Source organism: Tasmannia lanceolata, unplaced genomic scaffold, assembly GCF_043159265.1.
Source record: "Tasmannia lanceolata isolate RefF3 unplaced genomic scaffold, GAP_Taslan_0.1 ptg000012l, whole genome shotgun sequence".
Classification (NCBI taxonomy): Eukaryota; Viridiplantae; Streptophyta; class Magnoliopsida; order Canellales; family Winteraceae; genus Tasmannia; species Tasmannia lanceolata.
In genome coordinates this window covers 25,696,478-25,830,098 of record NW_027518689.1, presented here as the reverse complement: position 1 = coordinate 25,830,098, position 133,621 = coordinate 25,696,478, and the positions used below count along the sequence as shown (strand labels likewise).

The 133,621-nt window shown below is 39.1% G+C and overlaps 2 protein-coding genes and 1 long non-coding RNA gene across 3 annotated transcripts; 1 reads left to right on the top strand and 2 right to left on the bottom strand.

Moving 5' to 3' along the window:
• Positions 1–15,714: 15,714 nt before the first annotated feature.
• Positions 15,715–16,041, bottom strand: LOC143888672 (uncharacterized). Its single transcript, XM_077393103.1, has one exon. It carries the CDS (start codon positions 16,039–16,041, stop codon positions 15,715–15,717), a length of 327 nt encoding a protein of 108 aa, XP_077249218.1.
• A 15,728-nt stretch (positions 16,042–31,769) lies between these two features.
• LOC143887504 (uncharacterized) lies at positions 31,770–33,318 on the bottom strand. Its single transcript, XR_013254208.1, has 3 exons — positions 33,305–33,318; positions 32,475–32,549; positions 31,770–31,808 (listed from the first exon to the last, which is right to left on the bottom strand). It is a non-coding gene; the product is annotated as an uncharacterized LOC143887504 (long non-coding RNA).
• Positions 33,319–49,068: 15,750 nt separating this feature from the next.
• LOC143887135 (tryptophan synthase alpha chain-like) lies at positions 49,069–118,323 on the top strand. Its single transcript, XM_077391240.1, has 9 exons — positions 49,069–49,293; positions 57,708–57,854; positions 57,936–58,001; positions 64,694–64,802; positions 82,073–82,149; positions 89,292–89,369; positions 111,242–111,319; positions 117,237–117,296; positions 118,053–118,323. The coding sequence occupies exons 1-9, from the start codon at positions 49,111–49,113 to the stop codon at positions 118,185–118,187; spliced, it is 933 nt and encodes a 310-aa protein (XP_077247355.1). The 5' UTR covers positions 49,069–49,110; the 3' UTR covers positions 118,188–118,323.
• Positions 118,324–133,621: the final 15,298 nt, after the last annotated feature.

The following is a 133,621-nucleotide window of genomic DNA, read 5'->3' as shown; positions in this document are numbered from 1 at the left end:
GTCCAACGGATCTGACCGTGCGTGATTCGGAGTCTAAACGAAGGAGTTACGACCCGCCGAAACTAAAATACCCCCAACCGACCTAGGATGGTCACCCAAATCGCAAATTACGATTTAAAATTTCATTTTGTGATTTTAAAATTGTAATTTGCGATTTGGATCTGAACCCTATATATAGGGGGGGTGAGAGTAAAAATGAGATTCCAACTATCCTAGGAGTTGATTTTCAGTAAAAAAAAAAGCTCTGTTTTTCCATTACTTTCGAGAAAATACCGTCCGAAAACCCTAGTTTCCTTTCCAGACAGTGGGAAAGTAGAGAAATAGTTAGGGAGCTTACACTTAGAGTCGGCATTCTGCCGAATTTCTGACGAATCGGAGCGACACCACTCAATTAGCGTCGTTGTTTTGCTGAATTTCCGAGGACTCGAAGCTACACCACTCAATTAGCACCGTTGTTCTCCCGAATTTCGAAGAACTCGAGGCTACACCACTCAACTAGCGTCGTTGTTCTGCAGAATTTTGGAGAACTCAAGGCCACACCACTCGACTAGCATTGTTGTTCTGCCGAATTTTCGGAGAATTCGGAGCTACACCATCCGAATAGTGTCGTTACACCACCAACTTTTTGGAAGACGTCCCGCTTCATCGGTAAAATTACATTTGTTTCCCCGCTTTATGCATTTTTGTTACAAAACCCAGTATACGGTATTTATAGGGTCTCGGGTTCCTCTTGCCCCGAATCCTGTAACGTAAATCCTGTACCTCTCTTTGTAAATAGGGTTACGTTCCCTCTCCTTATCCCGCCACCCTATCTTCGGTCCCACCATAGACAAAAGAGATTAAGGCAAGAGCCCAGCGCTCCGACGGTGTTGGAAAAACTGAGGGAACCGAAGCTCACCTTTTCTTTCCTTTCCCCATTTTGATTATTCCGATTGAGGCGGTTGCTATGTGATTCGGGAATAATCCCTCATGACCCAAATCACGTTGTACACACCCCTCTTTCATATAACATCAACCGATTTCTTTTGTAAATCCACGTCTTTTTCAAAATAGGAACTAAGCTTAATCGCAATAAAGGATAAAAAGCCAAGGTTTTTTTATAAAGTTCTTTAAAAACCGCCAAGTCAAGTCAAGAGATAGGGTACACTCGGTCGACTTAGTACATTCGACCCACATCATTTTGAGTGGGCTCTCGATCTACCGAGAAACGCCAGTCGACCGCCCCGAAGTAAAATCGAAAAAACTTGATTTTTCAACTTTGGTTTCCTACTTTCTTAAAGGGAGTTTTTTTTTAAAATAAAACAAGAAAATTGTTTCTTATAAGTAGAGCTATAACTCCCATGTTGAGTTTTCCCACCAAATCTCACCGGAGATTGCCGGAAAACTCAAAACACACGAATATCATTCTTTTCTAAAAAAATCCATTTCTGCTAAAACTTTATATGCCATAACTCTTCATAAAAAATGATTTTCAAAAAGTACCCAAAATGAAAGTTGGTCTTTTCATCAAGACCTACAACTTTCATGTTGGCCACTCCTATGAATTCCTGCAGGAGATGGCTGGAAAATCACATTTTCAATCGGATAGTTAAAAAAGGATTTCAAGTTCAACTGAAAAACTTAAATTTGGTGTATCTCTTTATATACTCACAATTTGAAGATGCAGTAACACGGAAGTTGTTCAATTTATTATTTCCCGAAAACTTTTGCATTCAGCCCTCCGGCGAATTCTCTCCATAAGTGGCCGGAAACATGAAAATCACAAATTTAAACCCTATTTTTCAGATGAAACATAAAATTAACATAACTCACTCAATACTTTACGAAATTTCATAAAACATATATGAATTTGGATCTACTGAAAAATTTCGATGACTTTAATATTGGACTTTCTAGCTAATTCTTACCAGAAAAGTTCTGAATTATCGAAGTTCAGTTTTAAGCAAAGAGACCCAATTTTACACCAAATTCATCTTACCTTTGATTGTTTTTCCACCGTCTCTTATCCACCTTGATTCCTTTCAACTTAATCCTTCAAAATACATGGAATTCTTTCAGATATTTGATCAAAACTTCCCAGCTTTTCTTCCTCCTCTTTCTTTCTCTATTTTCTTTATTTTTTTCTTCATTTCTGTCTTATTTTTCTTTCTTTTTCAAGTCTAAAAAATTTAGAATTTTAATCTTAACTCAACATATGGTTTTCTCTCTCTCTCTCTCTCTCTCCCTGCTTTGCTGGTAGATGAATCATCATTTAATTTTATTCCAAAAATTCCAATATTTCCCTAGGGTAAACCTAGTTATTACATTTTTATCCTTTATGTTAATTTTACCAATTTACCCTTATTTATTTGAGATAATGACATCCGCACCCTTTGATGAATAGGTGGGAGTGAGAGGGGCACGAAAAAGCCTATGAAAAAACAGGAAAAAAAATACTAGATTTGAATTAGAGTATTCTTTTTCATTGTTTTGGAGGATTTCTTACGCTCTGTCCATGTTCTCTCCACTCATGCCCTCTAAAGTTTCTCTCCCTTCTTCTTCCTCGGATCCTACTTCACAATTGGACCACGAATAGTCTGTGAAATAATTTTTCATGGTTGCCAAACATGCCCTCAGGGTTTTCTTAATTGCAAAAATGGAAGATCACCACGATGAACCCTAATCTCCACAACCGAAAATCTCAACAGAGAGAGAGAGAGAGATTGTGTGTGGGTGTGGTGCCAAGCAAAATTCGACTTCGACGGTTATGTCAATTGACATCAAGAAAAAGAAAGAAAGAAAGAAATATTTATGAAACTATCTCTCTAATTCATTGATGTTGTTTAAAACCAGCAACCCATGTCTAGATTTTCTTCCCCATCTTCCCTTTTTCTGAATGGTAAACATTTATATTAAAATGAAATGTGAACCGCTGGATCAACCCGACGTCCGAGATGAACAAGAGAATACAAGCAAGAAAGAGAAACGAAAAAACAAAGAACACAAAGCATAAACCCCGTCAATGGGGTAGGAAACAAACATTTCCAAGGCGGACCTAGAAACTCCCTCCCCAGCTAGATGATCAACCTCACTATTTGCTGATCTCTTTGCATGATGAAAAGAGAGGGACAATCCCGCCGCAGGGTCCAAAATCTCACCAATCCATTGTGCAAACCGTTGGGGATGGGAGAGACTCGCCTTCCCTCATTTTATAACATAATCCTCGTCTTCCCCTTTCCCGTGAAAGAGAATACGGATCTGAAAAGAAAAATATTAATAATAAAATAAAGATTCATACGAAAAGATAAAGGTAGCAAAAGACCGTCCTTCCTTTCACCCGACCCGATGATGCTCCTTGAGGAATAAAAGGAAAGGGAGGAACCTCATGAAATCAATGGGATGGGTGACATAGGAAAATACATCTTCTTTTAACTGCTATACCGATATATGAGTAGAGGAGAGACTTTTCCTAGCTACCCATTCCCCCAATTTCAAAGAGGTCTTTCACCCTTTCCATACACCTCATGCACTCCTCCAGGTCTTCTTCCATTCTTCTTAGCCCCCTTTTTATAAGCAGTTCTCTCTAATTTTCTCAAGAAATAGAAATCAATAAAATGAAGCACAATATATTGTCATAGATATGGTTGCAGCCATAGTTAGTAAATTGTGATCTGGTAAAAAAGCGGGATGAAAATAATCATATTTGATATGGCATTGGTTAAAAACAATGTAGTAAAAATGGCCAAATACATTGAAACATGGGAAAAGAATTTAATACATTTAAAATTTTGCCATTTAAATAATTTAGCAGAGGTAAATTAAGAAAGTTGGTCAAAAATGCATTTAATACTTTTAAAACACGTTTTAAACATTTTCCTAAAAAAGTAGAGGGTTTTTTTTGCTTCTAAACGAAGACTTGAATGGAGAATCTAAGAAAAGCGTATTTTGAAAAAAAAATAAAAAAAAATATATATATATATATATATATATATATATATATATATATATACGGTTTAAAACTAGGGTTTTAACTCGGGTCTGGTCCGGGTTTTCTTTATTCTTGATACGTCCCACCGCAAGTAAGAATTGCTTGACAATTGTTTTCTTTAATCTCTTTTATGTCCTATCGGCATGTCAATTGCCTACTCTTGTAATTTGTAATATTGACTAATAATTCTCTTTATTTTGCTTACACTTCCACTCACTTGTAAATTGTAACTATGAATTCAGTTCGGGCAAAAATCAGTATATGGTGCATTGGACCGTGCTGGTAGAATTTTTGTTCGAAGTGAAGTACCATGGATTTGATAGATTGGATTGCAAGAACCCTTATAAAATCAACAAAACACATCTCAATCTTTAAGATCTTTCTAACTAAAGCATATCAGCATCTCAATCTTTAAGATCTTTCTAACTAAAGCATATCAGCGTCTCAATCTGCTTATAGTACCCTTCTCTCTCCACCTGAGAATTTAAATTTATCATAAAAAAAATTCATAGTTGCCAAACATGGCTTAAAATATTTCATTAAAACAATTTTAAAGCGTAGTTTCTTTTGTCGTCCCGTGCATCGCACGAGTTTCCCACTAGTTGTAATAGATTTTGGGAGTTTTGGAATTGTTATAAATTTTGACAGCTGGTTAAAACATGGTAGCGTCAATATCAGTAGCCTATATAATATATGATGAATCCTATCCTATATATATAAGTAAAGCGGAATCCTGTGAGCTGTGGTGGTGCCACGTGGCACCCCCTTCTGTATCCCGAATTAATTTTTTTCTGTATTTTCCGTCTGTGTAAAAAAAGGGAATGCAAAAAAATTGTCTCTTTAAGACTCTGAAGTTACCAAAACAGTTACGCATGTTTCCATTATTTAATTCCATAATGCCCCGTTAGCATTCTATCTACCCATTGCCATTCCCATTATTGCTGATTTATTGCCTCCGAAACGGAACCGATTCGTTTGGATTTCTATTATTCTCATTTATTCCCAAATAAATTTTCTTTCAAGCGCTACTTGGCATAGGTGTTCCGTTAAAAAACAGGAATTCCTTTTGGTATTGCTGGATTTCCTTCTTCAAATCTCTAAAATTACACTTTCAATAACAGTCGCTTTAATTCATATTAATGGCTTTTAATGTATTTCTTTCTAGACTTTCTAAATGCAAACGGTCCTTTTTGCATTCCAACGATGTGTTTCATCTTCTTAAATAAATAATTTTTCTCCTATAACATCTAACCATTCTCCCTTCCCAAATCAGAAGACAAGCTATATTATGAGAAAATAGCAGACAAGGTCTAAAGATGGTCTACTCCCCCCCCCCCCCCCCCCCTCTCCATGTTTTGGTAACAAATTCACCTTTTGATTAGGATTCTGTGTTTTTGTAGCTATTTTTTCGGAGGCATGCAACACCATGAGAATCAGGATTGACTATATCCAAGTGTTTCTCAGCGATGGTGTCGCTCTCTGTTAGAGTAATTAGGTCAAGCAAGAGGTTGCTTAAAGCATTACACCCAAGGTATCTAATTTGGAATACCAAGTTTGTTGCCTCCAGCCCCTATATATAGATACACTAGGGTTATAAGAGGTTAATGGGTTCTAGCCCAAGTAGGCCCACTACACCGGTCCATTATCTAATTGGGCTTATATTAGAACATAATAGGGTTATATTACATACCCAACAATCTCCTCCTATGTTCTACATATAGCACAATCCAATAGATAGTTAATGTGATGTCCAAACAAAATTATTGAATCATCCATATCTCCATATCAATAAAGATTTGTAATCCAACTGAAAACAAGAATACTTTATGATTAACCAAGAGTTTGAGATACAATCTAAACTCAACCAAAGGTAGTTTCACATATAAGTGAACCCCACTGATCTTAGACGAATTCATTCATGGGGAATGATTCTCATCAAGATCCAAAATAAAGTTTCACAAACAAGTGAACTCTATACATACTGAAATGAAAGCATAGTCTTCATGACTTTAGACGATTTACTCATCAAGTAAGTCATCATCATCAAAGTCTAAATAAAGACAAGCTCCTCATTTTTCACCAATCCCTGTGAATTATCAAAATATGGATTTCATGAGAATGAATCCAATCAGTTGTGTAAAACATGAATTACACATGAAAGTATCTAGTTCTACCTTAAGAAGAACTTTGTACAATCTCATAATTCACGAAAGTATCTAGTTCTACCATAAGAACATAGTACAATTTCTTAAATGGCTGAAAAAGTATCAGTATCACTTTCACCATAGGCATCATTATCAAGTTTCAATAAAGAACAAGACCTAAATAGCTTCTTTTGCAAAGTACCATTCCTAATTGTCAAGTTTCAATAAAGAACAAGACCAAATAGTTTCTTTTGCAAAGAACAATTTCATGTTTCTTTTTTAATGTTACAGTCATCTTATCCATATTTGACTTAAGTTGTATCATCAAGTTTGGAATGTACAACCTTTCCCAAAAAGGACATGTCATCAAATGTGGAATGACACACAACTGTAAACATCATCGAAACATATCAAGTGCCTATCTTGGCCAAAAGGGAGATTCGAAGATTCAAAATAACATGGATGTAGGTTAAGTCCTGTCTATACAGACTTTAACCCCATCTCCTCCACAGTTTTGAATATTCGATCTTTGGTCAGCCCCTATATGAGAGCATCGGCCATATTATCCTTCGATTTCGTATCAATCAAAGTGATAATCTCGTGTTCTTGAGATAATTCAGCATGGTATTTTCAGCCCAAGATATCTCCTCTTACCATGAAAGATTGAGTTCGTCACACCATAGTTGTAGCTTGAATATCACAGAACACACTGAAGGATCTAATCCTTAACGGGGTCAGTGGAATGTCCATAACCATAATTATATTCTTTTTCTCTTCTACTTCATTTGCAACTGAAGTGAGAGCATAAAGTTCCAATTCGACTTCCACACAACAGCAGTAGATTTGATGTCTCCTAATTCTGATCCCCATGACGTATCAGACTATTCTTCCAGGAAAGGAGGATGGCCATTATAACATAGAGCATATCCTTGAGTACCCTTAAGGTATCTCAACAGCCTCATAAGGGCATCCCAGTGCTCATGGCCAGGATTACTAGTGAAACGACTCAGCATTCCAACTGTAAAGGCTATGTCTGGCCTAGTGCAACTCATAGCATACATGAGACTACCAATCAGTTTATAATAATCTAACTGATTCACACTGTCTCCTTCATTAGAGATCAGCTTCTTGGTATAATCAAATGGTGTCTCAATCGGTTTACACTCACTGTATCCCCATGTAGAAAGTAGTTTTTCAATATAATGGGCTTGGCTAAGAGTAATCCCTTGCCTTTCAAAACTTACTTTCATACCAAGAATGGTGTCAACTACACCAAAGTCTTTTCATGTCGAATTCTTTACCCAAGGTTAGATTCACATTACTCATCACAGAGAGAGAGAGATTGAAAACAAGAATCAACATCTACATACAAGCAAATAATCATGAACTTATTCGACACAAAATGATAGTAAAGGCATTTATTCGAGTAATTTGTCAGAAACCCAAAGCACTTTACTACTTTGTCAAATTTCTGATGTCACAATTTAGGTGCTTGATTATGACCATAATAAACTTTGTATAATCACATACAAATATCTACTTACAGCCCATAGCCTTGGCCCCTTTTGGTAAATCGACTAGCTGCCAAGTTAGATTTTCTAACAGAGAGCTCATTTCATCATGAATGGATTCTGCCCACAATATAGAGTCCCTAGATCTCATCACGTCCTGATAGGATGATGGATCATTCTCCAATTGGTAGGTCACAGAGGCCTCACCAAATTCTTGGGTCCTCTATCACATGGAGGAGCATATAGAGATTTAGGATGTGATTTGCAATCAAAACTGCCTCTCCCCAAATGCAACTAGGCATGCCAGCTGACATTAATATGGAGTTTAACACTTAAGTTAACGTCCTGTTCTTACACTCAGCTATGCCATTTGATTGAGGCGAGAGAGGAGCAGTAGTTTCAAGGAGTACGCCCTGAGAGGCACATAATTCTTTAAACCTGTCAATGTGTATCTTCTCCTTCTCTATCACTCCTAACTCTCACACTTGTCAAATGTAATGGACATATATAATGGTATCTTATGAGTATTAGTAAGTTAGACCATTTTCTGATAGTGCACATGTCCCAATCGGTTGTGTAACAACTTAGGAGCAATTATCGATGAACTATCTTAACTAACAGTCTCATTATCTAAACTCAAATCAAACATACCATTTATCAAATATGCACAATCAAAATAGTATGAGTTAACAATCAAAAGTTACTCTACCACACATAAATGAAGTACATATGCCAGCATAGTCAAACAGACTAATAGAAATTAAATTCTTTAGAAAGAGTGCACCTGATTGGCGAATCGCAAGAACCCAATCCGAGAACCGAATCGAACCGCGAAGAATTCGACCAATGAGAATTTGTCCACGAAATTCCGTTCCCAACAGCAGCTTTAACACACCAAAGGAAGTCGGCCCCAAGACAAATTCGGCCCAAAAAACTTGCACTGAAGTTTCAGTCACCGAAGTTAGACCCAACCCAAAAAAGGTGTTCTTCTTCCTCAGAGCCGAAACTAAGAGACGATTGCTCAACACCAGCCGGCGGCAAGTTGAGGCCGGCGGCAACTCCACGGAAAACGGCGAAAAATCCGTCTGCCGTGAGACAAGAGAAGAAGAGGGTCTATTGCCGAGTTGTCGATTCCAATAACAATTCCAAACAGTGGCTGAATCGTATATGGGGGCTTGGGCAAAAAAGGAACGAAAGAGATGGTTTCACTGGTGTATGCAACCCGAGTTGCAAGTTCATGAGAAAGCCAAAGATTCTCAACGTTGGCTGGATTGGAATCTTGTACCAAATCAGCAACGGTCTTGGGCCAAATTCTACCGACCAAGAGAGAGAGAGAGAGTAACCCCCAAACGTCTCAAAAAACGAAGGTAATTGCCATCCCTGTTTGTTGCTTGAGAGATGGATTTTCTTCAAAAAACTCCAAAAAAGGAGGCGATCTCTGTTTGTTGCTTCGTCGGAAAAACAACAAACCCACGTTTGAGTGAAGAGAGTGATGCAATCTCAACCGTTCGGATAGAGAGAGAGGCATACGGCGCTATTTCCCTTAGCCACTGAGTTTCTACTCGACGAGGGTTGCACCAAGGTGGAAGAGAAACCGGACCACGCCCAAATCTGTTTCCTGTGGGAATAAACCCAACCCCAAATCTATTCAAGCGAGCAGAAAACCCACGACCAAACTCCCAACAGCGGGAGACAAAAAAGCACGCCCCAAACAAATTTCTGTGGGAGAAGAAACCCACGCCCCAAACAAAATTTTGAGGGAGAAAAAAACCCACGCCCAAATCTTGAGAGAAAATAACACACATCCTCTTTGATGATGGGTGAAGACGATCCCAAGCTGAGAACCAAGAGACGCCAAAATTAGGGTTTGATCTATAATGCTTCAAGATTGTTAGAGTAATTAGGTCAAGCAAGAGGTTGCTTGAAGCATTACACCCAAGGTATCTAATTTGGAATACCAAGTTTGTTGCCTCCAGCCCCTATATATAGATACACTAGGGTTATAAGAGGTTAATGGGCTCTAGCCCAAGTAGGCCCACTACACCGGTCCATTATCTAATTGGGCTTATATTAGAACATAATAGGGTTTTATTACATACCCAACACTCTCCCCTCTCTTATGTCTTTTTATTTCCTTCTTTTATTCCTTATTTTTACTTATAGTGGTTTTTTGAGGAATTCTCTTGATTTCCCGACACTGCTCACTACCTCTCTGTTTCTGCCACCAGATAAAAACAGGCGATGTTGGCCGATTAACCCCTCACACCAGATGAGGGTCATTATCAAGTGTCGAATTATAGCAGTCCTATCCCATAACTGTTGTTCTACAGCTGCAACATTGGTTCCTCCTGGAGTGTATAATGTTACAGAAGGTGGGGTTTGTCCATAGACAGCCTCATATGGGGTGATCTTAGTGGCTGAATGAAAATTGGTGTTGTACCACCATTCTGCTAATGCCAACCATTTAGTCCATTGTTTAGGCCTGTCACCAGTAGTGCACCTCAAATAATTTTCCAGACAATGGTAAACCACCTCCGTCTGCCCATCTGTTTGGGGGTGATAGGAGGAACTCATCTGCAACTGGGTTCCTTGTAGACGAAAAAATTCTTGCCAGAATTTGCTCAGGAAGATAGGATCACGATCGCTTACTATTGTTAGAGGCATACCATGCAATTTGAAAACATTGTCAATAAATACTTGTGCTACAGTTGCGGCTGAATAAGGATGGGCCAATGCAATAAAATGCGCATATTTACTTAGTTGATCCACAACAACGAACATGACACTTTTCCCAAAAGAGGTAGGTAGACCTTCAATGAAGTCCATAGAGATTTCAGTCCACACACGGTCTGGAATTTGTAAAGGTTGCAATAATCCGGGTTGAGCTATGTTTTCCCCTTTGTTTCGTTGGCATTGGTCGCATTCCATAATAAAGAGTTGAACATCAGACCGCATATTTTTCCAATAGAATGCTCTTCTTGCTCGCTTGAGTGTTTTTTGTACTCCCGAGTGGCCCCCTTCTGCACTGTTGTGCATTTAAGTGAGTATTGCCTCTCGCAAATTAGAATTTGGTGCCAAAACCATTCTCCCTCGGTATCGAAGTTCCCCAGCATTCAAGGTATAACCTGGTCGGGACTGTGGATCCGCTGTAATCTGTTCTATTATTGTCCGAAGATCCGGATTATTTGCCCATTCTTCTCGTACAGCATCCATCCAAGTAGGGTGTGGGGATGTGATGGCCTTTAGTCCTACCTCCTCTTCATGTTGTCTCGACAATGCATCTGCAGCCTTATTTTCTCTGCCACTACGATATATTATCTCATAGTCATACCCCAACAGCTTCGTTAACCACTTTTGCTGCACTAATGTGGTTGTCCGTTGTTCTAGAAAGTATTTCAAACTGAGATGATCTGTTTTAATTTTGAAATGGTGACCGAGCAAGTATGGCCTCCATTTATTTACTGCATACACTACAGCTAGCATCTCCTTCTCATATGTAGAAAGCCCTTTGTTTTTCTCAGAAAGTGCCTTACTAGTGTATGCTATAGGTCGCCCATTCTGCATTAAAATTCCTCCTACCCCAGTCCCTGATGCATCACATTCAACAACAAAAACTTCAGTAAAATCAGGAAGGGCTAAAACAGGTGTTGTGGTCATTGCCTGTTTGAGTTTTTCAAAGGCCAATTCAGCTTATGGGTTCCATTTGAAGGCATATTTTTTCAATAAAGCTGTCAGTGGTCCACTAATCTTTCCATAGTCACGCACAAACCTCCTGTAGTAACCAGTGAGCCCAAGAAACCCCCTCAGTCCTTTGATAGTCTTTGGTTTTGGCCATTGTAACATACATGCAATCTTTTTTGGATCATTAGCTACACCTTCATGTGATATAATGTGTCCAAGATACTCCAACTTTTGACGCCCAAAGTTACATTTTGACATCTTCGCAAAGAGTTGATGTTTGCGAAGTAACTGCAGAGTGGTCCTTACATGCAATAAATGCTCATCCCACCCTGTACTATACACTAAGATTTCATCAAAAACACAATTATGAAATGGCGCAGATGGGGTTTGAATACCTCGTTCATTATACTTTGGAAGGTTGACGGTGCGTTAGTCAAGCCAAATGGCATGACTAGGAACTCATAGTGCCCTTCATGCGTTCTGATTGCAGTCTTTGGTATGTCTGGTCCGTATACTCTGACTTGATGATAACCGGAACGTAGGTCAAGCTTGGAAAAATACTTCGCCCCATGTAATTCATCTAATAGCTCATCTATTACCGGGATTGGAAACTTGTCTTTTACAGTTATTCGGTTTAAGGCCCGATAATCTACACACATTCTCCAACTATTATCCTTTTTCCTAACTAATAACACTGGAGAAGAAAAAGGACTTACACTTGGTCTCACTATTCCAGCCTCCAACATCTCTCGCACCAATCGTTCTATTTCATTTTTTTGAATGTATGGATAGCGGTATGGGCGCACATTTGGAGGTTCACTCCCTGGCAGCAAGGGTATCCGATGGTCATGATTCCTTTCTGGTGGAATGGTGGTGGGTTCCGAGAAAACATCACCAAATTCCAGAAGTAGTTGGCTCATGGCAGGTTCATGATGGCTCTCTTCCTGCTTGTAGTCCAAAGAGAAAAGTTGAGCAACAGCAGCAGAGGACGGTTTCTTCAGTATCTTCTCTATTCGTTGTTGGTCAACTAGCTTAACAGTACCCCTTTAGCACCTCGTAAAACATGCTTTTTTCCATTAGTAGTGAATTCCATACACAGATGTGCAAAATCCCACACAATGGGGCCTAATGTGGCCAACCATTGTACACCCAACACCAAATTACAGCCGCCCAATGATAGGAGCCGTACGTCAGTCACGAAATTTGTTCCTTGCATCGTCCATTGGAAACCCTTACACACAGCAGAACTGGTTAAACGCCCGCCGTCTGCAACAGTAACCTCGAAAGGATGAGTCTGTTGCATTTCACAGCCTGTTCTTTTTGCCACCCTTGGATCTAAAAAGTTATGTGTGCTTCCTGAATCTATGAGAATCCTCTTATCCGCATAGTTTGTGTAGAAGAAGATCCCGCTAGTGCATGGACTGAAATTTGTTACTCTTCTTGCGCTTCTTCATTGTTCTGATTGTTTGAATCTTCATCATCATCTTCCGAATCTCCGGCTTCAAGCAGAAATAATTGGCGTCTCTTACACCTGTGACCCGGTGTGAACTTTTCATCACAATTGAAACATATTCCCTTCTCTCTCTTCTCATTCATTTCAGCATGTGTTAGTCTGCGAATGGGTAAAGAATTAGGCCCAAAGGCTGGTTTTGAGGCTGCATTCTGATTCATTGTAGGCTTGACAAATGTAGATTTTTGCTTCTTGGCCATAGTTTCAACGTTTTCTTCTTGCAATTTTGCTAGGCCAACAGCCTGATTGACGTTAGTAGGCTTGAACATCAACACTCCAGGCCGTATCTCTTCCTTCAAGCCACTTGTAAAGCAGCTCACATAAAACTCCTCAGAGAGACCTTTGGTACGGTTTGATAGCTCTTCAAATTTTTCTTGGTACTCTTTGACAAACCCTTTCTGTTCGAGTTTGGTCAGTGCTCCCACAAAATCCTCAGACACTTGGCCCGAAACGTTGGCAAATGGCTTTAACAAACTCGTCCCATGACACCCTACCTTGCATCTTTTCAAACCATTGGTACCACTGAAGTGCCTTCCTCTCCAAGTGAATTGAAGCTAATGGTACCTTATGATCATCAGGGATGTGGTTAAAGTTAAAGAACTGCTCAACCCTATATATCCAACCCAACGGTTCTTCTCCTCCGTCAACTTTTGGAAATTCCACTCTTGCATATTTTGTACACACCATACAATTTGCTGTTGCTGGACCTGTGTTTGAATTATGTCTCCTTGGCTTTCATGATTTTGGACAACCGAGGCAGCGAGTTGGTTGTACTTCAGATCCCTAGCGGCTATAAGTTGTCTCATCTCCTGCAGAACATCTGCTTGCTTGTCTGTACTTTCACGAATGTGACGAATCTCCAATTCCATCTTCTTTGATTCCTGTAGTCTAGTTCCTTCAGCCATCGATTATTAGCAGAAACATGCCAAGATCGTCGCTTTGATACCAAAATGATATGATCTGGAAGAAAACATACAGAAAAACAAGAAACAATTTCCCTCGTCCGGGGGGAATCCCTCTACGCTGCTGCGCAAATTAAAATTACAATAATCTTCAGATAGTTTCTGCTATTACAAACAACATACATAAACCTTCTGAGAATAACTTCTCTAACTGACTCCTAAAAACTACCCACAACATCTAACTGAATGCATGACCTGATAACCTATTTGAACTGCTCAAACCAACCTAACTACTACCACCACATCAGGGCTGACTACAACAACACTTAAAATATAACAACAGAGAATAAAAATAAACAAACAACTAGATGAAAGGGTTACAAATTAGGACACGTATCAGAGAAAAAATAGTGATGCATGTTTGAGAATTTGGTGATCGAATTTATAAGTATTTATGTCGATTATTTTAATTGTCAGGATGTGTTTCAGTGTTATTTCAAGTTTGTTTTGTTGTTGAAGTGTTTTTTGGTGACAATAGGAGATTTGAGACTACTTCTCCTTTAGTGTATTAATATTTCAATTGTTTATTAGTTGTGTTTGATAGTACTGTAAATAAATTGATGGCAGAAAGAACTATAAGCATTGATATGCTCGACATTTGATTGTTTGTTAATGATGTTTGGGTACAATTGTCTATTTGTTATTCTCAATGACCTTGTCGTAATAGGACGGTGGGAAAAGTGATGAAGCAAAGTTCTTGAACAGGCCTATAATTCAGCAAAGATTATTCAAGAGAAGAAAAAGGTCTACCAAGATTCAGTAGTAGGCTTGAAGCCATCCAAAACATCATGCTAACATCAATAGTGTGCCATATAGTGTTTGTCACCAAAGTTGGCAAGTTTGGTCATTGTGTTTTATTATGTAGTGTTTGAGAGATTCTTATTCAATTTCTAGGCAAAATTTGAGCAGATTTGGTGGGCACGATGTAATGAAAACGTAAAAATTGTTTTCAGGACATCAATATATATGACAATTTGAGCCATTTCAAAAAAATATATATATATGACAATTTGAATTTTTATTTTTGGCTGCTCCTAGTCCTAGGTTGAGCTAAGGTTAAAGTGGATCTTGCATCAATGGTTAGGATTAAACTGGATTTTAAGGCATTTTGGCGCACACACATGTACACACACACATATTCCCTTCCGGTTTGGATTTTGCTTTCTTTGATCATGTTCTGACAAAATCTATTGCCTTTTTATTGTTATAGCATTGTTTGTAAAGATCTTGTGGATTGTTCAATTCTCTAGCAAGTTCTTTACTTTTGGTGGGTCCCTTGTAGTTTTTTTTTGAATTGTAGGGTCCCTAATAGTTTATTTGCATAAAAAAGTATAATCAATAAGGTTGAGTCAGTTGATTTGTATCTGTTCTCCAATCATGTCATAGAAAAAGGATGTTGGGAAAGTTTAGGCACTCATATATTAGCTATCTATACTTTTATTAGTTGATATTCATCTATCTTGAGGGATTTTTACTAGAACGAAATGTAGGCAACACGAATACAATCAAGCATCGCTTTAAGCTATGTTTGTGAAAAGGAGCTGAGTGGTAAACTGTCATGGAAGGCTATTGATTCGTTGGTAATATTTACAATTTTGTCAAATTTCCCATGACCAGCTGGTCTCTATTGATGATTGCATTCTCTTAAATTAAATATTTGGCTCTCTTGTTTAGAGGTAAGGACACTAATTCTGTTGCCAATGGATGATGGTTCAACAGACTGCAGAGTCAATGTGCTGGATCTTATTGTTTAGGAATTGCAAGTAAATATCATAGTGGTCTTTGTATTTGTTTCTGTTGCCATGTGCATCTAATCAGTTTTTTTTTTGAAAGAGTTAGCCAAATTATATTAATGAAAAGAAAAGAGCAAGAACAAAGCAAGGGTACTCAGGGAGGAAGTGAATCAAAGAGTGCTGAAGACTCCATGGAAACCCCCGCCTTAGCAAGACCATCCGGCGGAGCGGCGAGCATGATTGAAGGCCGCAGAGAGGGGTTTCACCAAATCAAACATTTTGTCAAATAAATTGTCAAATCTCCATGGTGGCTTTTGAGGACCCCTAAGCCATCGTATCACATTCAGTGAGTCCCCTTCCACTATCACATTATCAATGCCTTCTCTCGATACGAGTCTCAAGCCATGGTGCACTGCCTGCACCTCGTATTCTATAGCATCTTCCTCACCTAGAGGACCTGCAAAGGCCCAAAATACCTCCCTCAGTTCATTTCTTAGAACTCCCCCAATTCCCGCAGGACCCCGGTTCCCCATGCTAGATCCGTCACATTATCAATGCATGTAATTGTTTTTGGTGAGGGTTAAATGTAAACTTCTCTCAAGGGGATGGTGTGCTGTCCAACTAATGGAGAAATACATGGAGACATCCGAAACATGTCATGGACCAGAGAAATACATGGAGCCTTTTTGGCTTTGGAGCAACCCCTAGTGACAAGATTCTAGTCTGCATTTCTCTGTAAATTGTCGTCTTCTTTCTTTTTTTTCAAGAAGGGATGAACATTAAATTTAAGAGCACAATATTTTTGGGCTACTGATATTGGCACTACCATTTTTTAATAATTGAACAAATTCAGCCTGTCTTTTTCTTTTATTTTTGGTTCTGACAGCTTTTTGGGTACTGTAATAACCTTTGGCAGCTGTTATTATAGTAAAAGACACCATGAGTTAGTGCAATTATAAAAACATGGTAGTGGCAATATCCTTAGCCTATTTTTATTGCATGGATTCCAATCCATGTCACTTGATATGGTAATTTATTCTGCATATATCTGTTCCCGGTTAATATGAATTTGGACCTTACTTTGCTTGGTGTGCTTTGGCATTGATATAGTGTAGTCTCATCTATATGATGACCCAGTTTCTTTCAACTGAACATAGCATCTAACAAGCATGTCTTAAACACATAGGTGGCGTTTATACCTTATATTACTGCTGGTGATCCTGACCTTTCAACAACAGCAGAAGCACTGAAAGTGCTTGATTCTTGTGGCTCGGACATAATTGAACTGGGTGTGCCTTACTCTGATCCTTTGGCAGATGGCCCTGTTATCCAGGTTTGACTGTGCGGTACTTTTTATTTATTTTTTTCTGTTGTTCTTGCTCAAGTGTTTTAGTTTTTTTTTATCATTTTTAGGCTGCTGCGACTCGTGCTCTAGCCAGAGGGACCAATTTCAATGCTATTATTTCCATGTTAGAGGAGGTAGGTGGCCATTCTGATCATCACATTTATGGTCGAAGTTGTTTTTATATGCGTGCGTGCGTGCGTGTGTGGGATTTTCTAGGCAATTTCATGGAAAGCCATTTGGTGGCTGACACTCACTTTTTAGCAGATATGTCATATGTCTTATTCATTTAATTCATCTGAGGTGGCTGTTCTCTCCCGCAAAGTCAGCCACGAAATGGCTTTCTGTTATATTCTCTAGCAAATCCCTATTTATTTGTTTGGTTAGCTCTCTCTCTCTCTCTCTCTAGATACATAAATGTATGCATGATTGTTTGAAAGCAAGATTTCACACATGAACTGATTGGTCCCTGTTTTTTTCTTTTTTGAATGGTGAACTGATTGATCACTGTTAAAGTAAAAGAAAGAAGAATATTCTAGAATATAGGGAAGAGAAAGAAGGAAAAAGAAGAAAGAAAGATGTTGCAGGGTTTGATAGACACACCCCAAAAGCCCATACCTTTTACACACACACACACACACACACACACACACACACACACACACACACACACACACGTGTGCACATACATGAAACACTCGACTACTCGCTATGTAAGTAGTTGCCTGGTTGTCACAAAACATTGTCGTTGTCTTGCCAACCATAAAGCCGATCTCTTCCATAAAAGTCTCCAACCACATTAACTCACATGCATTATCAGCTGTCCCACAATATTCTACCTTTACACTAGAAAGTGCAACCACATTTTGCTTCTTTCTTGTCCAAGTCCCAAAATTCCCTCCAACTACTATATTCTATAGGCGAGCATCTCTCGAAAGGAGATCTTGTTTCAATTTGTATTAGAAAAGATTTCCACTCAAGCATTGTTTTAAATTTCCACCAAAATTGGCACAAAACGACTAAATGTTTTCATTTCCTTCCCAACCAAAAACTATGCCGAAATTGATATGTATATAGAAACCAAAACTGTAAGTATATTAGTGGCATACTTTATCAGCATATGTTACATATTTATATTTATATGAATTGCATGTTGAAATATACTATATGTATTTTTTATGTATATTTATATGAATGACATGTGAAATGTGGTATTACTAAATTATCAAAGATGCACGACAATGCATGTCATTATATTTTTATATGTTCAAGGTTGTTAAACGGAGGATGCAATAGTCGCCCATTTTTTTTTACTTGGACAGCTCCCCCTAGTGTTAAAGAGAAGTCGTACACATTGGTTGTGTTGGTCAATTTCAAGTTCTCCACTATTTGCATGGTTGTGTTTGTAAGAAAGCTTCAAAGGGCCCTTCTTCTTATTGGAGCTATCCAGATTGCGTTCAGCCCACTAACGCCCTTAATTAACTTGGGTGATGTTATTGCATTCAATATTGTAGTGGGATAGGATTTTTGCAGGCAGGCAAATGGTACTACATTGTCAAATAGTTGTATAAGTCACATTTGGATGATTATTTCAGATTCTGCAGTGATAGTGATATTTAGTACTGAAGAAAGATGACAATATGTTTTTTTTTTTTCATGTTATTGCTTGGGCTTCTGTTGGAACATATTGAATTCTTTATGCTCAGCTAATTGTCGGACCGATTCCATGGATGATATTTGCCTCTCATCTAAGTAAACGTTGTTTATCTATCATTTCTTGTTGCAACTATGTATGTGTTGTTTATGTGGTACCAGGTAATGGCGAAGGATAAGTTTTATGTGGTTTTCAAGGGACGACAGGTGGGCATATTCGAGAGTTGGGCAGACTGTCACCTTCAAGTGAACAGGTATAGTGGAGCATCTTCGCGCTCCCATGCCACAAGGAAGGTTGCAGAAGCAGCCTTAAATGCATATATTGAGCGCCATGAGGATTTGAAAGACAAGCGTGAAGAGGACATCCACAGTGTTCCTTGGTTTTTGGGGTTAGCCATTGGTGTGGGGTTAGTACCTATGACAGTAGCATTTTAGACTTTTTTTCCACTTGTTTATGAGGTAATGTTGACTCGCATTATGATTTTATATGCAGACTAGGCATTAAAATTGTTGCTGATGCCAAAATTACTACTGGTGAGGCACACAGCCTCCCTGACCTCAAAGATGCCGTGTTGAACATTGATAGTTTCGCCAGAGGTGAGCTCATTGATGCTTTTGTTCACCTGCACGGGCATCAGAAGAAAGCCGAGGCCTTCCTTTCTCTGGACGAGATGGATCGAGTGGAGATGTTGGGGCGCATTCTGCGCCGTTTGGCTTTGTGATGTTTATCTATTTTTTGTTGAACCGTTTATATATGAACTAATGTGTGTATATCTATATTTTGGGTGTACCAAGACTTTGGTAGAAATGTTATAACTTATGTTTAATTTTTGTTGGTAGATCATACTATGTACGTGTTGTTTATGTGATAGCATTTAACGCCCCAAAAAAATCTTGTGCAAAATTTGTTTAATATGGGTTTCTGCATATTTTTCCTTGCTTTCTTGGCAAGTGAACATCGATAGAACAACTTTCCTGCATATTTTCCCTCGCTTTCTGGGCAAGTGAACAACGAGAAAGCAAGGGAAAATCACAGTTTCTTTTCTTTTCCTTTCCATTTTGCCACGTCAGATTCCTTTCCTTTCTCGGGAAAACAAGTGAACAGAGCCTACAGGAAAAGGCTGTTAATGAAGGATTTGTAAAAAGTTGGGGAGAGCCCTTATGCTCAGTCTCGATTATGGCCATTTACGCCTGAATACTTGGAGTGGGCCTCTTACTAAATCACCCCAATCTTTATGTTCTTTTATGATCCTAAAACAGCCTATCCTTCACAGGATGATAATCCTTATTTCATTCTACCTCGCCTATGAATACGAGCGTTGATGTAATGGCCAAGGCTTATGCCATCCTTCACTCTCTCCTTGATTTCTCTTATAAAGAGTGTCGACGGATGTTAAAGTGGCATGAGATGGATGATGATAGAGCTATGGTACTGTACCTTTGAACATGTAATATGCCCAAGGGCATAATTGACTTTGTACTTTATATTCCTTTAGTATAAATACATGAGTGAAGGGGAGATCTCTCCAACTCACATTTTCTTCTCTCATTTTCTCTCAGCATGGTATCAGAGCCCTAGGGTTTTGATCCCCTATGGATCACCTAGCTTCTCCCCCCCCCCCCGCCCCATCTTCTTCTTCTTCTTCCTCCCACCCCTAACCCTAGCTGAACCCTACCACCCACCTTCTTCTGCTGCCACTGCCACCCCCTGGTTCCCCACCACCACCACCCCACGCTCGTCTTCCGCCGCCCCTCCACCTCGTCTTCCACCACCACCCCCGCTGACCCTCTATCCTCAACCCTTTTTCTTCTCTTTGTCCTTCCCTCCTCCACCATCTCCAAACCCTTAAAATAACAAAAAAAACTAACCCTAATGTCCTAAATATTTCCTCTTCCTTTTTCATTGTTTTTTGGTTCGCGGCTTCGATTTCGTAGCTTCCATGGCCATTTCTCTCGGATCTTCTCTCCCTTTCGAAGCCGCACTATGATTGTTTCATTCCTTCTAGTTCTTTCTATCATCCTTTATTTTTGCTGTTGTAGTGGGTATTACTGTTTCTTGTCTTTTTCGTCATAGATCCACCCGTCATTGAGGATCCCTCTACCGGCCTGACCGATGGGGTACAAGCCACAAACCCACCGAAGGCTATCTCTTCTTCTAGTTACTCATTTCCTGTGGAGGGTTCTTTTCTTCAAATGGCCACTGCTAAACTAGAAGGGACCAATTACTTGTCATGGAAAGTTAACGTTGCGACATATCTCCTTACTCGGGGCGTGGTTAGTCTTATTCGCAAGGATCCTCCCTTGTCGACCGATTCCACCTATGCTCGTTGGGAGCAGGACGCCGCCTTGATTCACACGCTTCTTTGGCGGAGTATGACTCCTATTGCTGCCACAATGATGCTTCTTCCCACATCAAACCAAATTTGGGATCATACTGCGCTACTGTATTCTGGGGTTGACAACCTCACCCGTATCTGTGCCACGTATTCTGAGTGAATGCGCCTACATCGTGGTGATATGTCCCTAGCTACTCACTATGGTTAGTTTGTTTTCCTCTGCCAACAGCTTGATGTATTTATGCCCCTCACTTTTGATATCGTCGTTCTTCGCCGCTAGCGAGACCAGCTTCGAGTTGTTCATTATCTTGATAGTCTGGGCCCGGAGTTCATCCATCTTTGTCAGCAGATCATTGGCTTTGGTTCTATTCCCTCCCTTACGGAGGTATATTCTCATGCCCAGCAGTGTCTCGGTGATTCGTCATCGATTGTTCCGCTGATAGCTCTATTCTGGCGGTCTATGATGGTGGTAGTCGCCCTGCTCGTGGTGGTGGTTCTTTTAGCGGTGGCAAAGGACGTGATCGTGGAGGTGGACGTGGACACTCGTTTTGTTCTCATTGTCAGAGAGAGGGCCATCATATTGACATTTGTTACACTCTTCATCTCAAGTTTCGCCAGGTTCGCTCAGCGCACCTGACTACTACTAGTTCTTCTAAGAGTCTCCCGTCCTCCACTACTGCTAGTAGGTCAGCTGGTGATTCATACACTTTATCTTGTGCTCACTATGAGGAGTTTCAGCGTCTTCGACTGAGTGCTCGACCGCCTACTGGAGGCTTTGTCTAGCCAGGTAGTTCACCCACTACCTCTTCTCTAGCTCCGAGTCATGGATTATGATTCAGGAGTTTTAAACCACATGCTGGTAACTCTTCTCAGCTTACCTCGTTTATATGTTTTCCATCTGACTCTGTAATAACCGGTAAAAATATATATATATATAGTCACTATGCAAGATTACTATGCAGAAATACTATGCAGAATTACTATTCAGAATACTATTCAAAACTACTATTTATAGTAGGACCCACCAAGTACTATTCACATCAGCGGGTCCCACATCAGCGGGCCCCACATCAGTAGGTCCCACATCAGCGGGCCCCACATCAGCGGGCCCCACACAAGTAGGTCCCACATCAGCGGGCCCCACACAAGCGGGACCCAACACAAGCGGGACCCAACACCAGTCAAGCACGCCGTTACGAGTCAAGCCCACCAACAACGAAAATAAATTTAAATAATAATTAAATAATAATTAAATAGTATTATTTTACTATTTAAGGTACTATTGAAAATAATTAAATATACTTAATTATTATTAAATAGTCTTTACTATTCACGCAGCAGCCTTCTACTATTCATAAATAATTAAATAATAGCCTTTACTATGCACAAAAATGCCTATAAATAGAGGAAGAGAAGAAGAAGAAAAAGAAAAGAGAAAGAGAGAGGCAGAGAAGAAGAAGAAAAGGAGAGAGAGGAAGAGAAGAAGAAGAAGAAGAAAAAGAAAAGAAGAGTGAAGAAAGAGTAAAAGAGAGAGAGGGGGAAAAAGAGAGAGAAGGAAAAAGGAAATCCACTATCCAGGTAAGTCTGTCAATAGTTATTTATTTAAACAGTGAAATAACGGTGATATGGTTGGTTCTACCACCTATGGATAAAGCGTGCATATGAGGCGATAACTCGCTATCGATTATGCAAACTTTATCATCATATTTGAACGGTGAAATGCTCGCATAGTAACCGTAAAGTAAGGGCCCACATGAATAGTACATACAGGGCCCACATGAATAGTAACATGCGGGGCCCACATGAATAGTAACATGCGGGGCCCACATGATCTTAAATTTGATAGAAAGAACACAGGGAATATTATCAGAAAGGAATTTGATAGAAAGAACACTGAACACAGGGAACATCAGAATTTGAAAAGGGTACTTCTCACGTTGCTTTCGTGAAATTCTCATCTGCACGATCCTTTCCACGTACATTCAGGCAAGTGAATATGGACTCACTTCATAACGGTAATTCAGTGTAATTCCTATGATTATTTGATATGTGATTGTGTTAGAAGGTAAAAGTATCTTCAAAGGAAAAAGCATCTTCAATACCATATGTCTTTAAACTTTCATTTCAGAAAGCAAAATTTGCATATTCATTTCAGAAAACAACATTGCATAAATCCTGCATGCCATTCTAGGTTGAAATGAAGGGAGGGAGGACTAAGGCAGACCCTTAAGATCCGAGATAGGACTAAGGCAGACCCTTAAGATCCGTGAGAGGACTAAGGCAGACCCTTAAGATCCAAGAAAGGACTAAGGCAGACCCTTACGATCCGTCCTTGGGCAAAAGCCAAAAGTTAGGACTAAGGCAGACCCTTAAGATCCAATAAAGGACTAAGGCAGACCCTTACGATCCGTCTTTGAGCAAAGCCAAAAGTTACCCAGGCTGAGAGCGTACGACACCTGGCTAATAATGCATATTCGGGTGGAACCATATGGTGACCCAAAGGAAATCCTAGAAAGGAGCACGTCTCATTAGGGGGCGGAGGTTCCTTGATGGTCAATAGTTGACGGCCAGAGTCAGGGTAATTGGGGAATTGCCATAATGGCCATAATGACCGTATGACTATTGGGGGAGAGAACATATTTGGGAATCACAGTGAGGATGAGTTCATACAAAGTTGATTTATTTCCAAATTTGATTTATTTGAGAAAAACTGTATAGTTTAAAATGGATTCTAATGTTGATCATTGAAAATTTTTATGGTTATTGTACTGTTTCTTTTATGACGTGAGCCTTTTTCCTTGCTCTTACGTTGCTACATTTCCCTCCACAGGATTAGTAGAAGAGGGAGCCTTCGCAAACGAAGACATATAAATAAAGTGGGAATGGGAAATAAATAGAGAGGGTGGAGTGACAGATGGGTCACCTGTCGTATTTAGACTCAGTTTAAGTATTTAATTTCGGACTGTAATAAATTTTATTTGGGATGCTAGGTCCTTAAATTGGAACAGAGTGAGTTTTAATTTTAAATGGGTTTCATTATTAAGAATGCTTCCGCTGCTCATAAAAAAAAAAAATCAGGTGAATTTGTCAAATAGGTGTAACGGCTTGGTTTTGGAAATCGGGTCGTTACAGTTATGGTATCAGAGCTGCACCAGGTTTAAGCTGTGAGGAACCTGGTGAACGAGTCTTGGGTACGTCTTAAGATGGGATACGAAGACCTAATAATTAAAAGTTATGACATCTTCCTATTACCTCGGAACAAACTTAAAGGAAAACACACACCAACATAGATCGTTAAGATATTCGAGTTAAAATCTTCCAACACACCCTGGAAATGTAAATTAATTGTAGGCATCCCAACATCAGCCTCAAACTCTGAGACAGTCTGCCCCTCAGCAGAACCAGTGGAGGGGTAATCAGAATCAGTGGAGGGGTAATCAGAACCAGCCGCAAAATCAAGAGAAGAGAAACCAATATCGCCCTCTGAGTCAAGATGAGAAAGCGCAAGGAGGGTCAGGAAATCGTTTCTTTGCACTCGTTAACGACAGTGCTAAGGCATCTACTGCGATAACTAAAGGTCAGGATTTTAATTACTATTCTCCTTACAATTTTATTATAAAACTCAAGGTATGCTTCGTATTGAAATAGTACTGAACGGCCTCCATTCTGGAATGGGGAATCATAAGACTTACGGCCTCCATTCTGGAATGGGTGACTTAGGATGAAAATTCATAGAGCATGACTGAAAGTAAGCCTGCGAAAAGTAAGCCTGCGAAAAGTTAGATATGAGATGGTAGGATTTGTAAGGGGGAAATAGGAGGCAAATCTTTGAGACATCTGTTCAGGAGTCACTCAGGATAAAAAGGCAGGAAGGCAGGAACTTGAGGTCATCATAATAGAAGATAGTGACTCCGAGAGTGAACCTTCAGAGATCAAGAAAATCCCATATTCAGCTCAGAGATCAAGAAAATCCCATATTCAGCTCAAGTTGTGAGGTATGGTAATTGATAGCCTATGCGAATAGTAAATTTCGGGGACGAAATTTTCATTAAGGGGGGTAGAATGTAATAACCGGTAAAAATATATATATATATAGTCACTATGCAAGATTACTATGCAGAAATACTATGCAGAATTACTATTCAGAATACTATTCAAAACTACTATTTATAGTAGGACCCACCAAGTACTATTCACATCAGCGGGTCCCACATCAGCGGGCCCCACATCAGTAGGTCCCACATCAGCGGGCCCCACATCAGCGGGCCCCACACAAGTAGGTCCCACATCAGCGGGCCCCACACAAGCGGGACCCAACACAAGCGGGACCCAACACCAGTCAAGCACGCCGTTACGAGTCAAGCCCACCAACAACGAAAATAAATTTAAATAATAATTAAATAATAATTAAATAGTATTATTTTACTATTTAAGGTACTATTGAAAATAATTAAATATACTTAATTATTATTAAATAGTCTTTACTATTCACGCAGCAGCCTTCTACTATTCATAAATAATTAAATAATAGCCTTTACTATGCACAAAAATGCCTATAAATAGAGGAAGAGAAGAAGAAGAAAAAGAAAAGAGAAAGAGAGAGGCAGAGAAGAAGAAGAAAAGGAGAGAGAGGAAGAGAAGAAGAAGAAGAAGAAAAAGAAAAGAAGAGTGAAGAAAGAGTAAAAGAGAGAGAGGGGGAAAAAGAGAGAGAAGGAAAAAGGAAATCCACTATCCAGGTAAGTCTGTCAATAGTTATTTATTTAAACAGTGAAATAACGGTGATATGGTTGGTTCTACCACCTATGGATAAAGCGTGCATATGAGGCGATAACTCGCTATCGATTATGCAAACTTTATCATCATATTTGAACGGTGAAATGCTCGCATAGTAACCGTAAAGTAAGGGCCCACATGAATAGTACATACAGGGCCCACATGAATAGTAACATGCGGGGCCCACATGAATAGTAACATGCGGGGCCCACATGATCTTAAATTTGATAGAAAGAACACAGGGAATATTATCAGAAAGGAATTTGATAGAAAGAACACTGAACACAGGGAACATCAGAATTTGAAAAGGGTACTTCTCACGTTGCTTTCGTGAAATTCTCATCTGCACGATCCTTTCCACGTACATTCAGGCAAGTGAATATGGACTCACTTCATAACGGTAATTCAGTGTAATTCCTATGATTATTTGATATGTGATTGTGTTAGAAGGTAAAAGTATCTTCAAAGGAAAAAGCATCTTCAATACCATATGTCTTTAAACTTTCATTTCAGAAAGCAAAATTTGCATATTCATTTCAGAAAACAACATTGCATAAATCCTGCATGCCATTCTAGGTTGAAATGAAGGGAGGGAGGACTAAGGCAGACCCTTAAGATCCGAGATAGGACTAAGGCAGACCCTTAAGATCCGTGAGAGGACTAAGGCAGACCCTTAAGATCCAAGAAAGGACTAAGGCAGACCCTTACGATCCGTCCTTGGGCAAAAGCCAAAAGTTAGGACTAAGGCAGACCCTTAAGATCCAATAAAGGACTAAGGCAGACCCTTACGATCCGTCTTTGAGCAAAGCCAAAAGTTACCCAGGCTGAGAGCGTACGACACCTGGCTAATAATGCATATTCGGGTGGAACCATATGGTGACCCAAAGGAAATCCTAGAAAGGAGCACGTCTCATTAGGGGGCGGAGGTTCCTTGATGGTCAATAGTTGACGGCCAGAGTCAGGGTAATTGGGGAATTGCCATAATGGCCATAATGACCGTATGACTATTGGGGGAGAGAACATATTTGGGAATCACAGTGAGGATGAGTTCATACAAAGTTGATTTATTTCCAAATTTGATTTATTTGAGAAAAACTGTATAGTTTAAAATGGATTCTAATGTTGATCATTGAAAATTTTTATGGTTATTGTACTGTTTCTTTTATGACGTGAGCCTTTTTCCTTGCTCTTACGTTGCTACATTTCCCTCCACAGGATTAGTAGAAGAGGGAGCCTTCGCAAACGAAGACATATAAATAAAGTGGGAATGGGAAATAAATAGAGAGGGTGGAGTGACAGATGGGTCACCTGTCGTATTTAGACTCAGTTTAAGTATTTAATTTCGGACTGTAATAAATTTTATTTGGGATGCTAGGTCCTTAAATTGGAACAGAGTGAGTTTTAATTTTAAATGGGTTTCATTATTAAGAATGCTTCCGCTGCTCATAAAAAAAAAAAATCAGGTGAATTTGTCAAATAGGTGTAACGGCTTGGTTTTGGAAATCGGGTCGTTACAGACTCTCAGTCCATTACCCTTGCTGATAAGTCCACTACTCCCATCACTGATGTTGGTACTATTAGTTCTCATCCTAGTCTTCCTTTATCTTCAGTTCTATGTGTGCCTAGATCTTCCTTTAGTTTGCTTTATATTAGTCAGCTTACTAAAGTCTCCATTGCTTTGTCTCGTTTTATCCTTCTTATTGTCTTTTTTGGATCTCTCGACTGGGAGGACGATTGTATCGGGTCGTGAGGTGGATGGGCTATATCGTATTGACCGTCGGCCGCCTGCTGCCTTGCATAGAAATGTAGATGCCTATCAATGGCATTGTCGTCTTGGCCACCCCTTACTTCAGCAGACGCATATTGTTCCAAGCTCTATTTCATCTTTTCAGTGCGAGTCGTGTGAACTCGGGAAGCATCATCGTGTGTCTTTTCCTTCCTGGGTCGTTAGTAGAGTCTCTAGACCTTTTCAGTTAGTTCATTCTAATGTATGGGAACCCTCTAAGGGTAGCGTCTTCAGCTGGTTTAAGTATTTTATTATCTTCATTGATGACTATTCGCGTATGACATGGTTGTTTTTACTTAAAGATCGTTCTAAGGTCTTCTTTGTTGTTCGCACTTTTCATGCTGAAATTAAAAAAACAATATAATTGCAATATCCAATGTCTACGCACCGACAATGATAAGGAGTATTTTTCTGGCTCGCATGGCTTTCAGGATTATCTGTCCACTCGTAGCATCCTTCATCAGTCCCTGTGTGCATACACCTCTCAATAGAATGGTGTTGCTGAGAAGAAACTCTGTTATTTACTTGAGGTAGCTCGCACCCTTTATAGTTTTACATCCTCATCAGAACCCCTTTCCTCCCCCGGTGTGTCTTTGACTGTGTATGTTTTGTCCATCATCTAGGTCCAAGTCGTGATAAACTTGACCCTCGCTCTGAGCGCTGTGTTTTCATGGGGTACTCTCGTACACAGAAGGGATATCGTTGCTACAATCCTCGTCTTCGTTGCTGGTTTGTGTCTACTGATGTTATATTTTTTGAGTCTGATCCCTTCTTCACTCAGGTGTCTAAGTCTCGCTCTTCTCTTCTTGACCCAAAAGTCTCACTTCCGCTTCTGGTTCTTCCCGATTCAGTTGTAGTCCCAATTGTGCTACCACCTCACCTGTGGCTGCACCAGCTGCGGATGCTCCCTCTATTACCCCTTCAGCGCTGCCTGTTCGTCCAGCTACTACAAAACAGTATCAGCGACGTCGCCACAACGTTGAGCCCACGCCACCTCTCGAGCCTTCCCCTTTTCAGCCGGTGATCCCAGTCTCTACTTCTCAGGTATCATCTCTCCCTTCCTCAATTGAGCTTTCTGATTCTCCTATTGCTTTGCGCACACGTTCTCATTCCACTACGCATCCTATCTCTCACTTTGTTTCCTATAATAATCTCACCCCTATCTTCAACAGTTTTTGTGTCTTCTCTGTCTTCTGTATCTATATCGCAGTCTGTGGCTGAGGCTCTTGCCCACCCTGGATGGCATAAGGCTATGGACCTGGAAATGGGTGCCCTTCACACAAATCAGACTTGGGATCTGGTTCCTCTACCTTCTAGTGCTCGTCCTGTTGGTTGTAGATGGGTGTTTTCCATTAAATATTTGCCAGATGGTACTGTTAAGCGCTTGAAGGCGCGTGGTTGCAAAATGATATACTCAGACTTTCGGTGTTGATTATACTGAGACATTCTCTCTAGTTGCGAAGATTCCATCCGTTCGTGGACTCCTTTCTCTGGCCGTGAATCATGGTTGGGCCCTGTATCAGTTGGATGTGAAGAATGCCTTTCTCCATGGCGACCTAACTGAGTAGGTGTATATGGAGCAACCTTCAGGCTCTGTTGCTCAGGAGGAGATGTCCTCCTTTGTCTGTCGTCTGGGATAATCACTATGGTCCCAAGCAATCTCCACGCGCATGGTTTGGGAGTTTTAGTGAGGCAGTTATGCGCTTTGGCATGAAACAATGCGTCGTAGACCATTTGGTTTTTAGTCATCACTCTTAAGCTCGTTGCATTTTGTTGATCATGTATGTTGATGATATTATCATCACGGGCAGTAATTCAAGAGGTATATATCAATTGAAGATCTTCTTACAGAAAGAATTTTCCACTAAGGATTTGGGTCGTCTCAGGTACTTTCTTGGGATAGAAGTAGCATATTCTTCTAGAGGCCTTTCTCTATCACTAGGGGTGTAAATGAGCCGAGCCGAGCCTGGCCAGGCTCGACTCGGCTCGTTAAGCTCAAAAGCTCGGCTCGGGCTCGAACCAGGCTCGGCTCGGCTCGCGAGCCTTATCAAGCTCGGATTATATTAAATTCACACGCCTCATCTTCCCTGGACAGCCCTATCTAGTGTAATTTGACTACTCTTTTTACACTACGGCGGGTGGTCTAAGTAACAAATGGGATTCCAAAAAAGAAGTGACATATTTGCCTCCCCCTTTCACTCCTTGGACAACCCTTTTAGTGTATATATTAATATAATATATATATATATATATATATATATATATATATATATTTAAATATATTAAATTCTTAACAAGCTTTAATGAGTTGAGCCGAGCCGAGCCTGGCCTAACTCGGGCTCGGCTCGTTAAGGATTCGAGCCGAGCTCGAGCGAGCTTCTGAGCCCGAGCCAAAATTGACACCCTTATCTATCACAAATGAAGTATGTTTTGGATCTATTAGAAGAGACAGGCAATCATGGAGTGAAGCCAACATTTGTACCCATGGATCCTAACGTGAAGCTTGTTCCAAAAGGAGGGGACTTGTTGGAAGACCCTGGCAGATATGGAAGACTGGTTGGTAAGCTCATATATCTCACAGTTACTCGCCCAGACATATCTTATGCTGTATGGGTAGTCAGTCAGTACATAAGCTCTCCACGTGCCTCTCACTAGGTCTGTTGTTTAAAAGGCATGGTCATGTGAAAATTGAAGGCTTTTCTGATGCGGACTGGGCTGGATCTCCAGCAGATAGGAGATCAACCACTGTGTATTGTACCTTTGTAGGAGGTAACCTAGTGTCATGGAGAAGCAATAAGCAAGATATCATAGCCAAGTCCAGTGCAAAAGCCGAGTACAAAGCAATGGCACACACAAGTACTGAACTCAGTTGGCCTCTTCTCCTTTGCAACTGTACTGTGATAACAAGGCCGCAATACACATTGCTACCAATCTAATTTTTCATAACCGCACGAAACACATTGAAGTGGACTGTCATTTTATTCGTAAAAAATCCAGAAGGGAGAAATAACACTGTGTTTACTCGTTCAGTGGATCAGGTAGCCGATATGTTTACAAAGTCACTAAGCAAGGCTAGATTGAGTGATATTTGTAAAAAGCTAGGAATGTATGATAAATAAATTCCAGCTTAAGGGGAGTGTTAGAACATGTAATATGCCTAAGGGCGTAGTTGACTTTGTACTTTATATTCTTTTAGTATAAATACATGAGTAAGGGGGAGATCTCTCCAACTCACACATTTTCTTCTCTCATTTTCTCTCAACAGTTGAGCACTTGAGTTTTAAGCGGGAAGGCGCGGGTGCGAGTATTCTCGATTTTGAATGCATTAAAGGGTTATTATGCCCTGCTCATGAGTGGTGTATGGAGGCTCTACGTACAATCTCTCTAGATGGTATGTTTAGCCAAACTGCCTAGGAATCTAGACAAATTGCTAGAGTTCTGATAAACCACACAAAACCAATAGGTCTTCACAAAATATGACAAAAAGAGATTAAACAAGAATAGATTTGATCAAAAACATGATCAAAGTAGGGTAAAACCATAATTCCAAAAGATAGAACTTGTAACTATTCATGGACCTCTAGAAAACACGTCAAAACTTGCCAAACTTTTGAGATGAATGAAACCCTATAGGGCCGACTATTGATGTTAGTATAATATTTAAAACCCCCTTTGTCTTGCATTTGGATCTTAGTCGATCCTATTTATTCTCTCAAATAATTTTGCTCAATTAGCATCAGTTATCAAATATTTTTTGCTAAATTAGCATCAGTTAAGTAAATGCTATGTTTTATTTGCATATAAAGTGGTTACTATTAGGATAGGTAAAATTCAAAACCTATTGCAAAATGTAAAATTTAGTAGAATACAGAAAATAAATGGTAAAGATCTAAGTGTCGGCATGTCACACTGAACCCAAGGAATGTCAGAGTCAGGACAGGTACTACACCCATTCAAAATAAGTAAAATAAGCAGTGTAACATAAATGATGCATGATGAAGAAATCCAAAAGGGTATGGTTATAATAATACATAAGGACAACTTCTGAAACGATTTCATTGTTATGTATTCGACTCGTGGAAAAATTCTGCTAACTGTTCTTACAAGTTGTAACCAGCTAGAATCTGAAAGTTGGAAACCCATTCAAAGAATCAAAATAAGTAAAATAAGCAGTGTAACATAAATGATGCATGGTGAAGAAATCCAAAAGGATATAGTTATAATACTAAAACATAAGGGCCACTTCTGAAAAGATTTCATTGTTGTGTGTTCGACTCGTGGAAAAATTCTGCTAACTGTTCTTACAAGTTGCAACCAGCTAGAATCTGAAAGTTAGAACTAAAAATTCATTTTTTACTTACAGGAATCTGTGTTCTCTGCTATGCATAAAGCTGATCTCGTCTGAAAAGCCTAGTTGGCAACCATCAACCAATACAATTTAAGTTTACAACATTGCTTCTTATTGAAACACTAATAGGCAGAACAGCAAAAAAAATCGGCAGATAAATTTAAAGGCCAAAAAAATGTGAACAAGGTCTTAGTCCTATAGGTCTCATAATTCGAAAAAATTACTAATTTTTGAGTGCCAGATTCCATAAATAATATTATTAATATTTGTTTCAGTAGATCGCAATCACCCAGCAGCACCTGAATCAAGTAAAAAATATTCTGTTTAAAAGGGAAAAAAAAAAAAAAAAAAAAACTCCCATTGTCACAACTATAGATAGAAGCAGCTACAGCGAGCGAACAAAAAAGACCAGCCTACCATGCTGTCTTCTCTACTTAGGTTTCACCCATCATTTCTTTTAAATAATGAAAATTGCAAGTAAATGCGGCATATCACAGAAATCACCAATACTGTGAACACTTTCAAAATCAATCAAACACCAGATTCTCTTAAACAGAATTTTTCTTTTCTTCGTAATGACGAAAAACAAAGGCCCAGATAGTGAAAAAGTAGATAGATTTTGAATGTTACCATTTCAATCACTTTGTTTTTTATTTTCAGGCTGTGCAAAAAAATGTTTGGCATTGCGAGCCCAGATATTGAAAAAGTAGATAGATTTTGAATGTTACCATTTCAATCACTTTGTATTTGATTTTCAGGCTGTGCAAAAAAATGTTTGGCCACTTCCGCTTCCAGTATGGCTTCTAGCAGAAATATAGAAAGCATAAGTCGGGACTGTTTTCTTCATAGCAGAAATATAGAAAACATCACAAGCAGACTCACATATACCAATGATCACAAGAGCATCAGAAAATGGTGAAAACACTTGGCTTGTGACATTCACTGCACTCAAAAAAGAAGTACAGAAAAAATAATAAAGGAGGAACGTCTAAAGCCTACCTACATCTAATATAATGCATGAGCCCTAACCTGAATTAACATAAAACTTAGCCATGATGCCTCTTTCTTAGAAGTAACCTAGTGTCAGGCAGCCTACTAGATTGACTGTTAAATACAAGGTCACTGTTTTCTGGCACGAATCTATCAGCTCTACCTTAGATTGCATTTACAGTTGCAAGGGTAAAATTTTTTCCAAATTCTATCTTCAAGGACATAAAAGCATGGATTGTGAAATGACTGAACCTGAATCAGACGGAACTAGTTTAGGCTACTGAATTTTTAAATGAAGCTAAAATAAATTTTTATCTTACAGAAATGTTCCAAGCCCACAACATATTATGGCTTTATATAAAGCCTATGCACACTAGTCCCAGTTTATTTTTCGAAATTCGCCATAATTCTCTTCATTTGTCAAGCTCAGATAATACTAGGATCTGTTCATGATTTACCAAAAACAGTTAAATAGGAACATGATCAAATGCGTTTTTTACTCTAGGAAAAAAAAATAGTAACACAATGAGGTGGAAATAAAAGTGGTAAAAAGTACTAAGGTTATTACCTTTGCGATTTGCTATTAACCCAGTGCTTTCAGCAGAGACAGGAAGAAGTGTAAAAGGACCAGCATCGTCATTGAGCATCTCCATATCCCCACTATTCTTTAAAGAGACAGTTTTTACAGCTGGTGATTCAGCTATCCTCCCATATGCTGTTGCCTGGATGTGCAAACTAGCCAAACCTATGGGAGTTGTACCATTATCCTTGCAAAGGAAACATGACGAAAATAAGATGGATTTAAAATGCAGAGAAATTCCTATAAAAATAAATGCACCACATAATATGAGAGGTCAAGTAAAACCTTGGAAATGGTTTCTTTTGTGCTCTGCTCTTTGTCAAGCTTTTCAGTGGTATCAGTCCCTGGTACTCAAGGAAAACCTAGTTACATTCATGGATTTAAATTTCGGTTTAGGTTTCGGACAATAGCCGAAACCGAAAATTCGGTAAAAATACAAAGCAAATTTCATTATTGTACCGAAATTTCGGTATTTTAGGCCGAAATTTTGTAAACAAACATAAAAAATCACATTTTTTCAAAATTTCGGTTTCGGTCCCAATCGAAATCTGAAATTTCGGCACAAATTTAAAACCATGGTTATATTAGAAATTCACAAAATAATTGGGCCAATGTGTCCTGGAGTTCTTTGTGCACCTAGAAGGTAAAAAAGAGCATTGTTTAGGTTGTGTATGCTTCCAAGGGATGGTTGCTCTTTAAAATAAATACCATATGCCCAAGCAATACTATTATTTTGTGGCCTTGAGTTAAACACAATGTGATCACCAAAGGGTTAACAAATAAAATATATTATTTATTTTTGCTCCATAGTTATGTGTCATGTATGAGACATCGGATATTGCAAGAGAGGCAACAATTTTTACATTATAGTAAATACAATCAATTTGAATATAATGAACAATTAATTTTCAAAAATCCATGTGTCAATCTAGAAAAAAATACAATATTGTTGATGAATAAGTAAATCCTACATTCCATTTCAAAAAAAAAGAAAAAAAAGCCCTACATTTACCAATACTCCGCCAACCTTCAAAAAAGGAATGCATATGATCATGGCTGATGATTATTTGTAAAAGGATGTGAATAAATTTCAGGAAATTATTTATAAAAAGATGTGAATAATTTTCAGGTCCCTTTGAATAAGCAATTAATGCTACAAACTTAGAAATATGCTGGGAAAATCTATTGTTCCAGTGCAAATGAAACAAGTCAAAAGCTGCAAAACAAAACAAAACAAAACCGATTCTAACATTAAATTATCAAATAAATTGCAAGGTTAAAAGAATAGGAAAAATAATGTTCCTCCTCTGCATGATAATTATTATCATAATTTTTACACCAAAACATTTTCTTGACAAGTAAACTCGAGAAGTATCAAATGATTGAAACAAGTGTGAGGCAAGAAGAAGAAGAACAAACATAATGTTTATGCAATTTGTAGTTCAAGTTAGTATATTTATTATTGTTCACTATTTAATGAAGATTTGTTTCATTTTGTACATATTATCTCCTATCAATATATCTTTAGGTGGATCCATTTTCTAAACACAAATAGAAGAATGAAGTTTGTACCATCAAGCTTTTATTAACCCAGAATTTATCTATAACCCAGGCGAGAACTTAAAATTTTGTTGATGAAAAAGATAATAATAACATAAGGACACCACGCCTAGCCTTAAACCCCAATAAAAAAGAGTAAAGAACAGAACCTCTACTATTTGATACTGAGGTTGGGGATACCCAGCAAATCACATCTCACAGCTCTCCTACTCGCTCTAGGAAGCTCTTCCCAATCCCGGAAACAGTCATTGGATTTGGATTCACAAGCATAGCTGGCTTATGAATCTGCCGCACAGTTGCCCTCTCTGAATTGATGAGAAATCATAGTATTTAAATCAGAAAAAAGAAATTTGATCGTATTCCAGCAATATAACATGGACCCAGGCAAATTACCACTACCTTGGATGAAATTGATTAGAACATGTCAACCCAAGTCTCTCTCTTACCTACGATGTTGCAATATCTTAACACATCAAGGAGACTGCTAGTTTCCAGCTAGCATATTTGACCATGTGTGCTATAATAATGAGAAAGGCTGTAACATCCAGTCCCACCAAGGGTAGGGAAAATTAATAAATTTTAATTCAATCTTGGCCATAGATCCTTTGATCAAAGATCAATGGTCTAGATTGTGATTTGTAGCCTTTCAGACCGTTGGATCGATTACCGGATCCCTCTGAACTCCCCTGAACTCCACTTGAATGGATGACATATCACGTCATTTGATTGTCGATCTCCCCTGAACTTCAAGAGATCAAGAAATTTCGGGAAATCGATGGCTCATAGTGTATTCCCGTCATTTTATTTATAGCTTGAATTCAGGGCATCAAATCTTGTCTGTTTGACTTGATTTTGTGCTTATTGGATGGTTTTTTCGATTATCTATCCAACGGTCCCAAGATTATGCGATTTGGAAGCGATTTGGCGAAGTTATAAGCCTTTTCCGTTAAGGTGGGCCCTAATGACGGGATTTGTCCTATTAAGCCACTTATTAATTTAAAAACTCTTAAAAGCTTTAGTTAGCTTCTAAATTTGTAAATACAACCCTTATAGTGTTATAATCAAGTTGGACTCTTGCTATTAGTGAGAGACTTAGATTAGGAAACCTATTATATGTTAGAAATAAACAAGGAAGCACATAGAAAAAGGAAAAAAAAAAATATTGCGTGAACTCTCAATTCACGCCCGCTTGCGCACGCCCAAAACTGTGGAAAAAATGAGGGGAAAAGAGGAGAACAATGAAAGATGGGTTAGATAAAAAATATTAGAAATAAGAAAGAGATTTACAAAGTAATACATTGACACCATTGGTATATAAATTTTACAGGGCATCTTTCTGCGTGATTCGTAGAGAGACCTACTAGCATTGCCCTTACACTCGAAAATCAAGGCCAGTGATAGTTGGCTCATTCTATAAAAGCATTTTAGTGGGTTGATACTATTAATTCAGTAACATGCATGCTTTCATTGTACATGTTTAGTTTCCAAAAATGAATGTTGAGACCAATGTGTGTTGATTCTTGGTCATATGTATATATCTGTCTTCCAATATTACTTCGTAACACTAAGGCCTTTATATATGTATCATAGAATACATAGTATACAGTAAACTTTTCGCATGCGACGGTATGTGAGACAAAATAATTAAATATAACACTGTATATACATATGATGAGTTTTCTTTGAGATAGTCATGAGATGAGATCTTTGGATTCACAATTCGTTTGCCATATTGTCTTTCATCCATATAATGTTCGCTTTATTAGTTAAATCATTTGCCATGCTCTGGATGATATCATTTCTTCTCTTATTTTTATGTCTTTCGAATATCGTACATGTTTCTCTTAGCGATTCTCATATCCATATCCATACTTGATTTCTTGTATGTCTGCGTATGGACCTAATTATAATACAATCTCATTAAACTGCTAATTATTTTATGAGTCTTCTATAGGATCTTGTTCAGTTTTCTGACTCTGTTGCCTCTTCCAGGTAACATAGAAGACGAAGAAGACGGTGATGTTGTAAATGAACAACTTTGAACCACAGTAGGACGGGGAGTGAGCAACAGGTTTTGGGAACGATAATGGCAACTTGATAATCAAATCAATCGGAAGGGCGGGTGGAGGAGTCACTATAGTCAAATATTGAAACCGTTCTTTCTTTCTCACAAGAATCAGCTTAGATATAGAAAATAGCGAAAAATAAAACAGCTCTTGGTCTACCCGCTGTGATTGAATCACTAACCGCAGTTGTGCTAGAATCAGATCTGGGTGGAAGGTTTTCTTGTAACATTAGAGCCGCTATTGAAGGAATTGCTGGGGAAGGCGTCATCCCTCGAGTTGAAATCTTAGTTTGAGTTATTTAGTCCAGTTAGACATTTAGTTATGGATTTAGATATTTTATCTGGTTGAACAGATGTAATAGACCCTTTAAAAATTTATGGAATAAGATTGCCCATGTTAGTTCTGTTATTTGAATGACTCTCATGTATTATGATAAAAAAAATTCCTTGTATTTTCTTTTCTTTTCGCGTAGCGACCTGATGTGGAAATTTGGGTTGTTAGAAAAGAAAATGTCGAAAATCGAGATATCTCTAATCTCCCCAAAACAGGATCAAACTTGATGTGCAACTAACAACAATATGAGATGCAAGAAACACAAACACAAAAAGAAGAATCATAATTTGTGTGTTTCAGCAATATGCCTATGTCTACAGGAGGAGTATTAATATTTCGATATTAGGGTTACACACTCCCTTTTCTACCTTTTTCCTCATCCAAGGAAACCCAAACTTGTGCTCCCATAAACATGATATGCTGCTTATATATTGATGCCAATACATCAAGAATTGACAAAATACACTTATATATTGACCAACTGTTGTGTTGTGCATATTAGTCCTCCTGGATGATGAATAAATACTAGAATACAAGACATTTGCAGAATAAAAAGATTAAGTTAGCCTTGCTATGTCTAATGATGCCTCCTCCAGACTGCTCTGAATTGCCTTTAGAGGCACCATCCACATTCAAATTGAAAAAGTCCTAGTCGGCATGCTCCAATACACGATGATAGCTTTTTCATATTGAATCTTGAAAGATTCTAATACAATTTGTGATACACCCAGATTTACAATATACATGCAATCTTCGGATGGTTTAAATTCCTTAGAAGTATAACCACCCTAATAACAAAACCAAATAATGATTTGTTGTGCATAAATATCCCAAACCAAAATAGTAAACTGCTCTCTAGTCTCTAGTGTTTGATGGTGAAAGGTAGGAATATCTAAAGCATTAGAGAAATAACACCAAATGGTTTGAGGCTTTGAGCAAGTTTGCAATCCACAAAGGGGTGATTCATGTTATCTGTATTGATTTCACAACAGTTACACTTGGAAGTGTTACACTTGAAATCAAGAGTAATTTGTTTCTCTTAAATTCCCTCAGCTACATGAATCGCCTGATTGAAAAATTTCCAAGCAAAAAAGCTAATTTTAGGAAGAAGATCCTCCCAAATAAAATTTGCCTGATCTTTGTTGCTACCGTGTTGTCTAACGAAATTCCAAGTTGTTTTAATAGAAAATTTTCTAGAGTTCGTGAGGCATCAAATGAGCTTGTCATCACATTGAAGGATCTAGTGTTAAAGACTCTTTGATACCTTCAACAATATATGTAGGAAAGAGACTTTCTACTTCAGATAGATTCCATTCACCGTTGGCATTTAACATATCTACGAAGATTAGAAATCCTACCATTTCTAATATCCGTAGATATTAGAAAGTGCACCACTTCAGCATGGTTCTTGATATTGATAAATGGATCCCCCAAAGGTTCCTTCAAGTCTTCAAGAGGCCTAAGGAAGAGACCCTGAGCAGACCGGTAGAAAAGGGGTGTAGCTTGGGATTAAATGAAATTCTCAAAGTGGGAGAGAAGCAATTCGAGGTCTCCCACCGTCAATTTGCAGATGGTACCTTGGTCTTTAGCACTCCTGAAGAAGAAAAAGTCCTTAATTTGAAGGCAATTCTTACATGTTACTGATGATTAAAGGGCAGAGATCAAATTTCCGCAAGTACAAACTAGTTGGGATTCATTTGGCGGCAGAGGCAGTAGAGGAGGGTTAGCAGGTATCCTGGGTTGTGAGGTGGATAAATTCCCATCAACATATCTAGGGCTTACGCTATGCGTGGGAAGACCGAAGAGGAAGGAATGTGACCCAACTGTTGAGAGGGTGGAAAAGAGATAGGACACTTGGAAGAGAAACATGGTTTCTCGAGGGAGAGTCACCCTTATAAAGGCAGTTCTAGCCAACATTCCCCCTATCAGTTATCAGTATTCAAATGCCCAACAAGCATTATCAACAGGATAGAGCAAATAGTTTTTATGTGGAGGCTCGGATGAAAAGTGGAAATTCCATCTGGTTCCTATGGTAGTGGATAAGGAGGTGATTGTGACAGAGTGCTTTGAGTGGGTGGAAGGAAGGGTATCTTAGAGATTAAATTTTAGAAGGATTCTTTTTAAAGGGAGATGGAACAGGTAACGAGATTACTGGAAATATCGGATTCAGGTTATATTAAGAAGATGTGTAGGGACAAAAGGGTTTGGACTTGGTGCTCTTCCGGGACCTTCTCCGTCAAGTCTTTCTATCGTCACATGGCCCCTGATTCTAGACTTTCGCCGTTTGCCAAAGTATGGGCCATTCAGGCTCCCCCCAGAGTTTGCACGTTTGGATAGACTGACTGCTTAGACAAGATGTTGACAATGGATCATTGGTCACAAAAGCTGATAATTGGCCACTCTGCTTTATGTGTGGAGTCAGGCGAAACAGTGGAACATATGTTTTTACATTGTAGGATGGCAAGAGAAGTGTGGAGTAAGCTAATGAACAAATTTGGCATCATGTGCGTATTTTCACATAAGCTGATCAACCTATTAGAGGGTTGGTCTCATGTTGCTTGGCGAGCTAAAGGTAAAACGTTATGGAATATGGTGTTACTAACCACATTATGGGAGCTATGGAAAGAAATAAATGCCCAAGTCTTCAAGGGCCTGGTTAAGTCTCCAATTTTTGGAAGACGTCCCGCTTCATCGGTAAAATTACATTTGTTTCCCCGCTTTCTGCATTTCTGTTACAAAACCAAGTATAGGGTATTTATAAGCTCTCGGGTTCCTCTTGCCCCGAATCCTGTAACGTAAATCATGTACCTCTCTTTGTAAATAGGGTTACGTTCCCTCTCCTTATCCCGCCACCCTATCTTCGGTCCCACCATAGACAAAAGAGATAAAGGCAAGAGCCCAGCGCTCCGACGGTGTTGGAAAAACTGAGGGAACCGAAGCCCACCTTTTCTTTCCTTTCCCCGTTTTGATTATTCTGATTGAGGCGGTCGCTATGTGATTCAGGAATAATCCCTCATGACCCAAATCACGTTGTACACACCCCTCTTTCATATAACATCAACTGATTTCCTTTGTAAATCCACATCTTTTTCAAAATAGGAACTAAGCTTAATCGCAATAAAGGATAAAAAGCCAAGGTTTTTTTATAAAGTTCTTTGAAAACCTCCAAGTCAAGTCAAGAGACAAGGTACACTCAGTTGACTTAGTACATTCGACCCACATCATTTTGAGTGGGCTCTCGATCTACCGAGAAACGCCAGTCGACCGCCCCGAAGTAAAATCGAAAAACTTGATTTTTCAACTTTGGTTTCCTACTTTCTTAAAGGGAGTTTTTTTTTTAAATAAAACAAGAAAATTGTTTCTTATAAGTAGAGCTATAACTCCCATGTTGAGTTTTCCCGCTAAATCTCACCGGAGATTGCCAGAAAACTCAAAACACACGAATATCATTCTTTTCTAAAAAATCCATTTATGCTGAAACTTTTATCTGCCATAACAATTCATAAAAAATGATTTTCAAAAAGTACCCAAGATGAAAGTTGGTCTTTTCATCAAGACCTACAACTTTCATGTTGGCCACTCCTATGAATTCCTATAGGAGATGGCCGAAAAATCACATTTTCAATCGGATAGTTAAAAAAGGATTTCAAGTTCAACTGAAAAACTTAAATTTGGTGTATCTCTTTATATACTCACAATTTGAAGATGCAGTAACACGGAAGTTGTTCAATTTATTATTTCCCGAAAACTTTTGCATTCAGCCCTCCGGCGAATTCTCTCCATAAGTAGCCGGAAACATGAAAATCACAAATTTAAACCCTATTTTTCAGTTGAAACATAAAATTAACATAACTCACTCAATACTTTACCAAATTTCATAAAACATATATGAATTTGGATCTACAGAAAAATTTCGACGACTTTAATATTGGACTTTCTAGCTAATTCTTACCAGAAAAGTTATGAATTATCGAAGTTCAGTTTTAAGCACAAAAAGACCTAATTTTACACCAAATTCATCTTACCTTTGATTGTTTTTCCACTGTCTCTTATCCACCTTGATTCCTTTCAACTTAATCCTTCAAAATACATGGAATTCTTTCAGATATTTGGTCAAAACTTCCCAGCTTTTCTTCCTCCTCTTTCTTTCTCTAGTTTCTTTATTTTTTTCTTCATTTCTGTCTTATTTTTCTTTCTTTTTCAAGTCTAAAAAATTTAGAATTTTAATCTTAACTCAATATATGGTTTTCTAGCTGTTGATCTCTCTCTCTCTCTCTCTCTCTCTCTCTCTCTCTCTCTCTCTCCCTGCTTTGCTGGTAGATGAATCATCATTTAATTTTTATTCCAAAAATTCCAATATTTCCCTAGGGTAAACCTAGTTATTACATTTTTATCCTTTATGTTAATTTTACCAATTTACCCTTATTTATTTGAGATAATGACATCCACACCCTTTGATGAATGGGTGGGAGTGAGAGGGGCACGAAAAAGCCTATGAAAAAACAGGAAAAAAAATACTAGATTTGAATTAGAGTATTCTTTTTCATTGTTTTGGAGGATTTCTCACGCTCTGTCCATGCTCTCTCCACTCATGCCCTCTAAAGTTTCTCGCCCTTCTTCTTCCTCGGATCCTACTTCACAATTGGACCACGAATAGTCTGTGAAATAATTTTTCATGGTTGCCAAACATGCCCTCAGGGTTTTCTCAATTGCAAAAATGGAAGAGCACCACGATGAACCCTAATCTCCACAACCGAAAATCTCAACAGAGAGAGAGAGAGAGAGAGAGAGAGAGAGAGAGAGAGAGAGAGAGAGAGAGATTGTGTGTGGGTGTGGTGCCAAGCAAAATTCGACTTCGACGATTATGGTCAATTGACATCAAGAAAAAGAAAGAAAGAAAGAAAGAAATATTTATGAAACTATCTCTCTAATTCGTTGATGTTGTTTAAAACCAGCAACCCATGTCAAGATTTTCTTCCCCATCTTCCCTTTTTCTGAATGATAAAGATTTATATTAAAATGAAATGTGAACCGCGAGATCAACCCGACGTCCAAGATGAACAAGAGAATACAAGCAAGAAAGAGAAACGAAAAAACAAAGAACACAAAGCATAAACCCCGTCAATGGGGTAGGAAACAAACATTTCCAAGGCGGACCTAGAAACTCCCTCCCCAGCTAGATGATCAACCTCACTATTTGCTGATCTTTTTACATGATGTAAAGAGAGGGACGATCCCGCCGCAGGGTCTAAAATCTCACCAATCCATTGTGCAAACCGTTGAGGATGGGAGAGCCTCGCCTTCCATCATTTTATAGCATAATCCTCGTCTTCCCCTTTCCCATGAAAGAGAATACGGATCTGAAAAAAAAAATTAATAATAAAATAAAGATTCATACGAAAAGATAAAGGTAGCAAAAGACCGTCCTTCCTTTCACCCGACCCGATGATGCTCCTTGAGGAATAAAAGGAAAGGGAGGAACCTCATGAAATCAATGGGATGGGTGACATAGGAAAATACATCTTCTTTGAACTGCTATACCGATATATGAGAAGAGGAGAGACTTTTCCTAGCTACCCATCTCCCCCAATTTCAAAGAGGTCTTTCACCCTTTCCATACACCTCATGCACTCCTCCAGGTCTTCTTCCATTCTTCTTAGCCCCCTTTTTATAAGCAGTTCTCTCTAATTTTCTCAAGAAATAGAAATCAATAAAATGAAACACAATATATTGTCATAGATATGGTTGCAGCCATAGTTAGTAAATTGTGATCTGGTAAAAAAGCGGGATGAAAATAATCATATTTGATATGGCATTGGTTAAAAACAATGTAGTAAAAATGGCCAAATACATGGAAACATGGGAAAAGAATTTAATACATTTAAAATTTTACCATTTAAATAATATAGCAGAGGTAAATGAAGAAAGTTGGTCAAAAATGCATTTAATACTTTTAAAACACGTTTTAAACATTTTCCTAAAAAAGCAGAGGGTTTTTTTTGCTTTAAAAGTTCTAAACGAAGACTTGAATGGAGAATCTAAGAAAGGCGTATTTTCAAAAAAATAAAAATAATATATATATATACCGTTTAAAACTAGGGTTTTAACTCGGGTCGGGTCCGGGTTTTCTTTATTCTTGATACGTCCCACCGCAAGTAAGAATTGCTTGACAATTGTTTTCTTTAATCTCTTTTATGTCCTATCGGCATGTCAATTGCCTACTCTTGTAATTTGTAATATTGACTAATAATTCTCTTTATTTTGCTTACACTTCCACTCACTTGTAAATTGTAACTATGAATTCAGTTCGGGCAAAAATCAGTATATGGTGCATTGGAACGTGCTGGTAGAATTTTAGTTGGAAGTGAAGTACCATGGATTTGATAGATTGGATTGCAAGAACCCTTATAAAATCAACAAAACACATCTCAATCTTTAAGATCTTTCTAACTAAAGCATATCAGCATCTCAATCTTTAAGATCTTTCTAACTAAAGCATATCAGCATCTCAATCTGCCTATAGTACCCTTCTCTCTCCACCTGAGAATTTAAATTTATCATAAAAAAAAATTCATAGTTGCCAAACATGGCTTAAAATATTTCATTAAAACAATTTTAAAGCATAGTTTCTTTTGTCGTCCCGTGCATCGCACAGGTTTCCCACTAGTTGTAATAGATTTTGGGAGTTTCGGAATTGTTATAAATTTTGACAACTGGTTAAAACATGGTAGTGTCAATATCAGTAGCCTATATAATATATGAGGAATCCTATCCGATATATATATAAGTAAAGCGGAATCTTGTGAGCTGTGGTGGTGCCACGTGGCGCCCCCTTCTGTATCCCGAATTAATTTTTTTCTGTATTTTTCGTCTGTGTAAAAAAAGGGAATGCAAAAAAATTGTCTCTTTAAGACTCTGAAGTTACCAAAACAATTACGCATGTTTCCATTATTTAATTCCATAATGCCCCGTTAGCATTCTATCTGCCCATTGCCATTCCCATTATTGCTGATTTATTGCCGCCTAAACGGAACCGATTCGTTTGGATTTCTATTATTCTCATTTATTCCCAAATAAATTTTCTTTCAAGCGCTACTTGGCATAGGTGTTCCTAGGCTGCAACTCGGGTCGGGCGGGTCGGGTTTTGGAGAACCCAACCCTACCCGAGAAATATCTCGGGTCGGGTTTTTTCTCAGAAAACCCACGATTCCCAAACCCGGCCCTACCCATGATAAATCTCGGGTCGGGTCGGGTTTTTTCACATTGACGCAATTTTTTAAGGAAAATTCTTGTTTGGCAAGGCAACTCAACTCATAGAAGCAGAAATTACACTCACATTGCACTTGAATCAAACAATGATGTAATTACACTCACATTACACTTGATCAAACAATGCTGTAATCAAACAATGTTGTAATTACAATCAAACAATGCTGAATCAAACACTTGAATCAACTCAACTCATAGAAGCAGAAATTACACTCACATACAATAACAGTGGATGCGTGGGTTTTCACTTTTAACTTTTAACTAACAATAGAAAAAAATGTACATACTATAACTTATGTAACTCGGGTCGGGTCGGGCCCCTTCAAACCCGGATCGACCCGAGATTCATGCGGGCTTTTGAATGCTCAACCCGGCTCGACCCGAAACCCATGAAACCTGAACCCAACCAAGGCTACTTTCGGGTCGGGTCGATGCGGGTCGGGTAAAACCCGGCTCGAGTTGCAGCCCTAGGTGTTCCGTTAAAAAACAGGAATTCCTTTTGGTATTGCTCGATTTCCTTCTTCAAATCTCTAAAATTACACTTTCAATAACAGTCACTTTAATTCATATTGACAGCTTTTAATGTATTTCTTCCTAGACTTTCTAAATGCAAACGGTCCGTTTTGCATTCCAACGATGTGTTTCATCTTCTTAAATAAATAATTTTCCTCCTATAACATCTAACCATTCTCCCTTCCCAAATCAGAAGACAAGCTATATTGTGAAAAAATAGCAGACAACGTCTAAAGATGGTCTACTCCCCCTCGCCCCTCCCCCCCCCCCCCCCCCCCCCCCCCCCCCCCCCCCGCGCGCGCCCCTCCATGTTTTGGTAACAAATTCACCTTTTGATTAGGATTCTGTGTTTTTGTAGCTATTTTCTCAGCGCCTAACGATTGTGTCGCTCTCCCCTCTCTTATGTCTTTTTACTTCCTTCTTTTATTCCTTATTTTTACTCATAGTGGTTTTTTGAGGAATTCTCTTGATTTCCCGACACTGCTCACTACCTCTATGTTTCTGCCACCAGATAAAAACAGGCGATGTTGGCCGATTAACCCCTCACACCAGATGAGGGTCATTATCAAATGCAAGGGTTTTTATAAACCCATTGAAGCATTGAAAGAAAGATGTTGATTGAATCCAAGGGACTTCTCATCTCTTTCTCCTCTGTCCCAGTTCAGGTATTCTTCTTCTTCTACTTCGTTTTCATCTCATAACCTCCTTAGTTCCTTTGCTCAATTTCATAATTTTTTCAGGTATTCTTCTTCTTCTAATCCTACTTTGCTACAGGTCTTGCGATGAGCTCAGTGCTGTATGCTCAGCTACCTCCAACATTACCTACATTTCATTTAAGGTGTCTTGGATCGGATGTACACCAAAATAGCTCATCAGGTCTTTTTTAGATTGTGGTGTGTAAATCGCATCCTAGAGAGACCCGAGTTGCCATTCGTATGTGTATCAGGACTATGAAGACACCTTTACTAAAACATCTTATCTGTAAGAGTGTAACTCATGCTAATATTTTAGGTTATATTTCCCTTCCATAGGCTATAGACATGTATATAACAGAATTCTATTTCCTCCGGTACTATAAGACTTTTTAAACCATAGGCCACTCTTCATGCTATTTATCATTCATTTTTCTCTTAAACGCCCCCTGCATCGCATGGGTCTGCAACTAGTGCTAAGGAATGGCGTCCTCGCTAAAAAACAGCTACAAGGGCTCCCCAATTAGATAATCTCACAAAGTATATTTATTGTTATATTTGTGTCATTATAAATACACTTTGGTGAGATGGTCCGATGGAGGCATCTTTGTAGCTGGTTTTTGCCAGTACGCCCTTTAATTTAGCATTCCTTGTATAATCTAACCTAGATTGGTTATCCAGCTGCATGTGACCGCCAAAGATGTCGTGTACATAATGTGACAATTTTTTGATGAGTACTGATATTAGCACTACGCTTTTTGAATAAGTGGACAAACTGATCTTGTTTTTCCTTGTTAATTGGCTTCTGAGATCATTTTGGGAATTTTAATAACCTTTGACACCTGTTTAAATAATAAAAGACAAGTTGGGTTAGTGCAATTATCAAGACATGTTAGTGCCCGCATTAGTAGCCTTTTTTGAAAGGTCTCTCTCTCTCTCTCTCTCTCTCTCTCTCTCTCTCTCTCTCTCAAATGCTATAAAACTATGGGTCGGGTTAAGGCCCACCCTAACAAAACATGAGGTAGCATTACCTCAAACTTGACCTGACCCAACTCAAGTTAAGAAGGGTTAACCCTAACCGAACCTGCCTCTAAATCTGTCAACCCAAACCCAAACCCAAACCCATCTCTAATAGACAAATACTAGCTGTAGGTTCTTGTAGACATCTCATTTTTGCTATGACATAACCCAACATGAGCCATTTATTAGGGGTATTCTGATGATAATGACATATATAGATGAACGTGTTTAAAAATTATTTTTAAATTAATTTTTAAGATTTTTGAATTTGTAAAACATTTCAAAAGAGGCCATTTGAAATAGGGGAAATGATTTTAGCACTGCATGTTATAATATGTGCGCCCAAGCTTCTTGTCTTTTAGGGTTTAAGGGGCTCTCAAAAGGTTATTTACAGTTCCCACAAAGCTATGCCAATGCCAATTAAAAACAAAACGACATTCTACTTTCATGACATATCAAACCATTGGAGTGCTAAAATCATTTCCCTTGAAATAGTCTCCTTTTACCACATTCTACCAAAGACCTCTTAGAAAATACTTGAAAAATAATTATTATCAAAATTCAGTTGGACATTTATAGTTCCAATTCGATGATTGTTCGGCCAAAAATATCTGTGTCCGACCAGAATTATTTGTAATATTTCAAAGATTTTTTACCATATTTTTAGTTCCACATCAGGTTTTAATGAAGGACGGGTACAAATCAAAGTGTTTGTTAATAGAAAAGGTGGGCGACTGTGTGATCAAGGTTAGGTATGAGAAGTAGGAAAACAAGAAGCTCTAGTCTCGCTTTGAAAGAAGGAATTTGTTGGAGACAAAGTTGGGTTGCTTAGGCAATTTGGAACAGGGCAACAAGATGAAAAAAGTTTCTTTACTTAGAGAGATGTCCTAAGCTCTTTCTAAGTTTAAGACCCTCAAGGGGCCGTTTGGATACACTGGATATTAGAATCCGGGATTTCTTCAAAATTGTAGCTAAGAGATAAGAGAAGAAGCGGACCCACCGTCGTTTTTGACTTCTCACCCTTCTTTCCGTCAGCAAGAGAGTGATAGATCCTCCCATATTTCCAGGTTTTAGAAATCTTAGGATGCAGGGGAGATTTTTAAAACCTGAATTTCTCACTTAAAATCCAAAAAACGACGCTGTCAGAACAACATACAGAAGCTTGATCATGAACCCTCTTTTACACGAACAAAACTTCGCTCCAGTACAGTTAGGAGGAAGTTCCTTCAGTACAAATACGTGGCCGAGTAAAATTATGGCATGTGTTGCTATCCTAAGAAATAGGGGTTAAGGGTATTTTAGTAAATACAAGTACACGAGTATATTCGAAGGTGCTGAAGGAACTTCCTCCTAACCGTACTGGAGCGAAGTTTTGTTCCTTTTACACTGTTTTGAAACTAAAAACCTGGATTCTAAAATCCGCGTAGTCAAACGGCCCTAAAGCTCTTGTGGAAAATCAATACAACCTTTCAACCCTCTAGTAGTTGATCATTGGAATATAGTGAATCAATTGGATTTTTTCCCATATAGCCTCCTTTATTAGCTCCTTTCCCTTATGATTGGAAGGAAAAATGTTTCAAAAAAAAAAAAAAATCTTGTCCCAAAAAACTAGGGTAGAGGGCATCCCACCTTCAATTGATCTAAACCATTTATTTGATAGCCCATTAATAAAGGTTGAGAAGTTTGGCAAGTATCCCGATCCTTACATGTTACAATAATACATATTTTTGCCATATGAGATCATGGAACTTACCATAGCATAGTGGGGCGCCACCGTGCCATGCTAAAAATACTAGGGCTTACACCATATAAAAACTTCGATAATGGCATCAAATCCTTATTCTTTACACTAAGCCCGTGTAGTCTAGTATTTTTTCGAAAAGTACTGTATGGTCCACACAATAAGATAACTGTCTATCTGATGGACCACAGCGTAAGTAGGCTGTGCCTTGTGATACCAAATGTGAAGACTGTGTTTTGCTACAAAATCGTGACACCAGTTGTCAAAGATTTTGGTAGCTATAATTAGAAAAGAAAAATCCATTCTTACCAAGCCTCTCCTATTGTTTATTTTTAGAATACTTATAATGGCACTACCATGTTTTGATAACTGCACTAACTCTCCTTGTCTTTTCTTTTTAATTGGGTTGTCACAGAATTTTGGTAATCGTAAATTCGTAATTAACCTTTTCAGCTGGTTAAACAAAGAGCCAAGGTGATTTAGTGCAACTATCAAAACGTATATTAGTGCATATATCAGTACCCTTTTTTTTTAATTATAAATAACCCTCTTCTAAACCCTCTCTTCAAACAACAGTTCCCTTTTTTCTTCCGTACACTGATGGCTCTTGCGCTCCAAAACTCATGTCTCTTGTCTTCAGGAAATTGTAAGAACCTTTTAATCCATCACCATAAGCCCACTTTTGTTGTTTCTTCCAAATCTTTCAGGCTTATGGCTTCTCTCAGCCTTGCCCAGACCGTAGGAATATCCGAAACGTTTTCTAGATTAAAGAAACAAGGCAAAGTAAGCATTTTTTTTTTTTTTTTGGGGTTTTCTTCTTTTTTATTCTCCCATATCAACCCTATTCTCGTTTTTGTTACTGGGTATTTCTTATCTTCGCTTTTTCTTGTTTGTTATCCTGTTATATCGATATTTCTTGCCATGATTTGAATTGGGTTGTTCTAATTTTTTTTTTTTTTTTGGTAAACTGGATGTGGGTTTTATGTAATGGGTAAAACTGGATGTGGGTTTTATGTAATGGGTAAAACTGGATGTGGGTTTTATGAGGGATGAGAATGTTATGATGTGGAAGAAAACATACAGAAAAACAAGAAACAATTTCCCTCGTCCGGGGGGAATCCCTCTACGCTGCTGCGCAAATTAAAATTACGATAATCTTCAGATAGTTTCTGCTATTACAAACAACATACATAAACCTTCTGAGAATAACTTCTCTAACTGACTCCTAAAAACTACCCACAACATCTAACTGCATGCATGACCTAATAACCTATTTGAACTGCTCAAACCAACCTAACTACTGCCACCACATCAGGGCTGACTACAACAACACTTAAAATATAACAACAGAGAATAAAAATAAACAAACAACTAGATGAAAGGGTTACAAATTAGGACACATATCATTCCGTCCCTCTCAAAATCAACCTTGTCCTCAAGGTTGAAAATCTGGGTATTGTTCCTTCAGCTTGTACCATGGCTCCCATGTGGCATCATCTTGACTTGCATTAGACCATTGCACAAGCACTTCAGTGACGGCTCTGTGTTTCTTCTTCACCATCCTTCTATCCAGCACAGCTATTGGCACCACTCGAATTTCACCTTGCTCCATTGGTGGAAGACCTCCTTGCAAAGGAACACCCTGTCCAAGCTTCTTCTTGAGATATGACACATTTAATACTGGATGAATTCGAGCTCCCTCAGGCAACCCAAGCTTGTAAGCAACTGTACCTATCCGCTGCATAACCTGAAAAGGGCCGTAATACCTAGGGGCAAGCTTCATGTTGGCTCGAAAAGCTATAGTAGTCTGACGGTATGGCTGAAGACGAAGGTAGACCCAGTCCCCAACTTGAAACTCACGTTCAGTTCGATGGAGATCAGCCAACTGCTTCATTCTATGCTGAGATTGGTGCAGGTTCTCCTTCAATAGTCGAATTATAGCAGTCCTGTCCTGTAACTGTTGTTCTACAGCTGCAACATTGGTTCCTCCTGGAGTGTATAATGTTACAGAAGGTGGGGTTTGTCCATAGACAGCCTCATATGGGGTGATCTTAGTGGCTGAATGAAAATTGGTGTTGTACCACCATTCTGCTAATGCCAACCATTTAGTCCATTGTTTAGGCCTGTCACCAGTAGTGCACCTCAAATAATTTTCCAGACAACGGTTAACCACCTCCGTCTGCCCATCTGTTTGGGGGTGATAGGAGGAACTCATTTGCAACTGGGTTCCTTGTAGACGAAAAAATTCTTGCCAGAATTTGCTCAGGAAGATAGGATCACGATCGCTTACTATTGTTAGAGGCATACCATGCAATTTGAAAACATTGTCAATAAATACTTGTGCTACAGTTGCGGCTGAATAAGGATGGGCCAATGCAATAAAATGCGCATATTTACTTAGTCGGTCTACAACAGCGAAGATGACACTTTTCCCAAAAGAGGTAGGTAGACCTTCAATGAAGTCCATAGAGATTTCAGTCCACACGCGGTCTGGAATTTGTAAAGGTTGCAATAATCCGGGTTGAGCTATGTTTTCCCCTTTGTTTCGTTGGCATTGGTCGCATTCCATAATAAAGCGTTGAACATCAGACCGCATATTTTTCCAATAGAATGCTCTTCTTGCTCGCTTGAGTGTTTTTTGTACTCCCGAGTGGCCCCCTTCTGCACTGTTGTGCATTTCAGTGAGTATTGCCTCTCGCAAATTAGAATTTGGTGCCAAAACCATTCTCCCTCGGTATCGAAGTTCCCCAGCATTCAAGGTTTAACCTGGTCGGGACTGTGGATCCGCTGTAATCTGTTCTATTATTGTCCGAAGATCCGGATTATTTGCCCCATTCTTCTCGTACAGCATCCATCCAAGTAGGGTGTGGGGATGTGATGGCCTTTAGTCCTACCTCCTCTTCATGTTGTCTCGACAATTTATCTGCAGCCTTATTTTCTCTGCCACTACGATATATTATCTCATAGTCATACCCCAACAGCTTCGTTAACCACTTTTGCTGCACTAATGTGGTTATCCTTTGTTCTAGAAAGTATTTCAAACTGAGATGATCTGTTTTAATTTTGAAATGGTGACCGAGCAAATATGGCCTCCATTTATTTACTGCATACACTACAGCTAGCATCTCCTTCTCATATGTAGAAAGCCCTTTGTTTTTCTCAGAAAGTGCCTTACTAGTGTATGCTATAGGTCGCCCCATTCTGCATTAAAATTCCTCCTACCCCAGTCCCTGATGCATCACATTCAACAACAAAAACTTCAGTAAAATCAGGAAGGGCTAAAACAGGTGTTGTGGTCATTGCCTGTTTGAGTTTTTCAAAGGCCAATTCAGCTTATGGGTTCCATTTGAAGGCATCTTTTTTCAATAAAGCTGTCAGTGGTCCACTAATCTTTCCATAGTCACGCACAAACCTCCTGTAGTAACCAGTGAGCCCAAGAAACCCCCTCAGTCCTTTGATAGTCTTTGGTTTTGGCCATTGTAACATGCATGCAATCTTTTCTGGGTCAGCAGCTACACCTTCATGTGATATAATGTGTCCAAGATACTCCCACTTTTGACGCCCAAAGTTACATTTTGACATCTTCGCAAAGAGTTGATGTTTGCGAAGTAACTCCAGAGTGGTCCTTACATGCAATAAATGCTCATCCCACCCTGTACTATACACTAAGATTTCATCAAAAAACACAAGTATGAAATGGCGCAGATGGGGTTTGAATACCTCGTTCATTAAACTTTGGAAGGTTGACGGTGCGTTAGTCAAGCTAAATGGCATGACTAGGAACTCATAGTGCCCTTCATGCGTTCTGAATGCAGTCTTTGGTATGTCTGGTCCGTATACTCTGATTTGATGATAACCGGAACGTAGGTCAAGCTTGGAAAAATACTTCGCCCCATGTAATTCATCTAATAGGTCATCTATTACCGGGATTGGAAACTTGTCTTTTACAGTTATTCGGTTTAAGGCCCGATAATCTACACACATTCTCCAACTATTATCCTTTTTCCTAACTATTAACACTGGAGAAGAAAAAAGACTTACACTTGGTCTCACTATTCCAGCCTCCAACATCTCTCGCACCAATCGTTCTATTTCATTTTTTTGAATGTATGGATAGCGGTATGGGTGCACATTTGGAGGTTCACTCCCTGGCGGCAAGGGTATCCGATGGTCATGATTCCTTTCTGGTGGAATGGTGGTGGGTTCCGAGAAAACATCACCAAATTCCAGAAGTAGCTGGCTCATGGCAGGTTCATGATGGCTCTCTTCCTGCTTGTAGTCCAAAGAGAAAAGTTGAGCAACAGCAGCAGAGGACGGTTTCTTCAATATCTTCTCTATTCGTTGTTGGTCAACTAGCTTAACAGTACCCCTTTAGCACCTCGTAAAACATGATTTTTTCCATTAGTGGTGAATTCCATACGCAGATGTGCAAAATCCCACACAATGGGGTCTAATGTGGCCAACCATTGTACACCCAACACCAAATCACAGCCGCCCAATGGTAGGAGCCGTACGTCAGTCACGAAATTTGTTCCTTGCATCGTCCATTGGAAACCCTTACACACAGCAGAACTGGTTAAACGCCCGCCGTCTGCAACAGTAACCTCGAAAGGATGAGTCTGTTGCATTTCACAGCCTGTTCTTTTTGCCACCCTCGGATCTAAAAAGTTATGTGTGCTTCCTGAATCTATGAGAATCACCACAGGTCGGTGCTTAATGTATCCTCTTATCTGCATAGTTTGTGTAGAAGAAGATCCCGCTAGTGCATGGACTGAAATTTGTAACTCTTCTTGCGCTTCTTCATTGTTTTGATCATTTGAATCTTCATCATCATCTTCCGAATCTCCGGCTTCAAGCAGAAATAATTGGCGTCTCTTACACCTGTGACCCGGTGTGAACTTTTCATCACAATTGAAACATATTCCCTTCTCTCTCTTCTCATTCATTTCAGCATGTGTTAGTCTGCGAATGGGTAAAGAATTAGGCCCAAAGGCTGGTTTTGAGGCTGCATTCTGATTCATTGTAGGCTTGACAAATGTAGATTTTTGCTTCTTGGCCATACTTTCAACGTTTTCTTCTTGCAATTTTGCTAGGCCAACAGCCTGATTGACGTTAGTAGGCTTGAACATCAACACTCCAGGCCGTATCGCTTCCTTCAATCCACTTGTAAAGCAGCTCACATCAAACTCCTCAGAGAGACCTTTGGTACGGTTTGACAGCTCTTCAAATTTTTCTTGGTACTCTTTGACAAACCCTTTCTGTTCTAGTTTGGTCAGTGCTCCCACAAAATCCTCATAGACACTTGGCCCGAAACGTTGGCAAATGGCTTTAACAAACTCGTCCCATGACACCCTACCTTGCATCTTTTCAAACCATTGGTACCACTGAAGTGCCATCCTCTCCAAGTGAATGAAGCTAATGGTACCTTATGATCATCAGCGATGTGGTTAAAGTTAAAGAACTGCTCAACCCTATATATCCAACCCAACGGTTCTTCTCCTCCGTCAAATTTTGGAAATTCCACTCTTGCATATTTTGTAAACACCATACAATTTGCTGTTGCTGGACCTGTGTTTGAATTATGTCTCCTTGGCTTTCATGATTTTGGACAACCGAGGCAGCGAGTTGGTTGTACTTCAGATCCATAGCGGCTATAAAGTTGTCTCATCTCCTGCAGAACATCTGCTTGCTTGTCTGTACTTTCACGAATGTGACGAATCTCCAATTCCATCTTCTTTGATTCCTGTAGTCTAGTTCCTTCAGCCATCGATTATTAGCAGAAACATGCCAAGATCGTCGCTTTGATACCAAAATGATATGATCTGGAAGAAAACATACAGAAAAACAAGAAACAATTCCCTCGTCCGGGGGGAATCCCTCTACGCTGCTGCGCAAATTAAAATTACAATAATCTTCAGATAGTTTCTGCTATTACAAACAACATACATAAACCTTCTGAGAATAACTTCTCTAACTGACTCCTAAAAACTACCCACAACATCTAACTGCATGCATGACCTAATAACCTATTTGAACTGCTCAAACCAACCTAACTACTACCACCACATCAGGGCTGACTACAACAACACTTAAAATATAACAACAGAGAATAAAAATAAACAAACAACTAGATGAAAGGTTAAAAATTAGGACACGTATCAGAGAAAAAATAGTGATGCATGTTTGAGAATTTGGTGATCGAATTGTACAAGTATTTATGTCGATTATTTTAATTGTCAGGATGTGTTTCAGTGTTATTTCAAGTTTGTTTTGTTGTTGAAGTGTTTTTTGGTGACAATAGGAGATTTGCGACTACTTCTCCTTTAGTGTATTAATATTTCAATTGTTTATTAGTTGTGTTTGATAGTACTGTAAATAAATTGATGGCAGAAAGAACTATAAGCATTGATATGCTCGACATTTGATTGTTTGTTAATGATGTTTGGGGTTCAATTGTCTATTTGTTATTCTCAATGACCTTGTCGTAATAGGACGGTGGGAAAAGTGATGCAAGCAAAGTTCTTGAACAGGCCTATAATTCAGCAAAGATTATTCAAGAGAAGAAAAAGGTCTACCAAGATTCAGTAGTAGGCTTGAAGCCATCCAAAACATCATGCTAACATCAATAGTGGGCCATATAGTGTTTGTCATCAAAGTTGGCAAGTTTGGTCATTGTGTTTTATTATGTAGTGTTTGAGAGATTCTTATTCAATTTCTAGGCAAAATTTGAGCAGATTTGGTGGGCACGATGTAATGAAAACGTAAAAAGTGTTTTCAGGACATCAATATATATGACAATTTGATCCATTTAAAAAAAATAAAATATATATATATGACAATTTGAATTTTTATTTTTGGCTGCACCTAGTCCTAGGTTGAGCTAAGGTTAAAGTGGATCTTGCATCAATGGTTAGGTTTAAACTGGATTTTAAGGCATTTTGGCACACACACATATTCCCTTCCGTTTTGGATTTTGCTTTCTTTGATCATGTTCTGATAAAATCTATTGCCTTTTTATCGTTATAGCATTGTTTGTGAAGATCTTGTGGATTGTTCAATTCTCTAGCAAGTTCTTTACTTTTGGTGGGTCCCTTGTAGTTTTTTTTTGAATTGTAGGGTCCCTTGCTCTGTTTGGTTGCCGGGTTTTTTTTGTTCCCGGGAGTTATGTGGGAGAAAAAAATACCCTGGGAGATAGGTAGGAAAAAAAAAGTCCTGGAAGTATCCTGGTAAAATAAAAATCCCATGTTTGGTTATGTGGGAGAAAAAAATACCCTGGGAGATATGGTGGGAGAAAAAAAAACCTTTGTTTGGTTGCTTGAACTGTTGGGTAGAAAAAAATTCTTCTCAAGCTTATTTTTTATTCCTGAGTTTATTTTTGTTCTTGGGGTTATCTTGGGATGGGATGAAAAGGCAATCATTACAAAAGTGGGATTAAAAAATTTACCCCACAAGTAATCATTACAAGAGTGGGATTAAAATAAACCTAGTGCTAAAAGGCAACCAAACATGGGATGGAACCAAAATTTAACTTACTCTCCCACAAAACTCCCAGGCACAAAAAAAACCCGGCAACCAAACAGAGCATAATAGTTTATTTGCATAAAAAAGTATAATCAATAAGGTTGAGTCAGTTGATTTGTATCTGTTCTCCAATCATGTCATAGAAAAAGGATGTTGGGAAAGTTTAGGCACTCATATATTAGCTATCTATACTTTTATTAGTTGATATTCATCTATCTTGAGGGATTTTTACTAGAACGAAATGTAGGCAACACGAATACAATCAAGCATCGCTTTAAGCTATGTTTGTGGAAAGGAGCTGAGTGGTAAACTGTCATGGAAGGCTATTGATTCGTTGGTAATATTTACAATTTTGTCAAATTTCCCATGACCAGCTGGTCTCTATTGATGATTGCAATCTCTTAAATTAAATATTTGGCTCTCTTGTTTAGAGGTAAGGACACTAATTCTGTTGCCAATGGATGATGGTTCAACGCACTGCAGAGTCAATGTGCTGGATCTTATTGTTTAGGAATTGCAAGTAAATATCATAGTGGTCTTTGTATTTGTTTCTGTTGCCATGTGCATCTAATCAGTTTTTTTTTTGAAAGAGTTAGCCAAATTATATTAATGAAAAGAAAAGAGCAAGAACAAAGCAAAAGTACTCAGGGAGCAAGTGAATCAAAGAGTGCCGAAGACTCCATGGAAACCCCCGCCTTAGCAAGACCATCCGGCGGAGCGGCGAGCATGATTGAAGGCCACAGCGAGGGGTTTCACCAAATCAAACATTTTCTCAAATAAATTGTCAAATCTCCATGGTGGCTTTTGAGGACCCCTAAGCCATCGTATCACATTCAGTGAGTCCCCTTCCACTATCACATTATCAATGCCTTCTCTCGATACGAGTCTCAAGCCTTGGTGCACTGCCTGCACCTCGTATTCTGTAGCATCTTCCTCACCTAGAGGACCTGCAAAAGCCCAAAATACCTCCCTCAGTTCATTTCTTACAACTCCCCCAATTCCAGCAGGTCTCCGGTTCCCCATGCTAGATCCATCACATTATCAATGCATCTAATTGTTTTTGGTGAGGGTTAAATGTAAACTTCTCTCAAGGGGATGTTGTGCTGTCCAACTAATGGAGAAATACATGGAGACATCCGAAACATGTCATGGACCAGAGAAATACATGGAGCCTTTTTGGCTTTGTAGCAACCCCTAGTAACAAGATTCTAGTCTGCATTTCTCTGTAAATTGTCGTCTTCTTTCTTTTTTTTCAAGAAGGGATGAACATTAAATTTAAGAACATAATATTTTTGGGCTACTGATATTGGCACTACCATTTTTTAATAATTGAACAAATTCAGCCTGTCTTTTTCTTTTATTTTTGGTTCTGACAGCTTTTTGGGTACTGTAATAACCTTTGGCAGCTGTTATTATAATAAAAGACACCATGAGTTAGTGCAATTATAAAAACATGGTAGTGGCAATATCCTTAGCCTATTTTTATTGCATGGATTCCAATCCATGTCACTTGATATGGTAATTTATTCTGCATATATCTGTTCCCGGTTAATATGAATTTGGACCTTACTTTGCTTGGTGTGCTTTGGCATTGATATAGTGTAGTCTCATCTATATGATGACCCAGTTTCTTTCAACTGAACATAGCATCTAACAAGCATGTCTTAAACACATAGGTGGCGTTTATACCTTATATTACTGCTGGTGATCCTGACCTTTCAACAACAGCAGAAGCACTGAAAGTGCTTGATTCTTGTGGCTCGGACATAATTGAACTGGGTGTGCCTTACTCTGATCCTTTGGCAGATGGCCCTGTTATCCAGGTTTGACTGTGCGGTACTTTTTATTTATTTTTTTCTGTTGTTCTTGCTCAGGTGTTTTAGTTTTTTTTTAATCATTTTTAGGCTGCTGCGACTCGTGCTCTAGCCAGAGGGACCAATTTCAATGCTATTATTTCCATGTTAGAGGAGGTAGGTGGCCATTCTGATCATCACATTTATGATCGAAGTTGTTTTTTTATGCGTGCGTGCCTCTGTGGGATTTTCTAGGCAATTTCACGGAAAGCCATTTGGTGGCTGACACTCACTTTTTAGCAGATATGTCATATGTCTTATTCATTTAATTCATCTGAGGTGGCTGTTCTCTCCCGCAAAAGTCAGCCACGAAATGGCTTTCTGCGATATTGTCTAGCAAATCCCTATTTATTTGTTTGGTTAGCTCTTGCTCTCTCTCTCTCTCTCTCTCTCTCTCTCTCTCTCTCTCTCCATCTCTCTGTCTCTAGATACATAAATGTATGCATGATTGTTTGAAAGCAAGATTTCACACATGAACTGATTGGTCGCTGTTTTTTTCTTTTTTGAATGGTGAACTGATTGATCACTGTTAAAGTAAAAGAAAGAAGAATATTCTAGAATATAGGGAAGAGAAAGAAGGAAAAGGAAGAAAGAAAGATGTTGCAGGGTTTGGTAGACACACCCCAAAAGCCCATACCTTTTACACACACGCACACACACACACACACACACACACGTGTGCACATACATGAAACACTCGACTACTCGCTATGTAAGTAGTTGCCTGGTTGTCACAAAACATTGTCGTTGTCTTGCCAACCATAAAGCCGATCTCTTCCATAAAAGTCTCCAGCCACATTAACTCACATGCATTATCAGCTGTCCCACAATATTCTACCTTTACACTAGAAAGTGCAACCACATTTTCCTTCTTTCTTGTCCAAGTCCCAAAATTCCCTCCAACTACTATATTCTATAGGCGAGCATCTCTCGAAAGGAGATCTTGTTTCAATTTGTATTAGAAAAGATTTCCACTCAAGCATTCTTTTAAATTTCCACCAAAATTGGCACGAAACGACTAAATGTTTTCATTTCCTTCCCAACCAAAAACTATGCCGAAATTGATATGTATACAGAAACCAAAACTGTAAGTATATTAGTGGCATACTTTATCAGCATATGTGACATATTTATATTTATATGAATTGCATGTTGAAATATAATATATGTATTTTTTATGTATATTTATATGAATGACATGTGAAATGTGGTATTACTAAATTATCAAACATGCACGACAATGCATGTCATTATATATTTATATGTTCAAGGTTGTTAAATGATTATGCATGCTTGTATTGTTTATGTGATGTTTTCTAATGTAAGTGTGTATTTGTGCTTATTCTAGCACATCTTGAAGTTTCATCTTAAAATCCTATAATTTGTATATGTTTTCATACATTTTCCGTTATTTGATAGGACTTCCATTGAAATTTACAACATAAACCGAAATGTTGCCGTTTTCATGACGACCGAACTGAAACCGAAATTTAAAATCTTGCTTTCAAATGATTGTTCTTTTTAAAGATAATTCCTCTACATCGTGTGTAACAACCCGGATTTTTACTGCACGGATCACTACAGGCAACAAAACATATTTATTCCTGTAATTACACAGCGGAAGGTTAAAGTTGAAATACAGGTGTGTCAACCCAAGAGGGGGGGTGAATTGGTCAATTAGAAATTTTAGGCTCAATTAAGGGAAGATTAAAAATTAATCCATTTAATTAAGCACTAATTAGTCTAACCCTTGTTCAAATAGGTATATCAATAAAAGCTAGGATTTAGACTTTCTAATCATGCACATTTAGCTAACCCTTGTTTAAATAAATATTATAATGCTTAGGGTTTAAACATTTCAATCAAGTGCATTTACTAATCCTTGTTCAATCAAAAGCACAAATACAAGTTAGGTTAGAGATTACCAATCACCACACGTGCAAGAGAAGGAAAGGAAGAGAGAGAGACAATGAAAACAAGATTTATAGTGGTTCGGTCTATCACAAGACCTACTCCACTCTTCACGTCCACGCGCGAGTTCCACTATCTCGATCCTCCTTCAAGGCCGGATCAATGAGCCATTACATGACCAAGCTTTTCCATTCTCAAGGGCCAAAGCGAAGCCCATCTGCACGAAGCATTCGGCGAGAGGACACACCCTCATACGCTGTCTTCACCTTTCTTAACGGGCCGAAGAGGAGATCCTCGTCTTCACAATTCTTAACGGGCCGAAGAGAAGACCCTCAATGAAGAACAAAGCAAATAAAAAATCTCGTGCCTTTTAATAGGCGGATTACAACTATATTAGCTCACAATCACTCCAAGAAAATACAACTGTAAAGCCCTATAGAGTGCCTCTTGAAAGAATGTGAAACTACAAGTTCAAAGAGAAATGGGAAGTTGAAGCTCAAAGAGAAATCAGATTTTTCGTTTCTCAAATGTTCAAAAGCATGTAAAGATAGGTTTTAATAATGTATATATAGTGTATATGAAAATATGACCGTTTGGGGTAAAACTGTAAATAACTGGCTTGAAAAAGTCAAGCAGAAAATGCCCCAACGGCTAGTTTGCCCGACCGTCGCGGTCGATCGAGCCACCTCGGTCGCCCGTCCCTATCGGGCGTCCTTTTATATTTTCAAATTTCTTACCGTCGCGGTCGACCGGCCCCATGGCGATTGTCCGGAGAGGCTAACCTGTTAGCTAAAAAATTCTGCTAAAAAACCTATACGCAGTCGACCGACTCATTGCGGTCGTCCGCTAAACCCAACCTGGATGTTTTCTGGATTTCCAGAAAATCAATCCCGGTCGACCGGCACGATAAATTTCGAGATGTCTTGGACTTCCAGGTTCCATTTCGCGATCGTCCGGAAATGCCCGGTCGACTGGCCCTGTGTGAAATTCCATTTTTAACTTTAAAAATCAGGGGCTTTTGGGCCATGATCTTGGGCTTAAGTCCTAGGTTTTCAAACACATTTTTGGGTGTGTGTATGGTTTTCCAAAGGTATAAAAAGTTAAGTATGAAAACCATTTGAAAACCTTTTGAAAGTGCATTTAAACATAAAATTAAGAGGACTCCAAATACATTCTAAAAATGAATACCATGAGTCTTCTCGGAATGTGTCGGCTCCTTTGCACTTTCTAGTACTTCTTCAACTTGAGTGAACATCTTCAACTTGATATGGCTCATGTGACTTCTCCTCCAATCTTCAATGCATGTTGAGGTACATGAGGTGTCACCAATGGCTAGTTCAACTCCAAGCTCCTTCTTGACACTTGTTGGGAACTTGTGGAATCTTCATGATGAGCTTCTTGATTTGAACATCTTCAAATGAGGATGTCTTCACTGTAGGTGCAAGCTCTTGATTCCTTTGCTCCTTGATCCACAGCCATGTGTTGAGATGAGTTGTGTAATGGCGATTATGACATGAAATTCCTGTATATAACACAACACCTCAAAGCAACACATTAGTCCATAAATGCTAATCAATTTGGTTTGCTAGCATCAAAACAAGAGGTAAGGTGAATGATTAGACCCATGGGAACCTTGGGCTTACAAAAGTACATCCTGAATTTACAGAAATTCCAAGTATGACATATTTAAAACCTTTGTACATCTGAGGAGATTGACTAGGTTCATCATTTCCGTATTTCCTCAAGTTGCTTTCACACTTCTCTTAACTAAGGTTCCTCATTGACAAATACTCCCGCATCCAAAATTTCAAATCCTGGTGGAAAAAAATGGGTTAGGAGAGCAAGTATATAGAAGCTTCGACAAGTATCTGAAATTAATAATAAGAGACAGTTCTATAAAAAATACGCGCTATTTTGTATAGAACATAATGTGAATTTAAAACTAATATTAATAAGATTTTTTATAGAAACGATTTAACCACATAGTAAAACAAACCATTTAAAGCCCAATAGGTTCCAACTGTTTCTATTTCTGAAGTTTCCTTTAACGATCCGTCTCACCGTCGTATTGTCCGCTTTGGACGTGGCTCGCTTCTGCTTTTGCGTAAGTCGACGACTCAGAGGTACAAACACATCACACAAGAGAGACTATCGTACATTTATCTCTTCCATTTCTCATTTTCGTTCAAACTTTTCGTGCATATGAAATCCAACATTTCATTTCATTTTCCAGAAAACACATTTCATCATTTTGAAACAAATATGATTTGATATTTCCCAAATGTAAACAATGAATATTCGAAGTAAAACAGATAAGAAATATCTGAATAAAACAACATATAATCATATCCCCATCACTTTCATTGAGATAAGATACCAGTCGAGTCTAGCTATCACCTGCCTTATCAAACCTGAGAAGTGGGAATTTGAAGATGCTTGACCTTGAAGATGACAACGATCAGGGAGAAGTGATTCTCCTAGCCTTTTACTTCTTCTCCCTCTCTTCCTCCCTTTTCTTTCTCTTTCTTCCTTTTCTCTTCCTGCCTGCTCTATTTATAGGAAAAACTGAGGGGAATAGTAACATGTGAATAGTTTTTATGCATAATAATTGTTATTTTTACCGGATATTACATGGTGTTCCCTTAATATATCTCAAAATACAACGAATTACAGAGATCGATGATCAACAATAGGAGCATGCATAATTTGGTTCACTACACTTGCAACAAATATAATACCATGATGTGTAACAATTATATAAAGAAGCCTTCCAACAAAGTATTGATCTATGCTACGTTCCTGAAAATTTATCTCCTATATCCTTTACTAGCTTGATATTATGATTTACGGGGGTACCAATAGGCTTAGCTCCTAAAATACCCATTCTGATAATACGTCACTAATATGCTTCCCCAGTGACAAGCTGATATTGAACATTGATTTGTCTACTTCAATCCCAAGAAAGTACCTCAATAACCCATATCTTTGGAGTTGCTCCTTGTAAATACCTCTTAAAAGCGTCAACATTCTTATGATCATTGCTTGTGATGACATTATCATTAAGACAAATAGATGGATAGATAGATCGATGGATATACAGATAAATCTATTAAAAAATATCATTAAGATAAATAGCTAGGATCACAATGTTAGTACCTTGTCTTAAAACAAATGCAAAATGATCTACATAGCTTTGATGAAGCCCATACTTGGTGATAATGAAGCTAAAATTTTCAAACCAAGCATGGGGAGTCTGTTTGAAACCATAAATTTCCTTTCTCAATTTATCTAACCTTATCTAAGCCCCCCAAAAGCAACACACCCTATTGTTTGCTCCATAGCCCATATAAAAATTCTTCTTGAAGATTTTTTAACATCTATATGCTGCAATGGACAAGCTTTATTTGCAGTAATAGAAATTAATTATTTGAACTGAGTTAAGCTTGGGAACATGTATTGTGTAAGTGTATTAGTGCCAAACATTTGAGTGTACCCTTTAGCTAATATCAAATTGACTTTTAGCCTTTCAATTATACCACAAAGAAGATACTTAACCATATGGACCCACTTACAATCCACGGCATGCTTTCCCACTGTCAAATCATCAAAGTCCCATGTATTGTCGTGTGTAAGAGCCGTCATCTCCTCATCCACCAATAATTGGTAATGGCTTTTGAGTTTTGACATGACATAGGCACAGTGGCAAAAGAAAGAGATAATGCAAAATGCTTGTAGGAATATGAAAAATTATCAAAGGAAACAAAATGGGCAAGAGGATGATGAGTAGAGATCCATTTACCTTTGTAAATGGAAATTGGAATATCAAGACGGCCAGGAGTGAGAATTGAACTAGGATATATAGAGTCATAGACAGAGGTTAACTGATTTTCTTGCCGACTCAAGATATTTGGTGCTTCTTTTACTCTCATTCTCGTATAAACCTATAAGGGCTCCTCATTGGGTATATTATTCGGAGTAGAGGAAACACGTACTGGGTAAAGAAGAAGGAGATAAAGGAGTGCCAAGTGGAAGAGGAGCAAAGATACATTCTTGAGAATCATAAATTCGTGAGATTTCCTACTTGCAAATCTCTCTCTCTCTCTCTCTCTCTCTCTCTCTCTCTCTCTCTCTCTCTCGTGCGCGTTCACACACGCCCCTGTGCGCTCATACACACATTTATGTGTCTCAAAGTATATGGGGACATGTTTGCGTACTGCTTTTGCTTGTACGTTACACCTTGCTAGGGGTCTAAACGGATCGAATTCGAAGCGGATATGGCTATATCCGAATTCGAATTCGATTACAGTATACACTATCCGATTTCGGATTCAAATTCGACGGATATTTAATATATATTACCGAATTCGATTTCGGCAGATTTTGTTTGAATTCGGATATTATCCATATCTGTTTATCCGGTAAATTCAAACCGTCCATCTTATCTTTGATGGATGGGATCTTACCATCCTTGATTTCAAATAAATTCGGACATAAGGATACGGATGCGGATATTCGGGATAAACGGATGTACTTTTCGGATGCGGATGTTAAACGGATCGGATGTACCATTTACTAGATTCGCATATGTAAGAGCCGGATATCTCATAAACGGATTCCGATAATATCCGCTTGAAACGGATTTGGATAATATTCGCTTTAAACGGATTCGGATGCAGACGGTAATCGAATTTTTGAATATCCATTTACATCCCTACACCACGCATTATCATGTTGTTCCATACTTCCATTACATCCTTTTTACTATAATTTCTATTGTATGCTGTACGCTTTAAATTTTTTTTATCCATTGGACGTTTATGTAAAACCTTTTGATCTGGTGCATTATTTATAAATTCTTATCAAATTCTGACGCCGGGATCTCATCATTGCCTAAGCAGGTGGTCCCTCAGGTATCCGCTCCAATCGCATTGTTTTTATATTACAACCCAATAATTAAGCGTGGGACTCAGAATTTCATGTCTACCATAAGAAATATTGGCATACGTGGTAATGTACAACATTAACTGAGATAATTACTTAGATTGAATATTGAAGACATTGATGCTAGTGTTCTTGGGTTTGGCTGTTCATATTGATGTCCATTTTGCTGGAATGATACATTCAAATCCAAGAGACAAAATATCATGATTTTCTAAACTAATAAATCGAAAAGATGCATGGTTTCTGGTGGGAAGTTGTCTTGCTTTTTATGGGTTTGGAACAACTGTGGATTATATCCATCATATTAGCAAAATTCACTTTAGTTTAACTTCAATTATACCAACTGTGGATTATATGAGCATTTGTATGCAACTTGATGATTTTGCTGAAATCTCTGTTATATTCTTTGTCTAATTTCTCAAAAGAAGCTATTTTATGCATTTTAGGAACTAGCCAGTCTAATTTTTTTTCCTTATGTTTATTGTATCTGGAGCTCCTATTCATCATCTGGCCAAAGGAAAAAGTCTTTGGGAGATCATTGTTGTTCCTTTTTAAGGTTGCTTTTGCTTGTAGATCAATTTCTTCCTCTCTTTATCTCTTTTTGAGATTTCTTTCACTTGATATTCTGCCTAAAGAGTGGACACATTCAATTACTATGAGAAGAGTACATACTCTAGCCATTTTTTTAAACTCTAGTCATCTGATATGTAGTTTTGACACATAGCAGGGTATGAAAAACTATGAGACACTATTCATTTCATATCATTACAAATTCCTTTGTGAATTATTGAACAAAGTAGTTAAAATTAGTTGTTACTAGTTCAACTGCTGAAGTTGTAGTTGTGTACGGAGCCTTGGCACATATGACTTGTTTACTTATGTAGATTCAAACTCTTCTTAGAGAAATGGTGGTAGGAATTAACACTCCTGATAGATTACATCGCGACAACCAAGCTGCAATGCATATCACCTAAGCCTTGCATTTCATGAGAGAACTTAGCATATAGAAGTTGATTGTCACAATTTGAGAGAAAATAGCTACCAAAAAGATGATCACTATTGCATTTATCAAATATGAGACTCAGCTTTCTAATATTCTCACCAAGGCAGTTATTCACAATCGACTCTGGATTATACACAAGCCGCCGTTATCGATATGTAAGCTCAAGTTTGGGGGAAGTGTTGAAATGTAGTAGTTTATCATTAGTTTATTTCCATTTTTGGTTATTTTGAGATTACTTATGCGGTACAAAGATAGATTTGTCTGTGTTATCCTCTCCGAAGTTTATAAAAAGGGAGACTAACCACAAACCCTATTCCACGAAAACCTCTTCTATTTTATTCTTCTTTTCTCTCAGTCTTCTTTCTTCTTCTTTTTTGAATGTCAAAATAAATTTATTAAGATTGTAGACCGAGATGGTCAATATACAAGAGAACAAGAGATACAAAGTAATAGGAAAGAAAGTTCACTACGACTAGGGGGAAGACAAAATCCGCAGTACAATCATGGAGGGAGGTGATTGAAAAGTTCTAACTCTTCCCTAGACACCCCTTCTCTTGTCAATCGACCAGCATCCCAATTTACGGATCTCCTCACATGCTGATAAGAAATATTAACCCCCCCTCGCCCCCCACCCACCCACAACCACCACCACCACCACCACCACACACACCCACACACACATAGGAAAGGTCATGGATCTCCTCACATTCTTTCTTCTCTCTTTATGTTTCTTCATCAACCACTATTAAGTTCTAGTACATTACATCAAGTTTTTGGGTGCTTTCTATTTATACTTTTAGCGATATCATGCTTTATTGTTGTTGAACTCTTAGCTCAATTGGCATGGTTTTAAATTTCAGTTTCGGTCATCAGCATAACAGAAAGAAATTGGGAAGAACTAGTGGAGGTTTTGAGAGGGTTCATGGAGGACTGGGTTTTGGCAATAGGAATGAGGTAGGAGAAAATATTTTAGGGTTTGTAGTGGCATATGATTTGATGTTAACAAATACTTTTTTTCAGAAAAGTGATTCACACTTGATAACCTTTAGCAGTGGCACCAACTGTAGCCAGATAGATTTTATCCTCACTAGGAGAGAGGACATAGCTTCGTGTCAAGATTGTAAAGTTGTACCCGGGGAGTGTGTAATCACACAACATAGGCTGGTGGTGTTGGACATATGCATCAAACGTTGGAGGAGAAAAGATAGAGATGTTAGGCATCCGAGGACTACGTGTTGGGATCTCAAAGGGGAAAAACTAAAGATGTTTAAGGATAGACTGCTTAAAGAAGGACCTTGGAGTCTTGACGAGGGGACTAATATTATGTGGAATGGGATGTCTAGTTATATCAGGAAAGTGGCTAGAGAGGTACTTGGAGAATCTAGAGGAAGTGGACCGCCGTCTAAAGACACGTGGTGGGGGAACGAGGAGGTCCAAAAGGCGATTAGGTCTAAAAGGGAGTGTTTTAAATGCTTGCATAAGTGTAGAAATGAGGAGAACATTGAGAAGTATAAATTGGCTAGAAAAGAAGCTAAGAAGGCAGTAAGGGAAGCTAGAGGCAAGGCATATGAGGATTTGTACTACAGGTTAGGGACGAAAGAGGGTGGAAAAGATGCCTACAAGCTTGCTAAGATGAGAGAAAGGAAGAGAAGGGACTTGAATCATATAAAATGCAACAAAGACGAGAATAAAAGATTATTAGTAAAAGAAAACGAGGTTAAAGAGAGGTGGAGAAGTTACTTCGATAAGTTGTTTAATGGAGAACCTGTATCGAATTTGGGAGAACTTGATAATGCTTTTGATGATACAGACCAGAGGATTGTTCGTAGAATCTAGGGGTGTAAATGAGCCAAGCCGAGCTGAGATTGGCCCAGCTCGGCTCGACTTGTTAAACTCAACACCTGAGCTCAGGCTCGGCTCGGTCAAGCTCGCGAGTGGCTCACGAGCCTTACCGAGCTCACTAATGGGCCAATTGGGCCCCAAAATCCTACATATTTTGGGCTATTTTGGACCTGTCCTGTACAATCAAATGATTCAAATTAAATAATTACATTAACCTATAAGGGATTTAGGGTTATAACTTATAAAATAATATATAATATATATATATATATATGTGTATATATAATATATATTTAAATATTTTAAATTCTTAAAGAGCCTCAACGAGCCGAGCTGAGCCTGGCCTAGCTCCGGCTCGGCTCATTAAGGATTCGAGCCGAGCTTGAGCCGAGCCCTTACCGAGCTGAGCTCGAGCGAGCTTCTGAGCCCGAGCCCAAACTGACACCCGTAGTAGAATCCGAACATTAGAGGTAAGAGTAGCTTTGAAAAATATGAAATTAGGTAAGGCTAGGGGGCTGACGATATTCGGTGATGTAAGTTTGGTTTGGTTAACTAGATTATTTAACAATATTTTGAAGACTAAGAAGATGCCTGATGAGTGGAGGAAGAGTACATTAGTACCTATTGATAAGAATAAAGAGGATATTCAGAGTTGCACCAATTACTGGGGAATTAAGCTAATGAGTAACACCATGAAGCTTTTGGAGAGGGCAATTGAGCATAAACTAAGAAAAGAGACTAAGGTGGCAGAGAATAAGTTTGGCTTTATGACCGGACTATTGACTATGGAAGCTATCTTCTTGATTAGGTGGTTAAGGGAGAGATTTAGAGAAAATAAAAAGGACCTTCATATGGTTTTCATTGATTTGGAGAAAGCGTATGATAGGGTTCCCAGGAGTGTTATGTGGTGAGTCCTTGAAAGGAAAAAAGTCCCTACTAAATATGTTGATGTGATTAAGGATATGTACGATGGAGCAGTAACTAGTGTCAGAACCACAGATGGCACGTTTAGTAAGTTTCCAATTATAATAGGACTGCACCAAGGATCAACTTTAAGCCCTTATCTTTTTACGCTAGTTATGGATGAGCTTATGGAGGGTATCCAGGATGAGGTGCCATGGTGTATGTTATTTGCAGATCACATAGTATTAATCGACTAAGCCAAAGCAGGAGTAAGTGCTAAGTTAGAGTTATGGAGAACTACTTTGGGATCCAAAGGTTTTAGACTGAGTAAGACTAAGGCAGAGTATATGGAGTGCAACTTTAGTAATGTAAGGAGGCAGGATGAGGATGCAGTAAATATGACTGAATAGGAGATACCTAAGAGGGATATATTTTGCTATCCTGGTTCAATTCTACACAAGGAAGGAGAGATTGAAGAGGATGTTAACCATAGATTAAGAGCAGGTTGGTTGAAGTGGAGGCTTGCCTTAGGAGTTCTATGCTACCGTAAAATTCCTACCAAGTTGAAGGGAAAGTTTATAAGACAGCTGTGAGGCTAGTCATGCTGTACGGCTCAGAATGTTGGGCCACCAAGAAGCAGCATGTGCATAAGATGAGTGTAGCGGAGATGCGAATGCTTAGATGGATGTGTGGCCACACAAGTTTAGATAGACTTAAAAATGAAGACATTCGTACAAAGGTGGGGGTGGCACGAATTGAGGAGAAGAAGAGAGAGCACCGCTTATGATGGTTTGGACATATCCAACGTAGGCCTTTGGATGCTCTAGTGAGAAGAGGCGACTCGTGCCAAGTTGATGGAGTTAAAAGAGGTAGGGGTAGACCAAAAATAACTTGGGTAGAAACAGTGAGGAAAGACTTGATAGCTGGGAACATAACAGAGAACATGACCTTGGATATGATAGAATGGAAGGAAATGATCCACGTAGACGAACCCAACTAGACCTGGGATTAGAGCCGGGTAGATTCCTTTCACCTTCTTCTTGAAATTTTTCTAAAGGATTCATTTAGCCAACCCCAACTAGTTTGGGACAAAGGCTTTATTGAGTTGAGTTGAGTTGAGTTGGTCATCAGCAAAACAAAAACATTTTTGTTTCAGTCCGAAATTTTAGCCGAAATCTTGTAAAATCACAAAAATATTTTAATATGAAATCACGACCAAAATCCAGACAAGATTCTTCACCATTAGTTTTTCTTTTAACATTTTGTCGTTTTTTTGAAATATCTTAAAGGAATCTCGTCGTTCTTCTGTTTTCTACGAGTGGAGTTGATTTTTGCCCGTGTTTCTGTCGACATTTTGACAGAAACTTTGCTATTTTTATCTGAAAAGTTACTTGTTTCACATATTTCAACCAAAACATCAAGAAATCTCGAAATTTCAGGTTTCAGGTTGGTATTGACAGGTTGTCATTGGTCCTAGACATTGGAACTATCTTGGCACCATTGATATGCTATTCACAAGGGGGGATTTCTTCACCTAGAGTTGCTTTTTTGTTTATTGTTATTTTTTCTCTTGTATGGTGAAGTGATTTTTCATGAATTTCAACGGGATCTTTCAGTTTTCCAGGGTTGCTGATTTGTGAAGGACGTCAAGAATGAAAGGGGTGGTAATTTTGAGGCTATGAGAATTCGTCTTTTAAATCTTTTGGTATTTTCCCAAAGCCTAGTGGATCTCATTTCGGTAGTAGCCGAAATCGAAACATTTCTTTTTGGCCAAAATTTAAAACCATGCATGTGCCCATTGTCTTCCTCCTCACCTATCAAAATTAAAAAAAGAATAAAGACGCTTTTATAAACATATTTTGTAATAATATTTATTTTAGTGTTATCATACAGTTGTATCGATACATATGCTGTGTTTTCCATGGTTTCCGTGTTTCAGACATCATGTCCATGTCTATCTCGCACTTGTGCTTGTATCTAACCACCCGCATGTGCTTGTGTATAAGTTGCATTCATTATAAGTTGTCAGGTAGGTGGTTCTAACTCATTTGTTAGTCAGAGGTATTTCCTTGCAAGCTTGGGTACTTCTTTCCTAGAGTCTAGACAATGGATATGACACAAACCCTTCTTAACCATATCATTTCTTGTTACCACGGCACTATCAGGGCAGTTATCATTCTCAATATAGACCAAAGATTACCATTCCAAAAAAAAATATTGACAAAAGATTCCTCTTTTCTGTTTTCCTTAATTTCTACGAAAAGTTATCCTTCACAAACACCTTAATGACAGACTCTGCCACTTGACTCACTCCAAATGGAGAGCCTATGAGTAGTATTCTCAAATGAAGAGACAATGAACTTCTGATTCTCTTGTACAAAAATTGATTAGGTGCAATGGAAATGAAGACTTGTTTCTACAAAATGGAAATCCATCATCTAGAAACAAAATCGAATCACATGATTTCACTATAGTTTTACTTTCCTTCGTGGTTATATTTAGCTGTTGTAGGTTGTTTCTTCGTCAGGATATTATACAAAATCTACAGAAAAGCTGCAATCTGTGTCTAGTTGGTTTGGAACTTGAAGTGAGTCCCGGAAGGAACGATTACTATTGTGGGAATGGGCCTCTAAAATCTGCAACTTCTAGATGAGGATTACAATGTTTAGATGAGGATCTAAGGACTTGAAAATTTGCTCCTGAGTTTTGCAACAAATGATAGAAAATGCTGTTGTTGAGCAATATTCAAAGTAAATTCTTTCTTACCAGTCCACAACAGAGAGTTTTTACGTTAAAAATCCCTCAAATCTAGAGTTCATGACTTGTATTATCACTACATACGAAAGTCAGATTTCCACTCTAATTCATGGGATTGAATTCTTTTTTCCTATTGCCAATGACACTGAGAGATTTCCCTTGGTAAAGGTGTTCACTCATTGTGAACAACCAATTACTCCAAAAGCTTGAGCTGTTAGAGATGGTGTTATTTAAACTTTTATACGTCAACAACCCCCTCACATTTGGCCCCTCTTTTTTGGGTTGGTCGTACACGTGGATTTTTAATATCAAGGAGTTGTTGAGTTTTGAACCCAAACCTGCCGTGAGGCATTAGCTCTAATACCATGTGAAACAACCAATTACCTCAAAAGCTTAAGCTGTTAGAGATGATGTTATTTAATCATTTATACTTAAGCACTCATAATTAAAGGTTATTGCTTTGGAGGAATTTAAAATAAGAGGCCGATACATCATCTTAGAAACCAAAACATGTTAGATGCATAGCACACCAAGGCATGTAAATCATATAGTCAGTCATTGAGTTGCATGTACAGACCTGCATGTTGAGATTGTACTTCTAGAGCTTTAATTTTAAATCTTTTTCCTAATTCGAAGAAATATTCTTGTTGCCAAGTTAAAAGAAAAGACATCCCGAGGCTGGCAAAGGCGTAGGGAAGAGAAATATCTAAGTCCAAGGGGAGAGGCACTCCATCACTTCCTGGATCTTTAGAGGGTGTTACACAGATCTTTTGCACTATGGAGCTATGGATCTGCTATTCTCATCACTTTAGGTATCGTTGTAAATCTACTTCATCCAAGGAAGATTTCAAATTTCTGATACGAAGAAGGTGCTAAATTTAACTCAAAAACTTTATCTGCTTTACTCCTCTAGCCTAAGATAACTCTGTCATAGAAATTCCTTCTTCTGGTGCGTACTTAATATGGAAGTTTCATTATAACCATAATTTAACTTAGTAGTTGAGAACTCAAACTATAACTTGTAGATAGAGCAATTTAATAGTTCTAATTAAATTTAGAATTGACATAATTAAACTTTTTCAAGTGATTTAATGGAATGCAAACCCAATTATCAGCCTCAATGTTTGCCAGCCTCAATGTAGGCTGACCGAACTTCACTGGTGAGAGCTTCTATGCGATCCATGATCTCATCAATGAAATCGCGAATCTCCAAGAGCAGGCTCATCTTTGATTCATCCATCTGACAATGTTTGTAGAGCCATCTTCGACAATTAGATTGCCCATATATTTATTGTCAGATTCCGTGAAAGATGGCAATCACCTCTGCCTCATTTGAATCTTTTGTGCCAATAGGACCAGAGAAAGGCCATAAAGAAAAGCCAAATTCATCTCTAAGATGGTCCCCCACCCCTGCTAAACCCGGGTTTCCCATGCGAGAGCTATTAAAATTCAATTTTAGTAAACCGCTGGGGGGAGGTGGGCAACGCAGAGCAGAGGGGTTGGACTTGTCCCTACTAGAGTCTCAACTCATTGTCGTCTCATAGTGGATACCTAAGTTATAAATTCCATTCCGTTCTGGCCGGAATGGATCGAAATTCCAGACGAAACGGGCGGAATGCCTTGTTTCGTCCGGAATTCATCATTTTTTTTCATCTCTTCTTGTTTCCTCTTCTAAGTTCTCTTTTCTTCTTCCTTTCTCTTCTTAGTATTTACATGTAAAGTCATTTAATACGTAAGATTTACACGTAAATAAGGGAATACCCCGCATTTGGATCTATTAAAAATAGTCTCAAGACCCAAATCTAGAGAGATAAAAAGCCAACTTTCCAGTTCCAGTACAAAATTCGAAAAAATGGGTCGGGTCAAAATCTTAACATCCAAACAATGGTGTATTTTTCCAATTTTAAAAATTCATAAATTCTATCATGTCCAAACATTACTAAATCCCAAAAGTTAGAAAAAAAATCTCATAATTTGGTCTCTAAATTTTTTTCATCTTGTCTGGTATTGGTCAACACAGGCATTTTAGCTGATAGTTATTCTCCTTTAAATGTTGGATCTTTTACATATTTTGTTTATTTAATTGTTTCTTATATTTTTTTGATAATTTCTTATTTCTTTTTAGATTTTTTTTCATATTTTAACTATTAAAAAAATTGCCCTCGTCATAGTGCAACGAAAATTTTCGAACGCAACGCCGAACAAAACGGACGAAACACCAGAACGGTCGCCAAAATGAAATGGCGAACGAAATAGAATTTATAACTTAGGTGGATACAGATATTCCCTAGAAACAAAGGAGAACAACTACCTATGCACCACCATCGACATCCCCTGATGGAAGATTTTAAGAGGTTCTTTGGTTCTACCCTTAAAAATAATGCACTCTTTGGTTCAATCCTATGATTCTTGGACACGACAACTTTTGACCTTTGCCTTTTGTCGACACGGGTACGTGTATAGACACATGTCGACCACGTCCGCTTGTTTTCTATTGTGTTACGCGACTGTATCTTATTTTGTTAGGCAAAAAAAAGAAATGTATCTTTTTGTGTTAATCAAAAAAACTAAACCTGACCGTCTTTTACATACCTTATTTTTAATTTTAGGTTCTTATACCTACCGTTTGCATGTGTCAAAGACAGACTAAGCTGATTGGTCAGGTGTGAGCTGCTGATTGGTTAGAGCTTTTATTTATAACATTATATTTACTTGCAAGCTTTGCTTCTGTATTATCTTTAAGGACTGCTATGACGACTTTATTTATTGTACTACAAAATACAAACGTCTTGACAACCTTTATTTATTGCACCTGCAGGTGCATGTGTCAAGTTGTCAACATCAAGGCTGTTGTAAAAACAATTTTCCATATTGTTAAGCACAATCAAAATATGAAAAAAAGAGAAAAACATAACAATGCTCTTAAAATCAATCATAGATATTAAAAATCTGACCAAAGAAAAGTAAGCATATGTTGGAGTGACCTATGTGATGATTTTTTTATAGACTTGTTTTAAATATAAAGGGATACAAACCTATTATACATTAAACAATGACTGTTGCCGCATTTATTATTCTTAATTTCTGCATTTTGGTATTATCCTGTTTTAATAATTGCACAAAAATGTGTGTATGTAGCCATGTCCCCCTTTGTATTCGCCATGTCCCTGTTTCAACATTTTGGGAGGTCACTGTGTTCGTATTTGTTGGAATATGTAAGTTGCCTAAGGGCATTTAGGACTTTGTACATTCCTTTATGTTTTAGTATAAAGATATGAGTCAGGGGGAGATAAGCAACCCCCCACACATTTTCTACCCAGGGCGGAAATTATTTTCCAAGAACGAGGATTTGCACCCCCCCCCCCTACAAAAAAAATTTCTAGGAAAACTTTTTCTTCCCAGGTTGGAAAACTTTTTCCAGGACCAAGGATCTGCCCCCCCCCCCAATTTTCCAGGAAAATATTTTCTGACCCCCCCTGCCCACAAAATCACTTTCCTGGAAATAAGTTTCCAGGGCTGTGTTTCGCCTCGTATCAAAGTTTTTTTTTTTTCCAGCCCCCAATTCCTAGGTTTGTTGGGTAAGCCTCACACCCCAAGTTTTTCAACCCACATCATTTTTCCTCCTTGGTAAACCGTACCACTCTTTTCTCCCTGTTATCATGTGTTAGATCTTCATCTCTTACCCTACTTTGATTCTAGTTTGTCTTTGCGGCTCCCCTCTGTGTCTCATGGCTTCCCTCTTGTCAAGCTTCGTCGATACCCGTCATTCTTGGAGCCGCGTCTAGCTTTCTTGGCGTATCCTAGTTTGCTCACTTATTCTGTTATTTCCTGTTATTCGTCTTGGTTTGGATGGTCTGTTTCTTTCTTGCTTGTTGTTATGGAGGAGGTGCTTGACAATCCTTCCACAGGAGTGGCTCCTGGTGTTCGTCCGACACCATCTTTGGCGTCTTCTTCGTCATCATCTCTCTCTGTGGATGGATCATTCCCACATATCACTACTGTTAAGTTGGATGGGGCAAACTACGTTACTTCGAAAGCAGCCGTCGAGAAGTATCTTATTGCCCGTGGGAAAGCCCACGTCATTTGTCGTGTTCCTCCTCCTACGACGGATCCCACCTTTGATCGATGGGAACAGGAGGATGCTCTTGTTTGTACCCTTCTGTGGAAGAGTATGGCCCCTCACGTCTCTGGGCCCTTGATGCTTCTGCCTACTGCGAAACGGATCTGGGATCAGGTTACTCTTCTTTACTCTGGCGTGGCAAACATTAGTCGGATCTGCTCTACCTATTCTGAGTGAGTGCGTTTCCGCCGTGGTGATCTTCCTCTTGCCACCCATTACAGCCAATTCGTTGGCCTCTGTCAGCAGCTTGATGTTTACATGCCGCTTACCACGGATCTCACAGAGGCTGCCCGTCAGAGGGATCAGATCCGTGTTGTGCAGTACCTTGAGAGTTTGGGTCCAGAGTACATGCATCTTCGTCAGCAGATTATTGGTTCTGGCGCTATTCCTTCCCTTACTGAGGTTTACTCCCGCCTCCAGCAGTGCTCTCCTGGTGATCCAGTGATATCTGTTCCTATTGATGGTTCTGCTCTCGCGACCTATGATGGTAGTACTCGCCCGCCTCGTGGTGGAGCCTCCTCTGGTCGTGGTGGTGGCCGTGCCGGCCGTGGTGGTGGCCGTGGCCGTTCTTTTTGCACTCACAGTCAGCGCGAGGGACATTATATTGACCATTGCTATACCCTGCATCCCGAGCTTCGTCAGGCACGCTCGGCTCACATGGGTGCTACTACTGATTCGACTTCAGATTGCGCTCCCTCTGCTTCTGTTCCTGCACCAGCTGATTCCACCTATACATTATCCCGTGCCGATTATGAGGAGTTCTAGCGTCTGCGGCTCAGTTCTCGTCCTCCCTCTGCAGGTTTCGCCCAGCCAGGTAGTTCACCCACTACCCTTCTATCTAGCTCAGGGTCATGGATCATTGACTCTGGCGCATCCAATCACCTGACTGGTAACTCTTCTCAGCTTCATTCTTTTCGCTTTTTCTCGTCTCCCTCTCAGTCTATCACCCTTGCTGATGGGTCCACTACACCTATCACTGGTGTTGGTCATTTCTCCCCTCATCCTGCTCGTACCTTATCTTCTGTTTTATGTGTACCAAAATCACCATTTAGTTTACTTTCAGTTAGCCAAATTACTAAGTCTATTCACTGTTTTGTCTCATTTTTCCCATCTTACTGTTTGTTTCAGGATCTCTCGACTGGGAAGACGATTGGAACGGGTCGTGAGGTAGATGGACTCTATCGTCTTGACTGCCGGTCGCCTACTGTCTTACATAGCTCTGTGGATACATTTCAGTGGCATTGTCGCCTGGGGCATCCTTCACTTCAGCGGCTGCAGCAGACTTCTCTGGTTCCTGGACCTTTTTCTAGTTTTCAGTGCGAGTCCTGTGAACTCGGGAAGCACCGTCGCGTGTCGTTTCTGTCCCGGATCATTAGTCGAATGTCTAGTCCATTTGAATTAGTCCATTCTGATGTATGGGGACCCTCTAGGGTCGCGTCTAGTACTGGCTTTCGGTATTTTATTGTGTTTATTGATGACTTCTCACGCATGACCTGGTTATATTTACTGAAGAGTCGATCCGACGTGTTCTTTGCTTTTCGCACATTTCATTCTGAAATTAAGAATCAATATAATTGCAATATTAAATGTCTTCGTACTGACAATGCTAGAGAATATTTTTCTGATACTAATGGCTTTCAATCCTATCTCTCCCAACATGGGATTTTACATCAGTCTTCATGTGCGTACACCTCTCAACAGAATGGTGTTGCTGAGAGGAAACTTCGTTATTTGCTTGAAGTAGGTCGCACTCTTCTTTTTCAGATGAGTGTTCCTAAGGCATACTGGAGTGATGCCCTTCTCACGGCGTGTTTCTTAGCAAATCGTCTTCCTTCCTCTGTCTTAGAGGGTGCCTCTTCTTTCGAGATTTTATCTCCTAGTAAGGAACAGTTTCCTCTAACACCTCGTGTATTTGGATGCGTTTGTTTTGTTCATCACCTTGGACCTGGCCGTGACAAACTCGATCCCCGGTCTGAGCGTTGTGTCTTTCTGGGGTATTCTCGTACGCAGAAAGGCTATCGTTGCTATAGCCCTCGTCTGCGTCGCTGGTTTGTCTCAGCCGATGTTACGTTCTTTGAGTCTGAGGCATTCTTCCAACATGGCGCGGCATCTTTCACCCCTTCTCTCGAGTCCGAGGTCTCGCTTCCCTTACCAGATCTACCTGATTCTCTTCCGTCATCTCCTATTTCCGTGCGGCCAGCTTCTGCAACTTCTACTTCTTCTGCCACGTTGGAGAAGCCAGCTTCACCTAAAATTACACAGTAGTATCAGCGGCGCCAAGTTACAGATAGGTTTCTTCTACCTCCTCTCACACAATCATCTTTTGAGCCGATGATCCCTCTCTCCCGCTCTCAGGTATCTTCTCTTCCGCCTTCCTCTGTTGTTTCTGATTCTTCTCTTGTATCTCGTATGAGATCCCGTTCCACTGCACATCCTATTTCGAATTTTGTTTCTTATGATAAGCTCACCAGTACCTTCCAGAGCTTTGTTTCCTCCTTGTCTTCTATGTCTTTACCACAGTTAGTGGCTAAGGCTCTTGACCATCCTGGCTGGCGTGATGCTATGAACCTAGAAATGGGCGCTCTTCATAGTAATGATACATGTGATCTGGTTTCCCTACCCGCTGGTGCCCGTCCTGTTGGTTGTCGGTGGGTTTTCTCCATCAAATACCTCCCCGATGGTATTGTCGAGCGCTTAAAAGCATGGTTAGTCGCGAAAGGATACACTCAGACTTTTGGTGTTGACTACACTGAGACCTTCAGTCCCGTTGCGAAAATTTCCTCTGTCCGTGTGCTCCTGTCTCTTGCTATTAATCATAGCTGGCCCCTTCATCAGCTGGATGTGAAGAATGCCTTCCTCCATGGCGACCTGACTGAGGAGATGTATATGGAGTAACCACCAGGGTTTGTTGCTCAGGGGGAGACTTCCTCGTACGTGTGTCGCCTACGCAAGTCACTCTATGGCCTCAAACAATCTCCGCGTGCGTGGTTTGGGAGATTCAGTGAGGCAGTCATGCGCTTTGGCATGAAACAATGCGCAGTGGATCACTCAGTCTTGAGTTATCATTCTTCAGCCGGGTGTATTTTGTCGATAGTTTATGTGGATGACATAATCATCACAGGGAGCAATTCACAAGGTATACAACGTTTGAAAACCTTCTTGCAAAAGGAATTCTCTACTAAGGATTTGGGTCAGCTCAGGTATTTCTTGGGGATAGAGGTTGCTCGTTCTTCTAGAGGCTTGTTCCTATCACAGAGAAAGTATGTCTTGGACTTGCTAAAAGAAATAGGCAATCTTGGAGTTAAACCAGCTTCTGCACCCATGGATCCTAATGTGAAACTCGTTCTTGAAGGAGGGTTGTTGGAGGATCCTGGCAAGTATCGCAGGCTTGTCGGTAAACTTATATATCTCACGGTTACTCAGCCAGATATTTTATATGCTGTTGGAGTTGTCAGTCAGTATATGAGCTCTCCACGTACTTCTCACTGGGCTGCGGTGACACAGATTCTCAAGTATTTGAAAGGGGCTCCAGGGAAGGGATTGATGTTCAAAAGACATGGCCATATGAAAGTTGAAGGCTTCTCTGATGCAGATTGGGTTGGATCCCCAGCAGATAGACGGTCCACCACTGGGTATTGTACATTTGTAGGTGGCAATCTTGTTTCATGGAAGAGTAAAAAGCAGGATGTTATAGCTAAGTCCAGTGCAGAGGCTGAATACAGGGCAATGGCACAGACAAGCACAGAACTTATTTGGCTATGTTCACTTCTTTCTGAAATTGGCTTCATTTCATCTTCTCCTTCGCAGCTTTACTGCGACAACAAAGCTGCAATATACATTGCCAACAATCCAGTCTTACATGAGCGCACCAAGCATATTGAAGTGGATTATCATTTTATCCGTCAAAGAATCCAGAAAAGAGAGATTTGCACTGTGTTTACTCGATCAGGGGACCAATTAGCTGATAGGTTTACAAAGTCCTTAAATAAGTCAAAATTGAGTGATATATATAACAAGCTAGGAATGTATGATATCTACATTCCAGCTTGAGAGGGAGTGTTGGAATATGTAACTTGCTTAAGGGCATTTAGGACTTTGTACATTCCTTTATGTTTTAGTATAAAGATATGAGTCAGGGGGAGATAACCCTAACCCATTTATTTTCTCTGTCTAAACTTTTGGCTAACAGTATTGACACGTGACACCCATTTCCGTGTCCACAAATCATATGTTTATAGGCTTAGAAAAGTACGGCAAACCGCAGACCAGTGACTCCCCCATCAATATATCACCCCAAAACCAAATACCTTTCCCATCATCTACCGTTTCTGACAAAAATTAGCTCTAGAGAAACAAATGGACTGTCTTGTACCCAAGCGTCTACCATTAGGTAGGCCAAATCTATTGCTCACTGAATTCCACCAGGACAATCCAAATGGCTATTGTAGATAACAAACCAACTGTGCTTGCTATTGGTTACAGCAATATCAAGATCAAGAAAATAGTAAAATAAAGGACAGCATACTGAAATTGCATGACAAAGTGATACCTGCATGAGAAAATCATAGAAACAACAGCATCAACGTCCAAAGGAGTCCAACTTGTTCTTAACATTTGCGAATACATGGAACCCATCTTTAGCAATTTTTCCATTTTAAGAAGTAAAAATTGAATAAATGATCATGCAAAGAAATGTTGCATAGTTTTATGAGTTGGTCTGTTTAAGAAGTGGAATATAACAGCCAGTCAGCTGGATCTTTTTTTATTGTACAAGTTTATCCTTGTACCAAAGGATTGAAAACAATGATAGATTAGTCAGAGTTGACAGAGAAGTTGTATTAGGTTCATTATACCCAGTCAAAGGTACCAATCTGCAACAATTTGAAGCACAGTTCTGACTTCGAAGATGATCTACTGTCATTATAGATCACGGTGCTTTGTATCTTCAGGCGAGAGAATTTGTCGATCACTTGTTCACTCACTACATAGTAGACAATATGCTCTGAGAGAACTCTAAGTCTCTTTGGGATTTATTGCGTGCTCCCTAATCACTTTGCGGATTTATTTGAAGCATGGAGTTTCTCTACGTGACCTGACAGAGGAAGGACTTTGTGGATCTTGACCTTTTTGGCTATTATTTGGGCTATTTGGATGGAAAGACATAGATGCATTATTTTTAAGGGCAGAATCTATGATTTGTGGACACGGACACGGGTGTTGGACACAACGACCTCCCAAAATGTAGAAACGGGGATACGGGTACCAACGGGGACACGACGAATAGAAGGGAGAACATGACTATATTTACACAGATAATAACAAGCTGATTTTATGCAATTATTAAAACATGGTAGAGCCAAAACGCAAAAAAATAAGAATAATAGGTCTGGTAGCTGTCATTGTTCAATGTATAATAGGTCTATATCCCTTTATATCTAAAACAAGTAAAATAAGTCTGTAAAAAAATCAACACATAGGTCACTCAAACATATACCAACAACTTTCCTTTGGTTAGATTTTTAATAGTTATGATTGATTTCAAGTGCACTATTGTGTTTTTATCCCTTTTTCCCTTGCTTTGAGTGTGCTTAACAATATGAAAAATTGCTTTTACAACAGTCTTGATGTTGACAACTTGCCTTGATGTTGATAACTTCAAACATGCACATGTAGTTGCAGTATATAAAGGCTGTCAAGAAGTTTATAGTGCAGCAAATAAAGTCGTCTGAACAGTCCTTACAGTTATTACAAACAATGCAAAAGCAAAGCTTGAAAGTAAATAAAATGTTATAAATAAAAGCTCCGACCAATCCGTAGCTCACACATGACCAATCACCTCCGTCTGTCTTTGATGTTGACACATGCAAACTACAGGTGTAATAACCTAAAAATAAAGATACGATATGTAAAATACATGCATGTTCTTTTTTGTGTAACAGAATAGGATACCTTTCTTTTTGTGCTTAACAGCATAGGATACAGTGCGTAACACAGTAGAAAACCAATGGACATGTTGAACCCTGTGTCGATACATGTCCGTGTTGACATGGGTCAAAGGTAAAAATTGCCATGTCCACGAATCAAAGTTATATACTAATGGACCGTAGAGATGGAAGTGTTATGAACTGTTAATATAGAGAGGGAGGAAGGGTGGTTTGGGTTTTGATTGTTAAATGAAACTTCAAACACCGATAGTTACCGTGCCTTTGCTAGGTTGTTTGAAAGCATCTCTGTATCACCCCCATGAACCTGATAGTGGAATTTAGATAATGATAATCAAGGTCAGTTCTCAGGTTGGATCCTTCTTTGGCTCTCTTAGTTGGCGGGCTGGCTTCACCGTGTAACTGCATTTGACGAGCACATTTTGTTGAATGGCAATGGAAGGAAAGCTCACTAATTGTGAAATGTTATTGAAAAGTGTGTGTTTTATGGTTTATGGCTACTGTTGAAAGATCTTTGCATAGGAGACTTCCTTAAAAGGTATATAGAACTGTAATATTTTAGTTGCTGACTGTTTGATGGTTTGTGAGTGTATGCTATTATGACTGTGCCATACTTAAGGTGTCACCTAGATCTAGAGCTTTCTTATCTTTAATACACTTTCAGAACTATCATGTAAAAAAAAGTAAGAAAAAGGATTTACCTGAAACAATATCAACTTTACCAATAAACCAATGGTCAGATTGGTGTATAACACTTTGCACTTTGCAGGACTTGTGGTGCCAGATGTTCCTCTGGAGGAGACTGAAAGTCTGAGAAAAGAGGCTGTTAAGAATGATATTGAGTTGGTAAGTCCCTCCCATTTGTCTTTTCTCTTATCCCTGCTCTTCTTTTCGAATCTAGCCCGATAGTTTGGCTTGCAACTAAGTAAAGAGTTTGAATATAATAGGACTAACTGTAAGGTTTCATAGTTTTTGATTTACTAATTGTGTAAGTACTTGCTTCGATGCTTAAAAGTTAAAACTGATAAGGAGGAGTCACTGTGATGCGATAGAATAAATTCTTACCATTGATTTCTGTTATCAGAGCTAGACTTGTTGCATTTGAAAAACAAGTTAAGGAAATTGCACCAAAGCATAAATCAAGAAAATATATCATCCATGCTCAACTTGGAGACAACCCCAATTGAAAGTTAAGGAAATTGCCTTGATAGGTGCACAGTAATTGCTATGGCTCGTCTTCATTTTATCTTTCAAAAAAAAAAATTGATATGGCTCGTCATTAATAACTACTTAGAATTAGAAATCCAAAAATAAAATAAAAATAAATAAGACCTTTCTCTTATTTTAAATATAAAAACAATTTCAGGAAATCGCACCAAAGCATTAATGTGAGTCAAACTAAACAAAAGTAACCTATAAGCTCCTCCTCAAGCTGGAGCATAGATATCATCCATGCCCAACTTGGAACAGATACGTCGAAGCTGACAATGAGAAAGTGCCTTTGTGAATATGTCTACCTACTGATATTCGGACCTCAAACGTGGAGTGTATATCAATTTGTTGGTGACTTTTTCACGGAGGATGACTACCTATTTGATTGTGCTTACTTTCTTCATGAAACACTGGATTACTAGCAATGGAAGTAGTCACTTGATTATTACAAAACATTTTCATTCGCCTGCCAAACTAAAATCCCAACTCTTCCATAATTTTTTTCAGGCCACATCAACTTAAACGTTGTGAGAGCTATTGCACGATACTTTGCCTTTGCACTAGATGTTGCAACCACATTTTGATTCTTGTTGTGCCAAGTAACTAGATTAGGTCCTACAAAAGGTACAATATCCCATTGTACATTTGTCTGAAGGCAATCCTGCTCAATCTGCATCTGAAAAAATTCACTCAATCTACTATCAAGGCAAGCTAATGGAAATGGAATGTTCCATGATATTTTGTTGGCCATTTGATTGGTTCCCCCCGCAAATCTCATGACTCATGTCCTTTATCATGGGCAAAACTGCGAAAAATAGTATTCACAATGGAAAGGAAAAAAAAAAGAAATAGGGTAAATGACACCAATTTATTGGCAAAATTGTTATGAAATAATAGCTATATTATTATTGAACTACCTTTGTCATCCATTTTGTTTTTGTACCTTTGAAGCCATCTCTTTCCTTTGAATCATTTCATTGGCTTTTGTAATTTGTAAGCTTGTTGCGAGTTTTACAAGCTGATGCAGGAGCGGTTATATTACCTATGAAGAGCTAGTCTTCTTTCTCTATTTCTTTTAATAAAAGAGGTTTTCTTTTATTTTCGTAAGGGGTTTGGGTGCCCTTTTCATGTTTGTTGTGGTTTTATTTTGAGTTTGCTTTTAGTCCATGGGGTTTTCTTTTCAAATTCATTTTTTGGGGTTTTAGTGACTCAAAAGGGTGGGGACTATCCACTCAGCAAATTACAACTTAAATGACCATTTAATAACCTTTAGACTATCATTTAAGTTAGTTTTAATGTTTGTCACTTAAGAAGGGGTTTGTAGGGCTGAGTAGATTATTCTCAATGGTTTATATTGCTTTTAGATTTTTTAGACCATTACAAGGATGCGAGAGTGAGAGTGAGAGTGAGAGTGAGAGTGAGAGTGAGAGTGAGAGTGGGGGAGGGGAGGGGAGGGGGTTGGCTTAGTGAAGGTTTATTGTAACTCAAGTGATTACTTCAGCTTTTAGAATGGAAGAAGAATGGTTTTCTCCCTCAAGTGGTTGTACGAAACGAAACCAGCACCACCTTGGTGCATTTCATTCTTTTTAAAAAAAAACTACCATTAACTCCAAAAGCTTAAGCTGTTGGAGAGGGCGTTATTTAATCTTCTATACTTTAACAATCCCCCTCAAGTATGGCCCCTCTTTCTTTGGGTTGGCCTACACGTGGCACATGTGGCCCCACTTTTTGGGTTTACCATTGCATGTGGATTTTTTACATCAAGGAGGTTTGAAACTAGGCATTTGCTCTGATACCATGTGAAACTGCTAGTAACTCCAAAAGCTTAAGCTGTTGGATAAGGCCGTTATTCTTTTATACTTCAGAAAATGACCTTGGTGCATTTCATTCTCAACTCTCTACTCTATTTTCTCCTTTTTTTTTCATGCAATGAGGCAATCCAAGGTAAAGACATGGGTAGAAAGTTACCGAAACAAGTGTGCCAATATCAGATGCCATTTTGTATGCATCATTATAATCTTTATCTGCCACGTGTAGAGCTGCTCATAGAGTCACATGAGGATAGTTCTGACTTCTGAGTTATATGTAACCCTCGAGGTCAATAGGGATGCCCAACATAGAATCATCCACCTCTATTAAAGGGGGAAGTCATTTACGGTTTTAATCTCAGCGTAGGCCTGCAAATGCATTTGCAAATTCCTTTGTAAAACACACAATTGTTTTCAAAAAACATTTTGATAAACCCTTTATCAAATCAGGGAAGGGGGGTTGGGTTGGTGAAGGGTTATTGTAACTCAAGTGATTACTTTAGATTTTAGAATTGAAGAAGATTTGTGGTTGTACGAAACGAGCACCACCTTGGTGCATTTCATTCTCAACTCTCAACCCTCTTTTCTCCTTTTTTTTCCTGCAATAAAGCAATCCAAGGTAAAGAGATGGGTAGAAAGTTACCGAATCAAGTGTGTCAATATCAGATGCCATTTGTATGCGTAGGTGCGGGAATTTTAACTATGAGGATTGTTGAGAAGGGAGGAGATGAGAATGAGAGAAAGAAAGAGTGAGTTGGAGATGAGCTCCACTCCCCTCACTTATGTATTTATATAAAAGAGACATAGAGTACAAAGACCACAGTGTCCTTAGGCACACCTACACTTCTAACACTCCCCCCTGAGCTGGAATGTAGATATCATACATTCCTAGGTTGTTACAACTATCGTTTAGCTAAGTTTTGCTTAAGGGCTTGGTAAATACATCAGCTAGCCGATCCACTGATCTAGTGAAAGTAGTTCATCTCTCTTGTTTTTTGGATTCTTTGACGTATGAAATGACATTCCATCCTATGTGCTTGGATCTCTCATGAAAAACCGGTTTGGTAGCAATGTGATTGTTGCAATAAAGCTGAGCTGGTGATGAGCAAGAGAAGCCAATCTCAGATAGGAGGGATTGCAACCGGATAAGTTCTCCATATGCACGTGACATGGCATGATATTCTGCTTCTGCTTTCTACTTGGCTACCATGTCTTGTTTCTTACTTCTCCACGACACTAAGTTACCTCCAACAAAGGTACAATACTCAGTGGTAGACCTCCTATCTGCTGGTGACCCTACTCAGTCTGCATCACAAAATTCGTCCATCTTTTCATGCCATGCTTCTTGAATAGTAGGCCTTTTCCAGTGCGATTTTCAAGCAACGAAGAATCTGAATTACGACTGCCCAGTGGGAGGCACGCGGTGCGCTCATGAACTGGCTAACTAACCCCCACTGCATATGAGATATCTGGCTAACTAACCCCTGAGGATGTAAAATGGAGAAGGGAGATTTACCATCTAAAACCGAATGTGGGAGCTGATTAGCCAGGAAACAGGCTGTAAGGATGACATCGCTCCAATAAGGTTTAGAAACCTGCATTTGAAAGAGAAGAGTGCGGGCCATATCGAGAAAGTAACGGAGTTGCCTCTTAGCTACACCATTCTGCTCAGAGGTGGAAGCGCAAGAGGACTGATGAATAATGCCATGGGTGGATAAGAAATTGCTAAAGGTAGCAGAGAGGTACTCCCTAATGTTATCAGTGCGCAAACATTTAATAGAACAATCATATTGGGTAGTGATCTCAGCATAGAATGTGCGAAAGCATGAAAGACCTCAGAGCGGTCTTTAAGTAAAAACAACCAAGTCTTACAAGAGAAATCATCCATAAAAATGATAAAATATTTATATTCAGAATGAGACATAGTCCTCGAGGGACCCCATACATCAGAGTGCACTAAATCAAAAGGACGCGAGACCCTAGTAACAACTCTCGAGAGGGGAAAGACATGATGGTATTTCCCTAGTTCACATGACTCGCAGTGAAAGGACTGAATAGGAGAAGAAATTTCCCTAGTTCATAGGACTCGCAGTGAAAAGACTGAATAGGAGAAGAAATTTCCCTAGTTCATAGGACTCGCAGTGAAAGGACTGAATAGGAGAAGAAATAACAGGTGATTGTAACAGCTTCTGGATAGATGGGTGGTCGAGACTGCAATGCCACAAATACGGATCGACTGAGCTATGCGTATCGCAGTCGAGGCGAAAGAGTCCATCCACCTCACGACCCGAACCAATTATCCGCCCAGTCGAGAGATCCTGAAATACACAATAAGAGGGAAAAAATGAGACCGAGCAGTTAAGATTTTTAGTGATCTGGGTAACAGAAATCAAATTGAAAGGAGACTTAGGGACACAAAACAGAGGACAGAGTAAAGCCAGAATGTGGAGAAGTAACACCAATACCCGATATGGGTGAGGTAGTCCTATCATCAAGAGTGATAGAATGGGACGCAGAATGAAAAGGCTTAAATGAACTAAGGGAAGAGGAAATACCCGTGATATGTTTCGACACCCCAGAATCAATGATCCAGGAGCTGGAGGTAGTAAGAAGAGAGGCAGATGAACTACCTGGCTGTGCAAAACCTGCAGTAGGCGGTCGACTGCTCAAATGTAGGCATTGAAACTTCCAATAGTCAGCCTTAGAGAGGAGGAAGGTATCGTCAGGTGTCACTACTAGGCTAGCAGTAGAGGATGTGGATGCATAATGAAGGCTGGCGGTAGTGACCCGGAGCTCGGGATTTAAGGCATAACCAGTATCAACATGATGTCCCTCCCGCTGATAGTGAGTGCAATAAGGACGACCACGCCCACCGGTACCACGGTCGTCGGCAAAATCACTGCCACCAACACGGCCAAAGGAACCACCGCCATTACCAGAACGATCACAACTATCATATGCCGCAACTGCAGAGCCATCAATAGATACAGCAGTGGAGCAGCTACCCTGGAAGCACTGCTGGGTATGGGAATAAACTTCCGTGAGAGATGAGATAGAACCAAAGCCAAGATCTGCTGTTGAAGAGGCAGAAAGTCAGGGCCAAAGGTCTCAAGGAAATGAACAACACAGAGTTGGTCCTGTTGTCGGACGAGGACAGTCTGATCAGCAGTGAGGGGCATAAAGACATCGAGCTGCTGGCATAGAGAAACGAAGTGATTGTGTTGGGCAGCTAGAGGTGTATCGCCGCGTTGGAGGCACATCCACTCTGAGTATGTGGCACAAATGCGAGTAAGGTTATCAACCCTAGAATAGAGGATAGTTGTGTGGTCCCAGATGTCCTTAGAAATCCTCATGCACATCATCGTGCGAGCCACATGAGGGGCCATGCTTTGCCGAAGGAGGGAGCGGACCAAGGCATCATTCTGCCGCCAACAGTCATAAGAGGGATCCGTGGAGGAGGAGGGGGGGGGGGGGAGGGGGTTCACACTCAATGAGTGCTACCTTACCTTGAGCCAGGAGGTAGGTCTCAACCGCCATATGCCAAGTGAGATAATTGGACCCATCGAGGAGGCGAGGGGTTGGGAGAGCGAGAGAGAAGAAGGGGGGGGGGGGGGGGGGTGGTGGGGTTGGGAGGGGTTGCTGGGTGCCTTACGACGAGGAGGAGTGGGGCTGGTTAGGGAGTATGGTGAGAGGGTTGGGGGCTTGAGGTCTCATGGTGAGAGGCGGTGGGATTGGTGAGGTAGTATGGCCAGAGGGAGGGGGCTCGAAGTTGAGGGAGAGGGCTGTGGGGTCTTACGGTCGAGGCTAGGAGGTCGTGGGGAGCGTAGGGTCAGGGCGAGAGTGGAGAGGAAGAGGGAGGTGGTGGTGAGAAGTGGCGATGGCTAGGGGTTGAAGGATTGAGGAGGGAAGAGAGTGGAAGGAGAAGCAATGGTGGTCCCTAGGGGGGCCAAAACCCTAGGGCTCTGATACCATGTTGAGAAGGGAGGATATGAGAATGAGAGAAAGAAAGAGTGAGTTGGAGATGAGCTCCCCCTCACTTATGTTTTGATATAAAAGAGAAATAGAGTACAAAGATCATAGTTCCCTTAGGCACACCTACACTTCTAACAAGGATAACACTTTTTTGTAAACAATTCATAAGAGCAAATTAAAGATATCAGTGTCACAAAAGGACTCATTAACTCTTATTTAGGGCTTAAGCAACCTCAGTTAGTTAGTCCTTACCATAGTTAGCAAAACTCCATTTTAAACGGCATTTGTTTTATTGGTGTGCCGTTTAAAACTTTTACAACGAATAAAACTCCGTTTTTTTTAGACAAACGTTTTAAACACGTTTATTATGCGTTTTTAACGTTTTAAACACGTTTTTTTGGCCAACTTTCCAATTTTACCCCCACCATATTTTGTAAATGACGACATTCTAAACTCATTTTCTTGTTTTTCCGTTTTTTTACTACGTTTTTTTTAACTACTACCATATTAAACTCGAATTTTTGCCATCCCGTGTTTTTGCCAAATCACGTTTTGCTAACTATGGTCCTTACTAAGGAACAAATTATGCCATTTATTGGTCTCCCATGAAGAACATAAATGCATAATTAACATATTTTACTTGTAAAATGGATCCCCTAGGGGTTTAAGCAATTGAGAATGTCACTGCTCACCTCACCAACTGCTATGTGATATGGTCATCCGTCCATAATAATAATAAAGGTTACTTTTAGCACTATAATTCTTCATCAAGAATCTGAGGCTGTCACCTCTACGATTCTGCCATATAGTCTGGTATAACATAAATAATTTATCTGGTGAATTCTCTAGTTGAAGCTTGCAGATTTTTATGAGTTATTTTTTTTATCACTGTTACATACTCTTGTATGAGTGGAATGTGAGGTGATTTATTTTATTTAGTGTTCTCCAATTTGTTTTTGAGTACCACTTGTCATCTTAATGTTTTTGCCATGGAAGGTGCTGCTCACGACACCCACTACTCCAAGAAATCGAATGAAAGCAATTGTTGAAGCTTCAGAAGGATTTGTATACCTTGTAAGTTCCTTAATAAAATGAACTATCATGTTCTTTCTTTGATTGGGCTGTCAATTTCAGTGTTCTAGATGATCTATTTCTGGAGTTAAGATTATTCTAAATGAATCGTAGTTGTGGGGGTATACGTCAATAGCTTTATTTGTTCATTTTTGGTATTTGATTATTATTGATTTCATATTTAAATTCCTTCTGGATTTGATTAGCAAGATGTTTTGATCTTTCTCCCAGTATTTGCAATTCCACTGCTTAATATTATTTGCACTGTTACACGGATTCTTCTAACTGGGCAAAGAATCCGTGTCGGACACGTCTTCAATTCCAATACTTCTAGATACTCTGAGACAATTCTGAATCTCTTTTATCTGTTGTTTCTGAATATTAATACCACAACGTGACAATTACCACAATTTTTTTAGTTTTACCCATTATAATATTAAGTTTCTTAAATGAAAATAAAATATTATATCTACTTAACCTATTAAAATATTCAACATATTACTTGTTATAATCATACTATTATGTAAAAAAATAAAATTTGAGAATTGATTAAAATATTTTGGCGAATCTACGAATCATTCTTTTAGAGGTTTGCCGAATCCGACACTCGATACCCGTGTCTGATTCTGACACTCGTATCTGTACTCATGCAACATAGATTATTTGCCATGATATGGTCAAAACAGTCTTTCAAGGTACATTTCAAAGGAGCAATGCTCCTTTCTATATTTTGTTTTAATCTTCTTGTTATGGTAAGCTCTTCTGTATCGTGGAGCATCATTTCATATTCTCCCTTTCCATGAAATTGCTGCCTGTTTAAACCAAACATCAGAGCAGTGGACATGGTCAACCACTCCACAAGTTCATAATATTTTCACGCTGAAGTCTATAAATATAAATCTCAAACTCTTGATTGTTTTGGCACCAAGTTCTTAGAATGGGTAGCTTTTTAATAATGGTTTGTGACTTCCATCTATCAAAATGAGTTAACAGAGAAATAATCAAAAGTTTGTTTTTTAATGGTAAATCATCAAAAGTTTGTAGAGAGGGCACATACTCTCTTTTTTAGAACAATGAGGCACAAACCCTTAAAAACATACAACAGGTTATGCCCGAATTGTAGTTGTCGGAAATGCTTAGAGGGTTGGAAAAGAAAAACGAAACCCGAAATAAGAATTTGGGGAAATAATGTAGAATAATTCTACTATGGATGCTGTGATATGGATTTATGATGATAATATTTCCACACCAGGCCTGCCGCTGCCACGACCCGGCTCAGCTCAGCCCGTGTGCACCAAAAGCTCTCCTTTCTTAAAGATCCCAACCTTAAGAAATGAACAACCACTTACGTATATTGAAAAACTTTAGCTCCCAACTTTTTTGTGACTAAAATTTTGAAGAAGCTTTTAAAGTTCAGGAAATGGACAAAGAAAGAAAGGGCAAAATTGAAAAAAAATACTTTCCCACCAAATTTTTTGAAATGTCCATTTAAGGATTTTAAAGTTAACTGCTATCACAATGGTCAAACCATATTAGCTGCAATAGAGATTTCCACACTAACTGAATTAAGTTTAGAAACCTGGGCAAATCTCTCACTCTAGTCAATGGCAAAGGATTGTGCGTACAATTTAGCTACCCTTATGAAAGAGATTTTAAGTAAATTGGGCATAATAGATATTTGTGCACCAACTTCAGGGGGAGTGTTAGTAAGTTTAGGCCTCATATTATTTATGTAGTGTAACTGTTCAAATGTGTTGCCTTTCAAAAAAAAAAAAAAACTGTTTGTGTTTAACTTTCGTTTATTTACTTTAGTTGATAGAGCCCATCAGTAATGGCATGTAATGCCAGTAGTCTCTCTCTCTCTCTCTCTCTCTATATATATATATATATATATATATATATATTTAGAGAGAGAAAGAGATATTAATATATATACATATAATTGAGATGGGACGTGGGGTTGAACTATTCACTCCAGAGCTTCCTTTTCCTCCCTCTTTTTTTCTTTTCTCGTTCTTCTTCTCTCACAAACCCCATATCTAGGATCCCTACTGGGGACTTATGCAACATTATATAACGGGCTTCAAAGACTTTTCTGGATCATGGTGACTAGCGGATTCTATTTTGGAAGTTTTGGATTTGTGGAGCCATAGACCAAGATCGGTAAATGGTAAGTCAATGGGACCTGCTTGTGGAATGCATCGAAAGGAAGCTTGCCTCGTGGAAAAAGAAGTATTTATCTTTTGGGGGAAGAATTATCCTAATCAAGGCTGCCATGTCTAATATGCCTGTCTATTTCATGTCTATGTACAAAGTCCCGGTAACAGTGGCTCAACGGATTGAAAAAATTCAAAGGGATTTTCTTTGGGAAGGGAAGGAGAACGGTAAAAGACTAAAACATCTATTGTAATAGGGCAAAGTGTGCAAATCTAAAAGGAAAGGTGGGCTTGGGATCAGAAGAATTAGACTGCGCAACAAATCTCTGATGGGTAAGTGATTGTGGCGTATTGGGGCTGCAAAAAGATGCACTGTGGCACGATATCATCGGAAACAAGTATGGGAGAACTTGGGCCAATTGGGTATGTGAAGGACCAACGTCGGGCAAGGGGTCGGGGCTTGGAAATCAATATGTGGTGTACGTTCTAATTTTTTCCCACTCATAAGATTCAGGTCGGTCGCGGTGACTCGGTAAGATTTTGGATTGATTTATGGTTGGGTGACACTCCTTTAGCTGAATCCTTCTCGAATATATTCATATTAGAGACAAATCGGGAGGATTGGATTTCGGATTATCTGATTAGAAAGAGGAGGAAATTGCTAATCTCATGGCGTTGCTATATAGATTAGATTCATGTTACCTTTCAAACAATGAATCGGATCTGTAACGACCCAAATCATACATATGGTGAGTGTTGACTACTTGCCTATGACGTACCCAATCTCACAAGCACCAAGTTTTACGTAAACCTGGGCTTTGATACCACAACTGTAACATCCCAAATCTGACGGGTCGCTACGAGAAACTCAACCTGTTCAAACTTACCATGCATGTTCTTAAACCTAAGCATTCTAACTATTATCATGACCGTCTAAAATCTTATTCCATAGTTTAAAAGGAAAATCCCATTACAATTATTCAATTTCAAATGTCTAAAATAGAAGACATAACCAAAAGTCTAACTAAACGCTTCTCCAAACTAATAATTTAAACTGAAGAGATTGACGTGGCTCGTCATCTCCATTCTTTATTTGACTCCATTGCCCGCCCCACGAACTAGATATCCTCGTTCGCAAACGCTCCTCCTACATTCTTCGATCTTGAGATAAAAACCGAGTGACAGGTTCATAAGAAATATCTATTAAATGACAAGTACAAGGAAAACTTTATGAAACCAACAAAGATAAATAAAATGTAGAGCGTAAGATAACGAACATAAATTTTTAAAATTTTATTATCAACTTATCTGAAGTGTCAGAGTTATCCCAAGGCACTCCAGCTCCCATTAGCCTGTTACGTTGGCTTACACGGTCGGTTCCGTGCGAACTTATTACGGTAGATCCTACCGCCTAGAGACTCGTGGTCTTCAGAGGATTCCGTCATAAAAAAGGGGTTGCACATGACTCCCATGTTGTCTAGTCATTTATCAGGGATAGTTCCTGGCCTCCCATCACCTGTACGCATTAATGATTTTATTTCTTTCTCTTCTTATGTCTGTTCTTAATTACATGTGTTTTCGTAACTAAAAATTTTTGTCGCTTTTCGTAAAATTATAAAAGCATTACTTTATTTAAAAACATAACGAAGGCATAAAACAATAACTCCTAGAGTTGAACACAAAATGGAATAAAATTGCATAAAGAAAACAACAACATACTTATCATATTCGGATCATTGTAATTGATAACCATACAAGATGAGTCTAGCTATCACCTGCCTTTAACTTACGAATGAGGGTGAATGGAGCGGTCTCTTCTAGGGAGAGGAGTGAAATAATCCTGAAGTCAAAGAATGGAGTGTAACAATGTCAATTTATTTAAACCTAAGTTTTCCAAACACTCACACCTTCTCTATATAGAGTGGTCCCACGTATACGGGATACAATCGCTGCCCTGTTTGAGCATGCAAAAGTACATACGTAAACATAAGTTGTTGTCCTGTTTTTGGGCGAACAAAATGCACACATATAAGTACTAGTTGCTGCCCTGTTTTTGGCATAAAGTTAAACACTTAAAACACCTAATTGTTGTCCAGATTTAGGTGTTAAGATCACATGACCAATCGACTTAAGTGCGGTCCCGTTTTTGGAACGAGGCAAAAACATGTATGCACATTATAAAGCTATCGAAAATAAAAATCATTTGAAGAAGATGACGAATTATATATATATACTCACCAACAGTTTCCTCATATATATATAGCTAATGAAATTCATTTGGAGAAAAATGATAGATCAACTATGTATATTTATTAAGATTTGTTTGAAGAATGTGATATATCATTCAACTGTATCTTATCATATAGTTAAATTATTCGAGAAATGACAAATCAACTGCCTATATATATATATATATATATATATATATATATATATGAGAAAACGGTTCCTACACATATGTGTAGATAAGTTATGTACACACTAGCTTAAAATACAGTGGGGGCCACATTTTTTTGGGTGATCCAAACCATTCATTTTTAAGGCCCTCACATAGATAGGGTGTCCATAAAAAATCAGATCCATAGGATCATCCTAACCATTCGAACTGTGGAGGCAAAAAATGGACTAATTTGTGAAGGTTTGAAGACATCCATTTTACCTCCACAAATCGTAGGGTTGGGATGATCCTATGGATCTGATTTTTTGTAGACACCCTATCTATGTGAAGGTCTTTAAAATGGATGGCTTGGATCACCCAAACAATGTGGGCCCCCACTGTATTTTAAGCTAGTATGTAGAGAACTCTCTACACATGTGTAGGAACCGTTTTCTCTCTCTCTCTCTCTCTCTCTCTATATATATATATATATATATATATATATATATATAACGAAATCCTTTTAAAAAAATGATAGATAGGTCATCTATAAATATGCAGTTAACTAAAATCATTTGAATCAATGACATGTCAACCATCTATATACATATAAGGCACCTATAACAACTAAATACTTGTATAATTTTATTTGATCCGAAAGACTCTTGAACATAAATTTTTGCATATAAAATCTTTTGTTATTAATGGTCAAACGAAATATCTACGCACCCACATATAAGATGCATAGAGCAACTACATAGTACTATTGAAAGACATACACGAAAATTTCTTGTTGTAATGACCCGATTCCGTCAAGTCGCTACGAGCAAAAGAATAACGCAATAATCATGGAACTTTTCTTTTCTTTTCTTTTCTTTTAAGATAATCAACAACCACGACAAAAATCTTATTCCAAATTAAATAAGTCTACCATAAAGAGGTCTTTCAATATTCATACTCTAAATAAAAAGTAAAGTTTTAATCACTAAAGTTCAAACTAAAGAAAGTCCTGACAAAATAAAAATAGAAAATGACGCAAGACGTCATAGCGCAATAATCCATGAGGCGAACTCTCCGATCACACGATCCCTTATCCCATGATTTCTTCGTTTGCAAACGCTCCGCCATCTAACGCCTCAAACCCTGGGGTGGAGAAAACAACGTTAGAGCAGGGTCCTCCAGAGACCGAGCAGAGTAAGAGAGACAATATAAAAAGTGCATACAATATAATCCAAATCCTTAGCAATATCTTGAAACGATAATAATAACTGATAATGAATTACACTATCCATGGCAATATAATAAAAATGAGTGACAATGATTCAAGTTTATACTATGTATGCAACGACTATGTAAATTGAGACAGCACATTCCCCAGGTACATCCGGCTTTTCCCCAGTTTACTTTGCTGTCAGTTCTTTTCTGACTTCTCCTTTTTGCCGGTGTCTTTGCCGCACGACTACCTACTGCCCCTGTCCAAAGGTAGTGGCGTTATGGACTCGGATTTCGGTCTCGCATTTAATGCCGAGCCGTTTCAGGGATACTATCTCTTTGGATGGTTTTGCCAACGAAAGGCTGTACACGCTTCTCGCGTTGGCCTTTGGACCTTAGGTCTCAGGATGATACCACCACACCCTTAATTTCCCCTTCACTCTCCCCCATGAATGATATGCAATTAGGGATTTTAAAGTACATTCCCTTTGTCTTCTTTCCTACATTCTTTCGCATAAGGTTTAGAACAATTTATTTTTCATTTCATTTCATTCCAGGTAAGCAAGTATAATTAAGCTAAGCAGGTATCAATAAGACAAAATTTTATAAATAGAACTACATTGCATATGACAAGTTATATTGGAAACCATTACAAAGCAAGGTCTAGCTGTCACCTGCCTTTTTAAACCTGGAGATGTGTGAGAGATTAAAATGGGCCCCTTTAAGTGGGAGAAGGAAGTAGTAGGCCTGAAAGCAAAGAATCATACGCTAAGTTTGTCATAAGCTTAAAATTTTGATTAAGGTAAATTAGACCTTACCATTACTTTAGAACCTTAAGTGTATGTGCTAATATGTGAATTTTATTGTTCAAGAAGATTTTCTCATAAAATTTATTTGATCTTTAGTACCAAGAACGTGGAATATATGAGAGCATCTCTTTGGAACCTGACGAAATAAAATAATGTGTGTGTACGAAGACATTTATGTGGAAATCTGTACGGAATTCATTTAATCTTATCTTAATGAGTATAACTACTTCGTAAAAAAAATCATTAGGGCACTCACAAAATTAGATGATACACTCAAACTAGGATTTATTTGGAAACTCTTTAGTCCACCAGTACAATCTTCTTTCTTTGTTGCAATTTTGTTTTGGGTTTTACCAACTGTTTTGATTTTGTAGATTAGAAGCAAGGCATGTAGATCAATTATTTAAAAAGGGTATTATATGCATCACTGATGAGATACTAACTGTACACAAAATTGTACTAAGAGGGCTAATAGCATAGAACTGATTTATTAAAAATTATAAACGGAAATCATTTTGTAGGATCTATTAGGAACTGATAAAACCGTGCATTACAACTTTTGGGAAATTAAAAGTTCCTTATATATATGTTTCATTTGTGGCAATAAGATATAAAAATGCAGGAACAGCCTCTGACACATGTCTTTAGAAAAGACGAATAACTAAAAGGGGTGTCCCAAGGGTAAAACGAGTTGCATAATTATGTATAGATTACTTTATTTTTTTATTTTTTTATTTTTTTTGTGTCTTGCTTCCTTTCTTTACAGCAGCCCTAATTTTCTTTTAACATAGTTGTGGGTTTTTGCAGGTGTTGAAACGTGAGATTGGGCATGGAAGAAATCGTGGAAATGAAATGGGTTTTAAAGATTAAACAAAGAGGGTTCCATGGTATACACGGTTGGGGATGCAATTCCATGGCTTCCAAAAATGTTTGATGAAGAGGTTGCCATGGAATTGAGGGTAGTTATTGATCAAGGGGTTTCAAGTAAAACTCAAAATCAGCATACCTCTCGGCTGTGGTGAATGGCGAAGACGAAGTAGCAAGATGGTTTCCGGCCAAGAACAAGGATGTTGTGCCCGAGCCTCTCTCTTTCTTCCTCTCTCACTGTATTCTTTCCCCTTTTCTTTTTCTTTTTTTGATCTTAAGAATAAGGTAGTGTAGCTGATTTGGTGGGATTTTTTTTTTTTTTGTTTCAAAGCAAGGATAGATGGTCCCACAAAAATATACGTTCCATATAGAAATCTTGAGTTTTGCCCACTCTTCTCTCAATTTTAGAGACCGTGATTTCCCTCCCCAAAATTTCTAACTGTTTTTCCTTTTCAACCTTACTAACCTTCTTAACTTAGCCATCATATGACCCTAATCACTTACCCTAATTATGCATATTTAATTGTCTTTTGAATGTTAGATCAATTTAACAGCAAGACATACTAACAATTGGATTTTAAAAAGGATTTTCAAGTGGGTTCACACTCCTTAAGGAAAGTGCACACGTTTTCCACAATAGGGAAAACGTGGGACTCTCCACTTGCTATTTATTCTCCACTTTTAAGTTGTTTTTCCATGTAAAAATAATTTCCAAGGAAAATCCTATAATTACTAGCAATTTCATGTATTTATTGAATTAAATTAGGGCCGTTGATTCTCAAATCGTTTGATCCAAGATGATCAAGGAAGGACAAAACAATCACTCTCGAGAATCGATCCAAGGCAGATCGATAACCTCGACCCTCAATTTTGATTCAATGGTCTAGAATTTTACAGTTTTTAAAAATAACTTTATAGATGAACGAGGGTAGTCGTTACATTCTACCCCCCTTAAAAGAATTTCGTCCCCGAAATTCCTCTCTCAATTCTTTGATAAGGGTAATTACATCAAGGGTTACACAACAAATCTTGATATGGTACTACCTAGCAATGATTTCAAACATAAACGGTATCACTAAATAACTAAAGGCGTACCTCCAAATAACTCTGGAAAATTTTTCTGGATATCGGATTCTCGCTCCCAAGTAGCCTCCTCGACCCATGGTGACGCCAAAGTACTCTGACAAGGGGAATCGACTTGTTCCGCAAAACTCTTTCCTTGCGCTCCAAAATGCGTACAGGCCCTTCCGAAAAGGACCAATCACCCTGAAGCTCCACCTCGTCCTCCTCTAGCACATGAGAAGAGTCGGGATGATATAGACGGAGCATGGATACATGAAATACGTTATGCATCCGATCAAGGTTTGGAGGTAATTCCACTCATAAGCTCGAGATCCAACTCGCTTAGAGATGCGATAAGGCCCAATGTAACGAGGACTCAACTTACCCTTCCTGCCGAAACGCATAACCGCCTTGAAAGGCGAGATTTTAACAAACACCTTATCTCCCTCAACGAACTCGAGCTCTCTACGCCGCTGATCGGCATAGCTCTTCTGCCTACTCTGAGCTGCCTTTAGCCTTTCTCTGATCAAGGTTACTTTCTCAGAAGTTTCTTCCACTAATTTCGGCCCAAGCAACTGCCTCTCACCTACTTCAACCCAGCACAATGGGGATCTGCAAGCATGCCCATAAAGAGCCTCGAAGGGAGCCATCTGAATACTCTGCTGATAGCTGTTATTATATGCAAATTCGACTAGGGGCAAGTGTCGCTCCCAGTCTCCCCCAAAATCGAGAATACAGGCTCTCAATAGGTCCTCCACAATCTAGTTAACCCTCTCGGTCTGACCATCCGTCTGAGGATGACAGGCGGTACTAAAATTTAGCTTCGATCCCAAAGCCTCTTGCAACCCACGCCAAAACCCAGAAGTGAACCTGGTGTCCCTGTCTGATACTATAGAAGCAGGTACTTCATGCAATCTGATAATTTGTGCCACATACACTTCAGCCAACTTGTTCAAAGTCCAAGTCTTTTTCATGGCAATAAAATGTGCAGACTTGGTGAGACGATCAACAATCACCCAAATGCTATCACAACCGTTCTTGGTTTTGGGCAAACCCATGATGAAGTCCATAGAAATGCTATCCCACTTCCACATGGGTATCTCCAAAGGTTCTAGAGTGCCTCCAGGTTTCTGATGCTCAATCTTTATTTTCTGACAAGTCAAGCATTTCGAAACATAGCTAGCCACTTCTCTTTTCATTCCGCTCCACCAGAAGTTTCTTTTCAAATCATGATACATTTTGGTGCTACCCGGGTGAATGGTATAGCGGGACTTATGGGCCTCATCCAAGATACTCCTTCTGAGACCTTTTTTAGCTGGCACACATATCCTGCCTTTAAAGTACAAGTAACCGTCTGCCCCAATTGAAAAGTCTGGTCTAGAATCTACCTCTTTCTTCAACTTGACCAACTCTGCATCATCTGCTTGAGCCGCCTTTATCGACTCCAAAAAGTCTGACTGAACTCGAAAATTTGCTAAAACTGATTTTTCACCAACCTTACAAACACCCAAAGTCAAATATCTAAACTGCTCAAGGAGTTTCCACTCTTCCATCATCAAGCATGCAAGTCTAGCACCTCCTTGCCTACTGAGAGCATCGGCAACCACATTGGCTTTACCCGGATGGTAGCTCAATGTAAGATCGTAGTCCTTTAAGAACTCAAGCCACCTCCTCTGGCGCATATTTAATTCTTTCTGATCAAACAGGTATTTGAGGCTTTTGTGGTCTGTAAAAACCTCAAACTTCACACCATACAAATAATGACGCCAGATCCTGAGCGCAAAAACCACAGCTGCCAATTCTAAGTCATGGGTGGGGTAGTTCACCTCATGCCGCTTCAACTGCCGTGAGCCATATGCAATCACCTTCCCATCCTGCATAAGTACACAACCTAACCCCTTTATGGAAGCATCGCTATAAATAACAAAATCCCTCCTTCAGAAGGGAGAACAAGTACAGGCGACGAAGTCAACCTCTTCTTCAATTCCTGGAAACTGAGCTCACACTCCTCCACCCAAATAAACTTGACATTCTTTCTAGTCAACTTGGTCAGAGGACCAGCCAATGTAGAAAACCCCTCAACAAATTTTCGGTAATAACCGGCTAGCCCCAAGAAACTCCTGACCTCAGTTGCGTTAGAAGGCTGTTTCCATTGCAATACTGCCTCTACTTTAACTAGGTCAACTGAGATGCCCTCCCTAGAGACCACGTGACCTAAGAATGTCACGCTCTCTAACCAAAACTCGCACTTGGAAAACTTGGCAAACAAATGATTCTGCCTCAAAGTTTCAAGTGCTCTCCTCAGATGCTCTGCATGATCTTCCTTGGACTTAGAATAAATGAGTATATCGTCAATAAATACTACAATGAACTGATCTAAGAAGGGTTTGAAGATCCTGTTCATTACATCCATAAAGATGGCTAGAGCATTAGTCAGTCCAAATGGCATTACCACGAATTCAAAATGACCGTATCGGGTCCCGAAAGCTGTCTTAGATATGTCCTCATCTCTGACACGCGGCTGATGATACCCTGATCTGAGGTCAATCTTAGAAAAGTGACAAGCTCCCTGCAACTGGTCAAAAAGATCGTCGATCCTAGGCAAAGGACAACGATTTTTTACAGTAACTTTATTCAGTTGCCGATAATCGATGCACAAACGGAGGCTGCCATCCTTCTTTTTAACAAATAAAACAGGAGCACCCCACGGCGAAGAACTTGGCCTGATGAATCCTTTCTCAAGCAACTCAGACAACTGTTCCTTCAATTCTTTCAACTCGGCAGGGGCCATCCGATAAGGTGCTTTGGAAATGGGTAAGGTCCCTGGCTCGAGGTCAATGGTAAAGTCGATCTCCCTGTGGGGAGGCAACTCCGTGAGATCCTCTGGAAAAACATCAAGGAACTCACTCACCACGGAAATATCAGCTGCTGATAACCCTACACCATCATCCTCTTTCTTCACATACGCCAAGAAACTTTCACATCCTCTACTTAACATTTTCTGGGCCCTTAATGCAGCAATAATTTTGATTTTGCCAGGGCACTTCACACCCTCAAACATGAACTCTTCCTCTCCGGGTATTCTGAACACCACCACCTTATGAAAACAATCCACACTGGCGTGATAAGACGCCAACCAGTCCATGCCTAAGATGACCTTGAAGTCATTCATATTCAACAGTACAAGGTCTCCCAAAAGCTCAGTCTCCAATTTTAATTATACAACCCTTACATATCATGTCAGTAACCACCACATCGCCTACTGGTGTGACCACTCTCAACGGGTGTAGTAATGGTACAGGAGATAAAGCTAGTTCTCGAACAAAATCAGGTGATATAAATGATAATGTAGAGCCAGAATCAAATAAGACATGAACAGATATACCATTAACGAGAAGCTGACCTTCGATAACTGCATCGGATGCTTCAGCGTCGTGCTGACTCAAGGCAAAGACCCGATTGATAGGAGCTTGGGGTGCATTTCTTCCTTGGACCGGTATGTGATTTGGGTTTCCCCTCCACTGATTTTGCTGCTGCGGCTGGGGTGGGGGTCTAGGAGGAGCCCGCTGCTGCTGCGGATATGGCTGCCTGGCATACTGCTGACGCTTCTTCTTAGGGCAATCCCTCTGCTTATGGTTTGGATCCCCACAATTGAAACAGACGTTCATTGATTTCCAGCACTGGCCTGAATGGAATTTTCCGCAAAGAGGGCACAAGGTCTTGGATTGCGAACCACCATCTGTTCTCTGCTTTTTTAGTGGAGGTCCCTGATTCTTGCTAGCAATTGATTGAGATCTAGCTGCTTGTACTGATTTCTCGCAGTCTTCTGCCACTTCGGCCTTCTCACAGGCCTCTGTCAAGGTCCTAGTACCAAGGTTAACGATACTCGCCTTAATGGAAGGGCGAAGACCGCTAACAAATTTCCGAACCGGATCTGCCTCCGTAGCTGCGTATCCAGGGCAAAACGTGACAGCTCTCTGAACTTGGCTCCATACTGAGCCACGAACAAGACTCCCTGTTTTAGATCAGCGAATTGTCCCGCCAAATGATCCTTGATGCGCGTAGAAAAGAATTGCTCGTTGAAACGGGATTTGAACTGTCCCCAAGTTCCAGACAAGACTGCGGGATAGCTCTGAACCACAGTCCGCCACCAGACACCCGCCTCTCCCTTCAGTAGGAAGGAAGCAAGACGAATTTTCTGAACGCTAGTGCACTCCATCACGGCAAAGATCCCCTCTACTTCTGTAAGCCAATGATCTGCCGCTAAGGGGTCACCTGAACCAGTAAACTCAGATGGATGGTAGTCTCGGAACTGACGGTGTACCTGAGGGGCATCCTCACGAGGCCTCGACTCCTGACGAGCCCTGAGATTGGCTGCGATGGCCTGAAGGGCGGTCTGATTAGCTACTTGATTTTGTCTAAGAATCTCTGCCAGCATTTGCAGACCATCTTGATTTTGGGGTTGAGCTGGGTCAGGTCCATCTTCTATTAGTATGGTACTTCCTAGCAATAAAAAGATTATGTCATTGATATATATATACATATGACTATGTATTGTTCATTTTGCAGATGTATCAGAGGAGGGGAGCTGCTAACCAGGCTAATGTCCCTAATAATGATGGACATGAACCAGCTCAGCCCGGTGCGCATGGCCAGGATGGACCTGACCCAGCTCAACCCCAAAATCAAGATGGTCTGCAAATGCTGGCAGAGATTCTTAGACAAAATCAAGTAGCTAATCAGACCGCCCTTCAGGCCATCGCAGCCAATCTCAGGGCTCGTCAGGAGTCGAGGCCTCGTGAGGATGCCCCTCAGGTACACCGTCAGTTCCGAGACTACCATCCATCTGAGTTTACTGGTTCAGGTGACCCCTTAGCGGCAGATCATTGGCTTACAGAAGTAGAGGGGATCTTTGCCGTGATGGAGTGCACTAGCGTTCAGAAAATTCGTCTTGCTTCCTTCCTACTGAAGGGAGAGGCGGGTGTCTGGTGGCGGACTGTGGTTCAGAGCTATCCCGCAGTCTTGTCTGGAACTTGGGGACAGTTCAAATCCCGTTTCAACGAGCAATTCTTTTCTACGCGCATCAAGGATCATTTGGCGGGACAATTCGCTGATCTAAAACAGGGAGTCTTGTTCGTGGCTCAGTATGGAGCCAAGTTCAGAGAGCTGTCACGTTTTGCCCTGGATACGCAGCTACGGAGGCAGATCCGGTTCGGAAATTTGTTAGCGGTCTTCGCCCTTCCATTAAGGCGAGTATCGTTAACCTTGGTACTAGGACCTTGACAGAGGCCTGTGAGAAGGCCGAAGTGGCAGAAGACTGCGAGAAATCAGTACAAGCAGCTAGATCTCAATCAATTGCTAGCAAGAATCAGGGACCTCCACTAAAAAAGCAGAGAACAGATGGTGGTTCGCAATCCAAGACCTTGTGCCCTCTTTGCGGAAAATTCCATTCAGGCCAGTGCTGGAAATCAATGAACGTCTGTTTCAATTGTGGGGATCCAAACCATAAGCAGAGGGATTGCCCTAAGAAGAAGCGTCAGCAGTATGCCAGGCAGCCATATCCGCAGCAGCAGCGGGCTCCTCCTAGACCCCCACCCCAGCCGCAGCAGCAAAATCAGTGGAGGGGAAACCCAAATCACATACCGGTCCAAGGAAGAAATGCACCCCAAGCTCCTATCAATCGGGTCTTTGCCTTGAGTCAGCACGACGCTGAAGCATCCGATGCAGTTATCGAAGGTCAGCTTCTCGTTAATGGTATATCTGTTCATGTCTTATTTGATTCTGGCTCTACATTATCATTTATATCACCTGATTTTGTTCGAGAACTAGCTTTATCTCCTGTACCATTACTACACCCGTTGAGAGTGGTCACACCAGTAGGCGATGTGGTGGTTACTGACATGATATGTAAGGGTTGTATAATTAAAATTGGAGACTGAGCTTTTGGGAGACCTTGTACTGTTGAATATGAATGACTTCAAGGTCATCTTAGGCATGGACTGGTTGGCGTCTTATCACGCCAGTGTGGATTGTTTTCATAAGGTGGTGGTGTTCAGAATACCCGGAGAGGAAGAGTTCATGTTTGAGGGTGTGAAGTGCCCTGGCAAAATCAAAATTATTGCTGCATTAAGGGCCCAGAAAATGTTAAGTAGAGGATGTGAAAGTTTCTTGGCGTATGTGAAGAAAGAGGATGATGGTGTAGGGTTATCAGCAGCTGATATTTCCGTGGTGAGTGAGTTCCTTGATGTTTTTCCAGAGGATCTCACGGAGTTGCCTCCCCACAGGGAGATCGACTTTACCATTGACCTCGAGCCAGGGACCTTACCCATTTCCAAAGCACCTTATCGGATGGCCCCTGCCGAGTTGAAAGAATTGAAGGAACAGTTGTCTGAGTTGCTTGAGAAAGGATTCATCAGGCCAAGTTCTTCGCCGTGGGGTGCTCCTGTTTTATTTGTTAAAAAGAAGGATGGCAGCCTCCGTTTGTGCATCGATTATCGGCAACTGAATAAAGTTACTGTAAAAAATCGTTGTCCTTTGCCTAGGATCGACGATCTTTTTGACCAGTTGCAGGGAGCTTGTCACTTTTCTAAGATTGACCTCAGATCAGGGTATCATCAGCCGCGTGTCAGAGATGAGGACATATCTAAGACAGCTTTCGGGACCCGATACGGTCATTTTGAATTCGTGGTAATGCCATTTGGACTGACTAATGCTCTAGCCATCTTTATGGATGTAATGAACAGGATCTTCAAACCCTTCTTAGATCAGTTCATTGTAGTATTTATTGACGATATACTCATTTATTCTAAGTCCAAGGAAGATCATGCAGAGCATCTGAGGAGAGCACTTGAAACTTTGAGGCAGAATCATTTGTTTGCCAAGTTTTCCAAGTGCGAGTTTTGGTTAGAGAGCGTGACATTCTTAGGTCACGTGGTCTCTAGGGAGGGCATCTCAGTTGACCTAGTTAAAGTAGAGGCAGTATTGCAATGGAAACAGCCTTCTAACGCAACTGAGGTCAGGAGTTTCTTGGGGCTAGCCGGTTATTACCGAAAATTTGTTGAGGGGTTTTCTACATTGGCTGGTCCTCTGACCAAGTTGACTAGAAAGAATGTCAAGTTTATTTGGGTGGAGGAGTGTGAGCTCAGTTTCCAGGAATTGAAGAAGAGGTTGACTTCGTCGCCTGTACTTGTTCTCCCTTCTGAAGGAGGGATTTTGTTATTTATAGCGATGCTTCCATAAAGGGGTTAGGTTGTGTACTTATGCAGGATGGGAAGGTGATTGCATATGGCTCACGGCAGTTGAAGCGGCATGAGGTGAACTACCCCACCCATGACTTAGAATTGGCAGCTGTGGTTTTTGCGCTCAGGATCTGGCGTCATTATTTGTATGGTGTGAAGTTTGAGGTTTTTACAGACCACAAAAGCCTCAAATACCTGTTTGATCAGAAAGAATTAAATATGCGCCAGAGGAGGTGGCTTGAGTTCTTAAAGGACTACGATCTTACATTGAGCTACCATCCGGGTAAAGCCAATGTGGTTGCCGATGCTCTCAGTAGGCAAGGAGGTGCTAGACTTGCATGCTTGATGATGGAAGAGTGGAAACTCCTTGAGCAGTTTAGATATTTGACTTTGGGTGTTTGTAAGGTTGGTGAAAAATCAGTCTTAGCAAATTTTCGAGTTCAGTCAGACTTTTTGGAGTCGATAAAGGCGGCTCAAGCAGATGATGCAGAGTTGGTCAAGTTGAAGAAAGAGGTAGATTCCAGACCAGACTTTTCAATTGGGGCAGACGGTTACTTGTACTTTAAAGGCAGGATATGTGTGCCAGCTAAAAAAGGTCTCAGAAGGAGTATCTTGGATGAGGCCCATAAGTCCCGCTATACCATTCACCCGGGTAGCACCAAAATGTATCATGATTTGAAAAGAAACTTCTGGTGGAGCGGAATGAAAAGAGAAGTGGCTAGCTATGTTTCGAAATGCTTGACTTGTCAGAAAATAAAGATTGAGCATCAGAAACCTGGAGGCACTCTAGAACCTTTGGAGATACCCATGTGGAAGTGGGATAGCATTTCTATGGACTTCATCATGGGTTTGCCCAAAACCAAGAACGGTTGTGATAGCATTTGGGTGATTGTTGATCGTCTCACCAAGTCTGCACATTTTATTGCCATGAAAAAGACTTGGACTTTGAACAAGTTGGCTGAAGTGTATGTGGTACAAATTATCAGATTGCATGGAGTACCTGCTTCTATAGTATCAGACAGGGACACCAGATTCACTTCTGGGTTTTGGCGTGGGTTGCAAGAGGCTTTGGGATTGAAGCTAAATTTTAGTACCGCCTGTCATCCTCAGACGGATGGTCAGACCGAGAGGGTTAACTAGATTGTGGAGGACCTATTGAGAGCCTGTATTCTCGATTTTGGGGGAGACTGGGAGCGACACTTGCCCCTAGTCGAATTTGCATATAATAACAGCTATCAGCAGAGTATTCAGATGGCTCCCTTCGAGGTTCTTTATGGCCGTGCTTGCAGATCCCCGTTGTGCTGGGTTGAAGTATGTGAGAGACAGTTGCTTGGGCCGAAATTAGTGGAAGAAACTTCTGAGAAAATAACCTTGATCAGAGAAAGGCTAAAGGCAGCTCAGAGTAGGCAGAAGAGCTATGCCGATCAGCGGCGTAGAGAGCTCGAGTTCGTTGAGGGAGATAAGGTGTTTGTTAAAATCTCGCCTTTCAAGGCGGTTATGCGTTTCGGCAGGAAGGGTAAGTTGAGTCCTCGTTACATCGGGCCTTATCGCATCTCTAAGCGAGTTGGATCTCGAGCTTATGAGTGGAATTACCTCCAAACCTTGATCGGATGCATAACGTATTTCATGTATCCATGCTCCGTCTATATCATCCCGACTCTTCTCATATGCTAGAGGAGGACGAGGTGGAGCTTCAGGGTGATTGGTCCTTTTCGGAAGGGCCTGTGCGCATTCTGGAGCGCAAGGAAAGAGTTTTGCGGAACAAGTCGATTCCCCTTGTCAGAGTACTTTGGCGTCACCATGGGTCGAGGAGGCTACTTGGGAGCGAGAATCCGATATCCAGAAAAATTTTCCAGAGTTATTTGGAGGTACGCCTTTAGTTATTTAGTGATACCGTTTATGTTTGAAATCATTGCTAGGTAGTACCATATCAAGATTTGTTGTGTAACCCTTGATGTAATTACCCTTATCAAAGAATTGAGAGAGGAATTTCGGGGACGAAATTCTTTTAAGGGGGGTAGAATGTAACGACTACCCTCGTTCATCTATAAAGTTATTTTGAAAAACTGTAAAATTCTAGACCATTGAATCAAAATTGAGGGTCGAGGTTATCGATCTGCCTTGGATCGATTCTCGAGAGTGATTGTTTCGTCCTTCCTTGATCATCTTGGATCAAACGATTTGAGAATCTACGGCCATAATTTAATTCAATAAATACATGAAATTGCTAATAATTATAGGATTTTCCTTGGAAATTATTTTTACATGGAAAAACAACTTAAAAGTGGAGAATAAATAGCAAGTGGAGAGTCCCACGTTTTCCCTCTTGTGGAAAACGGTGCACTTTCCTTAAGGAGTGTGAACCCACTTGAAAATCTTTTTTAAAATCCAATGTTTAGTATGTCTTGCTGTTAAATTGATCTAACATTCAAAAGCCATTCAATATGCATAATTAGGGTAAGTGATTAGGGTCATATGATGGCTAAGTTAAGAAGGTTAGTAAGGTTGAAAAGGAAAAACAGTTAGAAATTTTGGGGAGGGAAATCACGGTCTCTAAAATTGAGAGAAGAGTGGGCAAAACTCAAGATTTCTATATGGAACGTATATTTTTGTGGGACCATCTATCCTTGCCTTGAAACAAAAAAAAAAAAATCCCACCAAATCAGCTACACTACCTTATTCTTAAGATCAAAAACAAAAAAAGAAAAGAGGAAAGAATACAGTGAGAGAGGAAGAAAGAGAGAGGCTCGGGCACAACATCCTTGTTCTTGGCCGGAAACCATCTTGCTACTTCGTCTTCGCCATTCACCACAGCCAAGAGGTATGCTGATTTTGAGTTTTACTTGAAACCCCTTGATCAATAACTACCCTCAATTCCATGGCAACCTCTTCATCAAACCTTTTTGGAAGCCATGGAATTGCATCCCCAACCGTGTATACCATGGAACCCTCTTTGTTTATTCTTTAAAACCCATTTCATTTCCACGATTTCTTCCATGCCCAATCTCACGTTTCAACACCTGCAAAAACTCACAACTATGTTAAAAGAAAAATAGGGCTGCTGTAAAGAAAGGAAGCAAGACACAAAATAAAAATAAAAATAAAGTAATCTATACATAATTATGCAACTCGTTTTACCCTTGGGACACCCCTTTTAGTTATTCGTCTTTTCTAAAGACATGTGTCAGAGGCTGTTCCTGCATTTTTATATCTTATTGCCACAAATGAAACATATATATAAGGAACTTTTAATTTCCCAAAAGTTGTAATGCACGGTTTTATCAGTTCCTAATAGATCCTACAAAATGATTTCCTTTTATAATTTTCAATAAATCATATATATAAGGAACTTTTAATTTCCCAAAAGGGTCCTAAGTTAGTACCTTAGGGCCCTTGATTCTCAAATCGTTTGATCCAAGATGATCAAGGAAAGACGAAACAATCACTCTCGAGAATCGATCCAAGGCAGATCGATAACCTCGACCCTCAATTTTGATTCAATGGTCTAGAATTTTACAGTTTTTAAAAATAACTTTATAGATGAACGAGGGTAGTCGTTACACTTGTGTATAACCCCTTATACGTATGGTGTTGTTGGAAAGAGACATGCATGAAATCTTTGGTGTATAGGTCCATATAACTAGTGCTGTTAGAAAAGACATATATGAAACTTTTGGTGTATAACCCAATAGTATGTATATATATATGTGTGTGTGTGTGTGTGTACATATTCAACATCACGCCAGACTCATTTCGTGAGCAATGAAAATTATGGTTCACGCCTTGACACATGTATATTAGGTCCAAAAGAAGAAAAATATAGTCCTTGTGATTCCAAATACGATTTGAAGATGCCTAGGGGTCTTTTCTTTTCTCTTCTCTACTTCTCCTTCTTTTCCTTATTTTTCTCTCTCTTTCTACTGATGGTGTGTGAGATAGAGGGAGAGAGTTTTGGACGTTTTCCTTTTTGGTTTTTCCTTCTTAAAGGCCACTATTGCTGATTAGTGTTTACATAATTTATCTTTGTTAGTTTTGTAGTTGTTATCCTTTTCTTGTTTTTGAGTTTTTATTGGCTGATATCCTTGCAAAGCTATCTTCAGATCTTATCTATAATTAGGTGTTTTTTTTTAATTGATTTAATTACATCACAAATGGTAAGTGCGGCCCACCAAATGCACGATTTCCCCTCACTCCTTGAAAGCTAGCAGCTTTCTTTCCCCTGTTTTATCTCTATTATATCTTATCTAAAATTTCAGATTTAGAGAATAATAAACCAACCCTCTTTTGATATGGACACCCCCGCAATTCGTGTGCCAAAATGGCACACGTCTTTCTATGTAGGAGTCGTGCACTGTATAAAATTTGGGAAGAAATCTCTTCCTAAATTTTTGGGGTTTCCATATCTACCCTTTACTTTATGTACAAATACCTAACGTACCCCCTTTTATATTATTAAACGGAATTATTTCTTTTCACTATGATTTTGAAATAATAATACGCCCTTTAGTGGGCCCTACTTGTTTTAGTTTAGGTTTTTAAATAAAATTTTAAATTCCTTAATTAAGGTGGTTGTTACAGGATCGCATCTTGGGGACCCCTCAGACCAAGGGTTTTCTCGGTTAGATCATTTTTTTTAAATTAACGGAAGGATGTGGTGCGGTGTCTCGTAAATTTCGTATATGGTGCCCATCCATTCCCCCTTGAATTCAGGCATTCGTGTGGACTGTTGCACACGGATGGCATCAAAACCTGTGACTATCTCAAGAAACGGCGTCTCCAATTGGCCAGTCTGTGTGTCTTTATGTCGATGGGAGGAGGAAACGTTGGACAATCTTTTACTGCATTGCTCATTCGCTTACAATGTTCGGATGAGTATTTTCGATTCTTTGGAATGTCGTGGGTAACTCAAAAAAGCATTACTAATGAAATCCTGAACTGGAATGGGGCATTTCATGGACAATTGGGAGAGTCTTTATGGAAGTCCATCCCATGTGCTATTATCTGGAGTATCTGGGTGGAAAGAAATAATTGGATCTTCAACGATGTATCGCGGGGGTGGCAACATACTGTCCTTGAAGTGAAACTGGTCATTATCGCTTGGTGGAAAGCCAGGGGTGCCTTGCTGTATTCTACCGGCTCCACTGAGGAATTGGCGCTCAGTAATCTCCGAAGGACAGAGGCGGCAAATGATCACACCGCCATGGTGCCCACGCCCTAGGGTTGGTTCAAACTTAATTTTGATGGCAGTTCGTTCTGCAATCCGGGGAGCGCAGGTTTTGGGGGCGCTGTTCGCGATGCAAATGGCCTGGTTTTTATTCCAGACCTGCGGGGATCTGTGATCCTAATGAAGCGGAGGCCAGGGGTCTTTTTTTTGGACTGAAATGGTATGTCACACACAACTTCCCTTGATCGTAGAAGGAGATTCCTTCAATTCCATTGCTTGGGCCACGAATGAAAGTTGTGGATCGTGGAGAATGTACCGAATGCTTGATGAGATACGGGACGTAGCGCTCATTATCCAACCTCAGTTTGTCCACCTGAGGCGATCAGCAAATTCCTTGGCTGACGGTCTAGCCAAAAGTGGTGTTGATTTGCCATCTATTACTGCAACCACTTTGGATATTGGTGCATTTTAGCGCCATCTTATAATATACATGCTTTTGGGACACCTTGTCCCTATCCTGTACTTTGACACTTTGGTTATGGAATGATATTTTTACTTTTCCAAAAAAAAAATCCATTATAACTGCCCGTGTAGTGGCTGGCTGGTTGGGGATAGCCTGTCTGTGTAGCTTCTCTTTTCCCTTCCTCTTTATGTGCTCCCAAGCTGAATTTCATTAATAATATTTCTGTTGTCACTCAACAAAGAATAGTAGCATTTTTTTATTTCTTGGCTAGCAAACTCTCTGATTTCATGCTGTAATTGTGATCTGTTCTAACATTCTCTGCCCGGTTTTATCTTCGACATTATTCTGCTGTTAGTTACTGATATACTCCTGGATCTTTATTTTCGCATTCCACAATTTTCTTTCTATGGACTCTCCTTACCATCTTACTTGTCCCAGAATATTTCGCATGATTTTTTGTTCCATATTCTTTAATTTGGATGGCTCCAATTGTTTTCATAGCACTAACTAGAGTTTTTCTTGAATAGGTGAGCTCAATTGGTGTTACTGGTGCACGTGGATCTGTAAGCCAAAGAGTTCAATCTCTTTTGCAGGAAATTAAAGAGGTCTGTCCCCATCTTTGCCTAATCCTTTTCTGCATCAAATTTTTTACTGCCTTATGGAATCATTTAGCTTGTAAAGCTAACATGTTATTTTTGCTCATTTGGAGTCTCAACTGAATGGGTCTACACCATAAATTGACTTTGACAATGAAAATATTTTTTTTGGCCCCATGTTTTGTTTTTCCGTAATCACACATAAGCTAGAAATGCTTGATTTCAGACACCTACACATTGAGATTCGCTACTTTGTGGTTCTTTAGCCTCCGAGAGAGTTGGTTATACTGAGCACACATAAGATTTCCGGACTTGAACAAAAACAGTGTGCTGAATTGTGTATAGAAAATCTGTCCTAGCATGTATTGATAGCTACTGATGATTAAGGGCCTCTTGGGATAATGGGATGCCTCTAAAAATTTTTTGCCGTCTCATATGAAAATAGTTTTGAAGTTAAAGAGATTATTTGCAAATAATGGTTGCTAAAATTTTGGATGTGATTTAGTTTATAGCTTCCTAAGAGGTCTAAATGTTTCATTTGCAAATAAGATTAAGTTTAATTGTAACGACCTAGGTTTTTGGGCGCAGTTTTATTTTAAATCCCAAAATCCGAATCACTACCCCGAAAGGGAAAGAAGCTTGACTCACAACTATAAAATACTAAGTATATTTCTTTTTGAAAATTTTAAACTACTAACTACATCATGTCTAATAAAAACCACCACTAATATTATCATAAAACTAAAAGTCACATAACTGAAATTCTTGAATTAAATAGATCAACTACTACTTAGGGATATGAGAACCCGTCATTCCCAAGAACTCATCGAACTCTCCCCATCCTATGCTACTTTATTAGGTTTCTTCATTTGCAAAGGCTCCGTCCTCTTCACCTACAAAAGCTGTAGTAAACTGAATCAGAGCAAGCTCACTTAGCAGCTCACACAATAAAAGAACCAAAATGAGATTGCATTATAATAATATTTCTTATGAATAATGAACTGGCATGTCACGCCCCAAGCCACTCACAAACACATTAATTTATAATCACAAGGCTTAGGGGTGCGACATCGCCACATACCTGTAAAATTGCCTTCACAAGCATGCAAGGCTAGCAATAAACAAAACCATGCTCAACAAACTAAATCCAAATAACCATTCAACATCAAAGTAAATAAATCCATTACAATCCATATTTAATTTCTCTCATCCCAATGCTAAAGAAAAAAAAATAAATGAGTCTAAAGCTCTCTAATACTCACTAGTAACCTGATAAAGCAAATAATAAAATCTTCATATAATCCTCCCTCGCTGCTCCAACGTCAAGCTGGAATCACACCTCAGGATCTGAAATTTGTTAAATAAGGGTGAGCTAAACGCGCTCATGTGATGTAATGAGAAACTACACTAACAGATATGGCATCAAAGCAAAAGTAATCGAAATATGGTAAGGCATTCAATGATAACAGTAATTGGTAGTTTAATGAGCATCAATTTCAGAAATAAGGCATCATTCAATTTCAATATTCGATATGGGTGTCAAATTCTATAGGTCAGAGTTTCTTGAGACATCGATAATGCTATGTTTATTGATTCGATATCTGTCTATAGTCTACTATATGACAGTAATTACACTGGCCAGTGGTATCTAAGTGCCAAAGGTATTATGCATTCCCCCATTGGCTAAGGATCCAGAAATAAACTAGCATCTCAAGAAAAACCGATTCAATATTCAGAAGGTTAGGTATTCAATAGCACGTGATTCAAAAAGGTTCATAATGGGTGTACAATCTTAATCTGTAAGGTATCATGGTTTTCACATTCAATGAGGTGCGGTAATCAATAATTTGAATTGGTTTTCAAATAGTAAAGCATGTGAACAATAAAAATATTGCCAAAAAAGGTTTGGCATCCATCAGTATAATCCCTTATTATTGAAGCTCGAAATCCTTTTCACAGAGCACCTTGGTTACCAACAATCAATAGTATCAATATTCCCTATGAGTCCCATCATTAATATCAACCCTATAAGCATATATATCCTCCACTGACACAAGACACCCTTTGGTGCTCAATCAGAAAAGAATCGGTAAACCGTCCTAGGATTCTTTTTAGTATTTTAGAATTATCACTATTATAAAGTTTCCAAAGCTTCTTAAAACTATTTTTAACAGAAAGAACACGTTTCTGGCATGTCAATAGAGTACAAGAGCGTCGAGAACAGACAAGAAACGAAGAAGTTAGTTTTCACAAATTCCTGCGATCGGACGCCCGAACAGACCTTCGAACGCCTTTGAGATTTTCCAGCAAAAACCCCTCTCGGGTTCCTGTGTTCGGACGTCCGCTCAAAATCTTCGGATGCCCGAAGACACAGACTGGGTTTTTCTGCGATAATTCCATATTCGTGCCCTATTTTTCTAAAACTTCAACGGACAATAACTTTCTCGTTTTAGCTCCGATTTGCGCGTGGTCGGATCCGTTGGATTCATATCGACGAGAGGAATCCATCTAATCCAATTTCACGCTCGAAAATTCTCAGATATAATTACCAAAATTAATCTAAGCTTTTAGGGCATAAGTCCAAAACTCAATTCTTAGGGTTCTATACACGTTCTTAATCTGTTAGGGATCTATAGTTTCATCCCTTAGATTATCGTATATCATCCCGACATCTTAATATTATTTTTAATTCTTCGATTTCTTGTTTTAGTTTTCTTTAATTACACCTACGAATTATAAATGTGGGTTTAAATTCTTACCTCGATTCGTGTCTCCGATTTCTTGGCCTCAATCTTCGTCTCCTTCGATTCGCTTCTCTCTCTCTCTCTCTCTTCTATGGCTGCAGAAATGATTAGGGTTTGAGTTATATTCATGGTTTTAAATTTCAGCCGAAACGAAATATTTCGGTTTCGGCCGCGACCGAAACGAAATTTACATAAGTCATTTCTTTCCAAGATTTCGGCGAAATTTCACCGAAATTCCAAAATTTCTCCGAAATGTCACCAAAATTTCGATTGATATTTCATATTTAGCCTTTTTACAAAATTTCCACCGAAATGTTATAATTCCCACCGAAATTTATGAAATATTCACCGAAATAGCCAAAAATTCCACTGAAATCGCTGAAATTTACACCGAAATAGCCAAAAATTCGGTCAAAATAAAAAAAAAACGAAATCATAGTCATATTTTTACATGATTTCGGCCTAAATTTCGGCCCGTAACCGAAACATTTCGATTTCGGTGGTGACCGAAACCGAAATTTAAAACCTTGGTTATATTCTGTAGAACCCTAAAGGATGTATTTATAATTTTCTATTAAAAGTCCTAACCCTAATGGGTTTCCAAAAGACAAAAACACCCTCCCCTTTCAAAGGGGCACGAAATTTCAAGTAGGGGTATTTTGGGCTTCAAAATTTCGGATGTTCACATGGCATAGAAAAGACAATTAATAAATTAGCATGAAAACGAAAGTAACAGTATGAATGCATATGAAAGAAATATCACAAGTCATGGTATATATAAATATACCGCAATCCCAGTCATGGTATATATATAAATATACCACAATCCAAGTCATGATATATATATATATATATATATATATATATATATATATATATATATATACCGCAATTCAAGTCATCGTATGTATAAATATACGGCAGCAATGTCCTGGTATATAGAAACCACAAATCCAAGTTCTTGTATATATAAATATACAGCATCAATGTCCTGGTATATAGAATATACCGCAAATCCAAGTGTCGCAAAGTAATTATTTCCAACAGTTATTTACTAGTTCTAATATATAAACAAGGGGAGGCAAAAACATCATTATAGGAAACACGATTAAAATACCAAAATCATTCTTATACCAAAATCATCGAAACCATTTTTATATGAGTCAACTATCACTTGCCTTAGTATTTTGAGAGTAAGATGAAGTGAAAGGCTTCTACTTATCAATCCCAAAGTGAACCTGTAAAGATTGCATATCAAGGGTGTCATTCAAATTGTTCAAGTGCTAATGATTTCTCTCTAAACTGATTTATTCGTCTCAACCTATTAGTTTTCACTCGTAAAATTTATCTCCCAGCTACTTCTTGTATAAACCTATGTATAACCTATTATACTAAAAAGTCACCTTTTGTAACTATATAGTATTTATTGTTTTTCCTAATAAAGACTCACCAAAGCTTTAAAATATAAATTTCTAAGTGCTGATTTTTTAAAGACCATACACAAAAATCCACGCATGGTGTATTTCTCATAAAAATAGTCATAATTTAACTTTTTTATTACATATAGTTAGGGTCTTCACATCTTACATAATTTATATACTATATATAACACATATAAGTGCCGCTTTTTGTGAAAGATTAATGTTAAAGAATCAAAACTTCACCAAAGAGGACTGTTTTTATAAAAATAGTTGATTTATAAGTCGAAACACACTTACAAGTGATGTTTTCTCATGAAAGCATTGCCCTCTTATGATAATCATACATGTAAGGGGCTGTTTTTGTTAAAAACAGTTGATATATTGTTTAAAAAACGTACACATAATGCTGATTTTCCCACAAAACAGTTGATACATGATATTTATTCAACTTATATAAATCTGATTTTCAAAAACAATCCTTATAATTAGTATCTAACCTTTTTAGGTGCTGATTTTTGGTGAAAATCAGCCCGTTAAGGCTTTTATAACATACGTACCATATATTTCATGAAAAACATCACGTATAAATTATATAACAAATATATGAAGGATTCCTTACAAAACAGCCCACACATCTCACTGTTGTGTGCTGATTTTATTGAAAAACAGTGATAAAACCCTATGAAAATCACACGCATGGCCTTTAGCTTTCAAAAACAATCCCTTAAAAATTTTAGATTACTCCAAACAATGTTTTACGTATGGAAAATATGATATCTATATAGGTTTAGATCAAATAACTTAAAAGGAAAACCAAAGACAAGATTTTTTATTGAAAAGAAAGCCAACAAATCAAGAAAACATAACTAGAAACCCTAATTAGAATAAGTCACGAACAAACAAAAGCAAACACACCCAATTAGAACAAGAAATACGAAAGACAGGTTTTTCGAGCATTTACTCGAAAGCGAAAATCGACTCGAAGATTAAACCCTTTCTTCTTTTCTTCTTCTCCTTTTCTCTCTTTTCTCTATTTTTTTTTCTTTTTTTTCTTTCTTTCTTCTTCTCTTCCTCTCGGTTTCTCACTGCTATGGGTGTGCACACAGTGTGCAAAAGCACACAAATTGGCTTTTTAATAGCCAATGAGTTTTGTGTTTGAAGTGTGTTTCCCAATTAGATTCAATATTAAAAGTTAGTTTCCTAATATAACTCTTTCACAATTAGCAAGAGTCCAAGTTATTTAAGTCTCTTTAAATTCCCGTCTTTTATTTAACTGAAACAAAAGAGGAAATTCAAATTGAGTCAACATGTGGCCCACTTACTATTTATAGTAACAATGGATGTACTATTTCCAGTAAAAACAAACTTACTATTTATAGTAAGTGCGAATCTGACGGTCCAAACGGCTCCAAATCGAAGATCTAGACCGTTGATCTTTGATCGAAGGATCTATGACTAAGATATAATTAAAATTGTTAACTTTTCCGACACTTGTTGGTGCCGGGTATTACAAATAATTATATTTGCAATTAAAGGCCAATTTTGTGGCATCTAAAGGGACCCTAAATAATAATGACTAAGGTATAATTAAAATTGTTAACTTTTCCGACACTTGGTGGTGCCGGGTATTACAAATAATTATATTTGCAATTAAAGGCCAATTTTGCGGCATCTAAAGGGACCCTAAATAATAATGTAATCAAGGATTTTTCTTGTCTTTGCAAAATATAAATGCCAGATATTGTTCCTTACACTTTGCAGGCGACAACAAAACCCGTGGCAGTGGGCTTTGGCATATCAAAACCAGAACATGTGAAACAGGTTAGTCACAATATGAAACCTTCTCTCAATCCTTCAATTACTACACTTCGTCTGCATTCGTCAACCTTTCAAATTTTTACCATCAATTGCTCAGCATCTATATATAATTTTTTTTTGAAATGGAGCATCTATATATAATATACACTAAACATATTCCTTTCTTTTATTATTCATTTTCTTTCTATGGGAAATTTTTATTGGAAAACTTTTTCCATAGAAAAATTTTGCTGGAATTTTTCCTACAGTACACCTCATGCATAGCATGGGTGGGGCCCATCATTGTACTACACATGTTTTGATAAGGTGAGGCCGGTCATCATTTTACACCCATTATACACCAAGTTTTGATATAGGGCATGCCATCATTGTACTACACATGTTTTGATAAGGTGAGGCCGGTCATCATTTTACACCCATCTATAATAGCATGGGTGGGCCCCACATTTTACACCCATGAGTGGGTCCATTATGTCCACCCACATCCATGCATAGAGTGGACCGACCATTCTACACCGTGTTATTATAGCGACACCGTGTTATTATAGCGTGGGTCCCACTAACTCCACACAAACCCATGCATCAGGTGGGCCCCACCATTTTACTTCTTGTTTTGATTGAGTGGGTCCCACTAGCCCATGCATCGTGGGCTCACCATTTTACACCTCATCCTTTGATGCAGTGGGGCCATCATCTCCACCATGCATAGCATGGTCCGAGAATGCTAGTTATTTATATAATCTGCTTTGAATCATACAGGTAGCAGAGTGGGGAGCTGATGGGGTGATTGTTGGTAGTGCTATTGTGAAGCTGTTGGGTGAAGCGAAATCTCCTGAGGAAGGATTGAAGGAACTCGAAACCTTCACCAGGTCCCTAAAGGCTGTACTTCTTTGACAAAAATTTTTGTAGGATTCTAGTAACTCTTGTTTTGTCATGTCCCTTTTCTAGTTTGTCCTCTTGACATTTATCTATATTTTATGTAGCAGTAACATGTTTATTAATAAAGAAAAAGACGGTACATTAGGGGAGAGCTTTACACCCTCGTTTTGTAAGGGTGTTGGTGTGTCAGTTTTGTAAGGGTGTTGGTGTGCCAAAGACCGCACCAAGGACTGCTGCTCTCCCACTTGGCTAGGGTGCAACTTGGGTCGGGCCCGAACCTGATGGGTTCAACCCAACTTTGGCTAGGGTTGGGTTGGGGAAAGCCAAGCTGATTTAATTTCAGGTTGGGCTAGGGTTGAGGCCTTGCGCACCCGACCCGATTTTATAGTGATTTTTAAAATCTTTGGGCTATGTTTTGTTTTGTTTTGTTTTTTTACTTCTGTTTATGCCATAGGTAACTTGAACCCAAACCAACTCAACCAACCTAATATGGAGAAAACAGGTTAGACAGGTCGGATTAGGGCTATCTCAGGTTTTGGTTGGACTAGGGTGGGTATCAGCCTGGCCCAAGTTGTACTCATGCCTTTGGCCCAACTAGGGCTATTCTTTGAATCCTCCACACACCCAAAGGTTTCTGGTCAGCTTTTATTGGAGTAGCCGTATTCCTTTAGGAAGCTTTTTGGTCTCCATTTTGTTTTGAATCTGCAATATTAATTGGACGTGAATAGACCAGCAAAATTCACTTTTACAATTGAGGGGGAAGTCTTCCATCTTGCCACTTTCTTATCCTTCAATTGTCTTTCTTTAATCTCCAATGATTTTATTCCAACATCTAAGGAAGTTTTGACAGGTATGTTTGGTTGCGCAAAACCCAGGGAGGCGTAGGGATTTTGCTTGGCATTCGGTTGCCACCTCAACAATATTTCTTGTTTTGTTGCCAATATGGCATTGACCACCGTGGAGGCTCCCTGGGATGTGTCTGAGTAATTATTGCATGTAGCATTCTTGCCCCTTGTAACATCCAAGCCAAAATCCACAAGAGGGTGGAATTTTGCTTGACTAGGAATGGTGCTCTCTCTTGAAATTTTTAGGAATGGTGATCTCTCTCTCTCTCTCTCTCTCTCTCTCTCTCTCTCATCCCCACTGATTCCCCTACTCTTCCAGTCCCAAGTCTATTGTCGTGCAGTCAAACACTACTTACAACTATTCTCCTATGTAATTTCAGGCAAATCCAATGGTTGTTTCTCGTAATCCTTAGAATGAGTTTCCTGAAAGGTTACTCTTTTTCAAAAATCCTTTTTACTCCTACCAATAAAAAGAACCAAATGATAGCAAAGGGTACCATTTGCTATGACACCCTACTTTGTCTGAACCATGTTTGAAAAGGACATTGTCATCTGCATTATCAAGGCATTTGCCACTTTTTACGGTTAATAAGTGCTATCAAATTATTATTATTATTTTTTTTTGATCGGTAAGCTGGGATCGAACCTGCTATCAAATTCTATTGTACACAAACTAATGAAAAAGTAAAAATAAAAGCAAACCAAAAGATGAACACCGAGAATTTCGGTAGTTCAACGAAGAAGCTTACATTCACAAACAAGAATACGATCTTCCACTATGAGAAAACAAAATACAAGAATTACAATGGATTTAAGGGTGTCAATTTTGGCTCGGGCTCGGAAGCTCGCTCGAGCTTGGCTCGGTAAAAGCTCGGCTCAAATCCTTAATGAGCCGGCTGGCTAGGCTCATTAAGCTTAACAAGCCGAGCCCGAGCTAGGCCAGGCTTGGCTCGTTAAGGATTTAATATATTATATATTAATATATATACTAAAAGTGTTGTCCAGGGAGTGAAAGGGGGAGGCAAAATATGTCACTTTTTTTTTGGAACCCCATTTGTTACTTGGACCCCCCCCCCCCCCCCTCCCCCCCGCGCGCGTGGTGTAGTCAAATTACACTAGGTAGGGCTGTCCAGAAAAGATGAGGGGTGTGAATATATCATTGCCTTAATATATCCCGAGCTCGGTAAGGCTCGCAAGCCTGACTGAGCCGAGCTTTTGAGCTTAACGAGCCGAGCCGAGCCTGGCCAAGCTCGGCTCGGCTCGTTTACACCCCAAAATGGATTATAGCCATAACCCACAAACTGCAACCCTTCTCTGGTCCTCTCAACGAAGACTGTACAGAAGAGCTGCCCGAGAAAAACCTGAGAGGAAACTTTGTATCTCTCTCTTCATCTCTCTCCCTCTCACCTCACACATGGGGGGGAAACTCCTATACCCACTTCACTTAATCATAGGTCTTTAGAAAACAATTAAATATCATAAGTTTTACTAATACTAAAAAGGTTTCTTTCCGATGTTAGCTTCCCACAAAAGACAAACGACTACATATTTGATTACATGAGTTGTTCGTGCAACGGCATCAGCAGAGTCCTAAAGCATGTGTTGTACCCCCCAACCAATGCATTTGTTCTGATCTCAACTCCATTTGTAACACCTGTAATTGCGTCTCAATCTTCTCTAACAAGAGTTGAATTTGTCTGTTGTTGGTTGAATTTCCTCTGACAAGAAACTATTATCACTATCACAGCGTATGGAGAAAATACTTGGAAGGTTTAATCAATATGATTGTAAACTCGTGAGTACACCCTTTGAATCAAATATATATAAGCTATGTAAAACAAGAGGGATGTTGTGAATCAACTGAAAGAGTATATATTTATATATAGCTTAATATATCTGATGAATTGCACATTACCTGGTGTAGCATACAATGCATGCATGTTGAGTAGCTACACTTATAATTCTGGAAATGTTCACTAAGAAGCATTAGTGGGAAGGTAGGTTGAGATTCCTTAGGTGTCACGCCCCCAACAGAGGCCCGGCCTTGGGCACGTAACAGACGACTATGTCCCAACCCATAGTCATGCAAGTCATCTCAGCAGATCCTGCAATATACAGAGCATATCCAAAGAAAAACTGTTATAAAAATTGATGTGCAAATCTGTAATTTAGGATGAGATAATACCTTATACGAAATTAATCTGGTAACTCCAAAAGCAGATTTCAACAGTAACACTTTTCTGCAATAATAAACTGTAAAGGAAGAACAAATCGTTAGATCACTTATTGAGTTGAGGCACGAAGAATCTTCGCTGTCCTTAAGGCAAATCTCGCCCCCACTATGACGAATCAACGGTGCAGATGGGCGTCACGGCGTATGCCTCGAGGATACAACAACTCTCGCTCCAGGGGTGTGCACTCACGCAGCCCGGATGCCTAACAACTTGCTTATATGTGCCAAAAGCCTTGATCAGAAAGGTTGGGGAAAACCAGAAGGAAAACCACAGAGAAGATAGCAGAAGAAGAATCCGTTCTGTATGTCTTTCTATCTCTGTAAAACCGTTTTTTTATAGAAAAATAAGAGATACGTTGGGATGAAACGTCGCACTCTTTTAGTGCGTGAGAGACGTTTCCCAAACGGTCACAAAAGCACGATTTAAGGAATCTCAAACGGTAAAAAGTATTAATTAATGATTAAAGAAAAAGAAAGGAAATAAAATAAAATAAAAAGGCTTTGGGCCCACGCGCGCGGCCGGCCGAGCCGTGCCAGGCCGGGCGGCGCGCGTGTGTGGTAATACCAAAAGCCCACCGGACCCAAGTGGGTGATCCGTGCGCGTAGGATTCTCATGACCTCTTTCTCATTCACAAGACTAAGAGAGTGAAAGTATATATATGGCCACTCTCACCCTCTCACACTTCCCATCTAGGACTAAAGTTTTCTCATGGCTTTAGTCCTTTTTGGAGGGAAGCTCTAACTTTGAGTGAGAAGCCCTAAAGCAAAAAGCAAAGCCAATGTAAAAGACTAAAAACACCCCTTTGTAAGATTGAATTACAAAAAGACTTTTGCATAAAAAGTCAACAAAAACAACTCATAAATATAACTGGATAACTATCATAAATAAATGTACAACTGCGGAAGCTAATTTAAATATCCCACCTCGACTACATTGAATGGTACAACAGTTCAACTGGCGAAGGTCTGACCATGTCTCTATATAACTATGACATAATTGTATCATCCTCTCACCTATTCCAGTGAAATAGATAGGTTCTATATAACAGGTAAATCATAAACAAGTGCATCATATCATGAACTTGAGAATAGCATATGCACAATGCAATTCAATTCTACTGGCATCTTTTGCAACTACTTCCCAACTGGCTTATAAAACTGGTTATTGCATCACTGGTATAGTTAACTAACTGGAATCACATACTGGTCAACTGTGACTGTAACTTTAATTGGCATAACATGGTGGTAACTGTAGATGGCGTAGTGAGACTAGCCTGCTAGTCTACATAGTTAAGGAACCTGCCCACAAATCTGCAGGAAGCCGAATCCCACTATACTCGTAGAAATTCTCATCCTTGAGGGTACTGCGAGGGATCATGTTCTCAAAGGTACTGCGCGAACAAATAACTGTGGCTCGAACCGAGACCCTTCGTAGGATAGTGAAAGTTTTACCTTTGCTATAACAATGCACCTGGATCCAAACTTGCCCCAAAAGGTACTACAACTGTTGCATCATACTCGGACAAAACTATGCCCCAATGCACATCTGGGACTAAACGAAGTCATACTATAACTAGTGTACTGTATTTGTTGTACTGTAATAATATATTTGGTACATAACTGACACAACAACTAGTGCATAGCTGGCACAAATAACTGGCATCATGAAACTGGCGAAATGGTCCTACTTAGTCAAGGTCCGCAAAAAATGCAGTAAGCCAAGTCCCCACTAAACCTGGGAGCAACCTAATCCTCACTAACCTGTGAGCGATTGCATTCCTACAATACCTGTGGAAAATAATTGTTTGCAATCCTGCGATAAATCTCGTCCTCACAGTACCTGTGAGAGACCTCAAGTTGTGGCTCGTGCCAAGACACCATGTAGACCAAGAAAAATCTTGATGCAACTGTGATGATTCAACCATGGTTTTAAATTTCGGTGGGGACCGAAATCGAAATTTTCCGAAATTTCATTTTTCGCCATTTACCAAATTTCGGACGGAAATTTCGGATTTCGGTCTGAAATTTTGGTAATTTTGGTCTGAAATTTCGTTTAAATGCCATTATTTGTTTATTTTTAAAAAAGTGTTACAAAATTTCGGAATTTCGGTCCGGAATTTCGAAAATTCGATCTGGAATTTCGAAAATTCGATCTGGAATTTCGAACCAAATTACCAAATTTCGGATTTTGCCGAAATTTTGGTTTTCGGTGGGGTCCGAAGCCGTTACCGAAACCGAAATTTTAAACCATGGATTAAACAGGATCCAAAATTGGCACAAAGGCCATATTGTTTTTATTTGACCTCGACATCCCCATGTCTCACTGTATATCTTTGACTAAACTAATTCAATACTGGCTGAATCTTACAAACGGGAAATTTCTCAATTTGAAAATACTTAATAAGACTGGTAGACCAAACTATAGGTCATGATGAAAGGTAATTCAACCATGATAGAATCTGTGTAATCCAAAACGTTACTGGTTAAATCAAGATAGTCATATCACATGTGCAACTCTCATAAATTTGGACAATCTCCCTATGCCACCGTGTATCTGTGACTATCCCAAGTCAATACTAGCATATCCATGCATATCTATTGATTCTACTATAAGAAATAGTTTACAAAATACTGGAAGACTAAGCTACGTGTCATGGTTAACTGTTCGACATACTCAATCTGTATGTTTGTAAGCCTAACACATAACTGTTCCATCAAATACTCTTTAGCTCATGCACATCATTGCATAACATCATCAATTGGATGAAATTAACTGATAAGTGTAATCCAACACATAACTAATCATTAAGGTGACCTTAGCACATGGACAGCTTCCATAGATATCACATGTCAGATGAAATAACTAAAAAAAGAAAAAGTCTACTCACAGTACGGTAATCCCGAAGTTTCGTCACACAGAATGTCTTCACCAAAGTTTTCCAACTTCTCAAGAAAGTCACCTAGGCTCTGTTTGCTTGCAAAAAGTAGGGATGACGGCTGAGCATTTCTGGGAATATGAAATACCAAATGTTGTTTGGTTGTCATTTTTTAGCTCAAATCCCATTGGACTTCTAGACATGAAAGAGACATAATTATTAGCTTTTGGCTTAGGTGGCGCCTATGTGGCGGTATTGTCCCCTCTCCTACTTTTCCGATGCCAAACCTTGTTTTTAGAAAATTTTAGAGAGGAGAAGAGTAGAATATGAAATGCCATGTGTAATCATTACTTTTTTCTCTCTTTCTCTCTCTTCTACTATTTATTTTGTTAATGACACTCCTCCATTCTCCCACATGCTTTGACATCTAACCAAACAAACTACCAAAATTCCCCAAAATTCACTCTAATCTTCTCAGACAAGTCTACACATATCCCACCCTTGTCACCTCCTTGTTGATTACTACTTCCACTAAAATCTCATCTAACCAAACAGAGCTAAAGATTTACATCATTCCATATTAGGGTTTCTAGGAAGCATTATTGTGTGGTTAGAAGACTCAACCAGGCCTCATAAGCCTAATCGGGAAAAAAACGGTAGGTCATTCTTGGGTCCTTCTTAGTATTTTAAAATTAATGTTATTAAAGAGTCCTCAAACATTTTTGAAACCATTTTTAACAGAGAGTAGACATTTCCTTCATATCTATAGAGTACAAGAACATCGAAATAAGATGAGAAAAGATTAAGTGATGATTTTCCGAAGATTGAACTACCGATGGGAAAATATTCCCGAAAATCGCCAAATACAGTTGGTTCGGGCATCCGAACTCGCACCATGCACAAATTTTGCTCTCTGGTTCGAGTGGTTCGGGCGTCTGAACCTGCAATTCTAGGTTTTTCCAGAACCATGTGGGAACCTCTAGAACCATGTGGGAACCTCTATTCTGTGTGATTTTCACCTAGAAAACTATGTTTACCCCTAAAAATACAAGAAATAACTTGATTAATCCCTCTTTAATTTTCTTACTTAATTAGGGTTGTTTGAACATTAAAAGATGGTTGGAATCTTTGGAAAAACCCCTCCAAAATACCATAATCTTTGCTCAATTCAAGATCAATAGTTCTTCTCCCAAGAATCAATTTCTGGAGTGTTCCTAGGTCTAGACTAATGCTATTCGGATGGTTATTGGGGTATGGGGAGATCTAAAACACACAGTCATGCCCCCTCTTTGTTTGGGAGTTTGGACCAAAGCCTGAATGATCATCATCGGAGCCTCATCGTAGGCAACCTATTGTCTGCCCGGGTCTAGCCAAAATGGGGTGTCTACAGAGATTTACAAATTAAAATCCAATTTCTCATGAGAAACTCATGATTTGATCTCTGTTTGTGATTTTGATCATAAATCTCCCACCCAATTTTTAATAAAAACTCATTGGATGAAGTTCTCTCAATCCTAAACCCTAGACCGAATTTTCTAAAACCTATGGACAAGATGATTCTCTACGGGAAATTCAAAGATCAAAACAATGAAGATTAGAACTCAATCTATCACATACTTTCAGAAGATGATTTTCTTCTCTAGAATTCTCTCTTGCTTCTTGTTTTCTCCAACTCTCCAAAATGTTTTCTCAAGGGTGAATTTCTGGAGAAGTTTAAGTTTAATGAGTATTTATAGACTCTAATCAAGAGTCCTTATTTAGTAGGTACAGGAGAGCCCTAGTTTAACTTAACTAGGAAACTTATTTAACTAGGTTTTTAATTAGAAGAAATTTCCCTATTAATAAAAATTTGTGTGGGACTAAAATACCCTCCCAAAAATGAAAATTCATTTTGGGGTATTTCATTAGGGCCGTTTGGATATATGGATAAAATCTTGGAATTTACAAGCTAAAATCTAGATCTTACAATCCAATTCCATTCGTTTCATGTTGTGACAACTGATGATGAGAATTTTTGGCCAATAATCGGTTGGGGCTCTCACCATCGGTTATCACAATCACAACCTGAAACCAACGGGGCCTTAGCTCTTAGAACTCAGGATTTTACAGTCCTGGATTATAATTTATAAAATCCATGTATCCAAGCAGCCAATACATTTTATCAAGTATCCAACTATATTAGAAGGTGTTGGTATGCAGATTGTATGCCTTGTTTGAGAATCAAATACATAAGTAGATAAAATGAGAGGGATCCACTAATTTGGTTGCGAGTGATAAAATAGGGTGTCTATAGCAATAAATCAACACTAATTTGCTGGAATCTTGTATGCCCGCTAAAAAACCAATAATAAGTAGGGAAGTGATAATTTCGCCACCTTTTCTTCTCTGGGACAGCCCCCTCCAGTGTATTTATGAAATTATGATTATCTTTTTACTCTACAAGGCGGTGGCCTGGGAAAGAAAAGTGGGTGAATTTATCATGTCCTAAAAGAGTAGAGAAGGGTTTCACGGAAACAAAGAAGATCTGCTTTTGGTCGATCACAAACAGAGATAAGAGTGAAACAAGAAGGAGAAGGGTCAGATTTCATTTAGGCTAGTGATATTTGAACTACCATCTTCTGATAATGAGACGAACTCACCTTGTCTTTTCCTTTTAATTGGCTTTTCAGAGCTTTTTGGAAACTATAAGAGCTTTTGACAACTGATTAAATACTAGAAGAGTAGATGAGTTTATCTCATTATCAAAACATGGTAGTGGGAATATCACTAGCATTCATTTATCCTCAAGATCAATGTTAACCATCAATTCTAGGGACATCTATACACAATCAAGACAATTGATTTTGTAGAACATCATAAGCCGACCCACATGGTCTTGGTCCCATATTAAAGCAATATCCTATGTGTAAGATAAAGACTTACAAAATTACAGAATGACTTAAGATCATTTATTCAAGGTGTTCTTTAAGGCCTTTGGCCGGACTTGTGGTCCACTGTCGAATAGGTTGATCCAATCTTATAGATGAGACACAAGTGGGGTCATAAAGACTCTGTTAAGAGGCTTCTTTTTAGCATTTTCTTACCATCTTCCATGTTCAAATTTCGATCCTCTTCTCTCTTCTAGCTATAAGCCCAAATTGTGTATAAAATAAATAGAACCAAGACACTCGTTCAGTCAGATTTGAAGTAGATTGTAACCCAAACTCATAATATATAACTAAAAGCACTCACAAAAAAAAAAAAAGCTGACCCATAGAGGATCTAAATAGATTGTGACAAAGACATAGGTGGATCCGATCCAAAGTGGATCTATTGACACCCAAAAGAAGCAAAGTATCCTAAAAAAAATATTGAAAATGATGAGTCATGAAGGCGTGGCAACTTTTCCATATTCAATGCTTCTTACTAAAGTCTGATAAAGTATTAGCTTTCAAATTTTATTAATGTTTCTTCTAGAGAAATTTCATCACATGTTTATTTTTTCTCTAAGATTTGGTCGCTCTTGGCAGGTGGCAAAGTGGACAAACTATGTCCTTTTTTGATACAAGGGATTTGCTAGCGTCCACCGCGAAAGGCATTTCGCAGATGGTCTGTCACATGTCAGACCAGCCACACATGATCACTTTTCAGTAGATTTTGTCTTGGCTGGTCTGACATGTTACAAACCATTTGCCTTTTACGATGGACGCTAGCATTTCACTTGATACAAATTACAAGTGTGTGTTCTGATTTTCAGAATCAGGCACTGGAATCAGCATCTGATTTCGATTCCACCAAATTCATGCGTTTGTTTAAAAAAATAGAATGGAATGGAGGGAGTGTAATTGACGCGGGAGAAAATGCCGGAATCTGTTTCCTGCCTCAAGAGGTGGTATTTTGATTCCGTCCCGGTTGGAAAGGAAATTTATTAGAATTTTTAAATTAAAATTTGGGATTTGCTATTGACTTCGCATAAAGGCATGTTGCATCTGGCTTTTGCATGAGAGAGCAGCCATACATGCTCACTTTTCATCAGATTTTGTCTTGTTCATTTAGTTCATTTAAACTTTTAAATTCATTTAAATTCTTATTCATTTAAATTTGGGAAGATTATTAAAATAATGCAAAGTTTTCGTTATATTGTGAATAAAGGGTAGTGATTTCAAATTTATAAAAAATGGGTTGTCGGGTACGAAAATAGGCCCTTTAGGACAAATATACCCCCTAGCTTTTTCCCACCAACTATGTAGGCTCTATAATCCCTAAGCTATTTCACCTCCCACCTTTTCTTTTCTTTCTTCTTCCCCAACCAAGTTCCAAAGTGAAAAACACCCATTGCCATACCTTGCTAGGTCATCCAACGTGAATAACAGCCATTGTATTTTGGAAAAACAACACCATTACTTGTTTCCACTTGGGTGATAAACATAGTTCCAAGTATGTCCATTCTCCTCTACTTGAATAGGGTTTACACATCTTCTTTTCATATTTTCATGTTTTCATGTTTTCATGGTCTACCAGCCTCTTTGTTTGGTTATTACCATGTTTATCTTGACATCTGTCTCTCTCTAACTCTCTATCTTCTCTCTCTCTCTCTATCCTCTCTCTATCACTCTCTCTCTCTCTCTTTGTATAGAGAGAAGCCTGATTGGACATCGTATGTATACTTGGACTCTTGGAACCATTACTTAGGCCTCGGAACCACAATTTAGTGGTTTCGAGGAGGTTAAATAGTGGTTCCAAGACTGTAAATTATGGTTCCCAAGTGGTTGGTACATTGTAATACTACTTTATTGGTTGTCAAATGGATCATGACTGTATCATTGGTGTTTGGAACATATTGGAACCATTACATAGGCCTCAGAACCACAATTTAGTGGTTTCAAGAGGTTACATAGTGGTTCCAAGATTCTAAATTATGGTTCCAAGAGTCCAACTAGTGTTTGGTACATTATAACCATGGTTTTAAATTTCGATCGAAATCCAAAATTTCGGTGGAGACCGACACCGAAATCGAGTAAACCTGAAACGGTCATTTATTTCGGTCGAAATTTCGGTCAAAATTTTGAAATTTCACAGTCCGAAACCGGTACCGAAACTGAAATTTTAAACCTTGATTATAACAGTATTTTAGTGGTTTTAAAAGTCATCATGGCTATATCATTGGTGTTTGGAATATATTGGAACCATTACGTAGGCCTCAGAACCACAATTTAGTGGTTCCAAGATGTTACATAGTGGTTCCAAGACTCTAAATTGTGGTTCCAAGAGTCCAACTAGTGTTTGGTACATTATAACAGTATTTTAGTGGTTCTAAAAGTCATCATGGATGCATCATTGGTGTTTTAAACCTATTGGAACCATTACGTAGGCCTCAGAACCACAATTAGTGGTTCCAATGAGGTTAAATAGTGGTTCCAAGACTGTAAATTATGGTCCACAAGTGGTTGGTACATTGAAATACTACTTTATTAGTTGTCAAATGGATCATGACTGTATCATTAGTGTTTGGAACATATTGGAACCACTACCTAAGCCTCGGAACCACAATTTAGTGGTTCCGAGGAGGTTAAATAGTGGTTCCAAGATTGTACATTATGGTCCCCAAGTGGTTGGTACATTATAATATTATTTTTTTGGTTTTCGAAGTGGTCACTACTATATCATTGATGTTCTAAACATCTTGGAACCATTATGTAGGCCTCAGAACCCTAGTTTAGTGGTTCCGAGGAGGTCAAATAGTGGTTCCAAGAGTTTAAATTATGGTTCCAAAGTGGTTGGTACATTGTAATAGTATTTTATTGGCTTCCAAAGTGGTCATGACTGTATAATTGGTGTTTTAAACAACTTGGAACCATGATGTAGGCCTCGGAACCACAATTTAGTGGTTCTGATAGGTTACATAGTGGTTCCAAGAGAGTGAAGTATGGTTCCAAGAGTGAATGTGGTAGTTGTATCATTGTAATAGTGATGAATAGTGTATCATTGATGTCTTAAACATCTTAGAACCATTATGTATGTCTCGAAACCACTAAATTATGGTTCTAAGATGGGTTAAATAGTGGTTCCAGGGGTTAAGTAGTGGTTCCTACCTTGTAATAGTATTGTATTGGTTTTAAGATTGATTATGATTGTATAATTGGTGTTTTAAACATCTTGGAACCATTACGTACCCCCCAGAACCACTAGGGAACCAAAATGTAGTGGTTCTGAGGTATTAAGTGGTTTAAAGAGTGCAAGTTGTGGTTGGGACATTCTAATAGTATTAAATTGGTTGTACAACTGATTATTGGTGTTTGAAACATGTTGGAACCATTACGTAGGCCCCAGAACCACTAGGGAACCACAATGGAGTGGTTCAGAGGTATTAAATGGTTCCAAGAGTCTAAATTATGGTTCCAAGAGTGCAAGTTGTGGTTGAGACATTCTAATAGTAGTAATTTGGTTGTACAACTGATTATTGGTGTTTTAAACACGTTGAAACCATTATGTATGCTCCCGGAACCACTACGGAACCACAATGTAGTGGTTCTGAGGTATTAAGTGGTTCCAAGAGTCTAAATTATGGTTCCATGAGTGCAAGTTGTGGTTAGGACATTCTAATAGTATTAAATTGGTTGTACAACTGATCATGAGTGTATCATTGGTCTTTTAAACATGTTGGAACCATTTTTTGGAACCCCTCTGAAGTCCGACACTGAGTTCGGAACTCCGAGTCGGAAGTCTGAACCTATCTTTGGCGTCCAAATGAAAGCCAGTAGAATTGGCCATTCTACTGGTTTCCTTCAGAAGTCCGAAGATTGGTTCGGACTTCCGACTCGGAATTTTGAATGAAACTTCGGACTTCCGAAGGAAACCAGTGGAGTTGCCAATTCTAGTGGCTTTCCTTCGGAAGTCCGAAGTCTGATTCGGATTTCCGACTTGAACTTCCGAACCAATCTTTGAACAATGTAGGCCCCGCCCATACCACACCATAGGATAATCCAAACCGTCCATTTGATGGGCCATAGACGTAAACAGGTTGAGTCCCAAAATATCATTTCCATAGGCTGATCGTAGCCCTCCGATCTAAATAAAAACTACATCTTATGCAACCTCAATAGATTGTAGGGTTGTGATCATCATATGGAAATGATTTTGGGGCACAACCTATTTACATTGTGGCCCATCAAATGAATGGTTTGGGTCAACCTATGTAGTTGGTCGTACACTAACATTAAGGCCCGTCCACAACATAGGATGCTCCAAGCCGTCCATGGTTTGGATAATCCTATAGAGTTGGTCGTACAGTAACATTAAGGCCCAATCGTAGGCCCCACCAATATTTTTCAAATTGAAGAGTACCGTCCACAACATAGGATGATCCAAGCCGTCCATGGTTTGGATCATCCTATGGTGTGGTTCATACTGTAACATTAAGGCCCAATTTAGGCCCACTCATATTTTTGAAAATGAAGTGTACCGTCCAGACTATAGGATGCTCGGAGTCGTCCATTTGATGGGCCATAACATAAATGGTTTGTGCCCCAAAAATCATTTGCATAGGATGATCACAACCCTCCAATCTATAGAGGTTTCCATAATAAGCAATTTCTCTTTATATCTGAGGGCTAGGATCATCGTATGGAAATGGTTTTTTGGGACACAACATATTTACGGTGTGGCCTATCAAATGGACCGCTTGGATCATCATATGGTCTGGACGGTACACTGTCATAGTTAGACCTGGCAAACGGGTAACCCGGGCGGGTACGGGTACAACCCGTGTGGGTACGGGCACCGGCAGGTACGGGTAAGAAATACCGGCACTGGTACGGGTAGCCTTTCATGAACCCGGAACCCACCCGGGCGGGTACGGGTATACCCGCGGGTAACCTGGTAAATTTAAAGAGGAAATTTTATATATATTTACGAAAAGAAATTATATGATGAATGGGCGTATGAACACATAAAGGTGGTACGATGGATGTACAAGCCTTGATATTTAATCCAACAACAGCTTCTTAACAAGTCAGTTGTTGTTGGATCAAATATCAAGGATGGGATGATGAGTACATGTTTATACACCCATTCATCATACAATTTTTCATTTACTTTAACAAATGTTTGTTTGGGTACAACCAAAGATACCAGTCACATGGTCTGATTGCTTTGACTTGTTTTGTTGGCCCACCCACATAGTCTATTTTTACTGTTTTGTGTTTAGGCCTTAAGAATAAAAAGTTGAAAACCGAATGGCGGGTAACCCGCGGGCACCAACGCCCAACCCAGACCCACCTGCGGGTCACGGGTATGGGTTGGGTGCGGGTATTTTTTTTCCGTGGGTATTGAAATTGGTACCCGTACCCCTGCGGGCCGGGTGTACCCGCGGGTACGGTCCCATTTTGCCAGGTCTAGTCATAGTGGGGGGTTGGATTTGGGCACCAAGGAGGAGAATTTTGGGGGCCCATCAATTGTTCTTGTTGTGGAGAGAGAGAGAGAGAGAGAGAGAGAGAGAGAGGTGGGAAACGTGCACTAACATGATTCAAGGGGGTGGGGACACACTACGTCATCAACAGAGAGGGAAAGTAAAAGGGTTTGAAGAGGGTAAGAGGAAAGGGCAAAAGTGACGGTTATTTTAATAATATAAAAGGGTAGTTTCGTCTATTCCACTCTTTGACCGTACCCGATGACCCCTTCTTCATGAATTTGAAATGTCTACCCTTGATTCACAATTTCACTAAAACTTTGCATTTTTTTCATAATTTTCCCTTAAAATTTTTATTTTGAGTTCTTAACGTCTGTTCATATTCTAGATTCAGAGAATCCGATGCACCCGCAGGGCATCTCCTATTTTAGGGAAAACACTTTTAAAATGGGATTTTTTATAGAAAATAAAGACGAAAGTGAAATTGACAACCGATTTGGCCACTTCCACCCTTTTTTTTCCCACATTACGCAGGAATTGGAGCTCACTTCCTTGTTTTCTAAGGCATGTATCACACTGTCACAACATAGGATTTCAACAAAAGATTTGGTCTTTACTTTTCACAAACCTGTTTTGGATTTGCTAGGGACATCACAGAAGGCATTTCACGGCTGGCTGTTGCATGTGAGAGCAGCCACTTCAGGTGAGAACAGCCACACATGCTCATATTTTGTCTTATTAATTTAATTCATTTGAGGTGGCTATTCTCACATGCAACAGTCCAGCCGTGAAATGCCTTCTGCGATGGTCCCTAGCAAATCCCAAGCCGCTATCGTTTTCTGATTTCTCGCCCTTCTTTCCGACAGTAAGAGAGCAGGTGATCGTCCCATGTTTCTAAGTTTTAGAAATCTCAAGATGTGGGAGAGATTTCTAAAACCTTCTTACTTAAAATCCAAGAAACACTGTCAGGACATTATATAACAACTTGATCATAAACCCTCTTTTACACTATTTTCAAACTAAAACCTGGATTATAAAATCCGCATATAAAAAACAGCCCCTTAGTATTTAAAGAGTTGTAAAGGTTAATCCATTTTCCAAAAGAGAAA

Excerpts from the sequence above, each read along its gene's own strand:
- LOC143888672 (XM_077393103.1), bottom strand. The coding sequence starts at position 16,041 with ATGGGGAACCGGGGTCCTGCGGGAATTGGGGGAGTTCTAAGAAATGAA.
- LOC143887135 (XM_077391240.1), top strand. The coding sequence starts at position 49,111 with ATGGCTCTTGCGCTCCAAAACTCATGTCTCTTGTCTTCAGGAAATTGT. Across the intron at positions 111,320-117,236 it reads TTTTGCAGGAAATTAAAGAG|GCGACAACAAAACCCGTGGC; the intron begins GTCTGTCCCCAT and ends TACACTTTGCAG. Across the intron at positions 117,297-118,052 it reads AACCAGAACATGTGAAACAG|GTAGCAGAGTGGGGAGCTGA; the intron begins GTTAGTCACAAT and ends TGAATCATACAG.